Source organism: Zootoca vivipara, chromosome 14 (assembly GCF_963506605.1).
Source record: "Zootoca vivipara chromosome 14, rZooViv1.1, whole genome shotgun sequence".
NCBI lineage: Eukaryota > Metazoa > Chordata > Lepidosauria > Squamata > Lacertidae > Zootoca > Zootoca vivipara.
The window spans coordinates 22,653,051-22,797,229 of NC_083289.1; the positions used below are offsets into that span (position 1 = coordinate 22,653,051).

The following is a 144,179-nucleotide window of genomic DNA, read 5'->3' on the forward strand; positions in this document are numbered from 1 at the left end:
CTCTAACCAACTGTCTGTGGCAAAGTTGAAACCTTAACAGATGCAGGGGTCCATCTATACAAAAAAAATAGCACTGAGAGCATTAGGCTTCCAGCAATAGTAGGCTTAGATTATTTTGTAGAATCATAGAATTGCAGAGCTGGAAGGGATCCTGAGGATCAGTCCAACCACCTGGAATGCAGGAATATGCAAGTGTGCCATATGGGGATTGAATCTGCAACTTTGGTTTTATCAGCACCACACTCAATCAACTGAGCTCTTCAAGTACATGTGCCTGGGTTTATTACGTATATATACAGTGGAACCTTGGGTTTTGTACCATCCTCCTTACAAATGCTTCAGGTAACGAGCTCTGCTAACCTGGAAGTAGATGCCCCTTGTTGTGACCTTTGCCCCGGGATGCGAGCGGAAGTCGCACACCGGCAGTACAGCAGCAGCGGGAGGCCCCATGAGTGAAAGTGTGCCTCATGTTAAGAACAGTTTCGGCTTAAGAACGTATCTACGGAAATAATTAAGTTCATAACCGGAGGTACCACTGTACCACCTTTTCTCCAAAGGAGCACCCATGGTTCCCCCATGGTTCATCCTTGCAACAACCAGGGGCGTAGAAGGGGGGGCGATAGGGGCACTCCACCCTGGGCACAGCAATCCTGAGGGCACCATTGCAGCTGCCCCCCTGCCCGCGCTGGGCCCCACCCCCAGAACGTGTGCCATGCCCCTACGGGCAGCACGCCATGCACCCAGAACGTGTGCTATGCCCCCAGAACGCGCGCCACGCTCCTATGGGCGGTGGTCCCCACCCACAGAACGCACTCCATGCCCCTATGGGCAGCACACCATGCACCCAGAACGTGTGCCAGCCCCACCCCCGCCTGCTCTCCACTCCCGGTGCCGGAGCATGAAGCTCCGCTACTGGCAACAACCCTGTGAGGTGGGTTAGGCTGAAAGATGGCGTCTGGCCAAAGGTCATTGAGTGAGTTTCATTGACTGAATGGGGATTTGAACCTTAGTCTCCTAGGTCGACATAGTCCAGCACTCTAACCATCACACCACACCGGCTCTCAAAACTGAAATACAAAGGAGGGGAAGGAAAGATAATTATTTCTTTTTTCATTAAAAAAAAATCCCAATATAGGTTAGAGACTGAGGGGGCCAGCTATAAGCCTCCTTGTTCTTCTGAAGACAATTTACATTCAATTGGCCCATTGATGCAGCTACACCAGGGGTTCCCAACAAAATTTTCTCGAGGACCCCTCATCGAGCCGCTATTGTGACAAGGACCCCCATTAATTCCTAATCCTAAAATTAAAAAGTGAGAGCCAAATTAAGAGTCTTTTTATATTTTATATTTATACGTTTTTTACAGTTACAACAGAGTACTCCATCAGTATACAGTTAGTTTTAATTTTCAGTTCTTAATGAGATGAACCGCTTTTTAACCAACGGTCCATTTTTAACCACGTGAACTGTAGCTTCCGCGAAAAACAACGCTTTGTTTACAAACACTACTGTTTTGCAAAGAGGCAGCGCGTGCCAGGGAGGAAGGAGGGGAATGGAGAAGACAGGGTACCTGTGCAGTAGCGCACAAATGAAGCCGACGCGCGCAAAGCATCTTGGGGAGGTGAGCGTTAGTAGAATGTGCGCGCTGCCTCTTTGCAAAACAGTAGTGTTTATAAAGCGCCACCTAACGTCATACAGCAGAACTACTGCCTGTATCTGATTATAGTTTTGCGCTAGACTCTGCTCATGCAGGAAGCAGCCAAAACAAAAAATCTGTTATCATACAAATATATTTAATATATTTTTTATTCTAATAGCATCTTGCGGACCCCTCTGGCATAGCTCGCGGACCCCTGGGGGTCCCCGGACCACCTGTTGGGAACCACTGAGCTACAGAATCATCACTACCAGCAGTCTATTTGTATGCCACTTTTCCACAGTGGTGCCCAAAGTGGCTCACAAAGCAGCAAATGAACAATATTAAGAACAGTCAGAAATAAGAATGTAAATAAATACAAAAAATAAATCCACACGATAACAATATGAAGAAGTTAATCCACTAAGAAGTTAACAGGGTGGAAAAGTAGCAGTCAGTGTAAGATGTGCACACAGGAAGCTGCCTTGCCCTGAATCAGATCATGGGTCCATCTCGCTGACACGTTTTGAAGGGGAATCCAAGACCAGCTAAAAGGTTTGCGTGGAAAGCAGGGGGTAACAGGTGAAAGTTGTTTGCACCACCACCAGGTGGCACTTTAATTTTTCTAGGAATAGCTAGGAAATATGCTTTCTAGCTCAGTGGCAGAACATCGGCCTTGAGTACAGAAGGTCCCATGTTCAATCCCCAGCATCTCCAAGTCAGGCTGAGAAAGCAGCTGCCAGCCAGTGTAGACCAGGTATAGCCAGTGGGGGGTACTCTCCAGATGTTGTTGGACTCCTCTACCCATCGGAGGACACAACATCTGGAGGACACCATGCTGGTTACTCCAGATGTAGACCAGAGTTCTTGAGTCCTCAGATGTGACTGAACTATAGTTCTCATCAGTCCCAGGCAGCTTAGGCAATGGTCAGGGACAGGGATGATGGGAGGTGGCATCTGGGGACCAGGTTTTTTCTTAGCAGAGGAGCACGGGGAGGGCAGTGATGCAATAAAGTACAGTGGTACCTCTGGTTGCGAACAGGATCCGTTCCGGAGGTCCAGCTGCATCCTGAGGAATTCGCAACCAGAGGACCATTTCTGCGCATGCGCGCAGCGTGGTTTAGCACTTCTGCGCATGCACGCATGGTGAAACCAGGAAAAATACTTCCGGTTTTGTTGCGTTCACATCCCGAAGTTTACATATCCAGAGGGATACATAAGCGGAGGTATGACTGTAATACTAAACCTGCTGGCCTTATCACCCACCCTCATTAGATGATAACGTGTATTACTTCACAATGCGCTAGTGGAGGGATGTGTATGGAAACTAGGAGGGGCTATGTTTCTTAGATAAAAACCTTCCTTGTGTTTGTGAGTTCAGCAAAGTACACCCCTTTGTCAGCAAAAATGAGGAAACTGTTGATAAGCTAGCTTTAGCCATTTAATTTAAGTAATCCAGGATGCTTTACAGCAGACTGGATTTCCCCCTTTTCTCCTCTTCAAACAATAAACACACAAAACAGTCTTCTTGTAAGTAAAGATAGATTTACTCACTCAGTTTCATAGTAGCAGTCTTGAGGCAGGCTTAAAGTGTAGTTACAGACATATATTACAGTTTAGATTAGAACTGAAGTCTGAGCTGTTACTCTGCATATGTCCTACATCCCTAGTTATTGATGAAACATGAAAGAGATGAGATCAGATAGAAGGGATCAGTGAGAGATACGGCCAGGACCTGACCAGCTTATACAGTATAGGGTTGCGCCCCTTTACCTGGCTGGACACAGTGGGAGTGGCTCTCACAGGGAGGATTTCCTGTAGACCCTGTGAGTTCCAACTTCCTCTGTGTGAGTGCCTTTCTAGCAATCAGACCTAGTTGGTTTTGACTGCCTTATTTTAGATATCTCACAGCTATGGTAAGTCGGTCCGGCTGCCTTTAGAGGTCTTCCTGCTCCTTCTGCTGAGCAAGAAGCCCTGGACTTCTGCCCTCGAAGCCCCTCTCTGTCTGCACTGCTACAGGGAGATGTGGGAGTGATCCTGGGGTTGATGTCGGCAAGCCGCATCAAGCCTTGCAAATAGAGGTGTCAAAAAAAGGTTGTTATCGCCTACAATGCTGGCAAGCCACATTGGTCCATATAGGCACACACGTATCTGTAGGTTGGGGTCATTGGGACAGAGCAGGGCAGCAGGTCACCACAGGACTGGACAGAGGTGGGGAAAACAGGATGGAACTGGTTTGGGCAAGTTGTGTCAGGGGAAGCAGGTCCAAGCCAGAAAGGTTGAACCCAGGTCGGGAGGAGAACAATGGAATGGAGAGGAGGTTTTGGAAAAACTACCAGTGGTCACAAGATTAAGAGGAGGGGGATGTGTGAAGAGTGCACATGTGACAGGGAGGTGTCTGAGGGATACGTGAGGATCAGGCACTTCCCTTATGGAGGAAAATTTGGGTGTTGGCAGGATGTGACACGTAGGGAAGTACCACCTTTTCTGGGATGTCCTGGCTGTCATTGGAAGGAGGTTGCACTGTTGGTTAATCTTTTACGTTGTAACGAAATCTCAATAAAAGGGGGCTCCTGCTTCTGTTCTGGGTCTACCCCCGGAAATTACTGCCTTGTGTCGCGTCTTTCTTGCCACCACAACAGGGAAGACAAGATTTTTCTTCTCACTTACAACAACCAGGGCCCCAACTGATCGTGTGTATCCAAAGGACAGCTTTGTCCTGGCGTTATTGGCAAAAGGAGAGCTGGGATCATTTCTAAGTAACAGCTGACCTCATCGGAACAGATCCTGCTCCTGAGGTCCATTGAGAAGGGGGGGGGTCTATACATAGCTGCCAAGTTATCCCTATTTTTAAGGGAAATTCCCTTATGCTGAATAGGCTTCCTCGCGAGAAAAGGGAAAACTTGGCAGCTATGGTCTATATTGTATACCAAATCTGGGAAGTTCCCAGAACTTGCGTTTGGAGACCATCTGGATTTGATATCCAGCCAAAGCGAGATGGGTAGGTACAGACTATAACAATCTCAGAATTCGGGACTGGGATAAGAGGACAAATAGATATAGATGTATATTCTGGGGTGGGGTGTGTTGATTCTTCGCCACCTTCCACCCGACTTGCAGAAAGAATGCAAGGAATAATATCACGATAAGGAAGGGGAAAGACCTTTCATCCTTACCACTGTTAACCTCAAGAAAGGGTACCACCACCTTTGGGAGAAAAGACGTGTTTCTGCAATCACACGAGAAAGGAACCGGGTGCGCGCGCGCGCATTTATTTCTGGCTGCAGGCGACCGGGCGGCTGAGCGGACTCTCGGCGCTTCCTCCTTTCATCGCGAGATCCGAAGAAATTACCTAGATGAAAGCCGACTCCCCCGCCGCTTTCCGTTCCCACCCTCTCGGAGAATTCCTTGGGAATCAATAAAACAACTTTAATGTTCTTTATAATCTAATTATCTCCTAAAAAGTCTCTGTGGAGGCATCTGCTGCGGAGTTGGAGAAAATCTCTGTGGCTCCAAGCGAGAGAAAAGCTGTAGAGAGGCGAGGGGTGTCTGGCTGGAGGGAAGAGGGGGGCGAAAAATCCTTGCTAAAGGGGGCTTCCCGTGGGATGCCTGTAGAATCCACTCGACGAGCCGGGCTAATAAATTAGCCAGAGAACTAGGAAGGAGGACTCTGCCGCTAGGCCTACAGTTAGGCGTTCCTTCCTTGCTAAGTTGCAAGCTGTGCGGGGCTGGGACATCTCTGTTTTTGCCTCACTCTATGAAGTGACATCTGAAGCATTGCTCTATACATTACTACTACCGTAGTAGTAGTACTTCTGTATGTATGTAGTAGTAGTAGTAGTAATTTATGTAAACCGTCTTGAGATTTCTTTTTTACAATCAAGCAGTGTGTATATATTATTATATTATATTATATTATATTATATTATATTATATTATATTATATTATATTATAAATAAACACTACTTAATTCACTTTTACTGGACTCCTTAACCACAAATAAAAAGTATTTTCCCCTCTAACATTATAAAAAAGCATGTCACAAAAGGAATGGGGATTGGGAGGGAGAAGGATAAAAGAAACCTAGACAATATTATTTAGCTACTACTATATATCTTATTAGCTATTACCTATTATTATTGTATTAGTTACTACTACTAATTATCACCACCACATATCATCTGAAGTACCCTGTAAACTTACTCTGAAATTCAATGGGGGAAACTTCTAATTAACAATGCATCTGCCACCGTAGCCCATGCCACGTGTATTCACTCTGAGTAAGTCCTACTGAATCTATAAAGACTTACTTACTCGAGGCTAACTTTGGCTGAGAGTCCACGTTAAGAACTGAGCATGTTCCTACTTAAAATACTCCTACCTTCACCAGTAGCACTGGCAGCGTTTCAAATCCTCTATGCCTGGCTCAGCTGGTTCGTCGAGGGACCTTATTTGTTTATTTGTTGAGAGCCCTGTTTGTGCTTTAGGGCTCCGCAGATGAAGCTTTCCCAATGCGTCATCATGTCTATGCCAAAAAAAAACACCCCAAAAAGTTCTACAGACCACACTTCTGCCTTTTGGGCACCATGGCCCGGAAGTTCTATCAAGGTGTGTGTGTGTGTGTGTGTGTGTGTGTGTGTGTGTGTGTGTGTGTGTGCATATTGGCAATGCATGCCATCTTTCAGATCTCAAATCTTTCCACCATACCTGCCAACTTATCCCTTTTTTAAGGGAAATTCCCTTATGCTGAATAGGCTTCCTCGTGAGAAAAGAGAAAACTTGGCAGCTATGCTTTCCACTCTTTGGGACAAAAGAAAAGAAAACTTACTTTTCAACCATCCACCGCAACATCTCTGTCTGTCTCATTTGGGAGTGAGTGTTCTTAAAGTCACCTCTACAGAGCTAATGGTTGATGAGTTTGACGACTTCCTTTTCCCAGTGATGACTGCATAATCAGCAGCTCCAGATGAAGAGAAACGCTTCCCCCACCACCCAACATAGAAAAACAGAGTTGTTTATGTCCGCAAATGCCATCTATAGGGTTGGCTATCGGTCTTCTTAACAGTCCCACTCCAAGTCTCCTCCGAGGACTCAGGGTTTGCCGGGGCCTCTCACGCCAAGGGGCTGCTGGCAGCACCCTGACGCCATGAGGAAAAGTTCACCTGGGTCTCATACCTCCTTCTCTGTTAAAGCTAACACATGGTGCAGATACATACATCCAAGTCACGTTACACCAAATCGGTGGGATATTTTGGCAGGTGCTCATCGTCATGTTCAGGACCAAGTCAGACTTGAATCCTGTCCTGTGCACACTTTCCTGGGAGTGAGCCCATTGGTCCAGCGAGGTATACTTATGAGAAAACACACACAGCCCTCTTCAAAGGACTTATTGAGTCCAACGGGAAAGATTTCGAGTTCAGGAAACCAATAACCTTTTAGGGTGCTTATTGCTAGATTGTGGTGATGGTGGTGGTGGTTGCAATGGGATCCGTTGTTTTTGGATCCAGTTAATTCCCCTTAAAGGTCCCAGAGATTTCAGAGAAGCCTTGGGTCGTGAGACTCTGTGTCTACTCAGAAGTAAGCCCAATTGAGTTCAGTAGGGCTAGCTCCTAGGGAAGTGGGTACAACACTGCACTTAGCTCTCGCTTGTTGAACCGAAGCTTAAATATGCTTCTTCTTTGTTGTTGCTCACCATCCAACCTAGAGTGAAGCAGTTTTTTTAGTTTCCAATAATTTCAATGCCAGAGTGAACCTCTTTTGAACCAGTGGGACAATAACTTAGCTGGTTGCTTGGGGTAAAGTTGGGAGTGTTTGTTTTTTGGATGATGGTAAATAACTAAATATTTCATTTTACGTTGTGATACTGCAAGAGGGATCAGCGATCCTTGAAGTATTTCAGTTCCTTCCTCCGTTTTCTGGAAATATCTAATGGTCAACAATTAATGAGGTTCATTAAGCGAATTTTGATTGCTTACGATATAGGTAGTTCCCTAGTCAATTGCGTTCTCTGTGTGTGTCTCGTAAACCTAAATGTCACTTTACTTGTGAACGTATATATGCGATGATTTAGTCGTCGTAGACAATAACACATTTTTTTAAACAAAAACAAAAACAAAAACAAACATATTTCCAGGTTAGTGGAGTTGCCTCGCTTTGGAGATGAAAACGCGCGGCTTCTTCGGCCCTTCATCCCTGGATCACAGACACAACCTGTTCTAGATTATCCACAGCATCTTTAAAGGGGGAGGATATCACTTTTCGTTTTAAATAGAAGAGGCACCCCTCCCCCCTTCTCTCTCTCCCTAACCCTTTAAGCTTTTCAAAGCATTTGAGGTCTGCCACTCAAAGGACGATGTTCTAATGGGGTTTGACAGCTTTTTTTCAAACAACTCAGCGAATTGGGGGAGGGGGTTGTTGGGGGATGGGAAGGAAAGAAAGTGAGAACAGAAAATCGATCTCCTACTTCTGAAAAGTTTTGCAACCCCTGCGTGTGTATTCCCCATATAAATAAGAATTCGGAATAAATTCAACGCCATGCTGGGTGAGGTGGTACATACTCCGACTAGATTGCGCCCCATATAACCTATGAACGGTCATGGGAATACAGGCAGTTGCCTTATACCAGTTATAACCATCAGTCCAATATTGCCAACACTGGTTGGCAGTATCTCTCCACGGTTTCAACAGAGGTCTAGCCAGACCCACCTGGAAATACCAGGGATTGAACCTACGACCTTCTGCACGTGCTCTTCCACCAAGCTTTGGCTTTCCTTTCCTCATAAAGGAAGGGTAAAGGGACCCCTGACCATTAGGTCCAGTCGTGACCCGCTGAGGTTGCGGCGCTCATCTCGCATTATTGGCGGAGGGAGCAGGCATACAGCTTCCAGGTCATGTGGCCAGCATGGCAAAGCCGCTTCTGGCGAACCAGAGCAGCGCACGTTCCCGCTTGGCGGGGTACCTATTTATCTACTTGCACTTTGACCTGCTTTCGAACTGCTAGGTTTGCAGGAGCAGGGACCGAGCAACAGGAGCTCACCCCGTCACAGGGATTCGAACCACCGACCTTCTGATCAGCAAGCCCTAGGCTCTGTAGTTTAACCTACAGCGCCACCTGCGTCCTTTCCTCATCTAATCCACCTTAGCCGGGACATCAGAGGGTATCAAAACTGAGGGTTGCTCAGAGTTCCCAGCAACAGGTCCTCAGATGTCCGTGGCCCTATCGCTGCTCCAGTCAATAGGCGTTGACCTGCCCCCCCACGACCATCTTGTGGTCCTCAATTCTGTAAATCGAGGGCCTCCCTCGGTAGAATGAGGGACTACAAATGAATCGGAGCAGGGGAGGAGCTTTTAAGGCTCTTAATTCCAAACGCCAGCATTAATTCCAGACTCTAGCACTGGATGAAGAGCATGTTTCTACTGACCTGAGCCTACTGACCTTCAGTTCTCGCGTTCTGTGCTTCCTTTTGCTTCTACGCAAACACATTCACGCAAACAAATGACATCTCAGCATACCTAAATTCAAGATCCACCCTTGTCGCTGATGAACCAGGGTAGAATGCTCAGGGGTTCCAACAATAGTTGGGTTTCTTTCCGCCCCGTCCCCTCCCCGCAGAAGTCCCATAGCTCTCCACCCAGAGCCAAGTCAAGCCAAAATATATATTTCTGTTCCGAGTCTGGTGGCAAACTAGACGGGAGATCAATGGTTAGACTCTTCCCAAGTGGGAAGTGGCACCGTCGCAGAAGAACCTACAACCTGAAATTTCATGTAATTGTGCAAGCTTGGACCGGCAGATTAATCAACTGCTTATGCCCTTGATTAATCGGCCATCCGTAATGCTTGGAATATCCCCAGCCCTTTGATTGTTATGGTCATAAAATAAAGAAAATATTCCAGAGGGTCTGGCGGTCTACAAAGAGCGGTAGCTTCCATTGCAAGTGATATCCGTTCAGCATCTCTCCAAAGGCACCTTCCTTTACTTTCATAACAGGGCAAATGATCTCATGACAACGATTATTCGGTTAATAGGTAGGCCACTCGCTCACTGAAAAGCCTCTAATATACTGACAGCCCTGGAAATATTTGTATGATAACTCCTGAAAGGGTAGAAATGGGCTGGGTGGTGGACGCGAGTACAGGAAGCAAATTCTCAGGACCGGGTAGCCAAAACGGGACGAGGAGGTCAGTTTTCTCCGTTGCCCGTTTCTCGGTGCCCCAAGAATATTTTGTTAAAGACACTGGGAATGATCTAGTAGGAAGTCGTCCCTTTCCCCATATCTTGGAAAACTTATAAGAATCCCATAAAGTGCTAAAGGGACTCGTCTGCATCCCCCTCCCAAAATAATATATCCCAATTCTTCTCCAGCTTAAAATAACCGGGCAACTGTTTGGAGTCTTGGGGCCTTTTAATAGCGTGATGGTTGCTGCTCCCCTCGTCCGAGATACTTTACAGCAAGTAAAACGCGACTCTTCCTAGACCAGCCCCTAGTGCCAAATGGGGCAACATATATACCCTTGGATTCTCAACCCGCTTCCCGCTTTTAAGATTTACGGCTTCCATGCAGAAGAAATCTCGGGGCAAGGGTCCCGTTCAAACTACAATCCCCCAACCGAGTGAATTGTTGCTTTTTTTCAAGAACAGCTAAACGGCTCCCATGACAGCTAAACAGGTTTCAAACCAGGTTATATTTGTCATGTAGATCTCTGATCTTATCGAGAACGAGGAAAGCACGTTTCTTATAATGCCAAGAGCTTTCGACTTGTTACCGTCACATGATAAGAAAACACCGCTTGATTAACATGCAATCTAGACAAGGAGAGAGAGAGAAAACCGGAGGGGGGGGGGAATCCTAGATACTCTTTTACCTCCTGAGATTTAGGGTGTGGGTATTTTTGGACTAATGTTGAAATGATGCTCCTTTTTGCACAACCGATTGACAATTTTTCAATAAGCATATGTTTCCCATCACCCGACCCGCCTCCCTTTCTGTAGATGCAAACGTACTTTGATCTCTCCTATTCGTTTTATTTTAAGCAGAGGAAAAGTTTGAAATATGTACAGCGTTAAGGGGGTGGGTGGGCCCGTGTTTACAAACACTTGTGAGCGCGCCTGTATCCTAAAGGTCGTTCCTCTTGTTGTTGTTGTTGTTAATCTTGTACCCAATGCGCTTCCTAACCAGCCTTCTAAATTAGAGAAGGCGTCTATGTATCCTTGGGATAGTAGCTGCACAAACTTTCCCGTTTTCCTTCACAATATGATTTCTCCCAGAAATACACTTGCAGCTGACAGTAAGCGAGTGTCTGGGAGCGAATAGGAAGAAAGTACTTTGTAAATACGATTGTCTAGTTACATCTACGGGAAGGAAGGGACTATATAATATGGATATAATATATATAATATTTCGGAGGAGGAGGAGAGGGCCTTCTCCACCTCCTGCCCAAAGTATGACAACAAGCAATTGGCATAATAATAAAATGCACCCAGATTGTTATGATACATTTGGGAGCGATGAGGAAGGAATAATGCTGCTGGTTTCTTTCCAGATCGGGAAGTATTTCTCACAGAAATGTGTTGAGAAAGGCGTGGACGTTTTGTTTTGGGGTTTTTTTTAATAAAGGAGAAATGGGTCGATGGAATTCTCCACGAGGAAAGAATGGGAAGGGGAAGGGGAAGAAGAAAGAAATGCTTTAAAAAAAAACAATTCACATCAACTTCTCTTTTGCGACTTCTTTCCTAGACATTGTGGAAACTGAAAGAGGCGAGTCTTAATATCTGCGATGGACATTGTCATTACATAGGGTGGGAGACGCTGAAATGAAATCTACAGATCCTTTCCTGGCGGGACAATGGTATGCCGGGGGTGGGGGTGGGCAAGCGCGGTCTCTGTATTTTAGCTGCTACCGGTAGTTAAGCGAGCAGATAATGTTCCCCGCTCGTTTTCACATGTATTTGTACCAACCGTCGGGTTAAAGCCACATCTGACTTCATTACTTTCAGAAGCTGTCTATTTGGCGAGTGTCACTTTTCATCACACTGGGCAAATAAAATACTTGGAGAAATGAATGGTGAAGGAAGGCCAGAGAGGAACATCGCGGCTGTTTCCCTTTGGACGCATCGCATCCTCCAAGGCCTCAGCCGACGTTTGGAGGATCTTTCTTTGCTCTCTGCGTTCAGATGTATTTAAAACAAAACAAACATATCCAAACTCAATATATCGTTTGTGCTCCAAATGCACAAGTTGAGGGGTGGGGTGGGGTGTCATAACTGAGAAGACCACAATGAAGGGGGATAGGACACGGCAAAGATAGTTCTGAACTGCCTTTCAAATCTATTTTAATATCATAGAAACCGATGCCTCCATTAGGCCGCGTCTCCTGCCTATCCACAGAGGAGATACTGAACCGGAGGTTAATTAGGAATAATTTTTGTCTTGATTTTTAATAGGAAAAGTCCTTGAAGGAAAGATGGGAGGGATAAAGAGCCCATCTTCTCCCATTTCTACTCCCCACCATAAGAAAAATTCGGGGGGGGGGGAGAGAGAGAGACTAGGGACAAAAGGGAAAAGTTGTTAAAACTACTAGTCAGTTTGGAAACAATTCCTAAACCTCACCGCTTCCTTTCACTGTCTCTGTTTTTAAAAGAAAATCTAAGTCGACGGAGAGCGAAATTAAAGACCTTAGCATAGGAATGTAATAACTCGATCATGTGGGTTTGGAGGAAGTTGCAGGCCACATATTGGCTGCTTTGTTTGTTTTATTTGAAAGAAAGCAGTAACACGGCCTGATCGCACCCCCCTCGTCTGATCTTCAAATCCCAGACATTTTCGCCTCTGTTTCCAGGAGAAAGAGAGAGTGGGAAAATAAATAAATTTGGCAGAGGAAAGGAAGGGAAAGTGGAAGAAGCAGGTGCATGGCAGCGATTGGCATGTTTTCTACAAATTCCCCCCTCTGCACCATCACCTCTGTCTCGTAGCACAAAATCGAACTGAATCTCTCTCCGAACCCCGAAAACTTACGAAGAGAGAATCTCGTCTTGCTTCTCCAGTCTTTCTTCTTGTACTCGCTCTGGACGCTGCCTAGGTTAAAATCAGTAACATAACTTCCTTCGTGTTTTCGAACTCACTTATTTATAATTACGTTTATCTCTTGTAAGCCCTCCCCCCATTTTTTTAATGCGCCTGGTGTGTGTGTGTGTGTGTGTGTGTGTGTGTGTGTATCTAAGATGTATCGAGAAAACACATGCTTTGCACTTTTCCTGAGTAAGTCTCATTTCTACCTGCCAGTCCCCCCCACCCCCTTTTTGTCTCTTTCTTATTTAAGAAATCAGACTGTTTGAAGGTTTGTTTGCTCTATCTTGTCTTTTCTGCAGAGCTGCCCAATGGAATTGTAACCCTCTCCTAATCTCCGCGGCAGAAACCATGCTAATAAGGGGCTCTCTCGCCCAAACCTGTCACCTTGGAGCGCCACCTTGCCGCTGAAAGACAAACTGCAAGTCCAGAAGATCTTTATGCTGGTGCTATTTGCATCTCTCTCTCTCTCTCTCTCTCTCTCTCTCTCTCTCTCTCTCTCTCTCTCTCTCTCTCTCTCTCTCTCTCTCTCTCTCTCTCTCATAATCAAAGAGACCTAATAGAATCGGACACTTGAAAGTGCCCCTTTCGCTCGGAGTTGAAGATACATTGTATCTTTCCTGGCTATCTCCTGTAGTATCAGAATGTGTGGGTGTATGTGTGAAGAAGCGGGGGGGGGGGGGGACGGGACAGAGAAGAAACGCAAAACCAACCTTGGGTGTACGGTTTCTCAAAGACTTACAAGTTGTAACCTAACCGGCAATGTTTGAATTTAAGCTATACAATAACGGATAGATTTTCACACCTCGCCTATAATTTAAAACCCCGGTATTCATTCATTTATTTATTTTTTAAAGTTTGGAGGTAACCCAAACGCACCCTCGTGAGTCAATGGAAAGGAAAGCTATCGAGTAACGCCAAGGGGGAAAAATGCTCAGAGGAAAATCAAACCAAGGCAGAGACTCAACCGCCATTGGCGAAGGGATTATGTTCATATTTTAATTCTTGGCCACAATGGCGGACATTTCAGTTTTTCACACACACAGAGGCAGAAACCAAAACGTTTGCCTAGTCAAATCAAGTACAAGTTCTAAATCAGTGATAATTCTCTATCTGCCTGTCGATCGCAATCTCTCCCCTTTAAAGAATCAGACATACACTTTAGCGAATAAACTGGGATATTTTAAAAACAATCTATTTGAGATAAATAACAGTATTTTTTAAAAAAGTGTCTGAGGGCCAGTGCTTCAAATTTGGAAGAAAATATATTTATGATCATCCCTTCTGGTTGTGGTTGTTGTTTATTTTTGGAAATAACAAATATAAATATTCATAAAATGAAATATGCAGGGGGAGATGATGAAAAAGGCGATCCTATGAAAGGCGCGAATTATAAGTAAGTATTTCAAAGGCGTTCATATGCTACCGCAGACGCTTGCGGGGAAACATTTTCCTCGAGACACATTTATTTTAGACATAGGCTGGGGTTCAGTTTATTATAAGCAAATTCTTAGAGTCCCTCTATCTGTTTATACCACACTTATCGAACCGAACGGAAAAGTTACGTCTCCCGGCACAGAGGCGGCTTCGAACAGAGCATGTTTCTAAGGTTTCTGATTCTAGGCTCACGCCTCGTTTCCACAATCTGTGAAGCAACTCAAAGATGCTGAGCAGAGGAGAACAAGAAGGTACAAACATTTGTGCATCTGTGATGCGTTTTTAAAAATATTGTTGTTTCCCTGGCTTCTTGATATTTCCCACCCATCATTAATTCGTGTAGAGTGTTTTCCAGGGTAAAGAAAATATAAGGGGGGGAGGGGGGAGTGAGAGTAAAAATGAGTCTAAACAGATTCTATCCTGAGAACAATAGATCCAAACAGCTGCGACAGGTGGACCCCCGTGATAAGTGAGGAAGACTTCTGTCTTACAATTTTGAATATTAGAGAGGACATAATACGCGGAGTCCACTTTCCTTAATAACAAAGGATTCAAAAGGCGGGAGGGGGGGTGGAATTGAAGAGCCACGCTTTGATCACGTACATATAAAAGGGCTATATAGAGATCGAGAGATAGACAAGAAGACAGACAGTCACGAAATTTGGGGATAGTGTGGAGCTTTGTGTTGTTATCGTTTTAGACAAGCGCACCTCCCAAATCCTTGGGAGAAATGTCTGTGGGTGTTTGACCTTAAAATAAAATAAAGAAATGAAAGGAGAGAGTAGGCGAGAGAGGGGGAAACTGGGGGGGGGGGGGGAGAACCGAAAAAATATTTTTTCCCAAAATAATATTATTGCCGTTACGTCTCCTACCACAAAGATGCAAAGTAAGTCTGTGGAATTTGTATTACAACCCGATCATAATGTTTCAGCGGTGGAAAACATGTAGCCAGAGGGTGTTGCTAATGATTCCTGGATTAGAGAGAGAAGGAAAGGAGGGAGGGGGGACTGCTTTCATAAAAAAAAAATGCAGTCTGAAATTTAACCATTAATCCCAGGCACCGGAATATATCAAACCATCCCACACACCGCAGAAGGGGAAGGGAGGGGTGATGAGGGGAGGGGAAATCTATCATTAGCTTGATGCACACGCCAGGATTTCTATACTTTTCTCCCTTAAGCCTCCTCACGGCCTGTTCCTTGGAGATCTGAGGCTGTGGTGCTCAGGGTCGTTGAGGGTGGAGGTGAGGGCTGTTTAAACTGGGTGGGGGAGAAACACTGCAAACTTTTTTCGGGTGGGGGCTATGCAAGGGGAGGGGGAGCTGACCCATTCCCCATTGCAGGTCAACGGGAACTGCAATGAAAGGGGAGGTTTGCATTTATGGGTCAGGGGTGGGTAGGGAGAGAAGGCACCCTCCTTCTCAAGGCCGAGGAGAGGAGAGGTTTCTAATGTGAGGGGGGACTCCGGGTTGGATAGCAGACGCGTGGTTGTGTCGTGCGATTTTTTTTTCTTTTTGCAAGAGAATATATGTCGCTGGAGGGAGCGAGGAGGTTTCCTCCAGGCTTTCTCAGAGGAACACGCGCCCTAGAGTCAGGGCCTTCATAGTTCACACGACATAGTATTCTCCCCCCCACGCCCCGCAACCCGCGCGGAAAAGGATAAAGTTCTATTCTGGAAGGTGGAAAGGAGGAACCTACGAGCAGAGCTGCAAGAGAAGATCGAAGAGAGTCCACGAAAAGCCAAATGGGTTAGGCTTTAGAGAGTTACGAGGTTCTCTGTTACTTTTGCTTCTGGAATCTGGAAAAACCGGGGGATAATCGGTGGGGAAAAGAGGAAATTGATCGACTGACTGACGCCTAGGAACAAGTCCTGGTGGCAATAAGGCAAGAGCAATAGCCACGACTCCGGGACTCCCTGAAACGTGTTGAGTTATTTACAGCAGGGTGGTTGGTGCTTCTTTGAAGCGATGTGTGTGTGTTATTAATACCTCCCTCAACTTGCCATGTCCTGCTCCATTTCCCAGCTTGTTTGTCTCAAAGACTTTCCCCAACAATCCTCAAAGTAGCCCCAATCTCTTCCTCACTCCTCATACATCACTTCAGGGGTACTTCATCCGTGGTCTATCACTTGAGAATAAAACAGGCGGCTTAAAGGAAGTGCGCACAAGGCCAAGTTCTTGGTCCAAACAGAGTTATTCATTCACCTACAGAAGTTGCGAATTAGACTACTATAAATTAACCGCAATGCCTTAAAACCGGGAGCTCACAGCACTGAGAAATGGGCATCACTCCGATTTCAAGAATTAGATTTAGAATACAGTATGTAGTTTGGACTGTTCCATAGCTTCTCCGCAGCCTGCCTCTCTCATTCCAGCATCCATAGGTATATGGTTGGGATGCTAGGGTTCCTCTCCAGGTAAGTCTATCAAAGAGGAAGAGGACTGAATAGAAGGTGCGTCCACCTGCATCCAAATCATCCTCCTCTTTGGAGTCCCATAAGATAGAAGAGCGAGAGAGCACTTCAGCTGAAATTTCCGTTGTTATTGAGATATCTTGGACCTGTCCTTCACTCCGATTAATCCAATCTCCCCCCTGCCTTTCATTATCGTAAGAACAGAATGTCCTGGTTGATAAAACTAGACCGCTATGAAAGTATTGGCCTTCTATTGTTCATGGATTCAGAGGCATACTGTTCCTGAACATGGAAGATTGCTTTAGCTTTCATAGATAATAAGCATTGACGTATCCACCATACTCTGTCTTGATTTTCTCTAGTCTTCCCTGGCTGGCTGCCCTCCATATGCTCTTGGACTACAACTTCCATCAGCCTCAGCTACCACTAGGGCTGATGGGAGTTATAGTTCAAAGCATCTAGGAAAGATTGGCTTAATCCGGTTTCAACTCTATCACGGTATAAGAGCCATCAGCACATACCTTATGGTAGCGAGTCAATAAACCGTTTAAATAAAGACGAACTCTTCTGCCCTCAGTCCTGAACCTACTGCCAATCTACTCCATAACTTAACAAGTCCCCATTACTGTAAAAGGATGGGATATTTTAGGGCCCAGCCGGGTTCAGTCGCTCTGCCAAAATTTCTCTGGGGCCACGGCAACTGTGGGCGAGGCCAAGACAAAATGGGCGTGTCCATCCCACAACCCCGCCTCCCCAACATATACACCATTCACCCTAGTCGGTTACCCCCCCCCCTCAATAATTTTACAGGTCAAATCGAAGCATAAAGGTAAAGGTAAAGGGGCCCCTGACCGTTAGGTCCAGTCGCGAAAGACTCTGGGGTTGCTGCGCTCATCTCGCTTTTTAAATAAAGACGAACTCTTCTGCCCTCAGTCCTGAACCTACTGCCAATCTACTCCATAACTTAACAAGTCCCCATTACTGTAAAAGGATGGGATATTTTAGGGCCCAGCCGGGTTCAGTCGCTCTGCCAAAATTTCTCTGGGGCCACGGCAACTGTGGGCGAGGCCAAGACAAAATGGGCGTGTCCATCCCACAACCCCGCCTCCCCAACATATACACCATTCACCCTAGTCGGTTACCCCCCCTCAATAATTTTACAGGTCAAATCGAAGCATAAAGGTAAAGGTAAAGGGGCCCCTGACCGTTAGGTCCAGTCGCGAAAGACTCTGGGGTTGCTGCGCTCATCTCGCTTTAGGCCCTACTGGCCGAGGGAGCCGGCGTTTGTCCACAGACAGTTTTTCCAGGTCATGTGGCCAGCATGACTAATCCGCTTCTGGCGAACCAGAGCAGCACATGGAAGCGCCATTTACCTTCCCGCTGGAGCGTACCTATTTATCTACTTGCACTTTTGGCGTGCTTTCTAACTGCTAGGTTGGCATCGCATCTCGGGGATTCGAACCGCCAACCTTCTGATCGGCCAGTGCTATGCTCTGTGGTTTAGACGACAGCGCCTCCCGCGTCCCCATACTTTCAAATCGGGCCCATTGAGTTCAATGGGATTTGCTCCCATGCTAAATTCCTAGGACCGGAGCCTTAGCTTAGTTTTCGAAATTGAAACTAGAATAAAAATGAATGGATGGATGGCAAAGACTATTGGATTCAGTGGCCCTGACTTCATGGTGGTGGTGATTTTGAATACATTTAAATTTTAAATGTAAAGATAAATATGCCAGCACCATCCCACAGATAGCCTAGTGGGCGAGTCCTTGCCCCGGGACTCCCGTACGCCAAATATGACCATCAACATCGTGCCAAAGGATTGTGGTAGCTCGCGAATCTTTGCAACTGCCATCCCCCTATAACTGAGGGTTGGCGGTGGGGGGGGGAATTAAACAGAGGTGGTGTGGGGCTTGTAACTGTGGTTGTGCTAAGAGAGTTTCTTTCATCCTGCCTGGGAATGTCTGCTTTGAGTAACATGTGTGCGAAGGACAGTAAGGAGAGGGGAAGCGGGGTGGGATGGATATTAGATGTGTGCATGAGAGAGAATGAGAGAGTTCTTGTACAAGATCTCGAGAAAGAAATGTTCCCTTTGTAAATCCCAGGAGTATCAATTGGCTTTGCTTGCTGCAAGATACAGAGCAAAGGAGGCGCCCTGTTGGACATCAATGGGGAAGAAGGGAGGTGGACGATTCGCCCCCTAGCCTTTGTCATTCAGCTGTGGCTTTTCACTGCTGCTGCTGCTGCTGCTAAACTTCAGGCATGTTTAGCGGCGTAAAACAACACCAAAAATTGCGCGAGGAAAAATTGCGCGCGAGAGTGTCAGAGCTGAAAGCGAAGTCTTGTGGGAGGAGAGGGGAAGGGGCGAAATGCGGAGCTCCTCGCCTGACTTCTCCCTTCCTTGTTAGACAGCGCCTGCTCAGAGCCTTGAACGCGCAGAAGAAAGCGCTCGCAGCAGCTGATTCCCCCGCCCACACACAGAGCCGGTTCCCCGGCCTAGAACGCTCCGTCTTGACGTCATCAATTTCAGACGCGAAATTGACGAGGTCCGCTCTGGGTTTCTAGGGAAAGAAGAAACAGGTGTTGTCAGCTAAGTGCATCCGGGGGAAAGGGGGGGGGAAGGCTTGCATGTCTTGGGCTGGGCTGGGCGGGTGGGAGAATCGAGATTAAGGAATAAAGAGTTGGCAGTCTGGTGGCCTTAATCTAGGTTAATTTGGTCCCCACTCCCCCTTTTGCAAGAGCTATAGAGTCAGGGAAAGAAAGAAAATTGACCACAAGGGCCCTTTCATTCTCTCTCTCACACACACATACTGAACATTTTACTGATCTCCTACAGTATCGTAAGAATGAGAAATGTTGCATAAAGGCAACGTGTCAGGATTCCACCCCTCCCATCCTACACATCCCGTTTCCCTGGACAGTCCCACTGTACATGGCAGCAAACTCAATTGAAAACAATGGGATTTACTTCCAAGTAAACATGCACAAAAATTGGAATTGGGGACGCTTTATTAGAACCCCTCGACTTCATCCTCACTTTGTCCACCATTCAGATAGACCTTTGACACTTTTTGTTTAGGAAGTGGAGCAATGACAGTATAGTCAATTCTGTCGCCTACCTTCCTTCCCCTATATTAAATATAGCTTCTCAATTCCTTCCCCCTTCCTTCCTTCCGAGAGGTATTCTCCTTTGCCAACTTTTGCACGCCACTGTATATATATGTGCGTGTGTGTATATATATATGTATATATGTATGTATGTCCCGAGACTGTTCTTTTTTTGACATGATATGAGAGAGAGAGAGAGAGAGAGAGAGAGAGAGAGAGAGAGAGAGAGAGAGAGAGAGAGAGAGAGAAAGAAAGAAAGGAAGGCGGTAAGAAAATGCGATGAGTGGGTGGTGGTTTGGTTTTTTTTCATCCCTTGTAGGGATCGCCTTTCTTATGTATGATGATAAAGCATAATTCCGTCAAGTAAAGCACTTTAAAACCTCGTGGATTTCAATGAGGGGTTACTTTAGAAACAACAACCAAAACACCTGTTTAACTGTCTTTTTTAAAACTATGGGACTTCAAAGTACCTATCCCTGGCCGGCTGGTATGTGTATAATATTTTATACCTACAGTTGTTGTTGTTGTTTTTTTTGTGTGTGTGTACACACATGATATTTTCTTACTTACTTACTTCTTCAAATCTAGCCCTTCTCTCTCAAGAGTCTGTCATTTCAAAGTTAAAAATAGTCTCGGGTCATAATTAAGAGTAGCATTACGCACACGCATATATGTAGATAGATATATACAGTGGCGTGCAAATATTGTCACAGAAGAGTGAATTGTGTTCCTGTGCTACCTCTCGGAGGGAAGGAAGGAAGGAATTGAGAAACCATATTTAATAGAGAAGAAAGAAAGAGTAAAACTATATTTAATAGAGGTTTAAAAAAGGAAGCTAGAGAAGGAAGGAAGAAATTGTAAAATATTTAATAGAGCAGAAGGAAGGAGTTGTAATATATGTACAAAAGATTTAAGAGTGACGCTTGGAGGAAATAAAATACACCCCCCCCTTTATCCAGGCATATTATCTTGCGAATATTGATAGAGGCCATGGGAGAGATATTAACAATCGAAGATGGAAGAGGCGGCCCTTCTCATACGTCATGTTCAGTACTAGCAAGTCCTGCTGCTCCACTTAATATAATTAAGATGGGATAACTCAAGTGGCCTTGGAAGGAAACAGATATTAATGGATTGCAAGGGAGAGCATTTGCGAGGAGAGATCCTGATGGAGCGACGGTGGCGCGCCTTCCCCAAGGGTCCTTGGGTGCTAGCTGAAATGCCAGGCACCCCTCAGCGCGCATATCGGCAGCTCAGATGCGCCTGGGTGCATGAGAGAGATCCACTTGGCCGAGCTGACCCCCAGACGCGGAGAGGCGTGTCTCCGGACATCTATACGCCAAGAAACGGGAACCCTGTTTGATTGAGCGCTTGGAGGGTGTCGCTGTTTGAGCGTCCAGGCAGGGAGGGTCGTGTTTGTGTGGAGAAGGGGGGCACTCCCTCTTTAATTATCTAAGCTGACACATCCTGTCCCTCACTTTCAGACACAATTTGGTCTCCAGGCCCAAAAGCTAGCCGAACCCAACGGCCCTGCGTCTCCAAGCGATTTAAACCCACCGGGCGTTCAAGGGGTTTAAAGGCAAATACTTTTTAGGATGTGTTGAGATTGTGAGGGGGGTGGAGAGAGGAGAAGTGAAATTATGTATGGGGCGGCCTTTTCTCATCTTCCTGCCTTTCTTTGGACTGGAATCCACAATGGGTTGGTTATAAATATTGCAGCACAAACCTGGGTAGCCCTTGTTTTCTCCTTGGGTTGTGTCATTCTTGCGTCTTCCTTGGAAAGCTTTCATATCAACAGGCGAACAGGGGTCATTTTAATTTTTATTCAACACCCCTACCCCAACTCAGCATCTGATGTTCTTCCACGTCCATCTGGTTGTTACAGCGTCACTTCCTTCCTCCCACCCCAAATATGCTTCCCCCTCCCTTGCCAATGTAATCCACACTTGCATGTTAACTCTGGTGGGTAGGGACCCCATCGTCCACTGAGGACGATTTCTTCATAGCGGTCCTGAGTCTGCCGAATTACCGTACGTAACCCCGGCTTCCAAGCGACCCCTACCACCGCTAGTGGAATATTAATCAAATCAATCAAGACTGACAAATGAGAAATATTGGGGAGAAGGTGGCAATTTACAACTTTGTTATTAGTTAAGAATCGTCCGCCTTGTAAGAGTAATTAATAACTCTCTTGGATAGAGACAAGCTGAAGGCAAAAAGAGAAAGGGGAAAGAGGTAGGGCAGCCTCTTGAAAGAAAAGCAAAGGACAGGAGAAGTGAGTTACATGTCAGCGAATGAAAGCATAGAAGTACTGGTTGTTTTTTTATAAGAGAGATTAATGGTCGTGTGAATTAGCATTTCCTGCATGTGCATTGCAGATTTCCTTTTATGTATGCTTGTATATATTCCAGAATTAATAACACACACACACACACACACACACACACACATGCAGATATAAATACACGCTAGTTTGTTTAAAACAAAATAGAGGAAACACATCTATCCATCCGTCTGGATATCTATATTGTCTCCCCTTATTCTTAGAATCACATTACAAGGGGTATACAATTTCAGGAAAAGGGGCAATCAATTCGCAGAACTGGACCCATTATTTTCCTAATGCATCATTCCACCTTTTATTTTCAAATGTTCTTTTAAAACATCTGGTCCTCCAAACTCAAGTCATAATAAGAAGCTGAGCTGATTGCTCTCTCCTCAAAGCGAGCACAGTTCGGCTGCAATCCTATAACTGAGGAGTGAGCCCCATTGAACGCAATGAGTCTTACTTCTGAGTAGGCATGCATAGGATTGCATGGTTAATTCTCCCGATACCCATCTCCAGACACACACACACACACACACACACACACACACACACCCCGGCACCTTCAAGCTCCACCCCTCTAATTCCAGTCCAAAACATGTCTTTTTTCCCCTTACGGGCACATAAATCACCCCTGATGGTTCAAGACTATAGTGAAGTAAATCGGCTTACTGTGAGTAAAGGTCCAAGTCTTCCGGATTCCTTGTGCCACTGGTTGCAACTCCACAAACATCACCACCATCATCAAACAAACAAACAAACTTCCCACTTTTTTAAAAAAAACACACAAGTGGGTGTTATATATATATATATGGCCGGGTGATATGTTGGGGGGGGAGCGTAGGAGGGACAGAGGCAAACTTTATCTCTTCTGTTTTTTATAAGCTGCCAGCCTTTGCCTCCGCTAAAGCCCAGGCTTGGCTTTACAAAAGGTAGCCCCCTTAGATTGAGATTTATTGGTTTCCAAATGAAAAGATTCATTTGATATAAGAGGTTAACTCAAAGTTCCTTAAACCGTGACTGGCATCGCCAAAGAGGTTTTTTGCCTACTCAGCACAAAGGCAGTTCAAAGGAGCCTTTAAAACACACACACACACGCACACATCTACATACACACAAACACACTCTCACACTTGAGACTCAACTGCAATTTTCTTTTCACTTTTGTTTCTTTCTGCTATTACAAAGCCCCCCAGCCTCTTTGTAGGTAGCTGGAGGGGTCCCCCCCCCAAGCTGAACTTTGCCATTTTGGTGTTGACCAAATCCCCTCCCCCCTCATTTCTGCTTGTGTGTGTGTGTGTGTGTGTTTTAAACCATCAGTGAATGGAAAGCATGAAAAGATTAATCAATTTTTTTAAAAAAAGAAGAAGAAGAGAGAGAAATGACTGGAGACAGAAGAAGAGATAACTGGTAGAATTTGAAATACGGAAAGAGAGAGATTGGGAGGGTTAGAAGAGGGTTAGAAGGAGGTAAAGAGGAAGAGTTGGAATGAGGCAAAGGTATAAATGGGGATGGAAGAGATGGAGAATGACGAACAAAGGTCCTGTTGGGGGGTTACAAGAGAATCCAGACCTGCGAAAGGAGAAGGTTGTTGGCCTAGTGTGTGTGTGAGGGAGGGAGGGAGGGAGGGAGAGAATCCTGTGTGTGAAGTCTGCTATGGAAATGCTAATGAGATAAAATTAACCCGGCTGTTTGTTACGTTGGAGAGAGAGAGATCACTGACTGACCCAGAGGCGATGGGGACATCTTACTTCTAGGCAAGATAGGCGAGACAAGTGCTGCAGTGGAGAGAGAGAGAGAGAGATGAAAATATGAGGTATTTTAGTGGCTGCTCTGTTTTCTAAAGAAGGCCTGGGGTAAAAGAGAGTCTGAGGATTAAAGAGCCCCTGGCTGTCTCCATGTTCTGTGAACGATCCTCTTCCTTCCCCGCGCCACTCCACCCACAATCCCACCCACCCCCTTTTTTCACTGGGGTGGGGGGGTGTTGAAGAGAAAGAAGCAAGCCTTTGAAATGAACAATGTCTACTTTCTTTTCTCTGGGTCCCGAGTCCAGACCGGAGTATCTGAAATCTCTTTCTCCTCCTGGTTTCCCCCTCCTTTCTCTGTCAAACACATGCACACATTGTTGCAAACCTTTATCTAAAGAGTATCGCCCTTGTAGTTAGATGAAAACAGCAGGGAGACGTGGACCCTTTTCATAAGAGAGAACTGACGCGGAGAATGTTGGGGTGTGATCTTCATCACCACCATCATCATCTCGAATACGGATTTTTGGGTAATAGGGTCGAATATAGGGACAGAAGGATTAAGCACGGTTTTCAGAACGCTTCTGAAACCTCGAAACAAATCATGTAGGTTAGGCAAATCTAACCAAAGGGCAGGAATTGTGTCTTCACAATCAACTGTGATTTCGAGGCGATCACTTCCATGGGGACTGGCGGGTGCTTGTAAATGTGGAACTGTTCTTGTTTTTAAGTAAGACGTCAGAAAGAGAGTGTGTGTGTGCGCGCGCGCGTCCGGGCCCTAACCACACGACTAGGAAGAGTGGCAATACCAAATAATAAAATGAATGAGGATTTAACAAGCGTGGGTGGCGACGTGGGAAATAACAGAAGCGGGTGGAGAAGTGCGTGTATGTATTGAGGGGCGGAAGAGTATTTACCAGTCGCAGATAGTAATGAGAGAAAGAGCAAAAGTAGTAAAAAAAAAGAAAAAAAGTAATTTCAAGAATCAATAACAGTGTAAGGGCGATGGCCTTCCAGCCTCCTGCTGTGGAGCTTTGCCTCTGATAGCAGTGATGTCCGAGGCGCAGGAGACTGTAGGGAAGAGCTAAACTAGTCAATTTCACGTCGGTTTCGCATCCAACGTTGCCAGTTTCCGAATGGACCGCCTCCCTCACAGGATGGTCTCAAGCTCTTTCGGTTTCTCGCTGGCTTGAAGACAGGGAAGGAGAAGGGAGAGTTTTTCCTCGAAAGCGTGCGCGTGCGTGTGTGATCTCCTGGCAACCAAAAAGGGGGAAGGGGGGGCGGAATCAGGTTCAGATAAAAATGTGTAGCTTCTGACAGCTGCAATGAATTTGGGAAGAGCTGGTAGGCTCTTAGCTGTTAGTTAAGTGGAATTAATACAATAAAATACAAGGACGCCATTCTTCCGAAAAGAAAACTTTTAAGATCCATTACCTATGGAGAGACACACACGTTCACACGTCTGTGGGAAAAGTCCTGTCCTAACAGGGAACTTACCTACCGAGGGTTTTTAAATTTGATTTAGTAGCAATCATTAGAGAGCCTTTCCAGACTGGTTCTGGAATTTCTCGGAAGGATTCACAGACCAATATGAGGGGGCAATGTATGCTACTTGCCCATTATTCGGAAATGTGTAAAATGCCATTAACAGTTCCCCCCTCCGTCCGCACCATTTCTGACGATAAAGAGTAAAGCCAATGCTTTCAGCCCTAGAAGGGAGGGGTGGGGTATTAGGTATTAATCAATAGGGTCATCAGAAATACAAATTAATTGTTTTATAGCTGAAGAAGGGCATTTCCCAGCTTCTGTTAGAAATTCAGCCCTAGTTGAGGAAAGGTTAAAAACTCGCTCTCAGCCATGTAGGATTTCGAAAAGTTTTCGCTGTATCAAGAGTCTGGAGGTAGTCTGCACACCACAACTAAGACTGCGATCCTAAACTCACTTACCTGAGAGTAAGCCTCATTAAGCTCAAGGAGAAGTGGTTAGGTTCTCCTTGCTCTCGTTGGGTTGTCCTTTAGCGACGAAATTTATGCTAGGATTCCAAGGCCAACATCTTCTGGTCGAGGCTGGAGTTCTCTACAGAACAATATTCGGAAGAGTGCGAAGCATCCTAGAAAATATTTATCTGTTCCTGATCCCCCTCTACCCCATAAAACACCCACCCACCCCTCGATTATAAATGTTAAAAGCCCTAGTCTGTACCCAAAAGTGTGTGGGAACGAACTGGTATCTGCTGATCCGTTAAAAGTGTGTTGTTTTTTTAAGAGGATACCTTGTAGACACTTCCTTGTTACGATCCAATACTTGTTTACTCTGTAAAAGTTGAAAAAGGGCGGCTTACTTCTTAAGTAAGAGGACAGAGGACCGGGGTCAAGGGACATTCGATTTATTCCGATCCGGAGAACGTAAGCGCGCTGAGCTCCCCGTTGAAATCAACGCATTTGAATAGTTCCATTCGTGTTTCTCTCCCTCCCTCCGCAATAAAATAAAATAACATTTATCAAACGTGGAGGTGTTTCGAGGCCTGCGTTACAGTTTATTCACTCCGAGTTTTTACAGATCATTTCCTTCGGAGACTGCATCCCGCAGCACAACCTTCCTTGAAAGGAGATTCCAATTTAATGTGTGTAACGCAGGAGGCCAGCACCCCATCCGCCTCATGTTGGAAGGGTGAAAGGATGCTCAGGTTTTCACTTTCCACCCAGTCAGGTGAAACAGCAGCAGCAGCAACAACAACAATCCAAATTTATTTCGGGAAGAGGAAAGGGGTATGTTTGTGGGGTTCTGTTCTCCTTTTGTCCCTGGAGGGAGGGGAACCACCCCACCGAACTAGCAAGCGAACGAAAATGCAATCCTAGCCCGGTTCAGGGGAGACACCTCCCCCCCACCTTTTGTAAGGAGGTGCTCGGTTTATGGGGTCTTGATTGCTATTTCTATAAAACTCCAGCTCCTGAGCCAATGTCCTAGAACGCAACCGTTAGATTGCAAGGCTTGCCGGCTACTTGCATCTTCCTGCACACGATCATTTCGCCAGCTTTATTTCGAAGTTAAATAATTTGTGTGGGGGGGATTTGTGGGGGGGGGACGGTGTTACTAACAAATATCTATGACGAATAGGCTACCCTTTCTCTGGGTCCGCAGAAATCTATTTCCATGTGGGTGCAAGCACAAAACAAGGTGTGCAACGGACATAAAAACAGCTGCATGTGTTTCTCGATCTCTCTCCCTACATCCTCCACGTCCGTCTTAAAAATCCGGCTAAATTGGTCAAAAAGGGCTGGGTTAGATGGGGTAGCCGTGGACACCAACCTTGGCTCGTTCCAGAAACGGAATCAAATGTATTTTCTTCCCTTCTTGACTGTATGTCTTTGTACTCCCCGTTTCTGTCTCCCCTACTCCCACGATAAAAAGAAAAGAAATATGTCTTTTAAAAGCAGAACAAACTCTGCATCCTGAGCAGCCTTATATTTTTTCCATCACCAGGCCCCCTTTTTGGCCCGCCCCCTTGACACGGCTGCATTGAGGGTGAGGGTTTGGAGGTCTTTGGAGGTCTCTGAGAGCGACAGTACTTGGATTAGCTGGTAGATGGCACAATTTTCTAACGTTTAGAAAGAGAGAAGACAAAAAACCCCAACAACAACAAAAAAACGGGAGCCAGAAGTCCATTTAAAAGCCCTTTATTTGAAGAGGAACAAAGATCACTTGACAAGCACAGTACAGGAGACATCTCAATGAAATTTCTAGAGGAGAATTTAAAAAAAAAACCTGCAAAGGAGTTTGGTGTGATTTTACAAGGTTTTACTTTTTATAAGAAATTTACAGTGCAAAATGCGTTCACAGCTACCTCTTTTTAAAATATATATATATAAATAGCAAATAAATACCCAGCATTGGAATGAGAGAGTTGTACACTGAAATAGGGATAGTGGAGAGAAATGAAATATTGGGAAGGGATCGTTCCTGGAGGGAAACGAGGTTCATAGACTTACAGCGCTTGTGAAGAGCTAGGAATACCTGTCGCTTTAAAAACCCAACAGCACAGATCCCAGAGGGTCCTATGAAATATTCCCCAGAATAAGAGCGGAAACTGTAGATAATGCCGTTGAGGGGAGAGATGTGTAGTTAACAGCGTGTTTACACCGAAGCAAGTCACCAAGTGCAATGGGACACATTCCCAAGTAAGAGTGTATAGGATCGCAGCCTAAAGTAACAATGGATCCAGAGAGATGGGTTCTGTTTCATTTTATCCACACTCCACTCATATATATAGGATACCTACACACCGGGCGCAATCCATCTGAAGGTGGTTGTGACATGAGGCTGCGAAACTATGCAGACTTCCTTCTGAGTAAGGCCCATTAAACTCAGTATGCATCATTCCAACTGTGGTGGGGTTTTTTTTGTGCTTTGAAGGTGGCCTCCTCAGAAACAAAAATCATTGAGGTGACAGGTGCTTACTTCTCAGTAAATATGCCTCCAGCCTGGTGGAACAGAGGCACATACAAAGCTGCCTACACTGACAGGCAGCGGCTCTCCAGGGATTCAGACAAATGGTTCTCCGACCTAGACGTATCTGGAGATGCCGGGAATATGAACCTGGGAACTCCTGGGTGCAAGGCAGACGCTCTACCGCTGCGCTAGGGGCCTTCCAAAGTCTGATTCACGCACGTTTACTCGTGATTCTCCTCATTAGTTCAGAGAAACTTTCTTCCAGGTAAATGTGCATAGAGGATCGCCGTCGCATGGCTATAGCTCCCTAGACTGCAACGGCCCTTCGTCTCATATTTGGCTTCTCTGGGCTGGCTCATCCTCTTTTCCCAGTGATTTGCTTTTCTTTCCCCCATTTCCATCTTTACGAACCCCCCTTTTCCTTAAATGTTTCCAGGAATGGAAAAAGTTAGAAAACGGAAGCGCATCAAGGCGAGGTCACTCCAGTCTTGAATGGATTTTATTCGAGGGGTTTTTTTGGGGGGGGTGCGGTGGAGTGGGGGGGGGATACAAGAAATATATTCTCAAAACACAGCATGGAAATTTAAGATTGAGTTCTCAGCAGCTCTGAAACGTGAAGAGGGCAGTTACTTAATCCGCAACCTGGGAAGCGGGGGGGGGGGCGGGCGGGCGGCGGACCACAATAAGGCACCCGGAAGAAAGAGAAAACCATCCAAACAAGGATCGTGTCTTAATTTCACCTCCGAAACAACAGTTCCAAAACGAGAAAGAAAGAAGATTGCATCCAAGGCGCGGTACCAAAAAAGAAAGGATTGCCCCCCCCCCAACCCGATTTTAATTCCGATTAATTAATTCAGATGATACCCTGACACATCTCCGCCGCCACCCTCCAGTTCTTTCCCCCATGTAGAAATAATGATATTGGTGTTGGGTGTTTCGTCATACTTATTCGCTGAGCGGGTCTCCCTTACAGCGCTGGGAGGCGAGTCCCTGTTGATAAATCTATCATTAGTACCGTTTGGAAACCGGGAGACAGTAAATTCACCTTAGGTTTGGAGCGCGTTAATAGACATTTATTAAATGCTTCAGAGAGAGAGGGAGAGAGAATAGAGGAGGGAGGGAAGGGGGGCGTCTGATTACAGTCAAAGTCTAAGACACACGTTAACATCAATTTGCTGGAGGAGAAAACGAGCGGGGAAACTAAAACCGAGAATCAGACCTAAAGAGAGGAAAAGTTAGGCTGTAACTTAAATGACTACAGGATATTATTTATACCTTTGCTCATTTCAATTTGGACGCCCTGGCCTATTTCTCCTTAGTTGAGTGGCCACTGTTTCAATTTCAGATGGATTATTATTATTATTATTATTATTATTATTATTGCCACCCACGTGAGATAAGCCCTCCCCCCCCAGATATGATCCACCACAGCCTCTGCTTTTCTCTCCCCTCCCTCACTTCGCAAGCTTTTAACTCTAGTATCAGCCTTCTCTAAGTGAAGAATCCCCCAGGGATCTAAGCAAACTTGTGTAAAATAGTTAAACGAAGCGTGTTTCAAAGAGGATTGCAGCAATCGACCCCCCTGTCTCTCTTTCCCTCTGTACACACAAGCACCCCGCGCGCGCTCACCTTAATAAGGTAAAGGGCTCAGTTCAAAAGACAATATTCAGAAATTTGTAAAGGAAGGATTAAAACAAAAATCGAGATCCAAAGAAAATAAAGAGCCGCAGGGAGGGGGAGGGTAACATGTATTACTGCCTCTGTTCTGTAAACAATTCGATTATATCTCTTGATATAATTTTTATTTCATTTCCGCTTCGCCTCAGGTTAGTTTTTCTGTTTCTTTTTCATCGCCTTCCAGGTAGGTTAATGGAGTCCCGTGGGCACCTATTTCTCGCAGAGAGATGGGATCAACGTCGTCGTGTCCTGTCCCCCCCCCCCCCGCCAACCAGCCAGCACTCCTCTCATTCTGTCCTCCTGTTTCTCAGCTAGGACCTATCAGCTTTTTTAAACTTGGGGCCGCGAGGCGTCCTTCGAGCTCAGAAACTGCCCAAACTTTCCAATCCGCTGGGAAAGTTATTCTTCGCTAGCTACCTTGAAATCGACCTAAGGAATCCTAGTGAAACCCAACAGGGCGCAAAACGAGAGATGTTCTGACCTTTGCCATTCCTTCGGGATACTTGTTCTTGCTGGCTTTTAAGACCATCCAGACAAAGAAAAAGCAGAGAGATTTCCAGGGAAGCTAAGGACGAGCCGGACAACAAGGCTATGTGTAATATACCAAACCCAGTGTGTATAGGATCGCTGCCACCCTAAGCGCAAGTGGTAAGATTCACGGTCAACTCCAGGGGCCTTACCCCTGCGTCAACATGCTTGGAAGCGCGGCATAAGCCAAATCAATGGGACTTTCCGAGTACAGTACTGAACTTTCGATGGATCTTACCCGCTGTCTAGTAATACTACTACTACTACTGCACTACTACTACTACTAATAATAATAATAATGCCACCCCCTGATGTTGGGGTGTGTGTGTGCATCAGCAGCTATCTCCAGCTCCCACACCTTTAAAAACGTCTATTCCCTCGGTCTCCAAGTTTTCTTCGGAAGAGGGGTGGAGAAAATAAAATAAATAGGAGTGACAATCTTCTGAGGGAAAGCTCATTAGTTCGTTGTCGAAGCCTAATAAAGGAACAGAAGTGCATATTATGGGAGTTCAGCCTCCACACACGCTCTGTCAACCAAAATCAACCCTCTGTAAGTTTGATCCAAATTGGGGCTAACTTGGACCGCGATTGTTGTCCGGGCTCCAGGCTTCCTCAGAGACGAATCTCCCAAACACCACCACGTTTTAGAAGGAGGTGGGGGGGGGGGGAGAAAAGCCAGGGATTTAAAAAGCTGTGTGTTTTTACACATTCGAAAAAGTCACCAGGCCTTATGATTCACCCTTTCTTTCCCCTTGCTGCCGCCACACTATATTAATGGGGGTTCAGAAAGTGGGGGGAGAGAATGGATTTGGGGAAAGAGAATCGCCTCCAACCAAGAAGATCCATTGAAAACCAAGCGCCTTCTTCCACAACTCTGCTTTCCACGCAAACGCAAGAGAATTTTCCGGATAAAATAATATCCCCCCCCTCCCCCGGCGTTTGCTCAGTTAATCACAATGCACCTTTGCAATAAATGTGATTCCCCCTCCTCAAAGAAACCCGGGCTGACAAGAGTCTCTTTCCTTGGCCAAACATATATGTCCTCTTCCCGCATTCTAAAAACGCTTATTCCGAAGTAAATCTCACGAAGTTCAAAGCCGTGGGAGACACCCCCAAGCATATGTGCCGAAGACCGAAGCATTAGTGGGAGGGCTTATCCCTCATGGATGCTAGTAGTAGTAGTAATATAGAGATGTCTTAGCAAAGGCCTACATCCCCAACCCAAGACATTATTTCGAATAATAATAATAATAATAGCAACTGCAACAACAATAACAGTGTTGACATTTCTCTCCTAGGGAAGAGATGGGCAAGGGAGATGGAAGAGAGGGAATGCACATATGTATATAAATATATAAAGTTTTAATGGCACATCTGACATATTAAATTAGGCAGTTTTACAATTGGGCCCGGCTGCGATGCTAACTGATTACAACTGCGTTATCAAAAGGGCAATACGATTTATAACTTGTCGGGCACGAGCCCGGATGATAAACAATAGCGGAGATCTGGTTTGTATTAGGGAAGAGCGGAAGATCTAAGGGATAAGCGATGGGCTTGCGCCGCGTTTCATGGGCTGTATAACCGTTCCGTGCAAAAGGAACCGACTTCTCCGTTTTCTTTCTTTCTCTCTACCCCACCCCTCCCAATCCCCTTCCAAGAGACTCACGCAGGGGTTTCCCTCTCTCTCCCCCGAGCCTGTCACCTTCTTAAGCAGAGAGTTATTTACACTCTTGATGCGGGGCTGTTTATTGAAGAGGCCTCGCTTCGCCCCATCCCAAGATTCGAGTTAAAGGCCCCTTCCCCCAGGATGAGGTTTCACACACTCCGTGGGGGAAGGATGGGGGCAAAGGGGTGTGTGAGAGAGAAATATCCCCCTTTTGCTTTCTTTGGTGTGCAAAAAACAAAGCAAAACAAAATAAAACAAAAACCAAAAACCTACCCTGAAAAAAACAAACAACCCAGATAATTTCTGCAGCCTTTTCTAAATCCACACCTTTTATTAAATACCACGCTCATATTTTCTCAGTCTGTTAATTTTTTAAAAAAATCGAACACAACACTCTTAACGCATGTTTACGCAAATTCAGCAACCGTTCTCTTTCGTGGTGTTTACTCTAAGGGACAAGCAGGAAGGATCGCAACCATCTTTCCAAATAAATACCAAAACATTCATTCCTAAACTGGCGCGACGGGGTGGGGGAAGAGAGGGGGCACCTAGAAGTTCCTGTGACAAACAAACAACAAACAACTAGGACTAAGCGTTTTTTAAAATGACCACAACGAGGTAAAAATTTGCCATTAAGTAGACAGCCGCGCTGCGGGAAGCTTAACAGATAGAGGAGAAAATGCGGACGGAGGGAGGGGATGATCAGAAGCACTTTCCCCCTCTTGTAAACTCCTAGCCTCCCTTTTCAATAGACTCTAAGAAGGCCTCCATCTTCGTCAAGAACCGTCTCTCTTCTATGTAGACAAGACACGCTCTCTCCCCCTTTCCCCTAAAATATTAATAATAATTCATTGATTTTTGGGTTTCTCGCTGCAGATCAAGCTCTCAACGCCATTCTTTTAAAGAGCACCTTTTGTTAAGGGATTGACAACACACACAAGCACAAAAACGCTTCATCACTTCTTTTAAAAAAAATTAAATAACGCTCTGCAGAGGGATTCTCCCCCTCCTTTCTCCAATGGTCGTGGAGCTTAAGAAAGGGATGCTTTTAAAGCAAGCTGAGTTCCCAGGTAATTTAGATTCGGACGTGTACCCTAAGAGAGCCCCTCTCCGCCCACCTCCTCGCCTTTGCAATACGGATGTCTTCAGTCACGTCTGTCCGCCCCTCTGCGGATACCTAATGCCAGACCACCTCAGCAAATCTCTTTTAAGTCCTTTCTCCAAACGGAAGACGATAGGAAAATAAACCTTATCCTAGAATCGGGTGGGGGAACCAACCCCCAACCACTATGCTAGACTGAAGAGAGGCGAGAAGGCGGGCATTTTCCTCCAAACATTTCCTAGATACCCGCTCAAGCGGGTCTACAGACATCCCCACCTAAGTGTATAAATGTACTAAGCAAAGTAATTCCACATTTGAAGTGAGTGGTCCTGTGGCCAAGAATGGATTTCAAGAGGTTGTGGACGGCGAGTCCAGGGGGTGGCTTCTAGTCACACTGCATTCCTCTACCCACGGATTAGGAGCATGACATCAAGGGATAGATGCACGTGTGAGCCACGCTATCTGAAAAGCACCTTGAAGCCCAATCTGTCTATTTCGAGATCTGCTACCGTAGAGAGAGAGAGAGAGAGCGCATCACAAGTTTAGGAATTCGGAATCCTGTGATGGAGAAACTGGACAGTGCACCGGGTAGCTGTGGAGGGTTTGTAATATCTCCCCCCCCCTCCAACGCACACATCCCTTGCTTCTTTAAATCCACAGCTAACCACTGGACTTGCCTTGACTCGATTGCTGGCTTGGGAGTTTTTGCAGAGAGGTGCCCCGCTGCCTGCAGCTTTGTGTATGCGTTTAAATACCAGCCTCCTCCTGACTTATTACGAGGATGAAGGGAAAGATCTCTCTCCTCATCACAACGCGATTCCTTTTGCCTAGCAGGACTCTCTCTCTCTCTCTGCAGTACACTTCTGGGAGACGCCATGTTGGCTGAGTTAATAGGACAACCCAGCTTCAAGGCAATAGTTTCACACGCTTTATCTATTCCCCCTCCGCGAACACACACCGCAAACATATTTCCTCCCCTCTCCCCCCCCCCCCAAAAAAGACGCCACTGAGGAGGACGAATCCACTCTTTAAGAGGAACGATCTGCTGTCTCTCCAGTAATTGCTACGGGGTTGGGGGTGGGGAACCTAGAAAGAGCGTGAGATCTAGCGTCAGTCAAGCGGAGTGAACGCAATCCGCAGCGAGTATCCTTTTAAACCGGCCTGCGTGCGAGTTGCGTGTATGCTACCGCTCACTGGCGTGCGTTTCAAAGCCTCCAATATTCTCCGCGCGATCCTCGCCCTGTCTTGTCCTAAGGCAAGCTCGATCCCCCAAACCCTTATGCTTTAACTTTCGGAATAAGATTCTCCCTCTCCCTTCACCTGGTTCAGTATAGTGAAGTTAATTGCTAGAGGGCAGGACGAAGGAGAGAGAAAAATAGAAGGGGTGTGTGTGTGTGTGTGTGTGTGTGTGAGAGAGAGAGAGAGAGAGAGAGAGAGAGAGAGAGAGAGAGAGAAGGCGGAAAGAGAGCTTTCTCCCATATGTGCTTTTAATAACATTATTAATAACAATCGTATTTCAAAGGCTCTTTCCCCTGCTGTTCTTTAAGTGGAGAGTCACTTTAATAATTTTACTTATAATTCTAACACTGGTGCTGGGAAGGGGAAGAACTTAGATTTTATTTTATTTTTTAAAAGAAATCCAACCACCCTAGAGAGGGAGGCTTGAGGGAAATCTCCGGACACTTCAAGAGAAAGAGTTGCTCGTATTTAGCAGCTTTTTCATAAGAGCTAGTCAATTTCACATAGGACTCCTTCTGAGTCCGGGCCCACCTCCTTTGTCCGGCTCAATTGCTCGGGGGGAGCTCCTTTGTTCTAAGTCAGCAGGCAAAGAAAAACTTTCCTTAAATGCCATAAACTCGCACCTATCTGAAAGCCTTTAAACAACTCCACCTCGAAGCCTTTCCAAATATATGGATGCATATATGGAGAGAGAGAGAGAGAGAGAGATGGAATGGAAAATTTACCGAGGCAGAAGAAGGAAAGTGGAAGGGCGGGGTGGTGGTGGTGGCTGGAGCTGGGTTTTTGTTGAATCCCTTTTACATTCAGCTCTTTTCTGCCGCCATCTCTCCAGTCCAAGCTCGATTAGAAAGTTAAGGTGGGGAAGCGAGGGAGGGGAGGGAAAGCAACGCCAAGAGAGACAGGTATATAGAGGAAGAACAACCGAGCAACAGCCCAGATGTCTGAAGGTGGGGGAAGAAGAAAAACCAAGGAATGGCTGAGCTGAACATCATTAAGTTGCAATATGCCAGGAAACACATTTGCAATTTTGCAATAAACGATTGTTTAAGAACAAACACCACCACACACGGAAAGCAAGCAGGCCAAAGGGGGATATCCTTCGAGGTGAAGTTAGAGAAGGAGAAGCTCTACTCCCCTGTTAAGTTCATTCACACATACTGTACTGTATTCAGACACAGACATCCTTTAGAGTAGCAAACAGTAACCAGCACGAAAAGCACCACTAAAACCGGAGGATCACTTTCCTCTCTAAACCAGCAAGCATATTTATCTATGCATATCAAAAGTGCCTTGGGTTCATAGGGGGGAAAATCATTTGCAGCCATTCCCAAAGAGTACACACATTCCTCGAAAATAAATAAATAAAAACAATGTTTGGTCCATATGCCTGGAACGGAAGCCAGCCAGAGATGGAGTGTAGTTCACAAACTGGTGGGCTCTTTCGTTATGTATGTACAGTATGTATGTATGTATGTATGTATGGGTCAGAATGTGTGGCTGGGGGTGGGGGCAGAAAGCCTTAGAAGAAGAGGTGACAAGGGGCTATTTTGAGCACACCCTCTATACTTCCCTCCTCCCACTCAAATTCACAAGACATCAGAGTTTTTGTCAACCTGCTTTGGAGAGCTGAAGCGCAGGGAGAGTAAGAAAAGTTGACTGTAGGAAGGGACGGAGGAAGCGTTTTTGAGTAATTTAAGGCCATACTGGAGCCAATAATTTCAGTGGGAATCTGGCCTTTACTCAATATGTTGGGTTGAAACAAATACACTACTATTTACAGCACAAACTCCTGTGTGCTTCCTTCGGGATAAATCCCATTGTATTCAGTGGGGCTTGCTCCTAGCATAGGACTGCAGCCTTAAGTGCAGCGTCTTTTGGAATCAATCATACTTATTCCTAATTATAGTTAGACTCAGAATGCATTATTATAAGTCCTTCTTTTATAATGCTAGGTGCCTACACACACACACACACACACACACACACACACACACACAACTTGTACATTCTGTCTTATGGTCTGAGAATCTTTGGCTCTCTGCAAGAACAGAAATGGTGAGGAAACAATGCAAATCCACTTCTGAGTTGAAAAGATCTCTCAGTGACAACCAGCACACAACAATTCCAGAGTTCTTCTCTATGTCACAGACATTGGGATTCAGAGCAAACAACTGACCTACTTTTTCAATAATGCCACTTTGCTTGAACCAGATTATATACTCACAACACAGACATACATACATACATACATACATACATACATACATACATACATACCTATGTGTGTTTCTTTGTACTTGTGTTTATATCAGTTCCTATGTAGGCACTTAAGTGTGACAGAATTAACGGGTCATTGCTCTTTTAACCATCCCCTCTGCAGTTGTTGTTATTACTACTATTATTTTTGTAGTTATCAAGAGGATAAGAGGAAAGGAAATGTTGCCATCTTAGGTTGCAATCCTATGTACTCTACACACAGGTTGTGAAAATTATTTTGGGGGCAAACATATTGAGGATTAGGTTGGCGACCTCATGAAGCCACAATTAAACCAGGAGCTGAAGCTGGAACATCTCACCATCACCACCAAACCACCACCACCTATTTGACAGGAAACACACACAAACAACACCTATTGTGTTGCAAGCCGATTTTGAAGCAGAGTCTATCTATCTATCCAAGGACCAAAACCTCTTCAACAGAAGAATAAATAGGAATATTTTACCCCAAGACATTTAGGAGAGCCATACAAGGTGTCAGATATCAAATAATATTTTAATTTCTGAATACTTTCAATTTTTCCTTGGAATATAACACACAAAGACTGGACCAAACAGTTTTCAGTTATTATAACTTTTACAGTATACAGAAATGTTGCACTTAAAAAAAAAACCCTTCAGCTTTTTTTTCTTTAAAACACAAAAACTGTAAACTCTAAGATACTGAATCAACCACATTATCTATAAGTGCCAACAGTAGTGTTATTTTTTTTGTCATGCTGAATTCAATGGTTTTTTTCTTTTTCTTTAAAAAAAGGGAAAATATCAACAAGTATTATAATACAAAGAGCTTGCAAATATACAAACAGATAGAGGAACTTGGTAACAATTTAGGACAACTAGGAGGAACCCAATTTTCATTCAAATTACAAAAAGTTCACTTTGTGATGAAACCCTATGTGTGGTTTTGTGTGCGTGTGTGTATGTATGTGTGTTTTCATCAAAACCGTGTTGTGTCTTAGACACAATTCCTTCTCCCTCCAAGAAATACGCATTCCCTTCCAAAATTCATGTTTTGTCTTTAAAATAGATATATATATATAAAAACCTAGTCAAGGGAAGGTGGGCTTGCGGGTGGGGGATAGTTGTGGTTCTCTTTTATTCAGTCTCAATAATTATAGCTGTTGTAGCTTGGAGCTAAATTTTGGCTGACTAGTTGTAAGTGCGCTTCCATCTTTCCTACTATTGTGGGGATTTTTTTTCTCTTTATGTTCTCATAAACCTTTCTGAGACAGTTTTAATTCTTTCAGAACTTTTTTTAAAGGATACACAGTTGTTGTTTTTTTTAAATGAAGGCAAGATTATATCAAAATTATTATAGAACCACAGAATAAACTGGTTTGGAACCAGAAAAAATACAAAAAAAACCCCAAACAAAACCCTATAGGTACACAGACAACATAGGACAAATTAATAATTTGGAAAGAGAGAGAGAGAGAGAGAGAGAGAGAGAGAGAGAGAGAGACTTGTTTCCATTCCATTAATTTTCTCCAGATTTCTTTTAAATGCACTTTTAGCAAGAGATTGTGTTTCAAGTTAAACACCCCAGAAAAAAGAAAAAAATTCTTTCCCCTTTTCTTTTAAAAAACAACGAGAGAGAGAGAGAGAGAGAGAGAGAGAGAGAGAGAGAGAGAGAGAGAGAGAGAGAGAAGTAGCAACTTCTGGACAACAGGGGAATTCTTAATTCAGTCTGTAAAAAGTTCATATCACAAGTCTTTTTTTTAATTAGTATTCAGTCCATTCCAATTATTCTCTCTTCATTTTTAGCCAAGAAGCAACATCCTTGCTTAGCTGAAGGACGTTTAAACAACCGCCAGACCCCAATGTCACTCGCAAAAATCCTCCGTTCCAAAATCTCCAATTTTTTTTTCAAATTCTCTCATGTGTGGGTTTGTTTTTTCCTCTCTCCAACATTTTTTCCCCTTATTGAATGGCCATATAAGGCCAGTTAAAACTGCTTCCAGACAGTAACATATCCCTGATAAGGGTTTCTATGGGGGTTTTACCTACCAAACGGACGAAAAACAATTGCTCTATGACTGAGGAAGAGACGGTGCGGAGAGATGGGAGGCGTAACAACAGTTTCCCAAATCGCGTAGGCTGGTTCGGATACTGACTCCTTACGTACTCTTCCAACGCACACTGGGACTTCTCTTGTAAACTTTCAACGTGGGCTACGTCGGAGAGACCACACGCATCTGGAAGAAAGTAGGTTTCAAAGAGAGGGGAAGGGAGGGGGAAAGTGTCGTCAGTATCAAACAAGTTATAGTTTCCACTTGGAATGGTTTAAAAACCAATCCCCCCCGCAATTAAAATAATAGCAATAGTGTAATAAAATCACAGCCAAGAACTGTAAGGATGAAGTCGTGAGCATTGCAAGATAGACACTGCTCTTGAAATCTTTTGAGACTTGCTTCCTAGTAGCTAAAGCTGGGAGCTTCCTAGCGACTTAAGTCCCGCGGAACTTGGGGGGGGGGTGTCAACGTGCTTTGGGTCGATCTGCTAGTGCGCGCCCAAATCTGTGGATCTCTCCCTCCAACCCTACGGACATTTATTTTCCCTTTTGAAAGTCAGGCTCGCTGAGTTTAAGTCTTGGACTTCCGAATAAGCCTCGAGGACATGATTCAGTCCAAGTTAAGCCCTGCTCAAGCTACAATCCCAAACATAGAGGAGAGTCATGTTGCAGTTCTGTCTGCAGGCTACCTAGGGAGCCAGTCCAGCAAGATTTTTTTCCTCTGAGTAAACACGCGTTTGGATCTTCCTGTTCTTTCTTTCGGTTTCAACAGGAGCACGTGCTCTTTTAAAAATAAAAATAATCCAAAAGTCTGCCTTCCCGGCCAGGATTTTGCCTGAGGTCTTCATTTTAAAATTAGCCCCAAACCTTTCAGTGATCTCACCAGATTTTCATTGCATTGGGATGCGGGGCGGGGGAGTCTTTTGACGGTGGGGGTGTATGGAGGAGGAGAAAGATAAGACATGGTCTTTCCTCACAACACACATGCTCGCACTGGGGAAATAACTGTGCTGGGTCTAATCTCAAAGGCCAGAAAAGAGAGTTTCATTTAAAAAAGAAGAAGGGAGAAACCCACACACGTTAAGAAACTGGCTCAACTCAGGATAATGGAGCCCCGCACCCAAAAAGCGATTCTCCCCTAAAGGAGACACCGCCGTTTCCCTCAGTCTTTGAAAGTGATTTAAGTGGTCCTTTAAAACTGATCTTGTCAGTTTAGCCTATTCAAAGGCAACCAAGCAAACTCTGATCGCTCTCTTCATTAGAGCTGTTTCTCTCTCTCCCCTTCTCATTCTCTCTCCCCCACTCCCCTTTCTTTCCTCGCCTTTCTTTCCAATCATACCAATATATACTTTTTATTTTATTTTTAAAAAATGCATCTGTAAGATACGATTTTTTAAAAGGAAAAAAGGGAAAAATCTGTTTAAAAACAATTTAGAATTCTTGCCACGTTTTGCACTAATATATAGATATATATATTGCCCCACTTTTGACAGGCTAAAATACAATGAGGTCCCTTTTAATCAGAAGCTGCCTTTGCTCAGGTTGTGACCTTAGCTGGCTGGGCAAAGCACTAACACATGCATATTTTTCAAAGCCATTAGAATCTAGATATAGATTCTATAGAAAGCACCAGTAAATATTATATGAAAATTCTCTTCATCTAAATAACACATCAGCCCCATTGCTATTGGGGTGTCTTAGCTGACAAATCCCTGCATCCGTTCCCCCCATGTTTTATAACCCCACAAAATCAGATAACAGAAGCTTTATCTAAGTTGGGAAGGCAATTTACATGCAGATCCACATTTTGCAAACAGTCATAAATTTCGCACTTTAGACAACAGCTGAGAGGTTTTCCCCACAAAGGTAACAATATTAATCACATTACTGTAACTCACTACCACACCAGATTTGAAATCAAATGTTTGGGGTTCATATGTAGGCCTTAAAAGGCTCAGAGAAGATCCTGAAGGAAATAATGTCTCCTTTTAATAGAGGACACACACACAAAAGCATACTGTTCCTTTCTAGTGCTGCCTCTGATAATTGATCACCTCTGAGTCCAACTAATTTAGGTCGGCAACAAATATTTTGGCCAGGGGGTGGGGGTGGGCAGAGGTGTAACTGTGGAAAGCAATAATATATAAAAGGAAGTTCAGGTCACGACCTAAATTTTGGACAATGTCCAGAAATGCACTTGGTTTCCTCAGACCTCCCTTAACATAACAAGGACTGGATTGTAAATCCTAATTTTCCCACATAAACTACAGATGCCTTGGCCTATTTCCTCATATCAAAGGTATTTTTAAAATTAAAGAAAAGATTTTAAAATATATATCTATATATATACTGATGAGCGATTACTTTACAGATCCTGCCTCCATTCATATGGTCATCACATGGCCACTACCCAAAGCTGCCCCATTACTTACAAGATACACACACACACACATACACAATTTATATTCTGAGAATCTAGCATACTGTTAGAGGCCTGATCCGATGAATTATATATTTTTTTAAAAAGAAAGTATGTCTTGAAATTATGTTGCCTCGAGAGTTAATATCAGATATATTACTCACCCAGGTTGAACCACAGCTAATTAGATTTCATCATGCATTCCATTATTGTTTTATAACTGTAGCGCTATTTATATGCAGCAGAAAGTTGGCACTGAAAAGTATCTCTCTCTCTCTCTCTCTCTCTCTCTCTCTCTCTCTCTCTCTCTCTCTCTCCAACCCCCCTTCTTTTTTGGCACTTTTGATTGTTTAATAGTGCAGTTCTACACATCTACTCAGGAGTAAGCTCCACCGAGTTTCATGGGGATTGCTTCCAGGCAGCTCTGATGAACCTAAATGACACTTTTCCAACATGCATTTCTTTTTTGTCTTTCTTTCTTTAAAGGGGAGTTAAAACAGAAACCCATAATGTTGCAATTCAGAGACTACAGTTGCAACACTTCTTCACATTCCTCATCCCCGCTGCTGTTATGGATGAGTTGTATTGCCACTACCGCTAGGTTTTTGTATGGGGGACAGCAACTTGAATTCCAAACACACATTCTTGCTTCAACTTATTCTTATTATTATCATTATTATTTAAAAATACATCTAGCTCCTCTGACCATGGTTCAGACCCACTTTCTTCCCCTTGGCAATCTGCTCCAAGGCCGGCAGGTCTTACCATGAGAGTTTATTCACCCTCAATCCTTTCCAGAACGTGATTCGTTTGTTTATTGGATACTCTAGTTAGAGCTGCAGCACATACCGGTATCACCCTCAAATGTCCCTTTAATTTTAGGATTCTTCTATCTCCTTTGAAGTAGGCTTTCTGCTTGGTTAAGAATTCCACTAGTTATTATATATATTTAAAAAGATCAGATTCCAGCATACTCTAGTTATTTATCAGCTTGCTCTTGCTTTAACTATATCATGCCAGAGGTTATTTTATTTGGAGATTTAGCGAAAGACTTTATCCCCCTTCGCCAACAGTGACTGCACATGGCTCAATAAAAAAGTTATTCTGTCCATATTACATTAAAATTGAAGGCAGAATATTTGGAGGGTTTTCCTCCTCGAAATAAATCGTGGCTCTCTGTCTCTCTCTGCTTCAATGCTAGGCACCCTTGAACTAACACTGGACGCAGCGGGCCTTACTTCCAAGTAAACATGCAACAAATAGGATGAGAGATGTAATCTGCTCATTTCTTCTCCCCCCACCACCACCCCAAAAAACAGTTGCGGTGTTACAAGTTCAATTCCGCATTTTCTCACGGAAAAACCAAGGAAGCTGGGTTGGGGCAGGGGAGACTTTCAGATTGCCTCGCTCCCCCCCCCCCCAGAGTCCCCACCCTGTGGCTTACCTGAGGTGAAAAGGACGATGGCCTTCAAGCAGCTGTATTCCGCCGAATCCACGTGTAAGGCCTTAAGTTTCTCGACCTGTTCTTGGAAGATTCGTATGTGGTCCATAAAGGCTACAACTCGGTCGGCGGACATGGGCGAGGCGTGCAGGCCGGCGGCAGCCAGGAGCGGGGCGACGTGGAGGGGCATGGAGCACTGGGCCGCGTTGAGGACAAACAACTCACTCCAGGTTAACCTCAGCAAGGCCACCTGGTCGGTGATCTGGAGGTCGGGGAAAAAGGGGATATTCCGGGCCCACTCGACGGCGCTGAAAAGCATCCGAGCCGCCAGCTCGCAAATGTTCTCGATGCCCATAATGTTGTTGGGTTGCATGCACTGGCTGCCGAAGCGCGAGGTCGGGTAAGGCTCTGCCCTCAGCAACAGGGAGATATATCCGGAGAGGTACGAGTGGCAGTTCAGGGGGTCTCCGTTGGTTAAGGCGAACTGGCCGTGGGTCGGCTGAGTAGGTGGCATTCTGCCCCTCTGGACGGCTGCAGTAAATAAGGAAGAAACTACAGCAATTAATATCTGAATTGCTAAGGAAGTCCCTTCTGGAGCTAGCACATCTAAAGCTACTTTATTTTTTTGGGGGGGGGTTGGGGTTGGGGGGGGAGTTTGCTCAGACTCAAGGGTGAATTAAAGAAACTCAGGAGGGTCAAGGAGGTGCAGAGAAGCTGGGTCTCCCACTCCCCAAATTGCTGAGAAGACAGCAACCAGCACGTTGGCAAATATGTCAGCGGGTGTCAATCCAAATGTACTTTTTTGTGGGGTGAGGGATCAAAAGCTTGGGGGGGGGGGAGCTGCAGAAGGCAAAAAGTAATGTCCCTTCCTCGGCCAAACGAACAGCCAGCGGGCAAAACACAAACACAAGCGGCTCTTTAGCCCCCTCCATTCAATCGCCAGACGTATCAAAACACAATTAAAATAAAATACTCGAATTATCTTCTCTCCACATCGCTATTATTATTTTTTGAAGGGAGAAACTGGCAGGCAAGGCCCCCCTCCCCATAATTTCCAAACGCCGCTTTCCCCGAAGAAGGAGAGTTGCTGCTGCTTCCTTTTTAAAACTACAACACAATCTGTATCAAAGGGGGAGAGAGATCAGATTAGAACTGCAGTCACACGCGTCCATAAAATAAAATAATATCAAACAGCACGGCCTATTGTTACATTTCCTCGCCATTCATTCAGAGGTGGGGGTGGGAGCGAAGCTTTGGAAAACCCCGGGATCGGCTGTTTTTATGGAAAGTGGGCCTCTCATTTGGTTCATAAATTTACATGGTGACAAGAAGAGAGAAAATGAAAGAGAGAAAGACCCACAAAAGCGCCGAGGGAGGGGGGTTGAGAAGGAAGGCGAGAGAATGTTTTATATTTTATTTTGCAGGGGCTGGATCTGGCTCCAACGTGGCCCAAGGTGGAGATTGAGCGTTTCAGAGAGCGAAGGAGGGCAGCCTTTAACCCCCAAACATAAGCCAGACACCGGAGGTCGGGAGGAGGGGAGAGGAGGAGGAGGAGGCGGCGAGCGCAACGCCATTAAGGAAGCTACAGGCTTGCCTTCCCTTGCCCTCTCGGAATCTTCCACCACCGAGCTCCATCTTGCTCACAGAAACCTCCCTGGTTTAAACTCTGTATTTATTTGTGTGTTTCCTTCCGGTGCTTAAGATCCCTGATCGCTCTCTCCCCCTCCCCCTCCCCCCCCACCCGCAGCCCGGCTTGCTCTCCTCCACCCTCCCAACCCCCGGGAAAAAGAATTGGAATAATACATAAATGAAATCTTGATTATTATCAGGGGCATAGGCCAAAAAGGACCCCGCGCGCGCGTGTTTTGCTAGCGCGAGGGTGAGCTTTCTCGCCCGGACTGGGGAGGAGAGAAAGCCCCGGGAATCTTGAAAGAAGCCTCGCAGAATTTCTAACCGAAGGGAACCTCTCTGGCAATTGATTGATTGATTGATTATTGGGATTAGCAACTCGGGGAAGGGAGAGAAGTTACAGAGCTACGTCTTGCACGTTGTTTGGGGAATGGTGGTGCCTATGGATCGCTGCGGGCGGTGGAAGGGTGGGCAGGAGGAGAAAGATCCCAGCCGGCCTCTGACCCCCGCCGTTGGACAGAACCCACCCCCCTCTTTTATTGGAGCCCTTCAAATCCATTCTAAGGTATAACGCACAGCATTCTCGTGGCGTAGTAATTGTGTTTGGGGCTGGTGGGTTGAGAGGAAAAATAAAATAAAATAAAAATGGAATCTAGCTTTTCTTGGAATCAACAAGCGAGCCAATGTTTGTCAGGGAAACACATTCCACCCACCCCCAGCCTCTCACACACCACACCACGTTTCCTTGCTCTGTTAAACTCACCTAAGCCTGCTTTCCCAAGGACAACACCACTCCCCATTCCAGGCCATTGCAAAATAAGAGGAAATGTACACAAGCTATGCATCCCAGGGGGCAACCCATCTCTAAAATCCACGGTCCTAGTCCTCCTCATCCCACGCTGGTCTCTGTTTACATGCGCACGCAAATCCAGAGACCTCCCGCCCTCTTTCCCCTCCCCACCGGGGTTGGTTGAGAAGTGGAAAACAAATGAAATTCCAATACCTTCCCGTCTCATGCCAACCTTGAGGCATTTTTTGAGGCGACAATATTGGCACTGGTTGCGGTGATGTTGGTCAATGGGACAGTTCCGGTTGGCGCGGCACGTGTAGCTGAGGTTCCTGCGGACGCTGCGCTTGAAGAAACTCTTGCAGCCTTCACACGTGAATTGCCCGTAGTGCTTGCCGCTGGACTTGTCCCCGCACACCACGCACTCGATGTGCTGCTGCTGCTGCTGCTTCTCGCCTTGGCTCTGCTGGCTGCCTTGGTTGGTCTGCGCGGGCGTGCTGGGAGGGCCCCCTTGGCCCGGCGTCTGCGGGGTGTGCGGGGCACCCGTCGGGGGTCCCGGCACAGGAGGCGCTTGCGAAGGCTGCGTTCCTTGCGGGCCGGCCACATCGTCCTGCGGGTCTCGCCACGTGCCAACTACCATTGCCATATCTATGGGACACCTTGGCCAAATTGCTCGCCCCCCGTAGCTTTCGGTTGCCAGCGGATCCGCTTCTTCCGAGGGCTGAGCCCGCAGCTCTTCAGCTAGGAAGCGTCCTTGCGAGAGAGACCTATTTATCTCTCTGTCTAGATATAGATAGATATAAATATATAATTTAGTCCACCTTTGTTTTTATTTGTTTTCTCTTTTGCTGTCCTCCCCAGTTCGCGTTGGCGAGTTTTTGTCCCCCTTTCCTTCTTTCTTTTTTTCCCTTTTTTGTGGAAGTTGTTCGGCTTGTGTGCGGTTTCCCTTCTTTTTCTTCTTTCTCTTCTACCCTCCTCTGGTCCTTTCTTTTTAAATTAATTTAATGTCCTTTTTTCCCTTTGCTTGCTTGCGCCCCACTTTTTCCTTGCTGGGCAGTCCCCCAAAATAAAGTCAGCAATGCGGGCCACCAAAGTGAGGTGGGGAGGGGAAGAAAAGTAGAGCAAGAACGAGGAAAGAGAGAGAGAGAGGAAGAAAGAAGAGAGGGGACGAGGAAGGGGGAAGCAGAGCAAAGAGGTTCGAGGCGATTGTCTGGTAGCAAATGAATAAAGGAGAAAAGTACAAAAGAGGAAGAGAGGAGGAAGAGAGAGAGAGAGAGGCGATTCTCTTCAGAGTTCCCCCCCTCCCTCCCTCTCTGGGAGCCGAGCAGAGTTGCAGGAGGAGAGGCTGGTGTCTGGGGGCCAGATCCAGAGAAGCCCGCAGTCAGCCATTCAGGAAAGCCATCGAAAGCCAAAGAGGGGGGAAAGCTCGCAGCAGCGGCGGCAGCAGCAGCAGCAGCAACTCCGGCGCGCGGCCGCTGGAGGAGAGGAGCGAAAGGCGCCGCGGCAGAAGATCCCACGCTCGGCGCGGCGCTCCGGAGCCCCGTCCTTGCTGCGCCGCCGCCTCCTCCTCCCGCTGCCGCCGCCGGTGGGAGTGCTGGGATCGGATGCCCCGCTCGGAGTTTGGCGAAGCTGTAGAAACATCAACCAGGGAGGCAGGGAGGGAGAAGAGAGGAGGACGGGAGGGAGGGAGGGAAGGGGGGGGAGGGAAAAGAAAAAGAAAAGAAAAAGCCCTGGCCAAAGAAAACAAACAAAAAAGCACACACGGGACGCGCGCACACACACGAGACACGCACACACGCGAAATAGGCTAAGGGAGCCTTTGGGGGGTTCGGGTTCCCCCCTGGTTTCCTGGTGGTGCGTCCCTCTCTCTCGGCGTGCCTCGCTCTTCTTCTTTCGCCCAGCTCTTTCTTTCCTTCCTCGCTTCTTTCTTCCCTCGTTTCTTTCTTTCGTTCGTTCGCTTGTTCGGTCTTTCCCCCCCTCCTCCTTTGCTGCCGAGGCTATTCCGGCTTGCTCGCTCGCTCGCTCGCAGCCGCCTCCTCCTGCTCCTGCTGCTGCTGCTGCCGCCGCTTGCCGCTGCCTTATGCTGCTCCCGTTTCTTTCGCAAGTGGGTCTCTTTAGCAAAGCTGCTTCCTCGCACAACACATGGGGCGATAAGGGGAGGAGGAGGAGGCGAGGGAAGGGAGAGAGGGAGGGAGGGAGGGAGGGGGTTAGGGAGGGAGGCGGCGGCACTGGAGGAGATGGGTGGGTGGGTGGGTAGAGAGGGCTGGGGGGAGGGAGCGAGCGAGGAAGAGAGCGAGAGCGCGGTGGGGGGAGACGAGAGAAGAGCGAACTCTCCCCAAGCTCAGGAGCCCCCCGACCCACCCGCCCCCCTCAGCTAGGGAGAAGGATAAAAGGAGTGCAGGAGGGGGGAGGGGGAGACGGGGGCCCGAGTGGGTGTCGTTGGGTGGGTGGGGGAAAGCAAGGGGTGGAAATTAATAAGAATTAATAATAAATATCAGAAGCAAAGAGAGAGAAAGAGAGAGGAAGGAAAATGCACCAGATTTCCCCCCTTTTCTTTTTGCATGCATGCAAAAGTGGAGATTTTGGAGCGGTCCTTTGGCGCTGGGGGTTGTGCGGGGGGAGGAAGAGAGCTCTCCTTGCAAGCAGAAGAGATGGGGGCAAGCGAGAGAGGGTTTTGCACGCGCACAAAAAGGTAAAGGGGGAGGGGGCAGCGAAAGGAAGAAAGAGAGAAGGCGAGAAGAGAGAGAGAGAGAGAGAAACGGGGGTAAGAAAAAGAAAAGGGAGGGGAGGGAGAAAAGAGAGAGAGAGAGGCAAGAAAAAAAAGAGAGAGAATCCCAGTGATCAAATATGCTAAGGAGGGTGGGTGGGTAGGTGGAGTGGGGGGGGGGTTAAAGGAGTGAATGCGATTTATAGGAGCGGGGCTGGGGAGAGTGGCGAACGCTTTCTCCGCGATCAGCTCACCCAGCTCTCTATATAGTGAACTTTGACACGACGGCTGCAACTTAGCACACGTTGCCATGGCGACCGCTCGCCTTATAAGGCAAGAGGCTGCCTTTGACTGGTCAAAAGCTCCCGGACCTCCCCTCGCCCCTCATTGGGCAGTTCAGCCTTGTGCACGGCTGGGATGGCTGGAGCCCCGGGAAGTCCGCCAGGTCCTAAAGGGAGTTCTGTTCTTTGACTCTTCTGCTGCTGCTCCTTTCTATCTCGTCAACACTCCCCCCCCCGCGCCCTTTTTCTTTCCCCCCTTCTTCTCTCTTTCTCTCACTCCGTACCCCCCCCCCACAATTTCTTTCACCCAGCTTTGAAACTCAGAGCAACAAAAGTAAGATTTGAAGGGGGAAGTTTTCTTTTAAAAAGAAGAAGCATTATACTTATTTTATTTATTATGGGAATGAGGGATCTAGCAATGATGGCTTTTTTTTTAAAGAGTCTTGATTTTGCACACACACACACACACACACACACACACACACACGAGAGGGTGGGTGGAGGTCGGGACACCACTTCTTTTTAAAGGATGCTAGAAGACAGGTCTTTGTGAGACGACGGACTTTCTGAACTCTTTTGCTGGGAGACCCACAGTGCGGTTCATCCCCTTGTGAAAGGCTGAGGCTTGAGGAAGAGAGACAGCTCTATCCTCTTCCTGCCACTGTTGCTGAGTTTAGGTGGGGAAAAACAATTTCGTTCTTATAGGGAAGGGTCATTTCAGCTGAGCAGTGGCGCTAGGGGAACTGTATGTGCCTGGGTTAAAGAAATTAGACAAATGCTGCACTGTAGACAGCTTGGGTCGCAGCGGTGCTAACACAGATTGACACAAACGCTACCCATTTCGGATTAAAGTTCTACAGGTAGGTGGGTTGAACTTTTAATTGCTTGATGACACACAACTCAAAGAATTGTTTATTTGTTTTTCTTAAAAAGAAACACCCCTTCTTTAAAAAAGAAAAAGGAAGGAAAGAGAATACACTCTAACCTTGGCATGATGGTCTTGTAGAGAGATCTAGGGACACAAACGCTAACTTGCTCTCACTTTCTGACATGGATTGGATATGCAGCGAGGGAGGCCGTTAAAGCTGGATTTCGAGCATGTAGATTTCTAGCTTAGGAAGTCTCAGCCTTCCTAACACTCTAGAGGAGGCTGGCCCGTTGGGGGAAAAGATGCATATAAACTGATTTGCTGGCACTGCGTAGGAATCTTTTGAAAGCTGCTTGCTCGACCCATACATTAGATAGACATCTATCAATGTATAGGGGCGCATACATCAGAGGCTATGGTAACAGACTTCAGAATACTTAACCACACACTTCACTGTTCCCTGAAGCCTCTAGCATTCCAAGAACCCATTCCCTTTGCTCCAAAATCCAAACAGAAATGGGAAAAAATTAGCATACAAATACACACATGCATACATAGGCGCAGAACGCCTGGCCGCCTGTACATACTCCCAAATGGGGACACATCTAACCCAGATGCCTTCTTAGGAGGAAGGCGATGATAGCGAGGAAGGGGGGGGGAATCAGAGAGGAAAAGGGAGGAAAAGGATGGAGTTAATCAAACCCAGAAAACACATTTACAGCCTTTTCGCATCGAATTGGAAAGACACAAAGTTCCCCCCTCTCTCACCACCCCTTAAGAAAGCATATTTCCTCCTTTATGTTAACAGGAAGGAAAGGGGGAGAATTTCAGAACAAAACAAAACACCCAAGCATGGCGAAGCACATTTGAACCTCTGCAACTTGATTTAATTTTATAGCCTTAGACGAGGTTACAAATTTAAGTCATCGCCTAGCTGTGGGATCTCTCGCGCTGCAATCTAGAGGCAAACTGACCTCCAGGCAGAGAAGTAAGTGTTCCAGCGAAATACATTTGCTGAGAAGGACAAGAGAAAAATAATAAATGGCAGGCTAGAAACAGACTCAAAACTGAGAGTATATATATTTATATAACTCATATATACCCGCACACACACTTGCACACACAGACTTCTTAGAGTATATATAAACGGTATATGAACACACACACAAACACACACGAGGTATGTCCAAGACACTTATTAAATGAGACAATGGGAATCCCAGATACATGAGACAAATATCTGGACCTGGAGCTGTAACTCTTTCCATCAGCTCAACGCTATCACGTTGCCACGTTCGTACCACCCACCCCTTTCTGCTGAAGAAATAAATGTCTGTTGCTAAGCCTGCAGGTGCTACGGACGAGGGCAGGAAAGTTGTAACATGAACTCTGCTTGTTACTGGCCCTAGTGAGGAGCCTGGCAATATTGTCCGTTTCATACGGTCAGTTTCAAAGCGAGCGGTGGAATGTTCTATTGATCAGAAGGACTTGGCCGCCTGTAAACAGTGGAAGATGCCCTCTGTGATCCAGAAGAGATGGAAATAATCGGCCTCTAGGATTGCAGAGAACAAGCGAACAGGGTATGGAAATATATATCTTGGATATATACATATATACAGGATATATAGGTGATCGCAGCCTATATAAGGAAAATTCTCCCCATATATCACCACCATATCTTACTTTATCAGAAGAAATCTCTTACACCTTATGATTCTGCTGAATGCAGAGACTACCAAAACAAAAATTAAAAAATCCGAAAGGGGAAATAACAACCCTTCTGTATTAATCGTTTTCCTGCAGGTTCGTAAAAAGAGAAAGCAACTAATCACTGAGAACTAAAATAGACGGAGCTCACTCAAGCCCTAACATCAAATGCTTTGATAGTGTACGTCTGTTCATCCAAAGGATGGAACTATTAAAAATAGCAGAGGTGGGGAGTTGGCAAGTTCATGGTTGACTGGCTGTTCATTCTCTCTCTCTCTCTCCCCCCCCATTACACATCAACATAGGATCGCTTAAAGAGAACGATTCTCAAACCAATTCATCATCCATAACTGTCAATTTACAGAGCTCAGTTATAATCCCAGACCTTATTTATTGCCTTGCAAGTAAGGGTCCATTTTGCAACTTCTGCTGAGAAGCAATAGTGGTATTAATACCTATCCACTTTCCCATTTTTTTAAAAAAAAACAGGTGTACAATCATCAGGAGATCCGGGCTGTTAAATAGAAAAGGTGTGGAAAATTTGAAGGAAAACGTTAAGCTAAACGAGGTGGGGAAGCAGGGATCTTCCCTCTTTTTTTTTTCCTGGCGAAAGGTGCGGGGATGGGGAGAGTTTGGTGAAACGACAACAATGACAACAAGAAACCCTCCTTCAGTTCTTCCTGGCTTCTTTGCAACGAAGTTTGGACCCTCTGAAGTGAAATCAGTGGGGGGAAACCGCTGGGTTACGTGGGGGGAAGACTCAATGAATGCTCACTGTGTTGTTTGCCTCCCCCCCCCGCGTCCCCCTCCCAGCTCCATCCGAAGAGCTATGAATGGGGGAAAGTGGCCCTCCATTGTGCGACACTGAACTTTCAAGTCAATGTAATTTTTAACCACTGGCTTGTGGTACTTTGAAAATCACCAGGGGCTGTCAGAGTCGGGCCCTCTGAAAAATTTACAGTGCTAAATTAGAACATATGCTAGGAGAGCGAGAGATGGAGAGAGAAAGAGAGGACAGAAGTGTGTGTATTGGTGTGTGTGAGGCGGGGGGGGGGCGAGGAGGAAGAGGACCGGCTGGAAGACTCCAGAAGTACAGTATGCGTCTGCCCCCTAGCGTAAGTCTTTCATCGGCCTGAAAAAAATCCAACTTTCAAAGAAACGCTGCTCTTAAAGGGAAAGGGACGTGGGGGGAGGACGTAGCGTAGGCAAAGCGAGACGGGGGGGAGGCAAGCAACTCCTAAACTTCTGTACTTTTATAATATGATTAATTCCTCTGGATTGCAAGTTAAGGAGCTATGTCATTTTTAAAAATAAAATAAAATAACATCTTTTTGTGCTCCGGACTTGCAAACTTCCGAAAAAATTGTGATTTTTTTTTTAAGGGAGGAGGCGACATAGGATGGATAAGGAATCCCCCCGCCGGTCTAATAGGGAGAAGCGAGTGTAAGCTAGTGAATGTGCGTGCGTATTTCTCGCGCTAGGGAAAGTCTAGAGCTCTTCCACGCGGCTTTTTTTTTTCTAAGTGACATCAGCCTGAAGATTATTAATCCCCCCACTCCACAACCTCCAACAATTAAAAGGAACAAGCAAAACTTTGCGCCTGGAAACCTGGATTTGGCAACAGATATCCCCTCTGGCAATGGTGAGTACCTCTACTTTATCATCCATCAGAGATGTTAAGGGGGGAAGGATCAAGCGGGGCTGCGGAACGGGGACTGTAAAGAAGGCTAGCCGAGAAACTCAGTTTGCTCCTGGAAGAAGGTGCGGGGGGGGGGGGGAGAGAGAGAGGAGAGAAACCTAAGCAAAAAACGCACGTGGCTACAAATTCTTGGAGTTTCATTTCCTATTCCCTGCCTTAGAGAGGTCCCTTTTCCTCCCCCCTTTCAATCATTGTTTATACCCACAGCAATACGACCTTGAGATATTAGACTAGTTCTGACTCAGAGAGGCATCATCATCGAATCCGAACCGGGTTTGGAAGGGGGGGATACCCTTTGGATAGCTGGAAAAGGGGCTTTATAGAGAAGCATATTTTTCACGACATACACCCACACACATACACATACATACACACACACACACACGGACCTTACTCTCAATTAGTAGTTGATGTAAAATCCACACACACATCGACCCCCCCCTCCCGGCACAAATCCCGCCCTCCCCACGTAACCTTTGAAAGCAGAGTTTTCATCCCCGACCCTCAAACCATTGACTTCGGGGGTGCGGGGGAAGTTCTCTCAATTTCAACGCAGGGCATTACTTTGCGCTTCGGATTTCAGCCTTTAAAATGGAATAAGTAAGGAATGAGAGAGGGGGAGAGAGACCCGCACGGCCGCAAACTAGGTCGCAAGGAGAAGGAGAGAGAGAGAGAGAGAGAAATTTAAAAAAGAGAATGAAACATACCCAAAACATATTTGCCTTGTTCAAGATCCCAGATCGCTTGCATCTTCTTCCTGTTGTTTGGCAGCTGATGGCTTTTAAATTATTATTTTTTGGGGGGGAAATGGGCAGGAGAAAACCCCCCTTAGGCAATGAAAACGTATCGCCCTGGTATTTATCTTAGCGATTGTACAAACTGATTTTAGAAAAGAGAGCGAGGGGTGGTTACTATTGGGAGGTGGGGGTGGGGGAGAACCTGAAGGGATCAGCGAACGAAAAAGAAAAAAAAAGAAAAAGAGCGACGAAAGGATAAGATCTTTCTCAATCTATAAAGGAATGTGTTTTGCCCCCCTGTGTATTTTGAGCGTGGAGCCTTGGAACAGGCAGCAGGGAGGAGAAATAAGAAGAAGAATATCCTATATATGCACACTCTTAAGTTTAAACAGTGCGGGTCCGAGGGGGAGTTTGCTTCACAGCGTTTGAAGAATGCGCGCCTCGCCTTTAAGAAAAAGGGGGGGGAAAGGAAAGAGCCCCCACCCAAACGTTAAGGTAGCAGATATCTATCTTCTCATTCCTTAGAAGGAAGAACGCCTCGTTGCACCTTGTTTGGGGCTGGAAAGACGACACTTTGGAACACACACAGACACACACACACACCCCTCCCCCGATTGGAAAAGGAGAGAGAGAGAGAGAGAGAGAGAGAGAGAGAGAGAGAGAGAGGAATGCGCCTTCCAAATTAATGCACGTATTGGTAGAGATGGACTTCCAAAGCGGAAAGTCATCAGAAATCGGGGTTAGTAGGACTTCAGAGAGCATTAACTTTTCAGGCAATGAAGGAAAAGAGGCACATAAAAAAACCACACCAAATGGATTGGGGTCTTGGGCGAAACAGAATGAGCTGGGGCAAAAAGTTTGAAGAGTTATAAATCCGGAACTTCCTCCCCCCCCCAGGACTCTTTTCTCCTTCACTCTCTATCATAGGATCCCTCGTTCTGGAGCATTTATATCGACCCACAAATATTTGAGATCATTTTCAGACTTAGTGCTAATTTAAATAAAACAAAAATACCAAGATAACCTCCCCTTGTGTTGATACACCCCCCACCACCACAATGGGGAAGGAAAAGCACATTTTGAAGTCTCCCCAGAAAACTGCTTCTGGGGTTGCCCATAGAATTGTTCTTACTTTTGCACAAAGTGTGGGTGGGAGGGATTCAGTTTGAACAGATTGTTGTTGTTGTTTACAAATTGCAAGCGGCCACAAATTTCGTTTACTTACCTGAGCTTTGAGGAGAAGAAGAAGAAGAAGAAGAAGAAGAAGAAGAAGAAGAAGAAGAAGAAGAAGAAAAATATATGGGAAACGCATCAAATTTAATAATGAGAGGGGAATGTGAGTGTGTGCGTGGAATATTACCGAAGGTACCTGGGAAAAAACCGTACTGTGAATAAATGTCACAGGTGACAAAAGGATCATACCTTTCCTTTCCTTCTGCTAATTTCTTAGATTCCCCACTCCCGGCCTTTAAAAGATGCTTCTGCAATTAACTCCACCACCTCCTCCAGCGTTAATTGCATGTTTACAGGGCTAATGAAATTTACAAATGGGTTTGGCCCACCTCAAACAATGATGAAAAACTAGAGAAGCAAGTTTAATTACGTCCACCGAGGAGGTTTGCTTGGCGAGGGTGGGGGAAGAGGAAAGACAGGGTATTGATCAGAGGGGGGGGGGAACGGGGGAAGGTGACTCATTTTCTACAGGTCATTAATGACCTTAGATTATAGGCCTGTAAAAAAAAATCCCCCTTCCTGGGAATGCCTTGGAATGATTGAGACTCATCCCAGTCGGATGGATTTTGATGCTGGTTCTGGTGGGGTCACCTTCTAACAAAACGCACTCCTAAATCCTTTGACCCAAGCCACTTTTCCCAAAAGAGGAACCCGAGATTACCCCCCCAAACTATATTTAATTCTTCTTAGAATCTCTCTCTCTCTTTGCTTGTATGTAATAGAATTACAGTTACTCTTGTTTTCGCTGCTGATATAATTATCAATACCTTTTAAAGGACGTCCCTTTCAGAAACCCTTCAGACACACGTCTCCCCTTCTGTGTTGTGAGAAGAAGGGAAAACTGAGAGGAAAGATTTGGGGCGGGAGGGGGCGTTTAAAGAAGAGAATTCCACCAGCTACAAATGGATTCAGTCTCAAGCCTCAGTATTATTCCCCCCCCCCGCCTCCTTGCAGATCAGCCTTTCCAAAGTTTTACTGAAGTTATGAGGATATCTGAGGCTTTGCTATGGAGAGGTCAGAGGTGAAGACTATTTTAACCCTTAAAAAGCATGCCGGTCTCCCTACACCCAGAGTGAATGCTCCTGCTCCCCCCCCCCACCCAAAAAGCAGAACAAAGCATGAATCGGATTTCACACACACCACACACACACACAAATCCCAGTCACATAAGAGCAATACGATAGAAGCCCCAAAGTATTATTGCATTTAAGATCCTTCCTCTCTGTCCTTCTCGCTCTCTCTCCACCCCACACACACTCCAGTTGTTCCTCTCTCCCCCCCCCCCACACTCCAGTTTTTCCAAGGAACTGGCTGAGATTTTTTTTTTGTCTTAGGGGGAATAGTGGGAGGGGGTGTTTGAATGGTATGAAAGGGACGAAGAAGGTCCCGGGCAATCGATTTTTCTTGTCCTCTCTGTCTTTTCGGATCAGTGCCTTTCAATGGGCATGGAGGTGCTCTTTCAGACACAAACTTGTGCTACATTTTCTGCCTGTATTCCTGCTAAATACAATAAAATGCTGGGCAGATTCCACACTCGCACTCACACACATGCACAAACACAAACACAGGCACATACACCTCTTCCACACCCTCTTTTCTTCTTCCTTTGGGTAGAAAGCCCTCTAATTAAATTGTTTGATATGCCCAGTCAAGGCAGGGCAATTTAATATGCATTAGTATAAAGATATATTCTGCGAGGAAGCGTTTTTCTACTTTTCATTCTTAGCAAAAGGGGTTTTTTGGTGGGGGGGAGAGGGAGGGAGGAAAGGGCTCCTTTTAAACATCCAGACATTGACAGAAGAGGGTGCCTTAGTTCTCTCCATCCCTACCCCCCCTCCATTCTATTTTACCTGGACGGAGGAGGATATTTATTTATTTTTAAAGAGGAACCCGCAGAATCTCGGCACGTACTCAAGTTCTTAAGAAACATGCCCTTTGTATTTCTAGCCCATTTGAAAACCCTGGGGGCTTACTTCAGAGTTACCCCGCATAGGATCGGGCTGCAGTTCTCTCCGTGAGAAAGGAAGGTGTCGGTTTCGCAGTCCAAAAAGGCCTTCCGAAGGAGAAATTTGAGGATGAGTGTTTGCTTGTTCATTTTTTAATTGGGGAATAATTGGGTTCCCCCTAGCCCTAAAGGCACTGGAAGTTACGCATTCTCACGACCATGTTCTGGGGTGGTGGTGGAAGAAAACCTAACTGCCTGGAAAGCATCGTCTCCATAATTATACGATGGCTGTAAGAACTGCAGGCACCTATACGTTTATTTATGTTTGTTTTAGACGCTCACGTCCTTATGTTATTCCAGACAAACATCTGTCAGCTGGGAGACTCCGTGCCTATCCTTACCGGAGAGAGACACAGATGACTGTGATACATATTATCAACCCACCAACACAGAAATACTACGCTCCCCCTCCCCCGTAGTGAAAGATACACCGAGTGGGCATGATCCAAACAAATTTAACAGCATGTTCATGTTGCAATCCTATGCACACTTCTTATGCGGGAATGAACCCCATTCAAGGGAATGCGCTGCAGGCGCCTCAGTAGAAATCGTGAGAGCAATCCTATACTTGCTTAGTCAAGCTCGCTGAATTAAATGGGATTTACTCCCAGGTAAGCGGGTAAAGGGACTGCAGTTTCAAGATGCCTTCTTTCCTTGTGCTTTTCTCTAACAGGACGTGAAAGTGTCTTAGCGTTGATTAGATCGCCACTCTGTTTTTAGAGATACACGCTAAATAATTTTGCCGTGTTCACACGAACCCTTTGGGTCCCCATTCCCAGCAACACCAAAGCTATGGGTCTCCCAGGTGTTTCCTTATGCTTGAAAGGGCAGGGAAAGGCCTGTTCAGACACAGAACGAGCCTTTTACCCTAAGATCCTCCCTGGTCACAACACGTGCCTGTCTTGTCGTGTGAACAAGTTGGCCTAACCATTTTCCTGCTTTATTGGCGCGTCTTATTCATTCTTATCCTAAACAGGCGGCGGCGGGGCAACTGTTTTAAGGCGATTTCTTCTTCCTTCTTGGGAAGGCAATAGTTGGATCGGTCTCCCTAGATGAGGTCAAAGAAAAGGTGGGCACATTTATCGGTGCGTGAAAGAGAGAGGGAGGATGACTGATGGACGGATATGGGGAACGAGCGACAGATGCGACTAAAGAGATGGATCCATACTGCACGCATCTGAAGGACACGTGTGCATTTATTGCACGTCTGCATTTCAGGAGTGAACGCTTTAGAGCTCTGTGGAGCCACGGCTCATTTTTTACCTCGAGGAAGTGCTTCTTCGGCCCGCACCTGGATCACAACGGGAAGCCTTTTATGCGGAAAAAACCGTAGTGCGGACCCTACTCGCACTCCAGTGCTGAGCCCCCCCCCATTCCCGTCCATTATTTACTTCACTGGGCATGAAAGTCATTGTGAGGCTGCAGATCCAGGAAGGTGATCTGGGGGATTATTCCCAAGGAATCCAGCGGGAATGACGGGATGAGTGCGATTGAAACACCCCCAGGTTCCTGACTCCTATAAGGGGAATAGGCAGTCCCTTTCTATCTATCATCTATCAATCTATCATCTATCCCAGCATGAATGGTATTTTTGATACCCGCGATTGCTTGCCCATTGTAGGTGGACTCCTACCAGAGAATTTAAGTGGAAGTTTCGAAAACGCCTCCTATAAATTTAACTTGGCGTGCTCAGAATTATATATAAAATATCCCTCTCTCTGTGTGAGAGAGAAATTGTTCAGATAGAATCTCTCTCCCCCCCCCCCGCCTCTCGGCCGCTGCCCCTTCAAATTGGTAAGCGCGGCGATTTCAGAGAGTTTTGTTCCCACTGCGGGAGCGTAACTTGCGCGCTCTTTTGCCGAAAGTTTAGGTTTGTTTTGTTTGTTTGTTTTAAAAAAGGAGGCCGGAGGGGAAGAATCGACGGAGAGAGAGGAGAATAATTTTCGTGTCAAGAGCAGGAAATTGAGTGGAAGAAAGAGAGAGGCGGAAACTATCAGAGTCCGAGCCCCTCGCTGCGCTCTTTTCCTGATTGCGCTTCTGCGCCACGCGCATTTAAGGCGCAATAAAGCCAGCAGACTTATTTCCAAGGAGCCGCACGTAGGATCGGTGGGGGGCAATCTCTCCCTCCCTTTCTGCCGTCCCTGCGCTATAAGAGAAGGAGACGTCTGTCTGAGGCAGACCTCACCTCTTGGACATCCCCCCTCCCTTTGAGACTGGGCTAGCTCTATTGATCCAGAGGAGACGCTGGAGGTATCACCAGGCTAAATATTTACCGATCACACACAAACAGTCAGGTTACCCGAACGATTTTTCCCTCCTTTCCCCCTTTTTCTCCCCCTCCTTTTTTTTTACTGCGCGGAGAGCGGAGTGGAAAGGGAGAGGGGGGGGGCAAATCATTTTATTAGTGTGTATAAAGCAAAGAACACATTCTAAGCAGGAGTGTTTTAAGATGTGTCTTCAGCGGGATGAAAAGAGTTAGCGAAATCGATACGGAGTGATTAGGAGCTCCCGGAGTGTCGCGGGTGTGGGGGGAGCGAGGGAGCGCAAGCGAGCTGTGAATTTCTTATATTTGCTAATCCCAGGTTAAGGGGAAAGAAGGAGATCGCAACTCAAAGAAAGAGGAGTCTGGACGCGATAGCCGGAGATTTTCAGGGACGGTGGGGTGGGATGGATGGAAGAATGAAATCGAACCAGGACTGTAAATGTTGGCGCACATTTCCTTACCCGGATTCCCCCGACGCCTTCCCCCATCTCCACCCGCGAAAGAAAAACTGGAGGATTTCTCAATTAACCCTCTAGGAAGCAAGCAATTGCATGTGTTTAATTCCCCCCTCTCCCCAATTATTAACCGTGTTTATGGCACGTTACGATGGTACTTGGAGGGTATCTACGCGTGGATAAAAATTATAAGGGTTTTGTGTTTGTGTGAGAGACCCAAATATGTCAGAGAAGCCCAGGGGCTGGGATTGTCAACACCTGGGGGTCCATATGATGTCCAACTATTCCGGGGAGGCGGGCGCAGTAAATGGAGCGATTCAGATCGATTTGGAGAAGAGGGGCGTTTAAAGCTTGCTCCTTGGTTGAACTTCACTCATTTTGCCCCTGCACATTTGCACTTTCCCTTCCACGAGGAGGGCTGTGTCCGGGAGACTCTTGCCTTCAGACAGAAGCTTGTGGAACTGATAAGATGGCTGGGATGTGGGATGGGAGTTGGTGCGTGTGTGCTCCCTTAAAAAGAAGAATCTTAATAAACGCACACCTCGACAACTTGAAGAGAGAGATGTTTGCTTTTCTTTCCTCTCCTGGGGTGTCTTCCTTTCAGCTCACGGAAAGGTAGCAGGAGCTGAAATGTACAGTGGGAGAACAGGCGAAGGTCTTGCAAAGAAACAATCTCAACCACAAACACACGTTTTCCGAAGGAATAGAAAATGTTGAACAGAGTCTTCACGCAGCAGTTCTTCCAGAAAGTCAACTTACTTCCAAGGAAAGTTCTCTCAAAGTGGGGCAGTTTGGCTGAGGAGGCATTTGTAAGAGAGAGACCCCCCCCACTTCCCTTCGGGTAGATGTTAGAGTTAAGAAGCTGGAGGGGGGCGGGCCAACTAACTGGTTACATAAAATCGAAGGGGGGGGGAGGAGAGAAGCATTTCTGTAGAACTGCACGACCTTGAGCTAACCCCCCCCCCAAAAAACTGATCTCCATCACCACATCAAGGGGTGGGGTGGGGAGTCAAATTTACCTCGATATTTTTAATGGCTACTTTTTCGGAGTCTACAATGCTGGTTGGTTTAAATTCTACCAAACCAAACCCCGGAGTAACCCCAGATTAAAGTTACAGTTCTTAATGGTCGAACATTAATTTTTTTTTGTGTGTGTTAAAAAACCCACAAGAGAAAAAGAAACAAAAAGGGGGTGCGCACCCGTCCATTCCCCTCTTTGACCAATTCCTTAGATTAGAGATAGGAAAAGTTTGACCTCAAAGGTCGGGTGTAGCTGGGTTTCATTAACTCTTGAGGTCCCAGCACAGAACCGAGGTTGGAGACCCATATTTAAAGCGGGGTGGAGGCGTAATGTTTGAAATAAAATAATAAAATAAAAAGGGGGAAAGCTATGGTAGGTGGTGGGTCTAATATCTGCAGGGTTTTATTGGGAGTGTGTGTATGTTCCCCACCTGATTCCTGGAATCTAGTTTAAATGTCTGGAAAGAGAAAACAACAACCTCTATTATTAAGTTAAAGCAGAATTTAAAACAAACGAACAGGGCAGCCCAATCCTATGCACATTTCCTCGAATGGAAGTCCCACTAGGCTCAAAAGGACTCCCCTCACCCCCAGAATGTGCACAGGGTCGCAGCCTCCCCATCAATTAACTCCTGCCAGTTATAGATGCATTCCTTAATCACAAATTTCAAAATGTGGATTTTAATTGGAGCTGTAAAAAGGAGAGAGAGAGAGAGAGAGAGAGAGAGAGAGAGAGAGATATGTTCTGTGAAGCGATCTAAGCACATCTCTTGTTTCCTGAAATTCCTTCTAAGAGGTTAGGGGTGATGATGGTGGAATTGGGCCCCACAATATGAACTCTCTGCATCCTATAGCTGAGAAAGAAAAGAGAGAATACATCTTAATTCACAGGCCACCTTCATGTTACCCATCTGGAGTGATTCACATTAATTGCTGCACATTGGTATGTATTGCAATCAGTTAATTTGTTGATGAATCATGTAAAATCAGAACCAACCCTTTAATGAGTTGGTAGCCAAAGATGGCAAGTACTTTTGCAAGAGGACAGTCACAAGCAGCCTTTCACACACAGGAAGTCTGCACAGATATAACTAGCATGCAGTAGAAATGTATGTGTGCATGCATGGTAAACATGCATATGTATGAAATACGTATAAATATACATGTATGTGTTTGCATGTGCACTGTGCACTCACATAATATCTAAATGTGCAGATAGACACTTCCAGTACAAGATGTGCATAAGAACACACTACAAAATACACATCTCACAATCCTGTTTGTAAGATTGCTCATTTTGCATGATGAGCCTCTTTATTAGACAAAAATGTGAATTTTAAAGGAAGCAGGAAAGTTGGCCTCTATAGTTAACATAGCTGCAGCAATGGCTGCATCCCCTCCCCCCCCAGGAAGCCCTGGTCCAAAAAATGATTTAGCCTTAGAAGGAAGGGAAAATGTATCTTTATGTAAAAGGGACAAATCAAATGCTGGAATATTTTTTTGGTTTTTACCTTTTAAGCATCACTGCCTCCTCTACATTGAAGAGGGTTGTGTGTGTGTGTGTGTGTGTGTGTGAGAGAGAGAGAGAGAGAGAGAGAGAGAGAGAGAGAGAGAGAGAGAGAGAGAAAGAAACTGTAAATATCTATCTGTTCTGAGCCATAATTTTAGAATATTTTAATGTTCTTATATTCTGAATTGATTCCTTGATTGCCATTTCATTAAAAAAACAAGTTGCATGTTTCAAGCCAGAAGGTTCTATAATGCACACACACAAAAATCATTGTACAGAAGCCACCATATTCCCATTTTAATGGTTTTCTCTCCCATCTGAAAAAGAGACCAACTATAAAGAAATGAATGCCTGTTCAAATAAATATGTTGAAAAGTGAGATCCATATATACTAAAGGCATAGTCAAATTATTTTGATAGCTTCCTGTTATTTTTGACACAGGCATTCCAAGGACTGGTAACAATGAAACAGTTTCCAAATGTTTTTATTCAACTGAAAATGCCAGTTTAAGAAAAAAAATGAAAATAACCCAGATTACAGGAACCTCTTTTCTTTTCTTTTCTTTTCTTTTCTTTTCCATAACAAATATTTTCAATAACCTGACAACAAGGAAATTAAGTGGAGTAATTTCTGGTGGGTTTTTTTTTAAAGCATATTCCCAAACTAAGGAACAAAATTGCCCCCAAACATGGAAAACAAGGGCTTTTTTAAAAAATCACATCCCTTAAAAAACAACAAAACAGAATCACTTTAGACTTCTCTGCATGTATCTATATTGCAAGCCAATGTTAAACAAATGGGAGCTCAAATTAATTCAATGTGACATTTTATTAGTTTCCAGGCCCTATGTTAAGGTTTATCTAAACAAAGAACTGGCATTTGGATCACACTATAAACCTGAACTGATCTATGGGCTGAAGCATAAAGGAGAAGCTCTCAGTGGAGAACCCATATGACTTTAGCAGATAGAAAAAACAACAACCCACAAAACCCACCACATATTAACGAGCCTTGTAATTATTAGCGCACCCTTGATCCTCTTGCCTGCAAGAGCCTAGGATTTCCTTGCAAAGATTTTAAGTGCCTCTTTAAGATGGTGTCTCCTAAAATGAGTTAAGACGAACTGCTCTCAAACAACAGTTGAATACTTGTCTAAAAGGGGATGTTTAAACTCTACTTGTTTGCCCATTTGTCCCCCACCCTTGTCCTCAAATTGACTTTTTCTTGTCTCATTCCTCTTCCCAATGATGATACTAAGTTTGGTATCAAATATTATTTTCTGCGTTGCTGTTCTAAAAATAAAGTAAGCAAACATTTATTTTCATAATCTTGCCTGTTTAAGTGGGGTAAATGGAATGAAGATCACATCACATTCAAGAGTTAAATTGCAACTGGAAAAAGCAGTTATGAAGTACCAGAAACCATGAAAATGGTATCTGTGGTTCTTGGATAATCTTGTTGTGAAACTTGCAAAATACATTTTTGTGAAAAATGAAGTTTTAAACACCTCTCATAGTCATCTTTCCTTATGATCATGCCCCCCACCTAATAATACTACCACAAGAAACTTCCTCTATGCCATAGGATCAATGTAGCTGTATGTATGTACTGTGTTATATACAGGCTGTCAACCAATTAAAAAATCGAGTCAATTAATAAGTTGCCTTTTAGCCAGTTAATTGATTGATCAATGAAGTACATTGGCATGTTACCAAAAAAAGTCAAGAGGTCCCATTTTGACTTACTGAAAGAAGTGTGAGAAAATTTTCAGTGTTATAATCATTTCCTTCCACCACCACCCTTCCCTGTTATGGGGGCAGAATAGAATCAAAACAGGCTAAAATAAATACTTAACTTTAACCTGTGTCCTTAATGATCAAAACTGGCCTCTACTTTAGTTAATTAATCTATCAATTAAACCAATATTCCAGTTAAAGCACATACACACTTGGGTAAAATAATCTTATCGATAACACCTCTCTATCCCACTCTTTCACTGTTTCATTCATTGTTTTAGATTCTGTATTCTAAGATATATTTCCAGAGATCTATTTATGCAGCAGAACACAACATTCTTTTGAGCCTCTATTGTACTTGTATGGGTGCGAGATGCCCAGCACTGAGTCTCCCTGGGACTTAAGAAGGAGAACTCACAATAAAATTTGTACATTTGGTAATTAAACACCTGCATCTTGCATTCTGAAAGTTGATCTTGCAAAGTTTGCCATTTTTCATCCACTGCAACTATTTTTGTTTAAAGGTTACATTTAAATATACCCACCTTGTTCTGGCAACCACATTTCAAGCTAATTTTACAACCATGTTTGTGTTTGGTACAGTTCTGTGATTTTAAAGTCTCTCTCTCTCTCTCTCTCTCTCTCTCTCTCTCTCTCTCTCTCTCTCTCTCTCTCTCTCTCTCTCTCTTATGAGGCTTGTCCAATTTTAAAGGACATCATAATTTTTTGGGCAGGGGGAGGGATTACTTTACACCACTTGAAAGCCACATGCTTCTGTCATGGTGTACATTGTAGACGATCAGGGTATGGTTTTGCTGTAATGTAATGTTTACACCCCCAAGCTCCTGTAATTTATCACTTTAAAAAAATCGTACTAATTTTGGCCCACTTCAAGCACCTGTATTTTCATCTTTTTGGGTTTTCATATAGAAGAGGAAATTGACAAGCTCACAGCCACAGAATCTTAGAGCACGGATGTTTTTGAAATAGAGGCTAGGGGTCAAAGGGCAGGGAGTTTTACTTTTATTAATATAATACTTTTAATAGCTTTAAGTTTCAGGGCAACAATGGAGTCATTTTGATAAGGGAGCTCATGTGTTTCTGTGACACATAAATCCCCCCTCTAAATAACAAAAAGAAGAAACTATACCCCTGCTAAATTAAAAAACAGGGCATATGTTAAGTATGGTTCATATTATGGACTTTAAAATTCTTTGTCATTGCAGGGAAAGTCTCAAACATTTCCTGAACTCTGTATACAGCCTCAAAATAGAGGGTTTTGTTTTCAAAGTTGTTGACAAACCCCCTTTGGCATACTTAAAATGGAGACCATTTAAGTTCTAATCAGAGTAGACCCACTGAAGTTACCGTAATGATCCTAAGTTAGATTTGTCCATCAATTTCAATGGTCTACTCTAAGCAGAACATGTATTGGCTATCACCTGATATATTCGGCAACATACATTTTACTGACTGGTTAACTGAGGTTTCCTAAGCCATATGGGAGAGAACTTTCCCCTCATAAGCTGAAACACTATTTCACGTCTACGACATTTCATGTCTACCTGGTCTAGTAAGTCTCCATCCATTCTCTGCTGGGCCTACCAAATTTGAATCAGAAAATTTTGTCTTCTTATAATTTCATTTGTAAGGAAAACTCTGTGATGCCAACAATGATGATTTGTAAGTTGCAAGAACAGAGAGATCTTTCAGCTTTAATGCTATGGTCCTTGCGTTGTGTTTTCAGATCCTATTAATTTATTTTAAACCAGTAACATCCAGTTGGTAAACCACAGGGCTTCATGAGCCAGCAAACAAGCATATATATCACAACGGAACTGAAACACACCCAGAACTAATAGAAGCATCAAAGCATGCTAAAAGCAGCAGAGAAGAAAGAGTGCTGTTTTCAGATTCCTTGTAAAAGTCATGGTGCCATAGGAAACTGCCTTATTCAGAGTCATCCTATTGGTCCATCTAGCTTCTAGCTTAGTAGTGTCAACACTGACCGGCAGTGGTTCTCCACTGTTTCAAACAGAGAGTATTCACAGCCCTACCTGACAATGCTGGGCTTGGAAATTGAGACACTCTGAGGGCAAGGACAATGCTTTATCACTGAACTATGGCCCTTGCCCTGATGGCAAGTCAAAGGAAGGGTGTTCCAGAGCTTAGGCACCACAACCAAAAACTCCATTCTCTTCATTGATGTTTATCTTGCTCCATTCTTTCTGAATAACCTCTTAATGATCTGGAAAACTCACATGGGTGTGTACATGGGTACCTTCATTCTAAGCCTTTTAGGGCTTGTGCATAAGCGGGTAATATGTTAGTGTGTGTTTGTAGTGTCTTTTTGAGAGGGTTGTACTAGCTGGATGAACCTTGGGATATCTTACAACTCTGCAAGTCTATGATTCTATGAACCTGATATTTCACCCAAGTTCATTGACTTCCTAACTGGGCAAGTCCCTCAAATGGAAGAAGACGCCTTCACCCTGGTATGGCTCCCCTTTATCACATCCAAAACCCCAGAAGACAATGATAAGAATCCACCAACAGCATACGAATCAATATGGCTAACCTGATTCAAAAACACCCACCCACCCCAATCACACATGAAAACAAAGATCACCACAGCCAATCACAAACAAACAACCACACCCTAGGCCAACCCCAACCTCTCTCACCACCAAAGTAACACAAGTGAATAGTAAAGAGAACCTGCACAAGCGACGCTGACACAAAACATTAAGTATAACAGGAACATCGCCACCCAACTCCATCCCCACTCACCATGGCCCCCTCCCCCTCTTTCCTCCTTTTCTTCCTAATGTAGCACTAATGTTTCAACAAATGAAACTGATCTGTAGAAAATGTAACTTGAAAAAAGAGACATTGCACATACTTTTGTGAACCAAGGAATCTTTAATAAAAATATGTTAAAACAACAACAACTGGGAAAGTCCCTTGCTACCAGAGTCTGTGTGGGTCCATGCATATAGAAAAGTAACCTATAAACCAGAACGGAGTGTCTCCAGAGATTATAGGAAGCCCTTCCTGTTCTAGGGTGCAGCCCAGGAGTTTGGGACCTCCTTATCAACCCAAGTGACCAGAGTGGTCTTTAGTAGGAGCAAATAAGCTTTGTCTTTGTTAATCTTTGTTCCCTGAGCTCCTTATGGTGGGGTCCCTAATAAGATTCAGAGCAACCTCTGGATTCCCCAAACGGCTGTCTGAAAACTTCTGGCTAAGCCAGGTGACCACTTTGACAACATCTAGGTCTCTCCCAGCCATTTTCAGAAAGAGGACCACCCCCCCCATATATTTTGTTGAAGATGTAGTGTTTGTTTGTTTGTTTGTTATGCCCCTACTCATCAAATTAGAAAAAGCACAAAGATTTCTGTTATCTGCAGTTGAAGGCAACTCAACAGAGAAAAATCAAAATTTCAGAAGCAAGGATAGGCGATTATAGAGAATTTATTGAGTGGTGTATTATTGTGGGATTAATTTTTGGGGGTGGGTGGGAGGCAAAGCTGTGACTGGAGGGCAGGAGAAACACCGGCTGTTTCCCCACCCCCCTTCTCCCTTCTCAAGGCGTTGCTAACTTTTATGATATTTCTCCCTGCTCTCCAATCTCTCTCTCTCTCTCTCTCTCTCTCTCTCTCTCTCTCTCTCTCTCTCTCTCTCTCTCTCTCTCTCTCCTTTCTACTATCTGCCTTTGTGCCTTCAGGGGCAGTGAAAGAAGACTGCCGATTCTAGATTGCTTTCAGAGTTTGCTTTGCTGATGATGGATTACCATGTCAATTTAAACAGCATAGGATTAATTTGTTTCAATGATTTCTCTTTAGGCTGAATGCCAGCCTTTTTTCCCCTTCTTGTTGTTGCTTTCTATCTCTCCCTTTGCTCTTCAGAATAAGAATAAGAAAAAAAAATGCTGTCCACCACCAAATCCCTTTCAATGTCCCCCCTTTCTAAAAAAAAGAGAGGACAATAATAGAAATGGACAAGTTAGGTGTAAAGTTGCAATACAGTCACAGGTTTGAGTGTGTGTTTTTATCTCATTTGCAAAGGCTGAAGCCTCCTGTCAGTCACATTAAAATGAAATTGGATCTAACATTTATTCAATAAATACTTCTCTTGTAGGTAATCCAGAGCAGAGTGCTTTTGACACATAAGGACTTAATTTATCTCAGATAAGAAGTTATTAATATGGTACATTTAAACTTGCCACCTACAGTAAGGTCATTCAGATCTTTAATGTGATTCAGAAAAACGGTTTGAGGGGAAGAAGGGTTTGAGATGGCATTCTACGTGTCAGCAGTGGGAGGGAAACACAATAGTTAGTGCCAGGGAAATAAGGTCCTATAGTGGGAAACATTGACCATCATCTCCGCTCAGCCTGAATTCATTGGAGAGTTCATGGCTTTTGAACCTGACTTTTCCAGCTGCAAAGCAGGAATGATAGGAACATAAGGAGGCTGCCTTGCACCCAGTCAGAATATTGGCCCACCTATTTCAGTACTGTCCACACCGACTGTCAGCATCTCTCCAGGGTTTCAGGCAGGGGACATTGCCTGCTCTTCCTGGAGATCCTTGGGCTTCAATCTGGGACCATATGTATGTAAAGCACCTGCTCTATCACTGAGCTATAGCACTTCTTCAAGAAGTGAGGAGGCGGCTGCATTATTTGCTGGTCAAACAGTTTGTCCAACTAGCTCGGTATTGTATACTCCATGTGTGAGGAACCTCTGATCCTCTAGATGTTGCTGAACTACAATTCCCATCAACATGGGCAATGGCCCAGGGTTGATGAGAGTTGTAGTTCAGCTACATCTTGGCAGGCTAAACTTCCCACACACCAGAATCAGCTCTCCTTGAATCCCAAAAGGAATCTTATTCAGTCCTACCTGGAGATTTTAGACATCAGACCTGGGACCTTTTGGATGCAAAGCTCATGTAATCTGTCATTGAGCCACAGGCCTTTGCTGAATGTTGTTTCCACCCTACTCTGGTTAAATGCCTGATCTCTATAAAATGTAGTGGGCAAATCTTCCAGCCTGCCAAGACATATATTGCATGTACCAGAAGGTTCATATGGCAACCAGACAAGCTGCTTCAAAATCAATCCAATAGGTGCAATGTGGGCTTTTACACTTTTGTGTAACAATGCATTTATGTATAAAAATTTTCAAGCACCTCCACCATAGGCGTGATGAGGTGGTTAAAAGTTAAGAAGTAGGAAAGCTAGCTTAAGTGATCTTAGACACGCATTGGAGGAGAGAGGTGTATCATTTGGAAGGGTGACAGTCAACTTTCCCCAACCTGGCGGCCTCCAGATGTTCGGACTACAACTCCCATCAGTCCCAGAGCTGTGTTTGTTGGGGCAGAGGAAAGTGGTATTCTAAAACATCTGGAAGGCACCAGGCAGGGGAAGAATGGCTGAAGAAGAAGAAGAAGAAGAAGAAGAAGAAGAAGAAGAAGAAGAAGAAGAAGAAGAAGAAGAAGAAGAAGAAGAAGAGTAGTTTGGATTTGATATCCCGCTTTATCACTACCTGAAGGAGTCTCAAAGTGGCTAACATTCTCCTTTCCCTTCCTCCCCCACAACAAACACTCTGTGAGGTGAGTGGGGCTGAGAGACTTTGAAGAAGTGTGACTAGCCCAAGGTCACCCAGCAGCTGCATGTGGAGGAGCGGAGACACGAACCCGGTTCACCAGATTACGAGTCTACCGCTCTTAACTACTGCACCACACTGGCTTTCCTATTCTGCTTATTTATTTGATGAAGTAACAACATATCATATCGTATGATGTAGCCACCTTTATTAATTATTTTGTTAAGTGTATTTATCCCAAGTTGGTCTTCAAGGCAGCTTACATTTTTTTAAAAAAAAACATGATTATAAAATACAAAGTTAGAAAAAACAAACTAGTTAAAAGCAATAGTTAAAATATAGTACACTAAAACAGATTTTTTAAAAAGCATCAAAGTACAGTTTGCCCTGACAGAAGCCAATTGGACAGCTTTGTATTATGATCATTCTACCTTGCTGAAGCTAAGGTTTGCCTGGGTTATAGCAGTACTTAGAGAAGTGATTACTGTACCTAGGGAGTCCCTTGTGTGGCACCTTGGGTTTTGTTGAAGAAACACAGGATAGGAACACAGGATCACGGGAAATGGCTTTATGCCAAATCAGACAATTGGTCAAACCAGCTCAGTGTTGTCAACACTGACTGGTAAAGGGTCTTCAGGGTTTCAGGCAAGGTTCTCTCCCAGACCTATCTGGAGAGGATAGAACTTAGGACCTTCTGCCTGCAAAGCAGTTGCCCTACCACTGAGCCATCTACTATCTTCTCTGTAGATTGAGAAGATGACTGAAGGGCAGGCTGGTTTCACGCAAGAAGTCTTGGTCCCAAGTCGTTGAGGCCATTGTATGCTAACAACAAAGATTCTGAAGCAGTGTAATACCATATTGGACCATTGGTCTATCTAGCTTGGTATTGCCTGCACTGGGTTGCAGCAGCTCTCCAGGGTTCCAGACAGGACTATTTCCAAGCCCTTTCTGGAGATGCTGGGGATTGAAACCATGACCTTCTCTACTGTGTACATCTAGTTCCCAGAAGGTCACCCATCCAGGTTCTGACCAGATCCAGGCCTCCAGTAAGGTGGCAACCTCCTGTGCCTTCAGACCATACTCTGGCAGTGGCGGAGCTTCATGCTCCACCACCAGGGGCAGCGGGATGTGCGTTTTTGGGGGAGATGCGCTGTGCACAGGGGTGGGGTGCGCGTTTTGGGGGCAGGATGGGCAGCCGCGATGGTGCCCCTGGGATCGCGCTGCCCGGGGCACCCCACCTCCACTGCCCCTATCTTCCTACGCCCCTGTACTCTGGGACATACCGTTATTTCTGGGATTTATCATAAAATCTGCTTGTGATAGCCTCGTAAGTTGATGTCACAGACAACAAATGGATGAGGAACTTTCTGGTTCACCACTCAACATCATGCAGTACAATCTCATGCATAATTACTTTTGGAAATAGATCTAACAGTTTCCTGGGGGGGGGGGGTGTTACTTCTGAGGAAGCATGTTCAGGATTGTGGTTTTGGCTACTCCATGATGCGAAGTCTTCTTGTTGATGAAGATAATCTACTTATATAAAACAAATAAGGATGCCAGATAAGCTTACTTTTTCCATTTATCCTAGGAATTCCCAAGGATGGTTCTAATGGAAATTGCCAAGTGACAGTGCCACATGGTTTCTAGAAAAACGGAAGAAAGCAAGCACAAAGAACTGTTGACAGACTTGCCCAGGGGAGCATTTTCTCCACATGGTATAGAAATCTGTCCCACCTTCATATGCAGAAGGTAAAGTTTGCATAGGTTACACATCTTTGTGCATGTGTGTATGTAGAGGAGAAAGATTGCATGAATCAAATCTGTGGACCTTATAGGCATATGCAAAGAACACATGAGGCCCATGCAGAATCCATGGTAATGAAGGCATGGGGAGAAGGGATTGTGCCTTTTGCGCAAGTTCCTGGTGAGCACGTATTTGTCCGAAAGCCTGACTGCTGCACCAAATGCACACAAGCTCTCTCTGAGCAATCAAGAACCTTGCAGAAGGCAGTGCCCTCAGTTGCACATTATGTGGATGCAGGAGGTGTGCTCCCATCTACCTCACATGCATAAGAACATAAGAAGAATCTGCTGGACCAGGCCAATGACTAGTCTAGTCCACCATCCTGTTCTCACAGTGGCCTGTGGGAAATCAGTAAGCAGGACCTGATTAGGTGACCTTGGGTTGGTCACTACCTTCTGTTTAACCTACCTCATAGGGTTGTTGTATGGGTGAAAAATAAATGGGAGGGAAGAACCATGTACACTGCTTTGAGCTCATTAAAGGAAATGTGGCACATCACTGTGATCCACAAATAAAAGGAAAAGAGCCTTCAACAATGAGCTTATTGTTCATTGGTGTGAAGGATGTTAACACAAGAGTTTCCCTAGTTTCTTAAGTAAAATACCCATTGAGCACAGAGGGATTTATTTCAATGTAAACATGCAGTGCATCAGGCTCCCTAAGACCAGAAGAAGAGTTCTGCTGGATCAGGCCAAAGCCCATTTAGTCTAACACCCTGTTCTCAAAGCGGCCAGTCAGAAGCCACAATGGGAAAGCCCACAAGCAGGACCGAGGGCAGCACTCCCATGGTTCCCAGCAACTGGTTTTCAGAGGCATACTGCCTCCAACACAGTAGGTAGAACATAGCCTGGAGGCTAGTAACCATTGATAGCTTGAGTGTGAGAGGATATCAAAAGGCAGATCAAGGGAAGGACCTTCGATCTGGATGAGGAAGAAAAGCAAAGAAGAGAAGAGAAGAAAAAGGAAGGCATGGTGTACGTGTGTGTGTGTGTGTGTGTGTGTGTGTGTGTGTGTGTGTGTGTGTGTTCTTCCAAAGTACTTGGCCCACCCAGACAATTCCCCATGTCTAGTTTCCTCTGCTAACAAACTAACAAACTCCAAATGACCCCATTTAAATTCTGAGGGGTCTTTGGCAAAACACACACAGCCATTTTGCGCCCATCTTGTTTGCCCACCACGAGGATCCCAGAGCATAATCCATCTTTAAATATTATGGGTCTAATTTGACTGAGCAATATTTGTTCGCGCGTTGGCAGCTAATGTAAGGAAAACAAAAAAAGGGGAATCCCGGGAGTTGTACAGTTGGGATCTGTGTGGCCGCATTAACCTCGAGTCGCTTCCTGTAGTGGAGTCGGAGCTTAGGACTCAAGTGGCGCTTGACAGATGTGTGTTAAAAATGGATAAACTAGGAAGGGAAGGTTTTGAATTCTCGACACTCATCTTAACCTTACGCTACTAGTAAATCACAGTGTTCCAGAGGCCTCGTTTCAGATATCGCCTTACAATATATTTTGCATCTTTCTCCCCCCGCCCTCCACCCACTAAAATGGAGCGTCATGATGAATGGACACAGCAGGGTTTGGTGCGATGTCTCAGTGATCACAACTGTACAGGTTAGTGGCTGAACTCCACAATTTAATTTCTCCCAGGCTTTCATTTTAGTCCTGTTTGAAACCAGAAAGAAAAGCCACCCCCACAAAAACAGCATTTTTTTCTCCCAGCACAGTGTATGAAGGGTGCAATTTCACATCTTAGGAGTTCTTATCAAATTTCAAAGGTGCTTTGGATGTAGTCAAAATTAAATGCCTTCAAAGCAGTATATTTTAATTCCCCTGCTTCATATTTCATCATAGGCATTCATTCCTTGGTTGCAGTCCCTTATCTGAAGTGCTGGCCTACCTTACAGTGTTGCTGTTCAGAACAAAAACAAGAATAATCATGTACAGCAGAATCTTGTGCATTTTTTACTTACATGCAAGTCTCATTGTGTCCAGTTGGGCTTACTCCCAGATTGGTGGGCAGGTAACTCTAAGACTAGTGTTTTAGATTGCAAGGTGGTGGCAATTTAAAACACTGCAGTTGTTTCAAAACTGCAGTTGAAAACTGCAATTGATGTGTTCAGTGGCAAATTCATCCTTTTGCAGCAACCCAGTATCTGATGGCTTCATACTACTACCGGTACCCCCATATTACAGAGGAGAAGTTCAGAATGAGACAGAACGGTTTGCTACTTAAGGCCTCGCAAATTAGATAATGCCCGTGTACACTCAGTAATAAAGACTTCTTGACTCTCAGCTCTCATTTGAACCCTGGCCACTTCACTCTATGTCTAACCCTCTGCCCATTAGGCCACATTGTTTCAGTTTTAGAAACTTAATGTTTCCCAAGTATTGTTCAAGTTAGGGAAAAGCATCGTCACACTTGAGTGGAGAAAAAGCTGGCAGGAGTTGCTAATTAAATGGACAGAGAGAATTAATTATTTCTTTCTTTTTTCTTTTTTAAAAGAGTACAATCTAGTCTCCCATTTTCACTTCTAGTGGAACCTTCAGTGAAGGCGTCTCCAAGTCTCCGGTGATGCCCAAGAGTGTTTAGATGGAGGGTCTAGATGGAGACACCTATTGAAATGTGTCTGAAGAAGATTAATAGGACTTGTCAGTGTTGGGAAAAGCGCTGCTTTGCGGTAAATTTCTACCAGGAGAAGATGAATTACCGATGAATGCCGAGTTATCAACCCCATCACTATCATTCGACACTAAATCAAATTGAGCGGTTATCTGCAATCAGAATTTCCCCCTCTCTTAATACACACACACACACACACACACACACACACACACACACACAGGCAATGCACACCTTTCGACTTAAGCCCTTTAAATATAGAAACACATGGAGTAAAGGGGAGCTTTTTAAAGATACAAAAGGGGTCCTTTCAGAGATGGATACTCCAGGAAAGGGGAGAGAGAGAGAGAGAGAGAGAGAGGCAGAGAGAGGCCCCCACTCTCTACTGAAATGTGTGTGTGTGTGTGTGTGTGTGTGTGTGTGTGTGTGTGTGTGTGTGTTTTGCAGATGCATTCTGCATTGTGTAACTGGTCACATCTGCAGCATACCTTTAAAGCACATAAATTCCCCTCAAAGATGCCTGGGAACTGTAGTTTGTTAAGGATGCTGGGTACTGTATCTCTGTGAGGGGTCAACCACCATCCCCAGGATTCCCCTCATAGAGATGCAGCACCCAGCATCCTTAACAAACTACAGTTCCCAGGCATCTTTGAGGGGAAGTTTTGTGGTGTCTGTGTGTGTGTGTGTGTGTGTGTGTGTGTGTGTGTACACACACGCACGCACATACATGGTGCAGATATATGTGACCATTGGCACAACAATGGATCAGTAGCAGCAAATTGAGAGCCAGTGTGGTGTAGTGGTTAAGAGCGGTAGACTCGTAATCTGGGGAACCAGGTTCGCGTCTCCGCTCCTCCTCCACATGCAGCTGCTGGGTGACCTTGAGTCACACTTCTTTGAAGTCTCTCAGCCCCACTCTCCTCACGGAGTGTTTGTTGTGGGGGAGGAAGGGAAAGGAGAATGTTAGCCGCTTTGAGACTCCTTCGGGCACTGATAAAGCAGGATATCAAATCCAAACTCCTCCTCCTCCTCCTCCTCCTCCTCCTCCTCCTCCTCCTCCTCCTCCTCCTCCTCCTCCTCCTCCTCCTCCTCCTCCTCCTCCTCTTCTTCTTCTTCTTCTTCTTCTTCTTCTTCTTCTTCTTCTTCTTCTTCTTCTTCTTCTTCTTCTTCTTCTTCTTGGTCTGTGCTCACAGCATTCTGTTTTATTAGTTGTTAGTTGCCATCTGGAGGGGCACTATTGTGCTATAGCACAACCACAGTGGAATCCCCCACAAAAACCACATTTATTGTATAAGTTCCTCCTTGGATGTCCTTTTCATGGTGAATTCATGTTGAGTTTTATTTTATTTATAAAATTATGTATATGCCGTTATTCATAAAAAGTATACAAAAATTATACTTAAAAACATACAATAAAAACTATATAAACAATTAAAAACCAGAAATCAGTTAATTATCGTGGAAAGATGTATTCTCAATAGTCCGCATAACCCTGACAGAATAGAAAAGTTTTTCAGCAGGCATTTAAAAGTTGAAACAGAAGGCTCCTGCTGAATCCCTTTTGGAAGAGTATTCTACAATACTGAGTTGATGACACTAAAAGCTTAGTATCTTCTTGTTGTCAGATGAGCCTTGCCATCTTGGGGAATGACCAGTGATGCTGCTGCAGAGAATCTTAGTGACTGAGCTGGGATCTCAGGGCTCTGGTGGTCCTTGAGGTACCCTGGACCTAAGTTGTTCAAGGCTTTATCAATCAATACAAGAACCTGGAATCTGGCTCAGTAGAAGACAGGCAGTCAGTGCAGATGCTTTAACAATGGTGTGACATGTTGTTGACTGAATGTAAAGGTAAAGGGACCCCTGACCATTAGGTCCAGTCGTGACCGACTCTGGGGTTGCGGCGCTCATCTCGCGTTATTGGCTGAGGGAGCCGGCGTACAGCAAGGTCCAGGTCATGTGGCCAGCATGACTAAGCCGCTTCTGGCGAACCAGAGCATGCATGGAAATGCCGTTTACCTTCCTGCTAGGAGCGGTACCTATTTATCTACTTGCACTTTGACGTGCTTTCGAACTGCTAGGTTGGCAGGAGCTGGGACCAAGCAACTTGAGCTCACTCTGTTGTGGGGATTCGAACCGCCAACCTTCTGATCGGCAAGCCCTAGGCTCAGTGGTTTAACCCACAGTGCCACCCGCGTCCCTCAGCACCACCCACATCCCTCAAATATACCCATCAGCAATTTAGCGGCCACATTCTGCACCAGCATGAGCTTCCAAACCAGACCCAAGTGCAGTCTCACACAGAGGGCAGGACGATGTGCGGACGGTCCGGTATAAATCCACTACGAATGCATGGATTTATCTACCATTCACTATTGTATCAATAACATGTTGCAGAACACACCTTCAAAAAGACGCCAGTCTGAAGGGGTCGTCTGCCATGACATCTCATTCAAAAAGTAACTTTCGTTGCAAATTCTCCATCAACATCCACATGCCGTTTCTGCCCATTTCAGAGAATAACATGCACTACTAAGGAGAGCCTTTTTGTATCAGAGGGATGATCCATTTGGTTCAATATTGTTGAGGCTTTGTGAACACTGTATACAGAAAACACATTCAAAGCACATATTTTCCCTCAAAGGATTCTGGGCCCTGTGCTTTACCCCTCGCAGAGTTACAATGCCCAGCAACCCTTAACAAAATACAGCGCCCAGAATTCTCTGAGGGGAAACAATGTGTTTCAAAATTGCCTTAAAGTTATAGTGTGTAGGCAGCTTGAGCATGGACGTTCTAATCTAAATGACCAATAGGTATTGATAGACTTCTCCAGTGTCATGAATTTATGTCGGCTCCTTCTTAGAGTTACCAAAGCCAGTAGCCACGATCAAATCCCACAAGCTAATTGCATGTCGTGTGAGAAAGTACCTTCTTTTTCTCTGCCCTGAATCTACTGCCAGTTAATTTCGTCAGATGACCGCAAATTCTAGGGTAATGAGAGAGGGCAAATGAATTAAGCTCTCTCTACAAATCCACAGTTGGTTTGAACTGCTGACAGTATAATACAGCATGATGGCTAAGATTTCATGGCCTCCCTTCTGATAATGCAGCACAGCTGGGCTAGGTAAACAAGTTTGAAAAGGCGCTACAGACATAACTAGGCATTGAAGAGGGTGTGCTCATATACCAGCCTATTAAGTAATTTAGGCTGCAATTCTGTACTCAGTTGCCTGGGAGCAAGCCCCATTGAACAAAGTGGGACTTACTTTTGATGAAACATGTCGAAGATAGCACTGCACATCCAGTGAGACAGGTCCTTGTCGCGAGGAGCTTACAATCTATAAAGCTTAACAATAATGGAGGGGAGGGAAAGGTGACTCGAGCTCAGAAAGACTTCTGTCCCGAAGTCCAGAAAGCTGCTGCCAGTCAGTTTAGAACATTGGCAGCCAATGTGGTTGTTGGACTCCCAACTCCCTGTGGCTTGTGGTCAGGAATAATGAAAACTTGAGACCCGTCAAATCTGAAGGGCACCAGCAGCCCACTGGTGTACAAAATGCCAAGCTAGGTGGATCAGCGGTTTGAATTGGTATGTCAGTTTCGTACATCTGTGGACTGGATTAATCTAAGCCTCTTTTAAAGCTATCCTAGCTAGTGGATGGGTTCATATTGACTGAGAAAGATGGGATGCAAATGCTTTCAATAAACAAGCAAACAAATGAATAATGATGGGGGAGGGGGAGGATGAGAAGCAACCGGTACCTTTCTGAGTTGGCTGTTCCTGGCCAAGACATCCGTCTGGTTAGGTGTTGAGAGGGGTGAGCCTGTCCATTTCTGTTGATCTCAGTTTCTCTTTTCCCCCAATTTGCAATTCTTTTAGGGAAAGTCCTAATGAAAACACGCCAGCATTTTAGTGTGAATTTTTCCTAATATTCAGAGACTTGTATGCAATTTTCTCTAATATATACACCTTTCAATGTGCTTTTCTGTGTTTTAATGCATGGTGTGTGCTATTTCCAGTAATATGTACATTTTAATGCACTTTCCCCCATAGTATATGCATTTTTGCCCCCATTATTTGGATAGCGAACTGCATCACATCATTTGAAGAGGTGTGAATTTAAAAGGAGGGCTGTGTTTTGGTTTGCATATTGTTTTGGGACAAGGAGCTTAGGTATATTTACTTTTATGTGCAAACTGAACCACATTTCTCCCCTCCCCTAGTTAGGTGCATCAAGCAGGCTAACATTTGACCCTAGATTTTACTGGCTTAAATGTATTTAGCTGTTCCCTTGTCTGCTGTTCTCAATTTCTGAATAGCCCAACCAAACTATGATGCACATCTGGCAGGTTCTACAGCTAGATCATCACAGATTTTTTATTTTTTTTGGTAAGGGATTCAATTCCTAGAAAGGACAGTATGTTCCCTCAAAAGGGAAAAATGATTTATTTCAAAAGCCAGGTTCTTTCAATAGGCCTTTGACAGTTAGGACCGAGAAGTGTACCCAAAAAGTGGAATAATGCACCATTCAGAATTTTAATAGCCTTCAAGAAGCTAGTTCAGGGACAGCACCAGAGAATTACAAAGCATGGGACATGATCCATAAAGTCCATTTGGCGAGCGTGATGTGCCAATCTGTATTTATTACAACCACCCTCTGATGCATCTACAACACAAATGGCCAGATTTATATGCTCTAATGGTCCCACAATAAGAAAAACATGTGGTCTTTATCTCCCCTTTCTGCCCAAAAGAATCCCTCCACATACTTTCTGGGCATTGCCTTGTCTGGGTTTAATCACAGGGGAGCAAAAATGAGCATTATTAAAAAAATAAACATATTTTCAGAAGCAATCAAAGGGTTGGAAGATTGATTCAGCATGGAGACAGGACATAATGGGAAGCAGGTTCCTCTAATGAGGACTACTGGGATGCAAAGGCAGGCAGGCAGAGCCACCCATTTAAAATGTTACGGCAATTCTGCTCAGCAGTAGGTTGTTTGCTTGCTATCAGTTTCTCTGTTTAACGCGGGTGGAGAAACTTGGGTGGAATCAACACACATATGAAAAATGCTGTGAAAATGCTTTAAAAAAAACGTTTTGAAAAATATATTGAATTTGCTATAGCTCACCATCACCATCTTGTGTCACATTTGTATATTGCACTTTACAACACACTTAAAACGCTTTATTTGCAGTTGTATAGCTGAGTCCTGGGTGTGGAGAACCTCAGGCTCTGGGGCAAAATTTGGTCCTCAGGACTTCTCCATCTGGTCCTTAGGGCTTTTCGTAGGCCACATCCTCTCCCTAATCACCTACACTATTGCCAGCCACACTTCTGCCTTGCACCCTCCTTGGGTGTTTTTGCTTGGCTGTGTTCTTAGACTCTGATAATGCCTCTTACTTGTCTGAATGGAAAATAGAATGTGTGTAGAAACCAGCCTATTCTTTCATGTCACAAAATGTATATATTCTGCTTGATTGTATCAAAACCTCAAAGCAGTTTTTTAAAAAAAGAATAAAACAATAAAATTATTAGTAAAGAACAGTTAAGCACAACTATTTAAAACATTCAAAAATAATTAAAATCACCAGTAAGCTAAAAATCAGGTTTAAAAGATAAAGTCAACATTCTACGTGTCTGGATAGAGAAGGTACCTAGCCTGATGTCCGAAGTATGAGTGATGTTACACTAAGATATCCGTTTCTTACAAGTACAGAATGTGTATTATGTTGCACTTAAAAACAGTGCTAGTGTCACAGATTGAAGCGATCGTGGGTTTTTTTAAAATTAATTTTTATTAAGTTTTCCATTTTTCCAATATTAAAACATAACAAATAACATAATTCACAGTTCCGAAATTTCCCCATTCCCCCCGGACTTCCCTCAACCTCCCTCTCTGGTTTATTTCAAAATCATATCATTTGCTGCATATTCTGTTTTTCACCCATTTTTTTTGGTACTTTTACTTGTAGATTATATAATTTTTGTTAATTGTAAATGCTTATTCAAAACCTGCTAATGAGTCCAATTCTTTGCATTGATTCTTTATGTAGGCCGAAAATGGTTCCCATTCTTTCTTAAATGATTTTTTTATCCTTATTTCGAAGTCTTTCAGTTAGTTTTGCCATTTCGGCGTATTCCACAAGTTTTTCTTGCCATTCTTCTTTGGTTGGTATTTTATCATTTTTCCATCTTTGTGCCAGTAGCATCCTTGCCGAGGTTGTAGCAAACGTGGGGGTGTATATGTGGTAAGGCGACCTTGAACTGAGATTACTGAGAAGGTAGGTCTCTGAACTTACCGTACACAGGTAATATTTACATTCATTGCTCTCCTCCTTTTTGCCTCTGGCCCAACCAACACTAGCATGTGGCCTAGAAGGGAATGTGGCACTCAGGTTGAAAAAGTCCCCTCACCCCTGCTTTAGCAAAACAATTCATTGTTTATATGGACACAGCAGACCCAGAGAAGTTTTTATTATTATTATTTATATTTTTATTGTTTTCCCAAATACGGAAAGAAAATGATCATAAATAAAACAATCCATCTAATACATTTCAATTACTATTTAATACAGCTATTACTCTACTAATCCTAACCTCCAAAACATACTAATGTTCTGCCGAACGCGACTTCCTTCCTTCTCCACTTTTGGTTTTCAGATCTTTTCTCTTATGTTATGCGCCTTCTCCCATATTGTCTCTGTCATTCTCTTAAATAGGTCTTTCTCGTTTATAGACAGAAACATCCATTGCTTCTGTTGTAGGTTTATGTTAATCCTGTCAGTGTCTTCACATTTTTACAGCACTCCTTTAAATAGTCCACAAATTTACTCCACTCTTTTTAGAACTTCTGGTCTTTTTGCTCCCTTATCCTTCCAGTCATCCTAGCCAACTCTGAATATTCCATCATCTTAACCCGCCACTCGTCAACTGTTGGAATTTCTGTTGTTTTCCATCTTTGAGCCAATACCATTCTCGCGGCTGTGGTGGCATACATGAATAATCTTTGGTCATTCTTATTAATTTCATTTCCCATTAGCCCTAACAAAAAGGCTTCATATACTTGGGAAAAGTATATTTTAACATCTTTTTAAACTCATTATATATTAACTTCTAAAATGTTTTTACTTTTTCATATAGCCACCACACATGTTATATATTTCTCCATCCTTTTGGTTACATTTCCAACACTTTTTGTTTTTCTTTCTATACATTTTTGCTAATTTGACTGGTGTCAGTACCAGCGGTACATCATTTTCATGACATTTTCTTTTAGAATCATAGAATCATAGAGTTGGAAGAGACCGCAAGGGCCATCCAGTCCAACCTCCTGCCAAGCAGGACACACCATCAAAGCATTCCTGACAGATGGCTGTCAAGCCTCCGCTTAAAGACCTCCAAAGAAGGAGACTCCACCACATTCCTTGGCAGCAAGTTCCACTGCCGAACAGCTCTTACTGTCAGGAAGTTCTTCCAAATGTTTAGGTGGTATCTTCTTTCTAAACACTGTACCGTACATGCTGTAAATTTCATATGTTGATTCCATAACTTAAGCCACAGATTGTATTCGATGTTATAACCAAAGTCGATTGCCCATTTTATCATAACCTCCTTTGTCTCCACATCCTTGGTGTTCCACTCCAATAGGAAGTTATACATTCTTGACAGCAATTTATTTCTCCCCTCCACCAATTCAATTTGGAATTTGGACGTAGCACTTTCAAATCCATTGTTTCTTTTGTCTTCATTAAACAAATCATTTATTTGATGGTACTGTAACCAACCCATTACTCTCCCTTTCAATTGCTCAAATGATTTAAGTTTCCAACCTTTGTCTGTTTCCATCATCATCCCGTCATATGTTAACCAGTTGGACTCCATATTCTTTTTCTTAACAGTCAATGCTTCTGTGGGCGATAACCACCTAGGTGTTTTCCTTTCTAGTAAGTTTTTGTATCTTTGCCATACCTGTACTGGTTTTCTTAATACATGGGTTAAGAATCATTTGTGGACTTTTACTTTATTATACCACAGGTAGGAGTGCCACCCGTATCTGTTATTAAATCCTTCCAAGTCCAGCAAGTCTGTGTCCTTTAACAATATCCATTCCCTTAGCCACACCAGACAGGACGCCTCATAATAAGTTTTTAAATCAGGTAGGGCAAAATCACCTCTTTCTTTCTTGTCTATCATCAGTTTATGTTTTATCCTAGGTGGTTTCCCTTGCCAGATAAATCTCGATATTTCCCCCCCTCCATTGATCAAATTGTCCTGACCCTTTAACAATGGGAAGCATTTGGAAAAGAAACAACATCCTCGGGAGGACATTCATCTTAATGGTGGCTATTCTTCCCCACAGTGACAAATTCAGATTATTCCACATATCTAGATCTTTTTCAATTTCTTTCCAAGTTACCACATAATTATAATTGAATAAATTTATATTTTGGGGGGGTCAGCCAAATTCATATATCTATATCTATATCTATATCATCTATATCTATATCTATATCTATATCTATATCTATATCTATATCTATATCTATATCTATATCTATATCTATATCTATATCTATATCTATATCTATATCTATATCTATATCTATATCTATATCTATATCTATATCTATATCTATACAGCCATAATACCAAATCTGTCTTGTAGGTCATCCATTTCCTTTTTAGTTAAATTTTTCACAAACATTTTGGTCTTTCCTTTATTCAGTTTGAAACCTGCCAGTCTCCCAAATTCCTCCATTTCCCAGAGAAGTTGTAATGCGGGTTCACACATGCATTTAAACCACAATTACCGGTAGGTGTTATAGATCCAACGTAGAGCAACACAGGAACGGAACTGCACGAAGTAGCCACACTTTCTGTTGTCATCTGCACACACAGTGGGGATGTCTGCAGGCAGGGGCTCAACACATATGAAAGCTTCTGTGCTCCCCAGAACCCCAACCATGCAGGGTCCATGCAATACGAAGGCTTTCAACAAATACATGCAACTTCAGGTTTTATGCTAGATGCATGGATTTCTGGGGGCAGGGCTAGTCAATGCACATGGTGGCAAGGGCGTGGCTGCTCAGCTCAGCCATCCTCTCCTCCAGTGGTGCTACAATTCCTGAACAGGACTATATTTTACTCATTTTTTAAAATACTTGCATGCTGTATACTTGATGACTGCCAGCTGAAAGGCAAAGTAGATATGACTTGTATGTTTAAACTCAGAATGCTAGAGTAGCAACATTTACTTGATTGATTAATCATTTTTGTAGTTGACCAACTACAAAAATGATTAATCAGTGAACAACAACAACAACAACAAAAACAACAACAACTTATACCCCACTTATCTGGCTGGATTTCCCCAGCCACTCTGGGCAGCTCCCAACAGAATATTAAAATCACAATAAAACATCAAATATTAAAAACTTCTCTAAACAGGGCTGCCTTCAGATGCCTTCTAAAAGTCAGATAGTTGTTTATTTCCTTGACATCTGATGGGAGGGCATTCTACAGGGCAGGTGCCATTACCAAGAATGCCCTCTACCTGGTTCCCTGTAACCTCATTTCTCGCAGGGAGGGAACCGCCAGAAGGCCCTCGGAGCTGGACCTCAGTGTCCAGGCTGAACGAAGGGAGAAAACTGCATGACATCAAGTAAGACCATTGATTCATCTCGCTCAGTATCATCTGCACTAATGGGCAGCAGTTGTCCAGGATTTCAAACAGGGAACATTCCCAGCCCCTACTTGGAGTTGCTAGGGATTGAACTTGGGATCTTCTGCATGAATCTATCACCGAGCTGTGACCCTTCCCCCAAAATCAGAATGCCATTTCCCCTTTTTTTTATTTGAAAAAAAAATATTATTTCTTATACAGGTATTTCAAAAAATGTGTAGATGTCCAGCATGGTCTACTAAGAAGTATGCACACCCTTCATTTATACCCAGGAAAGAGATACATCTTCTAAAATGATGCCTGATGTTAGAAAAAACAAGGCGGGGGTCATGTGAAAACAAACCAAGTGAGCGTTGTGATTCCAAACAGCCCTTTTGACTCAGGCCCATATTAGTTGAATTAGCTGATCAATGAATTGATTCATTGACTAAATTTTGCATGTTCCATTGATTAAGATTGTTCAACCAGGGGACTATCTTACAGACTTTCTGCCATGACACAGAACACAGGTGGGGGAACCTGTGGCTCAAGAGCTACAAATGGTCCTGACCTCATTTCATGTTGCCCCTAAATGCTTTCTGCAACTGGGGCCAGGAGAGTTGGTTAATTCAGTTTGTACCTCAATTTGGAGCTTGTGTCTCTAAGCACAGTTTCATGTGTGAGACTTGAACTAACTTGTACGTACGCTGACTTGTTTGTCACACAGATGCAAGGCCCACATTGCCTGCATTTAGGGATAGGGGAGAAGTTGGATTTAGTTCTCATTTAAAGGCAAACTTATCTCATTTTTACTTTCTGAAACATTAAGCGCAAGCTGAAACAGAGCTAGCCTCCAGAAGTCGCAAATCTATGGCTGGTGCAATGGACTTCTCCAGCAAGGCAACATGTACAAAAATTCACACACTTGGTTGATGTATGCATGAAAATGCATATATTATTAAAAATAACATATACAAATTATATTAGGGAAAATGGCATACAAAAATGTGTGTACAGTATTAGGGGATATCCACACTAAAATGCTGATGAATTTTCAAGGGGACTTAAAATTCTTTTTTTGCATATTGATGTAGAAATGTGGAGAAGTGAACTTGAGACAGAAAAGAATGAGAAACTGAGAGAAACTGAAATGGACAGATTTAACGGTTCCTCCCTAGAATGCAACTTCAGTTTCTTTTGCATTTCCTGTCCTCCTGAAAAACAAACACATCCCACAAGTGCTGCAAGAAAAGTTGTAAGACACATTAGTATCTCACATGAAAAGGGTCTACAGTCCTCCCTCGTGCTTGAAGAATGCACCTCTTTGTCAGACAGAAACTGGGCACATGTTATTATTGTATTAAGACAGCCTGATAAAAGATATCATATAATCTACACCACCCACCTAGCAGGAAAACATGGAAAAATGCAGCAACATTTAAAAGAAACAATTCTAATCATGCACACACTGTTGATAAGAGCCATCATTAAGAAAGGAGACAAAGTTTGAATTTGGGAAGCAGAACCCCCCCCCAAAAAAACACGAAGTATGTCACAGGTACAGCTCACCTGGGAAAGTTCACAGTGCCCATAGGTTTTAACTGGAGTCATAAATTGCCTTAACAAACATACATCATTAGTCAACTCTGATGGGATACTGAAACATGAGATATATTTAATAGGCTGCAATCCTTTATCCACTTACTTGGGGGTAGGGATGTCAGAGAATTCTGACAACAAACAGAAATGGGAACAGAAATGGCTGAAGTTTGCTTATTTGTCCCATATCCAGAACGGAAATAAATCCAGTGAATATTCTATTGTCGTTGCTTTCAGTCCACAAATGATACATGACATTCACATTGCATTTCCGTTGCATTGAAATGAATGGGGATGGAATCACATAATGTAAGGTTACCAGATCACCAGAACCCCCCCCCCCCAAATGAATCTGGGGACACTTTTCAACTTGAGTAGGAATGATAGGATTTTGTCAGGGGACTGATGTGTAAATCTGGGGACTGTCCCCAGGAAATGGGGACGCCTGGTAACCTTAACCTAATGACAATATGATTTGCACAATTTACACAAATTACATCATTTTGTCACAGCTGACAGCAATACTGTAATGTAGTTTTGGGTGGAAGATGAACTGCAGTGGATCAGAAACAGTGCTGCATGTGAGAGATACAGTGCCTCTTTACATCCCTACCTGGCCCACTGAAGTTGTTGAGACTTTCTGGTAGGATTTTGCTGTAAGGCAGTGATAGCCACCAACTTAGATGACTTTAAAAGAGGATTAGACAAATTTGTGGAAGAGGTTGTCAATGGCTGCTAGCTGTGATGTTTATGCTCTGCCTCCACGGACAGAGGCAGTAATGCTTCTGAATACCAGTTGCTGAAAATCACAGGAGTGGAGAGGGTTCTTGTGCTTGGGTCTGGCATGCCAGTTGTGTACAGGTATTTGGTTGGCTCTGTGAGAGCAAGATGCTGGACTAGATAGGTCATCAACCTAATCCAGCAGCCTTTTCTTGCATTCTTACTTGCAACTCTAAAATTGACTCTGAGCAGTTGACTGAAGATTTAAAAGTTGAAGCACTAGTATAAATCTTTCACCTAGTTTTAACTTAGGCCCATATACTGAAGGAATCTTTTCCTCCTTGGGATGGAACACACCAGGTTGGGTGGGCGACATTCTGAATGGGGGAAAATACTCAGGAAGGTTGAAGATGTCTCTTTCTCCCAACACAGAACTTTTCCTCCAGATTGCGACCTATTTATGCAGCTGCTTTGGGTTAAAAATATATGCCTTTTTAAACCTAAAGCAGCATGACTGTCATGAGTATCACACATAGATTGGTTCTAAGGACTGTTTTGCAAATTATGGGGAGCAAACCTGAATTTTCTATTCAGGGGTAAACTAGATTCAGGCTTTGGAGATTCAGGATCTGGTTTCACACCTCTAAACTGGATTGGGATCACCATGCTGCAGGAAGGGTTAAACCTTCCATTTTCTCCAGTGTATTCTATTACTTGACTCACCTGACTCAGGCTATAATGAATCTTATTGGGGAGAAACATATGGGTTTATAGATGTGTTCCCTAACAGGGCAAAGTAGCAGGTTTGTGGGGTGTGCTAGCAAAGGGTTATTTGCCCTGAGTTAACCCTTGCATTGGGTTAACCATTGCTTTGCAAGTGCCTATTCAGTCCCAGTCTAATTTGCCCTTTGCTCAACTGCTTCTAAATGGCATTTAAAGAGATGGGATAAATAATAATGGTTCTTCATGAACATCTAGATTGGCACTGTACCAGTGAAGCCTGGGTTTCTGACAAGCCTATCTATATGAAACAGGTGTTTGTCACATCTGAATGCCACATTTTAAGGAACCACATTTAAAATAATCTTAAGTGTACACCTTAAATGTGCAATAAGTGAAGAAGCCCTAAATTAAGCATGAACAACGTCAGAAATACATACTGGATATCAAACACTAGTGAGTTTCACACACACACACACACACACACACACACACACACATGCCCATGCTGCAATTTTCTGATCTGTTCCACTCATCCACAGCCAGGCTCCCCAAGTGAATAACAGATTTCTTCAAAATCAACACTACATGGGAGCCACAAGAACAAGTTTTCCTTTGTTGTGAATGGCATAGCATTATTTGCTGTAGGTTTTTTTTTAATATACATTCTAAATTAGGCCTGTGAAGGCATGCTTCATCTTTAATTCATCACTCTTAGCTGAAAGAGATTAGCAATGTCTAGCACGCACCCCCTAGTTTGGTGCTGACCTCATCAAGTATGGCCTGAAATTAATTAGCCTCATTCATTCCAAATGGGGAGAAAAAGGATAATGGAGCAGTATTTTTTAAAGATGACCACCACAAATTGCACAGAGTGTGTTTAAAAGTATAACACCCCTCCTTTCAAACACATACATTATTTCAAAACCATCTAGGCTAACAAATTTACTAGCTCTTGCAATGTTATGCTAAAATTAGTAAGAGATCAAGATAGGAGGGCCCGGTTATATATAGGAAGTTTGTTTACTTGTAACAAATAAGCTGAGAATCAGAGTACCTGGAATAAATGGACCGAGACGTGGTTCTGTTTTGGCTGGACTAAGCACATTAGTGTATGTGCTGTAGGTAGATGAATGTGCATAGAGCTGCATGAGGCACCCCCCAGATATAGTTGGACTGCAACTCTCATAATCCCCGAGGCAGACAATTGGTCCATCTAGCTCCAGTACCATCTATACCAGGCATCCCCAAACTTCGGCCCTCCAGATGTTTTGGCCTACAACTCCCATGATCCCTAGCTAACAGGACCATTGGTCAGGGATGATGGGAATTGTAGTCCAAAACATCTGGAGGGCCAAAGTTTGGGGATGCCTGGTCTACACTGACTGGCAGGGGCTCTCCAGGGTTTCAGGCAAGGGACACTCCCAGCCCTACTGGGAGATGCCAGGGGTTGAAACTTGGACCTTCTGCATTCAAAGCAGATGTTCTGCCACTGAACTATTAGAAATTCCTCTACATTCTCACAGGAAATGGTTTTCATGGCATGAAACAGCAATTCTAATTTGCAAAGGGCGAAGGGACTGTGTAGGAATTAGCCAGGAAATATTGAACAATTGCAAGCATTATCATATGAAGGTGTTATTGAATACTCCTGGGTGTGTCCTCCACCCCCCATTTTGGTAAAAGGATGTATAAAGTCCTCATATTTCTCTCTCTCTCTCTCTCTCTCTCTCTCTCTCTCTCTCTCTCTCTCTCTCTCTCTCTCTCTCTCTTTCTCTCTCCGCTGTAGCAAAGTCGTAGAAAATTATCAGCAAGAAATGAAAGCTGTCTCTTCCATCTTTGGTTTAATTAACACAGGTATTCCAATTGAACTCCATTTATCAAGCGATCATGGATTAAACAGTAACTCAGGGCTGACAATGAAAATGTTACCAGGAGGGCGGTGAAGAATAGATTGAAGAAAACCAAGTGAGTGACTTTGCCATTGTGGGCAAGAACGAGCTTGTGTAAATATTAGCTAGGAAACATGGCTCTTTTACTCAGATGGAGGGATTGTTTTGTTTTTGCAGCCCGGAAAAGTTGGTTTGCCAGTCGATGCATCTATTCATTAACACTATGAATTGTGACTGGTTTTGTTTTTTTAAACCCACCAATCTTTCTAATATACCAGTTTCTCAACTAAAATCCATAGACTTTTTAGTGGAGTTCCTGAATAGGAAGAGGCAGCAATGCTTTGGAGGCATAGAGAGGAGAAGATTGCTCTTGTGCTCAGCTCCTGGCTTGTGAATTTCCTACAGGCTTCTGGTTGGCTACTATGACAACAGGTTGTTGGGCTGGGCTCCAAGTCTACTGTAGTATAATGGCACAACCTGAATTTGCTGCTATGTGACTCAATCCCAGCCAAATATATTGGCAGCCTGGAAGCATCCTTCATCCTCAATTGACCTTTTGGGGTCCATCTCCTTAGGGTTCTTCTCCCTCCCTAAAGGCATTTTGCACAACTGCACATTTTGAGGTTCCTCTCAGCCTGTTGTTACCTCCCTCTTACAACAGGGATATTATAAGGCATCATTTTCCTTCCACCTGGTGATATGTCACATGCAGCAGTGTTTCCATTCTGCTGCATTTCGTCTTCCACTAAAAACGATGTTATTTTGCTGTGGCAAAATCCAGCCATAGGAACTAGTGAGATGAATAGCGTAGGTTTCAGCATAAGCTGAACTGTAGCGGAATGGAAAAGGCTCTGGTTGCGACAAACACAGGATGGGACAGAAATCATGGCCTCCTTGCATCCTTTCTGGGTTTTAGGGAAGGCCTAAGCAGGCCACGTGTGGGATGCAGACTGCTCACCTGTGACCTAGACAAAGGAGCGCCCTAATAATGAGTAAAGACATTTCAACAACAACATCATAATTAGTGGAAGGAATAAGACCAAACAGTGTGTTGATGTTGATTGTTCCGCAGTTTACTGAGGTATCCCCTAAGTACACATTGCAGTAAAATAAACACCTGCCAGCAATATAGAGAAGCAAACCATGCCTTTTCCTTTCTTCCTTCCAGTTGTCTTTTTAAAATATATATATATAAAGGAAACGGAATCTATAATTGTAGATGCTTATCTGCAACAGCTGTCTCTGAAGGAAAACACTAGAAAAATGGCTGCTGGGATGATGTTGCCGGTGCAGTAGGACACTTAAGAGCCAAAAATGTGTTCCTGATAATTAAAAAAAAAACAGCAGCGACATAACATACTCCCCCCTCTGCCCAAATGCATTCCCTGCTCTGAATTACCTGAGCTCACTCATATCTCCTTCAGGAGGCATATCTGCCTTAGGAGGGCACCTAGCCATGGAGTTATAATTAGTGAGGCTTGTTCATAATGGCTTCAGAGGGTAGGAGAGCAGTGGTGCATGGGTGCAGACCAGGCCTGGGGGCTCTTTCTTTCTTTCTTTCTTTCTTTCTTTCTTTCTTTCTTTCTTTCTTTCTTTCTTTCTTTCTCATTCATTGCCTTGCTGGGAGGGGGGGAGACATTGTGTATAGGAGCTTTGTGACATGTGATGCTATGTCTCATACCTGTCAAATTGCAGTGGTAGGGTTTGAAAGGAATGAGAGAGAGAGAGAGAGAGAGAGAGAGAGAGAGAGAGAGAGTGTAGAGTAGAGGTTTTTTTGGGATTTGATATCCCGCTTTATCACTACTCGAAGGAGTCTCAAAGCGGCTAACATTCTCCTTTCCCTTCCTCCCCCACAACAAACACTCTGTAAGGTGAGTGGGGCTGAGAGACTTCAAAGAAGTGTGACTAGCCCAAGGTCACCCAGCAGCTGCATGTGGAGACGCGAACCTGGTTCCCCAGATTACGAGTCCACCACCACACCACACACACTGGAGAGAGGAGAGAGGAGAGAGGAGAGAGGAGAGAGGAGAGAGGAGAGAGGAGAGAGGAGAGAGAGAGAGAGAATACCTTGGATCACTGACCATTTACCAAATGTTAGGGGTGGGGAACAGAAACACAGATTCATACATGATGGAGGCCAGAGCTGGGGAAGCTTTTCGGTCTGAGGGCCGTACTGCCTTCTGAGCAACCCTCCAGGGACCACACATGCCAGTGTTTGGTGGGGCTAGAGGCAAAGGAGGGGGGCAGACCAATTAATGCAAAATTTGCACAGTAGGTTAGTTTTGACACTCCCTTCTGTATCCTCCATCCAGGAAGCACAAGGCATTTACTCCAATTCAAGGACACATTCCAGAAGCAGGGCCAGTAGGAGGTGTGGTCTAGGAGAGTGCTGAGGGCCCAGTAGAGAGGCTTGCTGAAAGATGCTGCACCAGAGCATTGTGGGAAATTTAAACTGGTGACTTGCCTTTGCCAACTGTGGCTCTGTCACTGGTGACCTACTGATATTGGAAGGAGTCAACTAGAGCAGTGTTTCCCAACCAGTGTGCCTCCAGATGTTTTGGGACTACAACTCCCATCATCCCTAGCTAGCAAGACCAGTGGTCAGGAATGATGGGAGTTGTAGTCCCAAAACATCTGGAGGCACACTGGTTGGGAAACACTGAACTAGAGGGCATCTTGTTTAGGGCCCACTGAAGCCTAGATGGATCCCAACTTGAAGTGTTGGGTTTAGGATGGCCCTGTCTCCTACCTTACAGAGGACAGCCCTCTGTTTGAAAGAGTCCTCTATTTAAAGGGCTGTCTGGTCTAAATCTAGCTTAAAGCATACCCTCCAACATTTCTCCAATGAAAATAAAGATGTCCCATTCCATAATGATAAGGTAAGTAGTGGGACATTCCAGGATCCAATCAGAAACTGGGACAGCTTCTCTAAATCAGGGACACCCCTGGGAAATAGGGACACTTGGAGGGTCTGGCTTAAAGGCAAATAGCTACTATAAGAAGGGAGGGCAGACATAGCTCCCCATCAACAGAAAGCTTCAGGCCCTCAAACTGAACAAGTGCACCAATCATGTTGCTGCAGTATTCCCCACTAGGGTGAGATATGCTGCAGCTTTAAGTAGATAGCAATTATTTCTATTTTTGCATCTGTTACTATACATATGTAAATTGTATGCAAATATGTGTGCTTTATTCAGTCCTCTTGTTTTTTTTGGGGAGGGGCATTGCATTTCCTCTTCTTATGGCAACCCGTAGCGGGCCCTCTAGTTGCCCCACAAGGCTTGTGGAAGAGGAGGGAAAGAGAATCTAGGGGACTTCCAGGAGAATAGTGATGGGGACAACTTGGTCTCTGTGAGACCATGCTTGGACCTTCTCATATCAGAGACATTCAAATTGATTTTTTTCCCTTTAAAATTTTGTTTGTAATTAAAAAAATAATTACGTTGATGCATGTGTTTTAATCGATGCTGTGAGCTGCCTTGGGACCTGCCCTTGTGAGAAAGGTGGGATCTAAAATAAGTATATAATATTCTGCATGCAAAGCACCTGCTCTTCCACCTAGATACAGCCTTTGATTCATGGTGTAGAGGCTACCTTCAGGTTCAGCGGCCTCTGAATGCCATTTGCTAGGGAGCAACAATAGGAGGGGATTCAGTGATAGAACACCTGATTTGGCCCCAGGTTCAATTTCCTGCACTTCCCATGTAGGCCTGGGAAAGGTGCCCTGCCTGAATCCCTGGAGAGCTCTTGCTAGTCAGTGTGGACAATACTGAACTAGATGGATCAATGGTTCGATTCAGTATAAAGCAGCTTCCTATGTTCCAATGATTCGAAGCAGTATATGGCTGGCCACAGTGGAAAAGAAGATGCTGAATTAGACTGACTTCACAAAGTTCAAGAGGGAAAAAAAACAAGGGTCAAACTATTCTAATGAATTTTCAGAATTTTTCTTTTTTGGGGTGGGGAGTTGACAGGGAGTGGCAGGAATGAGAGAACATTCCCATAAATATTGTTTTCCTTGGAAACCATGCAGTTTGATATGAAATCCAAATCTAATAAAATCCCAGTCAATATTAGCAATGCTAATGACATGTCCCCTCGTTCCTATTTTCAAATGTTGGATTTCATCTATACATAGTTAAAAGCTAGTAGCCAAACAAAGAAAAAGTGGGGGTGGGGTGGGTGGGTAAGCACTGGGGAATCGAAGCCCATTTGAAAGAGAGAGAGACAGACATCCAGACAGACAGAGAGAGAGAGAGAAGGGTGGGGGGAAATCTACATTTTAATGAAAATATTTTCAAGCCATTTCAAATAAGAGTCCAAGAGAAATAATTACAAAAGTTTGGAAAGAAAGAGCATTAGCTTTGATAGCTTTCTCCTCTGTGAAGCAATTAAAATGAGCCATTTTTCAAATACTAAGCAGAAAATTACTAATGGACGGACTCAGAAAAGCTTTCATTTCAATCTCATGTCCTTTATTCTTCTAAAAAAAGAAAGAGGGGGGAATAAGGTGGTTTTCAGATAGATTACTACATAAAGGAGTCACTCGCTCGATGTCATAAAAACTATGGCAGCGTAGAATGACGGAGATTAACATCCAGATTTAAATCACGCAACAGTCCAGTTAATAGCGACATCTAATTAAAGAATGCATTATAAGTCTGTAATGTTGATTTGATGGAGAAAACCTCAACTTTGGAGTTTTCCATCGTAATGTACTGTTCATGTAGCAGCAGATGTCCAAGTGAGACAATTCAGTTCCTCATTCCTACCACAATTATCAATTTCTTGGGCTACCTTTAGTAAAAAAAGGATGGCACCTTATACCGAGTCAGACCCAGGGACAATCCTGGCAAAGCCTTGGTTCTAAAACCAGTGTCTTGGATCTCTTTGGTCACAATGGCTGCTGTGCTATTTGGCTAATTCTGCCTAAGGCCTCGAGAAGCAGAGAATGATTATTTAGTCTTTGCTCCCTGAGACCTTGGAGACATTCAAAATACAGCCTGATAATCTCCTGGATCAGTTTGGATGGATAGATAACAGGTGTGGCATACCTCTCAACTGTCCTGCTTTGAATGGGACATCCTGGAATAACAGAAGACATTCCAGCTTCTGACTGGATCCTGGGATGTCCTGTTTTGGCTCCTGTGAGAGCTCAGCCTTGAAAGATGCACATTTTGTGGTGCTGTGCTCTTGCACGAATCATGTGATGCGCATGGGAGCACGACCACGAAGGACAAGCACTCCAATTTTCCTCTGCTGCAAGTTGGAGAATATGGTGTGGTGATAGCTTACAACTGTTGGAGTTTGGTTTGTCCCAGGGGTTCATAGCAGCTCCTGAATCTGTTGGGAAAGTGCTGATCTGGGTCTTGGGTCAGGCTAAATCCTTAAAAAGTCTAGCTGAACTATTTATTTATTTTGTCAGTAATGATGACATCACAGAATGCTGCATCCATCATATTGGCTTCACTTTGCTGAAGCTAAGGTTACTTTGGGTCTCAAGTCTCCATGGATGGGAGACTACCTCTCCCATGTATACCACTTTGAGGTCACAGAATCATAGAACTGTAGAGGTCTGGTGAACAGAAATGGGATAGGAATATAGGATCACACAAAATTGCTTTATAATAAGTTAGAACATTGTTCCATCAACAATCCCGACTGATAAAACTCTCCAGGGTTTCAGGAACAGGGACTCTCCCAGCTCTACCTGGGGATGCTGGGGATTAAACCTGGGACCTTCGTATGCTAAGGTCCTTGTTGCAGTAGAAAGCAGTCTTCTACTGTGTGAGACCATTGGCTGATCGAGAATAGTATAGAGGAAAGGCCACCTATTAGGCATGGTGTTCAAAGCACTGAATCAAAGCATGCCACTTTGCATACTACTGAATACTGGGGATTGGAGAAAGGCAAAGAGGGATGTCCTTGGACCACAACCCCAATCAGACACAGCCAGCCTGGCCAGTGGTCAAGGAGGGTGGGAGCTTTCTTTCCGCAGCATATGGAGGGTAGCCCCCTTGTACTAAGCAGTATCTGACTGGTCATTGTCAGAATCAGAAGGCTGTTCTGGATTGACTTTGCAGCAAGAATGTTTTGTGTTTATTGAAACAGATCTTCTCCTCCTCCTCTAATTAAGAACTATTTGGTCAGCTATTTAAATTGCTTTGAATTGGAGTCTTCCTGCTCCTGGGTTGGTTCCCATACTCCTCTGTGTGCCACCTGACTGAAAAGCATATGGAATAAGGCATGATAACTCAGATCTATTCCTGACCCAGTGGCACCTGCCCAAATACAGTGACTGCTTGCAGATTCAATCCACGTCTTTTCTCCATGAGGACTAGATCATATTGTCTTTGCTTTTGAAGGAAAGCAGGTAATTCTACACCTTTACACCTTTTGTGTGTGTAGAAAGGTAGCATGCACAACAGCAAACTGGGATTTGTAATTTCCATTCTTGATCCACCAAATCCCAGGGAGTGTGCTGCCAAAATCTAGGAAGTCTGAAACCTCCAAATAACACCAATGACCTTAGGAGGAACATGCCAGGAAGGCATTTTAGCATTGGCTAGAAGAGCATATTAAAATACAAGGCATTCGCTGTAGTAAAAACAGGGTACCTCATTCCAGCTGTCTATATATATTCCTTTCCAGCACTAAATCTGTCCAGGGACCTTTCAGAAATACTGCATTAAGCCTCATGCCTTCGCTTAGTGAATAGAAATGTGAAAAGGATGGAGATAAAAATCAGAGGGACACACAATAGCGAATGTTCTATGATTTAATCACCATTACAGCTTAAAACAGCACAGTCGACATTCACCCTTGGTAAGTCAGGGATAAATCTCTGTCTATGGCTGCCTGGAAGAGTGACGGCATGGTAACACCAGGTCCATTGACAAAGCAGACCCCCAGAGGCGGTGCAAGGAAAGAGTTGAAGGGCACTGGAAGCTGCCTGTTTCAAGAACTGCTGTTTACTAGCAAAGAGCCCAGTCACTGCAGTGGCTGCTGTACTGGCCTGGTGTAACTGCACAGAATCTTTGGCCAATTGCACCAGAATATCCTGGCTCCGTCGTCCACATGCAGTTGCCACAGGTGCACACACAGAGGCACGCATCTTCCCATTGAGCAGAGGGTGTACAGTATACATCTCCATCATAGTGCTGGGCCAGACAGAGAGCTTTCTCTGGCCAGTGCAGCCTGTGCAACAGGCATCAAAAGTGCTTTGTCCCTGCTTGAGTATGTATGCTAGTTGTTGCATGTTTGCTCTATCCCATTGACTGTCCTGCCCCTGGATCATCAAGTCAAAGGCTGGAAGGGCACAGAGGAAGACTTGGTGGGCTGCTTAGACATGTAGTCTGGAAGTTCCCTGGCCCTGGTCTACCCTGACTGGTAGTTGCTCCTCAGTGTTTTAGACAGGGGTCTTCCAATCCCTACCTGGAGATGTCAGGTATTGAACCTGGAATTTTCTGTATGCAAAGCACACACTCTATAGACCAGGCATCCCCAAACTGCAGCCCTCCAGATGTTTTGGCCTACAACTCCCATGATCCCCAGCTAAGAGGACCAGTGGTCAGGGATGATGGGAATTGTAGTCCAAAACATCTGGAGGGCCGAAGTTTGGGGATGCCTGCTATAGACCCTTGGTTCATAGTTCACAATTGCTCATTTTTTTCACATAGCTCTATCAGCACGTAATGATTTATATAGTGACATAAGCAACAACAAAAAGGCTTAAATTTTGGCAGTTGCAAAGGGAAGAGGAAAGAAGGAAGGGAAAAAAGGGAGAGGGTTTAAAAGAGGTTTTGAGAAATTCATGGAGAATAAGGCTATCCATGGATATTAGGCATGATGGCTATGCTCTACCTCCATTGATGAAGGCAGTATGCCTCTGTACACCAGTTTCTGGAAATTGCAGGAGGGGAGAATCCTGTTGCTCTCAGGTCCTGCTTCTGGGCTTTCAGTATGCACCTGCTTGGCCCTTGTGAGAACAGGATGCTGGATTAAATGGGCCTTCAGTCTGATCTGGCAGCAAAGCTCTTCTTATGTACTGCAACTGGGGATGGAGTATGGATTCAAAGCTGTATGCACACAATCAATGCGTTTAAACTGAAACACAGCTATCTTTTGAAATCTGCACAGCTCTGAATTTGGCAATGCAGTTCTCCTGCCAAGTCATGGGCACAATAATTCATATAGAGTGATACCTTGGTACTTGAACGGCTTGGCTCCCAAACAAATCGGCTCCCGAACGGCGCAAACCCAAAAGCCAGTGTTCCAGTTTGCGAACGTTTTTTGGAAGCCGAACTTCCGACACGGCTTCCACTTGAGTGCAGGAAGCTCCTGCAGCCAATCGGAAGCCGTGCCTTGGTTTTCAAATGGTTTCAGGAGTCAAACGGATTACGTTCGAGAACCAAGGTATGAAAATAACGTATAAGAATTCATTCTGTTAGGGAAAATAAAAAAAATTAGGAAAAACATTAAAATATGTCCATTAGGCAAAATGTCATATGAAAACATGTATAGTGGGGGAAATTCACATTAAGATGCACGTGAATTTTCGTATTTTTTTTTAAAAAAAACTAATGCGTAGAACTGAACTAAAGACTGGAAAAATGAGAATCTGAGAGAAACCAAGAGAAGCAAATTTGCCCATCCTCAAGTAAAACCCCCATGGGGAGGCAAATTTAAGGGATAGGAAACTGCCTTATGCTGAATCAGTCCATCAGTCCATCTGCCTTTGAATACCAGATTTTGGGGATCACCAATAGGGAGAGGGCTGTTGTGCTCGTCCCTTCTCTGTTGGTTTCTCAGAGGCATCTGATTGGCCACTGTGGGGAACAGGAAGCTGTACTGGATGGGCCTTTGGCCTGATCCAGCAGGACAATGTGCAAACTCATGCAGTTAGCTGTATTAAGGTAACATTGAGTTGGAGCTTTGCAAAAGACCTGCATATATCTGAAACAAAACTGAGGAAGGGGAGAGGGGAAATCTAAACATGTTGAGGAAGTCTGGTTTGGTTTTTTAGAAAGTTGCCCCATGCATTTGGGGCTTGTTTCTCTCTTTAAAGGACATAATTCTTTTGCAGCTTCTTCAACAGAGAACAAATCAACATTCTTCACTGAGGTTCTGGCAAGGACAATGATGTTAGTTCACAGAAACAGCAGAAGCAGTGGCAAAAGTCTTCTTGAACTCTATCGCTTTGGACTGCAAGTGGAGCGGGAGTCCTATTTTTGAATGCCCCTTTGCACTTAAATCCCCCCCCCCAAGTGATAAACTTGCATGTCCCATTATGACGTCAGAAGCCATTCTCAGAGGAGGAAAACCAAAACAAATCTCTGCTTGTCTGCATCCCCAGACCTGGAAATTTTGTCTGGCGAGATGGATAGAAAAACAAATTTCCAAAACCACAGCCTTAAGAAAGTTCAGTGGCTACGGACTTCAGACATGCATGTTGAGGAACATCAGAGGCACAATTCATACCTTGGAGCACTTTTCCATTATCAAATGGGATTCCCACTCCAGCAACTTGAAAACACGCATGTCTCCTTGGAGAATTTCTCAAAGATGCGGTGCGTATGGCCTGAAGAGCTCATATTTCTAATCCTCTTCAGAATGGTTTTATTTTTTAGGGGGGCGGTGAGGGGTGGTGGAAATGAAAAACAGCAGCTCATACTAGAAAGGAGATGGAGAGGAAGGCAAAGAATCCTCGGCTGGAGAGCTGAGAAAGTGTGGCAAAAGTCAAACAATCTTGTATGAGATGAAAGTGGTTACAGACAGCAGAAATGGCGTTTCCTCGGGGGGGGGGAAGCGACACTGAAAATTCGTTGTTCAAAGTTCTTATGTTTCATCCGAACAAATTCCATTACATTAGGAAGATTAGGGGAAAAAAATTGCATTCTGTTTCCTTGGGCTGTGAAAATGTAAGAGAAATTCATTGAGGAAGGGGGGAAGAGATGTGATATTTTCCTTCTCAGTATTAGAAGGACCCCAATATTTGCACCTAGTGCAGCAAAGAAATGGGGGACGTGGGGTTGCATAAGGAAACCAGGAATGTTTTGAAGTCCGTGTTCTCTATAGACCACATTTTACATGAACAAGAATGAAATGGAGAGACATGGGCAGGATTATGAGCTACTGTTGAAAGATTATTATTCTGAGCAATTGATCTTATTTTTGGAAAGGGTTTCAGGCAAAAAGGAAAAGGGGGGAAAAGGAAAAAAATGCTGCTGGGGGCTGAATTCTGAGTATTTTGCCACTAGTCATATTTTTAGGGAACATTTTCAAGAATGCACATCTCCTTTTTGTAATGATTTTTTTGGGGCACTGTTGCAGCAAGCAAGCAAGCAAGCAAGCAAGCAAGCAAACAAACAAACAAACAAACAAACAAACACAACATCCCACATTCATCTGTATTCCCCACATTTGTTTTTGCCCCCAAATGACTTCATTTGCCACATAGCTACGGTAAGTCCCATTGGCTTTGTGGCACAGTGATGTTCTCTGTGTTCCCTGATTGGTTGGAATCACTTATATGACTAATCCAAGAAGGTGAAAGATGCAGCAATGAGAGGGGAAATAGCCACAAGCAACAGCCAGGGGAAATAGCCACAACAAAGAAGATAAAAAGATGTGGCTTCTTTTTTTGAGGGGAAAGGCATCATAGCATGTCTTCAAAATAATTATATAGAATACAAAATCATTGTGTAGAAACCATAGAATTCAGTTTTAGCACACTCTTAATCATAGCTGCCAAGTTTTCCCTTTTCTCACGAGGAAGCCTATTCAGCATAAGGGAATTTCCCTTAAAAAAGGGATAACTTGGCAGCTATGCTCTTAATTACTACAAACAAACAATATGCTTGGCAACTAACTGATTGGATTCCATTCCAAACTTGCCTGATGGATTAACTGATCGGATAACAAAATCCATTCACTGGCAGTTTGGTTGGAGCTGGAAAGCACTTAGAATGGGCATTGTAGTGGTACTGAGAGGTCAGAAAGAGATGGAACCAAGTGGTCTTCACTGAAGGATGGCCAGTGAGGAATCTGACCTGTTGGCTCTAGACAAGGGGAGGGTCCAAACATCAGTGGCAAATCATGCAGACAGTCCTAAGACTAGATCTCTGGCCTCTCCCATTTTTAAAGAGTCTCAAGTGGTAGAGGTGAGGAAGATCTCTCTCTGCTTGAAATCCTGGAGAGCTGCAGCTGCTCAACAAAATACTGGCCTAGATGGACCAGGACAGCTCCATGTAAGGGATAACTACTGGCACCCCTGATTTCAGTCATACATTAGTTGGGAAGCACTTTCATATGGACAAGAAGATGCAAGAGTGCCAGTTTTAGACTTCTGTCCCAGATCCTTGAAACCAACGCACAATGACTATAGCTGCAATAACTCTCCCCCTGACTGAGCTGTCCACAGCACACTCAGCATCGTAATCATGCAAATTAAATACAAATTTTAAAAATTGCCCCCATTAAAATGATCTATTAATGTTGTAAGGCTCCAACACTTATGGAGAACAGTTCTAATTGCCTGATCTTGCTATTGGCACATCTTAAAAGACCTGGCAGATCTTGAAGATATTTACACCTCTGGGATTAATTTCATTGTAAGGAATTAACTTTTGGCAAAGCTTGGTTGCTGCCACTAGGAGGGGAAAAAAAGGTTGATAACATCTGCTTTTTAAAACTGTTATATTGCTGGAGAAGACGAAAAGCGCTGTGCAAATTGCCTGAATAAAAAAGTAAGAATGTGCCACTTCCCTCACACATATATTGCTTTTAAAAATATAGTTGAACTGCAACCAAAAAAACTAGCTGGTTAGACCAAATCAGTCTGTAAAGTTCAGCCTCACCTTCTCTCTCACTGCAGCTGATCTGCAAACATGCCAATGGCTTCTGTGACATCACAGCTTTTTAGCCAATCAGTGTGAAAGAACTAAATCCAGAGTCATAGCTTGGCATGTGTCCTTTGATTAAGCACTGGGACCACTAACTTTCAATAGATTATTTCTGCAAAACTGCAACCAACAGAGAAGGGGTCATAGCTCAATGGTAGCACGCATGCTTTTCACTCAAAATACCCCAGGTTCAGTCTCCAGATGGCACAGGTAATGTTCCCTGGAGAGGTGCTGCAAGTCAGCAAAGACAATGTTGAACTGGCATAGCATCGAGCCACTACAGTGTAGTGACTAAGAAGCTGGGCTATGAAAGATGAAGCCTTCAATTCAAGTCTTGCCTCTACCACAAACCCTCTCAGAAGCTCCTCTCTCTTGGTCTCTGTCACCGCCCCCCCCCTAATTTGTAATATGTCCTGGAGGGAGATAATACGGATCTTACATGTGACAGTGGTGGGGAGCCTGTGGGCCTCCAGATATTGAGTGGACTCCAATTCCCATCAGTCTAACCCAATTATGCACCTGCAGGGTGGCTGGTTCCTTATCACTGTCTGAAGAGGCAAGGATTACAACAAGACCATGCATAGGAAGTGCTTTGAAGCCTTGGAAGTGCTGCACCAATGCTAAATCTTATCAAGCTTGATCAAGCATCCAGAACCTTTTCCAGCCTGGGGGCCATTTTCACTGCTAGGCAAACTTCCCCCCCCTGGGGGGTGGGCTGCTGCTGCTGCATGTCAGCGGTGGGTGGGGCCAGAAACAAATGTGAGGGGAATAACAGGTGTTACTGGTATATCTGTACAGCAAGTTAATTTCTACACACACAATCACACACTGCCATCCGTCCAGGCAAGCAAGAGGCATGATTAGACTTCAGTGGCACATTCCAGCCAAGCCAAAAATGCTCAAGGAGAGTGTTGGGGTGGAAAGGGGTGTGGCCTGGGGAGATTCTTATGGGCCAGGGAGAGAGGTCTAGAGTGCCACATTCAGTCTCTGGTCATGACAGGGGCGTAGGAGGTTAGGGGCGGTGGGGGCAGCGTGCCACGAGCGACGTGATCCCAGGAGCGCCATCAATGCTGCCCGCCCCACCCCCAGAACGTGCACTACATTACTGCGCACAGTGCGCCCCGCCCCCAAAACATGTGCCCCGCCAGGCTGCCACTGCGCACGGCATGCCCCGCCCCCAAAATGTGTGCCCTGCCCCCAGAACGTGTGCCACATCACTGGGGGCAGCGCGTCTGCTCTCCGCCCCCAGTGGCGGAGCATGAAGTTCCACCGCTGGGTCATGAGGTTCCCTGTCCTTGAGGTAGATGGAACAATGGGAAGATATAGTATGTTTGAGTCCTAAGATCACATATCCTACAAAAGGCCTCATTTACTTATTTAGCTCGGACCAGCAAGAAAACTGCATTGCAAAGCCTGCTGCCCTGTTGCCCTCCTCCAGCACCTGACTTGCCCATCCTGATTTGCAGCATATCTTGCTGCTCCTAGCGTGATTTCCTCCCCCTTCCTGCCCCCTGAGCAGAAACTGGAGCAAAGTTTAGCAGAAATGCATGTCATTGAATGGAGCTGAAAAGAAGGAAGAGGCAAGTGATAAGATCAGAGCCTGCAGCGCCTTGTTTATGAGAACATCCTCTGTGTAATATATGTCTGGACTAGGTGAAAGGATGGTGTCACCCCCCAACATATTTTAAATGCTGCGACTGTCAGGCAAAAAGACAATGGTGTACAAGTCTATACAAAACATGCACACACAAAAATATGGCACACAGCAAGGAGAGTTTTCACAAGTGAAGCTCCTGCTTCTGTGGAGTTTGCAATGCAAAACTTAAAAATGAAGATGGCATTGGTTAAAATGTTTATTTGCATTATGAATAGCCAGTCTCTTTGCTTTTCCTTCTGTGATGAAACAACACTTCGAGACTGGTGAAAAGGCGACTTCATATGCGAAAACACCTTTATAGGGTCAGAACCCCACCATACATTTAAAGCACTATTATACCACCTGAACAACCATGGCTTCTCCCAGAGAATCCTGTGACCTGTAGTTTGTTAAGAGTTGCCATCACCTTGCCAACAAAGGTCCATTTAGTTAAAGCTATGGTTTTCCCAGTAGTGATGTATGGAAGTGAGAGCTGGACCATAAAGAAGGCTGATCGCCGAAGAATTGATGCTTTTGAATTATGGTGCTGGAGGAGACTCTTGAGAGTCCTATGGACTGCAAGAAGATCAAACCTATCCATTCTGAAGGAAATCAGCCCCGAGTGCTCACTGGAAGGACAGATCCTGAAGCTGAGGCTCCAATACTTTGGCCACCTCACGAGAAGAGAAGACTCCCTGGAAAAGAATCTGATGTTGGAAAAGATTGAGGGCACTAGGAGAAGGGAACGACAGAGGACGAGATGGTTGGACAGTGTCCTCGAAGCTACGAACATGAGTTTGACCAAACTGTGGGAGGCAGTGGAAGACAGGAGTGCCTGGCGTGCTCTGGTCCATGGGGTCACGAAGAGTCGGACACGAATAAATGACTAAACAACAACAACAACAACAACAACAACAACAACAACTCATAACAACCCTTAACAATCTTAACAAACAGTTGCCATGTGTATTTTAATTTGCTGTCCTTGTCTGCTCAGTGCAGACAATGGAAGATTCTTCTCCACATCTCCCCACTCTTAGAACTCCCTAGCAAGGCTGGTGCCAGCAACCAGCATCCTTTGGTAATTTCCAGGTCCCAGCAGTCAGGCTCCTGACAAGGCTTGTCTTGCCCTCTCCTCAATTGCCCCACCCCCTGACCAGGAAGATGTGCCATGTGGCTAGATTTAGCCACCCTTATAATTTCCTGCACCTATGTGCAACTATGTGCAGCAATGTGGGGAATTTAAAGAGTGGCTATTGCTGGCCACTCAGCACTGCTTTGAGTCAGGTAAGCCAAACCAGACCCACTGAGAACCTCAGCTGAGTTTCTGTAAACCACAGGAGGGGTGGCGGCGGTGCTCTCGTGCTCAGTTCCTGCTTGTGGATTTCCCATAGGCATCTGGTTGGCTGCTGTGAGAACAGGATGTTGGACTAGATGGGCCACTGGCCTGATCCAGCAGGCTCTTTTGACATTCTTATGATGGGCGCTGCCAGATGATGCATCGTCCAGGGCCCTCTCAAATCTGGAACCCTTCCCCCCTCCCCCCTCTAGGGTTTTGTCTGGGAGGCCCATTTCATGGTGGAAAAACTGTGAGGTTAGCTAATGCAAAGTTCTTTGAAGGATGTGCTTTCAATTTCCAGGTCTCCCTTCAACCCTTTCCTCCAAAAATAAAAGAACAGGATTCCTGAAGCAGAGCATAGGGTCTCTGAGGGGAAACATACACCCTTACCAGCTTAATTTAAAGACCCACAGCAAGGCTCCCTGGCTCTTTCAGGAAGATCTTTGCTTTACACTTAGTAAAGTCACCACACAAAGCAGCCCGTTACTTATGCATTCTCTCTCCCTGTCCCCCCCCCCATCGCCTCCTTCCCCATACACAAGAAGGTGAAAATAATAGAATAAACATCATATACTTCATTATGATATCGGTTTACACTTCTAGCGCGCACAGAAAGAGGCCATTTCATCAAGCTAATTGCCTGAAAGTAAAAGAGAGGGAACTTTGGCTATTAGTCTATTATGGGGCTTTTTTCTTAATCACAAATAGGGGGCTGTGGATCCCCAGGGAGGATGTGTATTTCTAATTTACAATTGAACCACAGATCCAAGCAATCAATCTTGGGCAGCACTTTTACAGTATAATTGCTGCAACATCACAAATAAGAGAGAGTCAACGCCGAGTTTCAGCTTAGAGGTAGAGGATTTTTACTAGGCATTGGTTTAGGTTGGGGAGGGGGGAACAGAGAGTCACACACATACACACAGACTCCACAGCCATGAATATGCAATGAGGGCTCATTAGTGCCCTTGTGTTGCCATGACGAATGGCATTATCCCCAGACCGGTGCGGCCTAAACATGAATTTTATAACGACCCATTTATCATGACTTGTCATGGGCTTCTTTACTGTATCTTCCAGTAGCTTCTGAACCCATCTTCACTTTGACGTCAGAATTCTCCCTCCGCTCTTCTGCTGTTGACTCGATTATGGGCTCCTAGTTCTCTTTAAACGGTGAATGCTGATATAAAAATACATGCAAGGTCAGCAAGATGCTTCCGCAATAGTAGAACTCACGGAGCAGGTGGTCTCTGGGTCAGGAGGAGAGGTGTGCTTGTCCAGAGTTGTGGCAGGGTGGGGGTCAAAGATCCATTACTATTTCTGCAGCAGGGTTCTTGTCTCAAGCATGCTAGAGCTGCCCAATCAGCATGAAAGGAGAGGGTTTTAGCTACTGAGAATAAGCCTTCTCACCCTTTGTGCTGATCAGAGCCAATCAGAGTGAAAGGAGGTGAGTCGGCCACTGAGGATTGGCGCCCAGCGTCATTCTGAAGAATGAAAGAACATTGAGGGAAGAACATTAGAATCCAACAGTGAAGCTGGATGGTGGGAAATTCAGGCCTGACAAAAAGTACTTCTTGATATAGTGCATAGTGAAATTATGGCATTTGCCACCCAAGCCCTGCCATTGCTGGCCAGTGGTTAGGATTGCAGCCTAATAGGATCTATGAAATGCTTCGAAGAGTTCAGAGGTGGCGAGTAGTAATAATGTATGAAATGGCAGCTTTAAGATGGCAGCTGCTTCTCTGCCACTTTTCTCCAGGGTTGCTCCACTGGCAATTCCAAGGTGTTGATCAGAGGAAAGAAGAAGAAGAAGAAGAAGAAGAAGAAGAAGAAGAAGAAGAAGAAGAAGAAGAAGAAGAAGAAGAAGAAGAAGAAGAAGAAGGGGAGTTTGGAATTGATATTCCGCTTTATCACTATCCAAAGGAGTCTCAAAGCGGCTAACATTCTCCTTTCCCTTCCTCCGCCACAACAAACACTCTGTGAGGTGAGTGGGGCTGAGAGACTTCAGAGAAGTGTGACTAGCCCAAGGTCACCCAGCAGCTGCATGTGGCGGAGCGGGGAAGCAAACCCTGGCTACCGCTCTTAACCACTACCCCACACTGGCTCTCAACACATAAATAAGAAGAAGAGAAAGGAAGTAAACAAGAAAGTGTCCATGGGACATTCCAACTTCAGGCTTGGAAGCAAATGGAAGAGGTTTAGAGCAAACAATTTGCTATAGAACGTTATGTAAGATTTTAGATTCCTGGGACAGTAAGATAAATAAAGAATTCAATCTCGATATCCTGCTGGTAAAACTTGCCAGCTAGCTATGCACAGCTTGATATGCTAGTGTTCTCTCTTTCCTCACCCCCTAAAAAAAGTTACAATCTCCTTTTGCATATTTTCTTTCCCTTAACAAACAGGATGGAGCAGGCAAACTATATCTCTGTTTGTCCCACACTGGGTCCTTGCAAGCTGTTCTTAAAAAAAAAATTCAAATGATTTCAGCTGCCCAATTTGAGAGAAGTTAGCACTTTGCTAATTACAACCCGACTTAAAATAAGCAAGGCAAGCAAGCCCTCTTTGCCTTCTCTGCCACCGCTGTCTTTACTGACATCTTCAGTCATTAATGAGTTAATAAGAATCTCGGCCTCATCTGCGGAAAGATAAGGCCAGAAAGAAAGAAGAGCATTGTACACATAATGACAGGTTCCCTGTTGCCTCCTAAGATGCTATGGGTCAGCCATGTTAAGAATGTGTGTGTCCAATCATCTGCTGATGTTTATCAGAGAGGCCTGGAGCGCAACCTGACACAGGGCAGTTGGGGAGTTACAATGAATAAAGAATGGCTCCCCTGGCTTGTTGGCGGCTGTGTGAGAGCGCAAGGGGAGGGCGAGGAGGGGTGAGCTATATATACTAAAACACGATGACACGAGCAATCAGTAAAGCAATTACAAGACAAGTTATTGGATGGAGATGGCGCAAGGCTTCTGGGGCACTTTGAACGTGGGATCTGGGGCGGTCCAGCTCGCCACAAGAGGAGGGCTTAACTCTTCAAGCACCTGGACGCATGTCTAACCCTACAAGTCACAGCGGCAGCAAGGGGGAAATGACGGACATGGCATTGCCTGGAAGTGTTGGGTGTTGATCCAGCACTGTGTAACTTGTGGGGTCCAAGTCTGAATACAGCTGCAACTCTTGGGGATTAGGAACCAGGGCAGGCTCAAGGTTGCTGTATTAATTCACAGAGCCCTGAACAACTTGGGACCAAATTAGCTTAAGGGCCACCTGATTCTTTATGCTCCACCTCAATCACCGAGACCCTCCGAAGGGGCACTTTGGGTGGTCCCCCATGTCCCTGAGGGTTGGTTGACCTTTACCAAGAGCTGAGCCTTTAGTGTGCCTTTGGAACTCCTTGTCAATAGAAAGCTGGCAGGAGTCATCCCTACTTTCTTTTAAAATCTGTATTTTTTCAGACCGGCCTTTGACCCACGATCATTTCTTTACCAACCAGTTTTTCTTCTTTTCTTTACCAACCAGTTCTTACTGATATCATTGCAGTTTTGTGGATTTTTTTTTTAAAAAAATACTCTGCCTTCTTGTATTTCCTATGAAAATGCAGTTGATAAATATTTGAACAAATAAAATAAACCTAGTAATGTAGGAAGTTGCCCTCTACCAAGCCAGACCATTCCTCCATTTAGCTCAGTATTGGCTGCACAGACATATGTCCGTATCATGAGACGTGGTTTGCAAATTCTGAAATATAGCTGGTTGTTTCCTGTTTTCTATCATTGCACAAAGATTGATGCTGCAGAATTTAGCGCCCCCCTCCCTCCTGGTCAATTTTATAGCCCTTATGGCTGTTCACAGAGATTTGTAATAAAGTGCGGCCATCATGCATGCACTCATTACATATCATAGATTATGATCTCACTCTCTAACTAGGTGAACCTAAGGGGATTTTGTTTATGACACCCCTGTTGATTGAAAATGAACAAAACCAATACATGTTGACTCATGACAATGGGTGTCATGTTACTTCCTGCTGCACATGTTCTTCAGACTTATAGAGGTTACTGGTTTAAGTGAGTCAGTGTTAGGTTGGGGCTATGTTAGCTGTATAAACCAGAGTTGGGAAACTTCAGCCCCAGGGGGTCAAATATGGCCCTCCAGGTTTCTCTGTTTCTCTCTTGGGGTCCTCCCCAGACATATCCCGGTTCTACCTGGATGAAGGTGGGAATATGTGTGTGTATCCTACTATACAAAGCTAAGAGTCACAACTGTCACTTTTCCTCTGAACCGCCCACTTTTGCCTTTTATTCTGCACACTACTGGCATGTGGCTCCTGAAAGATTGTCAGCAAGGGAATTTGGCCCCCAGGCTGAAAAATGTTCCTCACCTTTAATATAAATAAAAGTAAAACGACTAAAACTGGTAATAATATGAGTGTGGTCAAAGTCTGAATAATCAAAAAACCTGGGGTAGGAGGTGGGACGGGGACGGGGGGCTCAGTAGGAATTTTAAATAAAGGCTGTTTGCTTTAGAGCTAAGAGACTTCTTCAAAGGCTTTCTCCCCACACCCATAGATTTAAAAAAATCGTCTGAGCATTTAAAAGTGCATTTCTCTTGCATATTCCTAACACATGCTTTCCTTAAACATAAATCCTGCACCGACCTAGGACTGACTGTTCATTAAATAACAAGCAGGGTTGTGGGTTGGTTTCTTTCTTTTTCTTTTTTTAAAAAAATCCAACAGTTTAAGAACTCCTTCTTCTTTAATTTGAAAATTAACTTGTTGCCTAAAGGTAACACTTCTCCGTTGACAAAATAATGGTAAGAGATTGACCTTTTCATGAATGGATTACAGGCAAGAAATAATATACTTTGTCACAGAGCATTAACTGTGCCTGTTGAAAAGGTAAAGACTGTGTACAGAGCTTACGATGTCAGTGGCTCCCTTAAAAATATTAATTATGTCAGTTAAAACACTTGAAGTCGTTGAGTCGGTGTCACATCCTGACGACTGGCATCTCTTAAATTCTCCTGCTTACATCTCCATCTCAAAGAAAACAAAAGTAGTCATTGGGGGCAGGGGAGGGAGGAAGAGAATCCCCCTTTCTGTTCCTGAACCCACGAGCCTGCTGGAATATGGACAGCAAATGTGGAATTCTTCTAAGGAGGCGGGGGAGAGAATTTAGTCCTGATTCGTGATGGGTATCATGTTACCTTCAGCTGCACATGTTCTTAAGACTTATGCTGTTATTGGTTGAAGTGGGGGGTTATTTTCTGTACCAGGTTAGATCTTCAAATTGCTTATTTGAATGCAGAATCTGGGCCCCTTTGGACCACATTTGATTTTTTGTTTGTTTGTGCATGTAACAGGCTATGCTTTATTTATTTATTCTGATTTAGAAAGATTTATAAACTCCCTAATCAAACAGCTCTCTAAGCTGTGCACACAATAAAACTGCAGATAAGACACAACTAAAAGCCACAAAACTATTAAAAAAACAAATACAAGTAAGACAATTATAATTAAAGCACAGATAAAATCAGTAAAACTTTTAGAACCAAGATAGGTAACTGAATTATATGTTCCGGGTTGGCTTGCATCTAAAACCACTTAGTGAGGCTGCCTGCTTAATGTCAAAGGACTCTGAAAGACCTCCTGCCCCGTGTAGATCTCATTTATTTATTTAATACCCGGCTCTTCCTCCACAAAGAGCCCAGGGCAGCAAACAGAAACACAAGTTAAAAACAACAAAAAAAGCTAAAACATTTAAAACATTCAAAAAACAATTGCAATTAAAAGCATCTAAAAGCAGTTTCTGGTTTTTTTTAATAAAATTATTCCATTCAGCGGTCACAGGGCTGGCCAGAACAGTCACCAAGTGCAAGCGTGAACAGGAATGTTTTCAAATTCCTCCTGAAAGTTAATGATGATGGAGACAGGCACACCTCGCTGGGGAGGGCATTCCACAAATGGGGAAACCAGAGAAGAACACTGGGATCAGTTGGAGAAATTCTGATTTTGGCACTGCGCCCTACATAGGGTGGTAACTGGAAAAAGTCATTTTCTAGTATTGACACAATATACTACAAAATGCCCTGTTGTTGTTGTTTAGTCGTTTAGTCGTGTCCAACTCTTCGTGACCCCATGGACCATAGCACGCCAGGCACTCCTGTCTTGCCGCAGTTTGGTCAGACTCATGTTCGTAGCTTCGAGAACACTGTCCAACCATCTCATCCTCTGTCGTCCCCTTCTCCTTGTGCCCTCAATCTTTTCCAACATCAGGATCTTTTCCAGGGAGTCTTCTCTTCTCATGAGATGGCCAAATATTGGAGCCTCAGCTTCAGGATCTGTCCTTCCAGTGAGCACTCAGGGCTGATTTCCTTCAAAATGGATAGGTTTGATCTTCTTGCAGTCCACGGGACTCTCAAGAGTCTCCTCCAGCACCATAATTCAAAAGCATCAATTTTTCGGGGATCAGCCTTCTTTATGGTCCAGCTCTCACTTCCATACATCACTACTGGGAAAACCATAGCTTTACCTATACGGACCTACCCTCTGCTATAAATGAAGCAGCAAACGCTAGCTGCTTCAGTTGTTTTTATTTGCCTAGACTTCCCCTGACCCCAGGATAGGATTGCTATACGCCGGGATTTAAACAGGCACAAATAGTGTCCAGGGATTATTATTATTATTTTGAAAAATTGGCGAAATGCCTAAAAAACCTCAACAACTTTGAGCTCTGAGTTTCCTTAGGAACCTGTCTTCACTGGTCTGAACACCCCACATGAATATTGTTTTTATATGCTTTTATACTACTCTTTTACTGATTTCATGTTGCATCATGGTATTATTGTTTTTATGTTGCACCCTACAAATTATAATATATATAATGAAATGAATAAAAGTGCTGCCTACTATATATTTTGGGAAGTTGTTTGTCTTTTTGCTATGTGTTTGGACACCTATTAAAATATCTGTTATGTACTGAGCTGAATCATAGAACAATAGGATCCAGAATCAGCAGTCTGATTGGTCCGCAGGAGCCACCCAATCCAACTCCAGGTGGAAGTGAATCCGCAACCTAATTGGCCTGCAGGAGCAGCCAATCAGGAGGCTGGCAGAAGTGAATCCACAACCTGATTGGCCTGCAGGTGTAGCCCTGAAGTAGCCAATCACGCAAAGCCCATTGTGTAAATAATGTATATAAGCAGATGGTTTTGGGAAAAGGGCATTCTTCTCTTCTTCTCCTTGATGACTACGAGCTGAATAAAGAGCATGAAATTCACTACCGACTCTGAGTATATTTCAATATCATAACCAACTTTTTATGATGGTTCCTGAGATCAAGAAGCAGGTTTTTTGTCTGTGTCTGGATACAGTTGGACAACATTTTGAATCAAGATGACAGACTGAACTTTTCAAAACCACAGATGCCCAAACTGCACTGATTAGTTTCTCATCCTGAGTAACACAGGGTGTGAGGCTGGTAGGGCATATATAAAATGGGACTTAGAAGGATATTGTGTTAGATACCTTGGGGCCAGATTGCTATGGGTGGAAGTGTCTGAAACTGACCCCTGTAGAAGAAGCACCTGGTCTCATCCTGGGACACTGCCCTCCTTCCCAGACAGAGAGCATATGCAGAGGAGAACAGTAGAATAGATGGACCTGGTCTGCCCCTAGCAAAAGGCACTCTCTTTCTCTGCCTTATGGATAAAGTCAGGCAACAGATCTGGATGCAGGAAATGCAGCTAAAAGCAACATTGGGAAAAGGCAGTACCACTCCCATCTTGTGGAACAGGACCGCCCCCCCGGCAGTGGAAAATGGCCCATTATAGCAAATGGGGCACTGTCCACTAACCTAAGCTTGTTCTCAGTCAGCCCCCCCCCCGCCCTGCCTGCCTGCCTACTTACAATCAGGACAGAGGATACAACTGTCTGTCAGGTTCTTCCTCCTTTGTCTTAGTCAGGCATAGGAAAACTCGGCCTTCCAGATGTTTTGAGACTACAATTCCCATCATCCCTGACCACTGGTCCTGTTAGGTAGGGATGATGTGAGTTGTAGTCCCAAAACATTTGGAGGGCCGAGTTTGCCTATGCCTGGTCTTAGTATTGTCTCTTGTAGAACTCAGCAGGCAAGAGGATGGGGACAAAACTAGAATTAGTTGGCTCTGTCTGTCATCAGCTCGGGCGCCACCTACTTTTGGGCTCCCTGCCTTCCACTCCAACAGTCCCCATGGGGCACCTGTTGCCATTGGTCTATGCTGGCCATTTTCTGGGGGACTCTCTCTCTCTCCTCATGAAAATGAAAATTTGCCAGCATTTTAGAGAGATGTTTTTCCTAACATTCAGATCTTGTATGCACTTTTGACTTACAGACACATTTCTGCAAGCAATCTCCCCACCCCACCCTTCAATTTATGCACATTACATGGTTGGAGATCTGCCCCGCAAAATTCAGTGAACTGTGAATTGTGCAGGATGGCTGTGTTTCGGTATTGCATTTTGTTTCAATGCATTTGGTCATTTCTCCTTTAAATGCGAACTGAATTGAATTTCTCCCCCATCCCTACTGAGGAGTGCGGCCTGTGGAAAGGAGCTGTAGGGAGTTCCAGTGGTCAGATATAAAAGCTTGCAGGGACCCCATTTGGCCTCAGAGCCTGAGAGTCCCCTTCTCTGATATAAAGTAACTTTGAGGCTTCACCCTCAAAGGAACAGGCAAATACAGTGCCTAGGCACTTGTGGTGAGTTAATTCAGCAACACCAAGACCTGCATTAAACAATGTTTAGACTGGAAGACGAAGAGTTTAAAAGACCCCGAAAAATAAGCACAACAACAGGTATTCAACCTGGTACTGAAAAGACCACAAAGTGGGTGCCCGGTGAGCTTATCTGGGGAGAATATTTCACAGACAGGAAGCCAATACTGAAAGGGCTTTCTCCAGTAGTTACTCCCCACACTTTGCTTGCTGGATGCACCCACGAAGGGTCTTGGAGGATGATCTCTAGGTCCAGGTAAGTACACAAAGGAAGAGACAACCCTCAATGTAGAGCAATACAATTGTAGAGTTGGAAGAGGCACCAAGGTCATCTAGTCAAATGTCTTGCAGTGCCGGAATCACAGCTAAAGAATCCCTGACATATGGCTATTAAGCTAAGATTACCAGATTCCCCCCCCCCCAATGAATCTGGGGACACTTTTCAACTTCAATGGATTTTGTCAGGGGACTGATTTGTAAATCCAGGGACTGTCTCGGGGAAATGGGGACGTCTGGTTACCTTACATTAAATCTCTGTTTAAAAACCTCCAATGAAGGAGTGTCTGTCACCTTCCAAGGTAGTCCATCCACTGTTGAACAGCTCTTGCCACCCAAAAGTTGCTCCTAATGTTTACTCAGAGAGTCTCCTTCTTCTTATTGGTTCAGGTCCTGGGGAAACCCAGACAGTGGAGCGGGGTATAAACAAACCATTATTATTATTATTATTATTATTATTATTATTATTATTATTATTATTATTATTATTATTATCCTACCTTCTTGAGTAACAGGAAATAAACCCTTGTGGCAGCCCTTCAGATATAAGATGATGCCTATCGTATCACCTCTAGGTCTTCTCTAGGTCAAAGATACCCAATTCCGTCAACCATTTCTCATAAGGCTTGGTTTCCAGACCCTAGTCCATCTTGGTTGCCCTCCTCTGCACATGTTCCAGGTTGTCAACATCCAGCTTGTCAATCACCACCACCACCATTTTCTTAAACTGTGGTGCCCAGAACTGGACACAGTGCTCCAGGTGGGGCATCTCACTTTGAACTGAGTTGGAAGAAGGGATGGTCCTTCCTTGCAGAAAGTTTAGGCAGATAGGAAGCTTTGTATGGGGACACTCCCAGATCTACCTGAGTTGCAAGGGAGCTTCATGCACAGCAGATGCTCTGCCACTGAACTATGGCCCTTCCACAGAGCTCTCAAATGCTGTATCCATGATATGCGATAAACATGTAAATGCCCAACATTCCTTCCTCTGTAGAAGTTCAGAAAAGTTCTACGTGGTGACTAAATCACACAGGTTTTGGGGTTTATTATGCAGATGGATTCTGCACTCTTCTGTTTTTTACCCCCCTCCCTTTTATCCACTTTGAAATGTTTTGAATTAGAATAGCTTACTCAAGGTCACTGAAGGCATATGGTCCTGCTCAAAACTTTAAACAAAACATTAGTTTTTACAACCCTTTGTAATTTGGTATTGTATACAACACGGTCATCGACGGGCTCACTGTAATCTTTTTCAGTGGGTGACAGAAATATGAGAGGCAAATTTATAAGCCATTTAGTGAAGCATTTAATCAATTTCATGCATAGGAAATAACTCCAATTGCTTTGCTTTATCAATCTTCCTTTTATTCCCCCACCCCACCATCCTGCAAAAATGCTGTTGTCGTACTTTCCAGATATACGGTAAAGCTAGAACAATTGACGATGGATGCAGACTCTTTCAGCGCATCAGGAAACTTCTGAGGACCAACTTAGTCTGCCAATCATTGCCAGCTTCAAGAATCCCATGTTTTTGGAAACTGTGAACAAGTTTCCAGGGAGGGTGCAGGGAGGAAGAATTTTGAACATTTGCAGAGAGCAGCGCAGCCCCATAGTTATTCATTAAGCACTCCTAGCCTAGAATGACCTCTTGACATTGCACAGAGGAGCAATTCCTAAAGGACCCACAATGGCTCCAAGATATATAGGTGATCTAGGTAGCTCTGTCAGGGTGCCAAAATTAGGAAGGGGCCATATCCCAAAGGCAGAACATATGTTTGGCACGCAGAAAGTCTGAAGAAGTGTGCTTGCACACAAAAGCTCATACCAATGACAAACTTAGTTGGTCTCTAAGGTGCTACTGGAAGGAATTTCTTTACCTGTATCTAGAAAGTCTCCAGTCCAGGCTCCGTGATCCTGACTTAAACCATGGGCAAGGGTTTAAGTTAAGGAGCTGCATTCCCTCAGAGGTAATCTATTGGTGGGTGCAGGAAGCAAAAACAAATGGAGCCAGAGCTAAACATAACAGTTTTCTTTTCTTTTCTAAGTTTTCTTATAGGTTTCTTGCTAACCTATAATCCCTCCACCCTACCTCTCCCCAGCACTCTTTCTCCTCTCTCTTTCCCTTTCTTTCCCACCCAAGACAAATTTCTCTTGCTGGAGGTCTCAACAGATTGCTTGCAGAGGGCTTATTTATTTGTTATTTATGCCGTGTGCAACAATGGCTCTTATTCTATATTATGCTGTATCCATCCATCCATTCTTTATTTAACCTTTTCAGCACGGGTGGCACTGTGGTCTAAACCACAGAGCCTAGGGCTTCGAATCCCTGTGACGGGGTGAGCTCCCGTTGCTTGGCCCCAGTTCCTGCCCACCTAGCAGTTCGAAAGCACATCAAAGTGCAGGTAGATAAATAGGTACCACTCCAAGTGGGAAGGTAAATGGTGTTTCCGTGCACTGCTCTGGTTCGCCAGAAGCGGCTTAGTCATGCTGGCCACATGACCTGGAAAAACTGTCTGCAGACAAACGTCTGCTCCCTCGGCCTATAGAGTGAGATGAGTGCCGCAACCCCAGAGTCATCCGTGACTGGACCTAACGGTCAGGGGTACCTTTACCTTTTACCACATGGCTCCAGAGATCTGGGTTCCCATAAGAATAGAATATTTGACGAATGCAAAGAGCCACATGCTGACCACTGGATGTTTGTGCCCAACGTGTTCCTTGGAAGTATAGGCTCATGTAAGTTCAGTTTAGTGAAGAGCCATTGGGAGAGCTTATCCTTCCTGAATTTGGTTAGTCCTTTTACAAAGCCTGCTCAAGATTGTGATCACAACTCCACTTCACGATTGTGCATGGATCCTGGTCACAGTGACCCTTATTTCTCTGTCTCTGTTCCTTTTTATGCCACCCACGCCACACCCACCAGCTAATGGCTTGGAGCAGAGTTGGCGAAACGTGAAAAGCACGTGGCAAATCGTACTAGATCAGCCTTCCCCATCCTAGTGCCCTCTAGATGCTTTGGACTACAACTCCCATCATGCTGGTTGGCACTGATGGAATCAAAAATTTACGGAAGACACCAGGTTGGTGAAGGCTGAGCTAGATGATCTGGAGGGGGAAAAGGGTAGAGAAACTAGATTTGTAGTTGTTCATTTTGACACATTTATAGTACACTCCTCCTATGCATGTTTACTCAGGATTGTTGGTTTAGGAGGCCTTACTCACATTTAGTGTGCTAAGGACTGTAGCATTAAAATGCAATTCTGTGCATGTTTACTCAGAAGTAAACCTGTCTGTGTTCAGCTGGGCTTACTCCAAGGATTGCAACTTTACTGTCAAGTCTACTCCAGCCTAGCAATAAAACCATCTCTCTCTCTCTCTCTCTCTCTCTCTCTCTCTCTCTCTCTCTCTCTCTCTCTCTCTCTCTCTCTCTGTGTGTGTGTGTTTTCAAAACATAGTATTTTATGGAAGTAATTTATATATGAAAAAGAAGGAGGCGATTCTCAATATTATCTTTATCTTCTAGACATAAAGTCACAAACAACTCCAGTAATCAAAATTTACTACAACTGTAATAGGTTTTGGCACCATTTATGTATTGCAAGAAATGTTAACACAATGTTGGCTTCCTGAGCTGGGGCTAGAAAGTTTCCTTTCTTTTTTAAAGCCCAATTTCATTATAAAACATATAGTGTATTCGTGGCTTTTATGATGTCGGAGAGATTAATTCTCATAAATAAGATTGCTTGTACCTTCTTCTAATCAAAAAGCCGACATTATCTGTGATGGTGTGCAAGCAAAATAAGAAGTAAAGTATTTCAGTATGTAATATGTGTGGCATCAGGGGCAATGGGCAATGAGGGCATAAATGCGGTAGGACAGCTGTGCTTGATTTCTATCTGTCACTGCTTAATAATAATAAATAATAATAATAATAATAATAATAATAATAATAATAATAATTTTATTTATATCTTGCCCAACTGGCTGGGTTTCCCCAGCCACTCTGGGTGGCTCCCAACAGAATATTAAAAATACGATAAAACATCAAACATTAAAAACTTCCCTAAACAGGGCTGCCTTCAGATGTCTTCTAAAAGCCAGATACTGTAGTTGTCTATTTCCTTGACATCTGATGCGAGGGCACTCCACAGGGCGGGTGCCACTACTGAGAAGGCCTTCTGCTTGGTTCCCTGTAACCTCACTTCTTGCAGCGAGGGTACCGCCAGAAGGCCCTCAGAGCTGGCCCTCAGAATCCGGGCTGAACAATGGGGGTGGAGACTCCACGTAGGGCTTTAAAGGTCAGCACCAACACTTTGAATTGTGCTCGGAAATGTACTGGGAGCCAATGTAGGTTTTTCAGGACCGGTGTTATGTGGTCTCAGCGGCCACACCCAGTCACCAGTCTTGCTGCCGCATTCTGCATAAAGAGATGGGCAGGTTATTAATACAAATGGAGATATTTGATAACTTTTTCACTTTCTGGAAGGTTGCTGAGCCTTTCTGTCACGTCATTTAAATTAAGTGGTGCAGCCTCAAGGAAGTTTCAAGTCCTCATGATGGAACAGAGGATTTTGGAGGGGGGGGGGAGAGGGGATGTTGTAGCACTGTGCCCTAGAAGACAAAAACCACCGAATTAAATAAGGTCCTGACCTTATTACAGCGTTCTTTATTTCAAAAGATTTTGTATTTTCTTTCTAGATTGGGTCAAGGTTCAAACAATCAGTACCTCATACATGGGAATATTGGTACAGAGGAAACTGGGTGGGTATGGGAGATGCAAGGCAGCCTGTGGATTTGATAACCTCTCTCACTAAAAACTGATCAATGGAATAAAGGAGCAAAACAGAGTTTACTGGCTGCCCATACATTGATGCTAGCTACATACAAGAACTCTAGTTTTACTGGTTAGATCATAGCTGCCAAGTTTTCCATTTTCTCACGAGGAAGCCTATTCAGCATAAGGGAATTTCCCTTAAAAAAAGGGATAACTTGGCAGCTATGGGTTAGATCAGTAAATTACAGGCCACTGAACAATCCATCCCCTATGGGAAGTCCCTAATGGAACCTGGATCAGCCAATAGGAAGCTTTCCTTAGAATGTCCATTCTGCACATGCTCCTCCCTGATTGGTCCCTCTATCCTGCCTCCTCCCACCACCAATTCCTTCCTTTGGAACAGTCTCGTTGCCTTGCCCTCAGAAAGCAATTCCGTAAACATGGATTATGCGATATAAAGACCAGCTTCCCTCCACTGCAATTATGTCCCTGGCTAATGGTAGTGTCTGGCCGGCTCGCTTCCTTGGCCATTTAAAGGGACACTCACCCTGCTTTCCAAGTCGGCATCTATCAAAGAGACACATTGATTTCCTTTCTAGGGGGAAGCACATATTTCTTCCCTCTTCCTAAGTAGATAAATCTGACAGCTTTTAATCAAATGTAGTTGTTCACAAGTAGAGAAATGTTTCCACCAGCGCAGAGCAAAACATTACACAACACAACAAAAAATAATCTGGTGGCGGCTTTGTTCTAGGCACCCTCCTCTTCCGCGACACACACCTGTGCTCTGAAAACCTAAGTGTATGCACGAGCCGTTAACATTTCAGAATGCCCCGAGGGCAGGTTTAACTTTACTACCCTCCCAACATAATACCTTCCTTGTAGTGGTAACCATGAATACTGCTATAGTTAAAGGTCTGCTAGTGGTTCTACCATAAACTCTCCTGTTTTCCAGGTTTTTACAACTCCGCCGTAAAAAAAAAAAAATCTCTCTCCAAGTTGCAGCTCAGCAAGGAAGACGGGATACAGATGGGGGAGGCAGGTGAGACACACACGGACCCATCTAGCTTGTAAAATTAGCTTTTCTTGTTTATAGATGTGCTTTCCTTCAGCTCGTGGGCTTCATGCTGTTTATGCGTACGTGTGTGGAAGAAAAGCAATCGAGCCAGCCACCCCCATCAAAACACAATCAAATTTCATTTTCATTTTACATTTGTAAATACAAATTTGGTGATATGCTTTGATTGAAATGTATACAGAAAAAATATTATTATTATTGATAATAATAATAATGAAGAGATTAGAGGAAAATATGGTATATTTATATGCTGATATTAGGTAAATAAGAAGGAAATTTATAAGAAATTAAGTAAGATAAGATAAAGTAGGAAAAAATAAAAACTGATAAAGGAAAGCGATGTTCAAACAATCGGAAGTCAATTTTTCAAAAAATTGTTTGTATATCTGTTTTTTGTATGTTTTTTCCCCTTTGTTTTTTGTAAGCTTTTTCTTTATACGTATTGTGATTCTTTTTTCGCTTCTTTGTATTTTTTTCTTCTTGATTTGCTTTTGTAATTTTTATAACGTATATAAATAAAGTGCCTTTTATTAAAAAAAAACACAATCAAATTTCATCCAATTTAAAAAGGTTCAAAACATTCCCACTTTCTTTTCTGGTTTAAGCTTGAGTTCTAAAAGTCTGGCGAATCATTTTTTTAAAATCATTTTTTTAAAAAAAAAAAAACTTCTATTACACATTTTCCACATTTATACATTTGCCAATTAAACAATACTTCGAACATCAACTTCCTCTCCCACTGCTTCTTTGGTTCTTTTTAATACCCCATTATTACTGCATATTCTGATTACTCCATATATAAAAGTCCACCTAATCAGGTTGCCTGGGAATGTGACGTAACAGGGCTGGGCCTATCATTAGGCAGAGTGAAGCTATTGCCTCGGGTGGCAATGTTCACTATACCTGATCTTCCTGAAGCTCCTAGGAAACACTTTCTGTTGGAGAGCAAAGCTATGTGTGCCACAGGCCTGTTATATACTCACTAAACTACCCTGCTGCCCTCAGCTGCACTGGAGTAAGATTCAGCGGCCAGTCCAGTCAGCTTCTGCATGTGAAATTAGGAGGTCACCATCTTGTCCTTTGCCTCAGGAGCTCCTTGTTTTAAAAGATGCTTGGGCTTAAGGTTGGGTGAAGATGGCAATTTTAGTTTCTGTCATAGCACTGGGTCAGGCTGCAATTAAAAGTGCATATGACTGAGTCCACATTCTGGGAACTGTAGTTTGCTAAGGGTGCTGAAAGTTGTTAGGTGACCCCTAGTCCTCTGACAGAGCAACAGTTCTCAGAGTGGCTAAAAAAAATCAATCCATATTTACAGGAAATTATTGGAATTGTGGCTCTGTGAGGGGAATAGAGATCTCCTAACAACTCCTAGCACCTTTAAGAAATCATGGTCCCCAGGATTCTCTGGGGCAAGCCTTTGCTGTTTTAAGTGGTGCCATAGTGCTTTAAATGTATGGTGTGAATGTGGCCTCTGTTTTTCATTTTTTTCCAGTCAGGTTCATTTCTCCACATTTGCACATCACTTTGTGATTTTTTAAAATAAAAAAATCAGTCTGAATGTTGGTATAAGTTTCTCATAAGGTATACCCATTTTCATGCAAAGTTTCATAATACATACATTTTTGCACAGCAATTTTGACTTAATACGTTTCATTTTTGCAGGCCATTTCCACTAATATATGCATTTTACGCACACTTATCTCTATATGGATTTTTGTGTACATAACGTGGCTGGAGAACTGCATTGCACGATCTAGAGGACTGTGCATATCGGAGGATAACTGCGTTTCAGTTTGTGTATTGTTTCGTGAAAATGTGAATTTTCACCTTTCAATGCAAATGGAATCCAGTTCCTCCCCCCCCCCCATCCTTGTCCAGCTCCATAGCATTGCTAGAGGGTGTTACTTCTGTGGATCCTCAACCCACAACTATCTCTGTGTCTCAAAAGAGCAGAAATGCTGCATTACTGGTTTGAAAAGTAAATTTCAAGGTTTCTTTTCTATGTGGTTCCAATTGGGAGGGGGCTTGTTATCCATCCATCCCCCTTTTAGTTGATTGTTAGACACCTTGAATTATTTGCATGATAATGCCCCGCTATAAATGGATTATATTGTAACCTATTGTGCTTTGTTGGTTTAATGCTGACAATGGCATGATTCGGAAGTAAGATAGCAAATGGACTCTTTAGAGAAATTTCTTTTGATAAGCATGAGGCAAAGAAGTTGAGTGGACAGGAAAGATAGAAGAGGCGTTGAATGAGAAGAGCGGCGGTGAAAGGAGAGAAGGCTATACATGAAACAGGGAGTGCTTTGCTAGGGAGAAAAACACAAATCCAAATTTTGTGTCCCTTTCCAGTTGTGATGGATTTGGATACAGGAAACTTACAAATCATTGAAGTATATTTCAACAGGATTATGTACATTTCTAGGGAGCAGATTGGCCCTTTACCAGATATAGTAGCTAGCAAAGAAACCTCCAGGCTTAGAAACAAAATAGCTGGGCCATCACTGCCGACAGGCCCTGTGCCCCTCAGCAACATCCAACGGCCCTGATCCACTAGGTGCTGGGGTGGATCGCACCCTGCACCTTGTAGAGTCAGGCTCAGGTTGCCAATGGGCCCAACACTGGTGGCAGCAACAAGCAGCTGTAGCTCACCCAGCCCTCCCCATTGCCACCTCACCACTGCACTTACCTGACCTGGGGGTTCTTGATCACAGGTTGGGGCGCACTATTAGGGCAACTGTAGGGTTGCCCCCTAAACTTCAACCAACCCCAACCTTCCTCCCTTCTTATTTACAGCCAGTCAAGAGTGTAATGCTAACTGTCAATCCCCCCCAGTCTGAATGTTGTCTTCCTTGTAGAACTCAGCAGGAAGCAGGATGGGGACAAAGATAGTCTCAGTTGGCTCTGCCTGTCATTGGCCTTGGCATCACCTTGGGCTTCCTGCCTTCCACCTTACCAGTCCCAAATACACCAGGCACAGCTGCCTTCCAACCCAACACTGGCCCATTAAGACCTCCAACTGATCCAACCAGGCAACCCTTTCGTGATGTCTTATTTAAGTCCCCATTGCTAACGGCCCACATTTTATTTTCTCTTTGACTCTTTCTTCCTCCTGATGAATTGAGAAATATTGTCTTCAAAAGCACTTTGATCAATGTTGTCTAAAAATAAAGCGAGAAAGTTTCTCTTGGAAAAAAAGAGTTGACAGAGGCCTTTGAAATTGTGGAGTGGAACTAAACTATTAGCCAACCTACTGTGCGCCATCACGAGAAAGCCTGATCCCATTTAAGCCCCACTATGCGTTGCCAGGACACTTTAAAGAGAACACAGAACTCGGTGTTTTCTTAAGTCTATGAAGCACAACAACACTAAAAAAGTATATATTTTAAAAAATTGGCTTCTGCACATTATTCACTGAATAAAAACGTTGACAACAACACAGGCTGAAATCTCTTCTCTCTGTGTATGTTTGTTTCTTGCTTCATTGAAGTCAATGGGATTGCACGGATGTCAAAAGAATTTTGCTCTTTGAACATTTCAGTGCTTTGCTGAAAGGCTTAACCGATACTTTGTTTCGTGGAGGCATTTAGTCTAGTTTAGACCCAGGGTTGTTGGTTCCACCCCCCCATTGCTTTTCTCCAACCACAACTAAGAGGAGGAATATCCATTAAAATGAAAGCTAGTCACTAGTTAATTTAGAGTTGAATTCATACATATGGGTTTGATATTTGATGACTGTTAGCTAGCAAGGGGCAACACCATCCTTAGACACCTATAAATCATGAACTGGTTGGTTTGGAGGAACTTTTTTTGGGGAAAAACCAGTAATATTTTTATCATCATCACCATCCATTCACACACGTGTGAATGCAATATCACATTATCACAGATCTGATGAAAAAGATTTTATAATGTCCCACAATTTGCACATTCAGCTGACAATCCTCATGGGTAAAGTTGTCAAGTGTAAAGAAGTCAAAGGCTGTGGATTTGTGTGGGAGACAGATTTATAGGGACTTATTTGTGCACTCCTCCACCTATCCAATGTGGGACCCTAATCTTCTCTGACCTAATCTGAAACAACACAACCCAGATGAATCAGGGCCCTTGCATAGTCTTTAATTAGGAGTGGCTGAGAGGGAGAGCGATGATGCACGCAGGTAGTCTGAGCTATGTCTCCTCCTCCCCCATTCTCCTCACTGCCCAACCACCCTCTTTTTTAGAGTCCCAGATCCCAGCCTGACCAGAATCTGTCCAATTCAGTTTGGGATCTGGGATTTGGCCATAGCTGCTGCACAGACCTAGCACTATGGCAACGGAGGTTATATTTTGCATTGCATAGCTTATCAACATTACCGGTCATTTACAAGATGAATTGAGGCAAGCTACGTTGAGCAGACCACAATAGTGAGCTGAAAAGTTGACATTCATAAAAACGTAAGAATAGCCCTGCTTGATCAGTTCAATGCTTGATCAGTTCAAAGTCTGATGTAGTTCTGCATTCTGTTTGCACGGTGGCCAACCACATGCCTCAATGGGAAGCCCATCATCTGGTATTCAGAGGCAAGCCACCGCCACCAGTGGAATAGAACTTAGCCATCATGGCTAGTAGCCTTATCTTCCATGAATTTGTCTAATCCTCCTTTAAAGCCACCCAGATTGGTGGCCATCAAAGTCTGCTGAATGCCAGTAATCTCAGACAAATCTTGTATAAATGGAACAATAAGTCCACATCTGCTCATGTCTATTTACTTGGCAGTCACCACATATAGGCCTTGTAATGGTTTTTACAACATTTTGAAGATCATTTGTGAAAGGTTGTGGCCAAAGTAATCCAAAGTCCTGGCTTTCAGTTCACATCTTTACAGTCTGGAAAGGCAGGTAGCAATTGGCTACTGGGCAAAGCGCCTGGGTCTACCCTGCAGGGGGATGACAGGGGAGGGAAGCATGGACCCAGAAGAGGTTGGAAATATGCTGGTTTCTCTGGTACTTTATATCAGGTACTTTTTCCCAGTCTAAGAGCCACATTCCTTCATTGTTAACCTTCTGGGGGCCATAAACCAGTGGTAGGCAAGGCCAAAGGTGGGTTGGAACAGAAGCAAAAGTGGGTGGAGCAATGGCTCTGACTCTTATCTTTGTATAATAGGCTATATTCAAGTCAAAAGAACCCAGAGGTTTATACCCATCCTTCCTCCAGGCAAGCAATAGTTCAAACATACAAACATGGAGGTTTAGGGATTGGGGGAGAAGTGAGGGCCAATTAAAGAAGCTGTGAGGGCTGCATTTGGCTTATGGCGCTGGGTTTCCCAACCATGCTGCCCATGGAGCTAGCTGATGATGGAGACCTTTGCATACTCTTGGTCTTGGCCAGGCATCCCCAAACTGCGGCCCTCCAGATGTTTTGGCCTACAACTCCCATGATCCCCAGCTAACTGGACCAGTGGTCAGGGATGATGGGAATTGTAGTCCAAAACATATGGAGGGCCGAAGTTTGGGGTGCCTGGTCTTGGCTCTGAGGAGCAACAGTGGTTAGCGATTTGGGGTCACAGGGGGTCAAAGACCCATTACTATTTTTGAAGTAGGGTCGCTGTCTCCAGAGGCCCATTGCCACCCAATCAGCATTAAAGCACAGTTTTTTAGTCACTGTATGATGGTGCATGCTCTGGTTATCTCCCGCTTGGACTACTGCAATGCGCTCTATGTGGGGCTACCTTTGAAGGTGACCCGGAAACTACAACTAATCCAGAATGCAGCAGCTAGACTAGTGGCTGGGAGTGGCCGCCTGGACCACATAACACCGGTACTTAGAGATCTACACTGGCTCCCAGTACGTTTCCGAGCACAATTCAAAGTGTTGGTACTGACCTTTAAAGCCCTAAACGGCCTCAGTCCTGTATATCTGAAGGAGCGTCTCCACCCCTACCGTTCAGCCCGGACACTGAGATCCAGCACTGAGGGCCTTCTGGCAGTTCCCTCATTGCAAGAAGGGAGGTTACAGGGAACCAGACAGAGGGCCATCTCGGTAGTGGCACTCGCCCTGTGGAATGCCCTCCCAGCAGATGTCAAGGCAATAAGCAACTATTTTACTTTTAGAAGACAACTGAAGGCAGCCCTGTTTAGGGAAGCTTTTAATGTTTGATGCTGTACTGTTTTTAATATTTGGTTGGAAGCCGCCCAGAGTGGCCGGGGAAACCCAGCCAGATGGGCGGGGTATAAATAAATTATTATTATTATTATTATTATTATTATTATTATTATTATTATTATGGTAAACTGAAAACACAAGGTGCTTCAGTTTCAGGAGCATGGTGTGCAAGTTCTGTTAAGTACAGTGGAACTTCATGGAAAACACAAATTAAAGTCATTCTGAAACAGGGTATCAGAGCACTTGGAATCATTTGCCCATGTACATACACAGAGAAGAGTAGATCTAGCTGAAAGGTAACATACGGCGATTTGCATTGATGGTTGTAATACGTTCCTTATTACAATGGTACCTCGGGTTACAAACACCTCAGGTTACAAACACTTCAGGTTAAGGACTCCGCTAAACCGGAAGTAGTACCTCGGGTTAAGAACTTTACCTCAGGATGAGAATAGAAATTGTGCGCTGGTGGTGCAGCGGCAGTGGGAGGCCCCATTAGCTAAAGTGCTACCTCAGGTTAAGAACGGTTTCAGGTTAAGAATGGACCCCCAGAATGAATTAAGTTCGTAAGCAGAGGTACCACTGTATTATTATTATTATTATTATTATTATTATTATTATTATTATTATTTAAATATAAGATTATTGTATAATCTTAGAAGGGGCATGGCTGTCACAGGGACTGTCATAAAGGGATCCTGCCACTGCACCTCTGGTGGGCAGGGTGGAGCAGGATGAGGGTCTCGCAAATGTTTACACCCTCCTTGTCATCTCCATCTCACAGAGAACCACAAAGGCCACAGCATAAGATACATTGCATGTATGAATCAAAGTGAACACTTTACAATTGGCGGTTCACACCGTTTGTGACTTTTATTACCTTCCATCCACTCCGCATCATCATATATGTAATCAACCATTCCCAATGTGATAGTTCAGAAGAACTTTTGTTCACTATGTGGTCATTTGGTGAAAAGGCCTCTAAATGGGGGAAAAATCAATAACGCTGATGATGTATTGTGCAAATGCATTTCTGTTGATGCGGCAAACAGATATGATGATGAAAGATCAATTTTTGTGGTAAGGTTCTTGCCTCTCAACTGATAGCAAAACATTTATCACACATTTATGCTATTGACATTTGGTAAGATGCAGTGATGCTGGCTGGTGTCAGCGCTCTCTCTCTCTCTCTCTCTCTCTCTCTCTCTCTCTCTCTCTCTCTCTCTCTCTCTCTCTCTGACACTTCTGGGCACTGCTTCAGAGTGATGTGCAATGATTCGCCAAAAAACTGTGACCAATCCCAACCAACTTTAATCTATGAATGAAGCCTCAAAAGTCTAAGAAAGTATCAATTATAGAAAGAGCTTGAACAAAAACCATTGGCATAGAAGTGCATCCAAGAAAGGTAATGTGAGAAGACAGTACTACTGCAATACTCCAAGTAATCTGGAAAGTGTTAAGACTTTGGGCAAGCAGAAACTGTATTAAATAAGAGTAGAATTTACAGAGGGTGATACATTAGAGAGACAATGAATTATGATCCTTGAAGATAACCTATAAACATAACTTTATTGTTGGCAGAGAACATAGGGTTCTACTTGGAAGTAGGGTGATCAGATCAATGTTAGGGCTGGCCCTACCATTGGTCAGAATGAGGCAGCTGCCACAAATTGTAGGTATCGAGTATGGTTATGGTATCCACAAGCTTGTATATTGTGTATCAAACCAAGATTGAATGTAACAGTTCATGCAGCACATGTAACAGAACTTCCCTTCTCTCTCCTTCCCCCAATTTTCCCCATATCAACTCTAAGTTCCCCCCCATGCCTTTGAAGCAGATAAGGGGGTGGTGTTGGGAGAATACAGAGGAAGAAGGAGGAGGAGAAGTTATCATAAGCAGACATCCTGCATTCACATGGACATTTTTGCCCCCGACTTGACTCAGTGATGCCAACTTGAGTTGAATCAAGTATGGTATGGTGGACAAAGTATTCATCTTGGAGCAGGAAGACAAGCTTTCAAACCCCTGCTCAGCCTCTGAAGCTCACTAGGTGATATTGGGTCAATCACCCCTTCTCATCCTACCTCATAGTGCTATTTATAAGGATGAAATGACATAACCAGCTTCAAGCATACTGTATATACAGTAAATAGCCATACAAGTCCTGGTGTCCTGCTAAGACCCTTTGATCCAATGGAAGCTTCCATTTCTTCTATGATATACATCCAATTGAGGTTCTCCAGACACCTCTTCCCAACCCTTGGGACTCTCCCCATGTCACACACACTCTCCAATCACCCCACCTACTGGGCCTGATTTGAGTGCTTTTGGTTTGCTGGAATGAGGACTTGGACTCAGATCACGCATGTTGCAAGCTTGGATGGGGGAGTCTATTGTTTTGGAAGTTTTGAAAGTTCCTCTCCCAAGACACCCATTGTTTTTATTTACTGTCTAGAAACTCAGGCTGGACTGAAGGAATGCCTGCACCTCCTCCTTCCTCTCCATTTTAAGTAACCTAATGAGTGACGGCTGAACACTTGATCAGGAAGCAGAGAGAGAGGGGAGTGAACTCTGTCAGTATCTCACCAGCGCCCAACTTTGATGTCTCTCTACTCCTATCTGCTGTCTGTGGAAAGGTTTTCCACAGGCCACCAAGTCTTCAACTTTCACCAAGATAAATAACACTCTCCTAGAAGGCGTTCTGCCCTCCTCTCTCTCTCACACACCGCCAGAACTGAGTGCTTCCGGAGTGGCCATTCATTACCTTCCCAATGACCTGTAATTTATCCCAAATGGAGTAGGTGTATTCAAACAGAAAGATAACCATTGATGATAAAAGAGGGGGGGGAGAGATAACACTTCTCCGTAACAGATGCTTCTTTTTAAGATGGAAATGGGGAGAGCTGCAAGCTGCAGGTGCAGAAGCGACATTACGTCTGCAGAGAATCATTACAGCCTCCTTAGAGATCTAGGTTTACTCTGTGTTTAATCAGCCACAGTCAGAAGAAATGGCTTCATTTCAGCTTGATGGGAGCCAGATTACAAAAAAGGAAGATGGATAGCCAATAAGGACCATCCCTATAAGCATATTGTCTTAATTTGAGGGAACAAGCTGGCATCCTGCACCGAGCAAAAAGTAAAGAGCAATATGGCAAGTATCACATGCCACTTGTTTTGAGGCTCTTCTGCCTCCCATAATGAGAAGCGGTTGTTTGTACTTCTTCTTTTTAACTAACAACCTTTTCCTTATAAAGCAAACACAACACACCGGATTGCTGACTGCCACCTCAGTGGCTCTGGAGATGCCACCACTTTATGTTCCAGAAGGCAGGCAGTTATTGAAACATTTTTACCTGCTTTCAGAATAATTCCCCAGCCTTCTCTTTCTTTCTCTTTAAAAATAATATTTGAGTTGACTATTGATCACAAAGGTTCTGGGAATGTAATATGAACATATACGTTCTAAAAGGGTCACAGTGGAACCATCTATCATGACCTCCCATGACAGCTGCGTTTTGCTGCTCCAGCAAAACTGCCAGACAATTTGGGGAGGTTTTCTTAAGAATTGTAAATGGGATTTTTGAAAGGAGGTGGGTTTTGGTGTTGCATGAAATAGTGCTATCTTCTGTGTCCCAGCTTAGTCGCTTTGAAGCAACAGAACCCGTCCGTTCACTATGTTACAGGATTGCCTGTGAAAATGTTTTTTCCCCTCCAGATTTTGCTTGTGAACTGTGAATGCATGATAATCCACCAGAGCTTGATAAATCTCTTGCCCTTGCTGTTTTCCTGACATGGCACAAATTGAGGAAGTTGGTCACTGGGCCACATGTGGCTTGGTGGATTAGATGTTGGGCAGTCCTCTTCTTGAGTGGAATATTTGAAACTGTACACCTGGAGACTTCTTGTATATTGTAAAAATATACAAGACCTTCAGTTCCCCCTGCAACCAGATATTGAGGTTGAAATCCAGGTACATAAGGGTAAGGCAACTGCAGCCGTCCAGATGTTGCTGGACTTCAACTCCCACCAGCCCTAACCAGCGTGTTCTGTGGTCAGGAATGCTGGGAGTTGGAGTTCACCTGGGTCTCCAACCCTGCAATATATATTTCTTGGAAGGTTATCAATATATTCAAATGATTCAAGCCAACAATACTTCATACTAATAGTGGGTTTTTTTTAAAAAATGTAACCCCCCCCCCAAAAAAATTAGATGCCCTAATCATGGATGTTCTGTGTCATGTCTAGGTTTGGTCCATGGATTTTATTTGTATGCTATGATGAAGGTCACTGGTAGGGGTAGAGAACTTCAGGCATGCACGCCAAAGGCCTATCTTGCTCTCAGGACACTCCCCAGGCCACACCCCTCACCAGCCCTACTCCACACACTCGCCAAGTGCTTTTGCTGGGCAGGAGTGTGTCTTTGAATCATGATTATGCTGGTCAAGCTGGGGGTGTAGAAATACCTGACCTTTGAGTCGTTGGGATATGGCCTACTTTGCAAAAGAAAGAGGCACACTCATTGCTCTTCCCCACTTTTGACTCTGGCCACACCCACCCATTTGTCCACGAGAAAATGTGGGCCTCAGGCTGCAAACAGCTCCCCACCCTTGATCATTGGGATTCTGCTCCCATGCTAACATCATCATGCTGGTAGATCAAGGACAGACAAAGGAAAGGACTTCTTCATGCAGCACATAGTTAAACTGTGGAACTCGCTCCCCCAGGAGGCAGCGATGGCCACCAACTTGGATGGCTTTGAAAGAGGATTAGACAGATTCATGGAGGAGAAGGCTATCCATGGCTACTAGTCATGGCTATGTTCTACCTTGACTGCCAGAGGCAGTGTGCTTCTGAATGCCAGTTGCTGGGAATTACAGGTAGAGAGGTTGCTGTTGTGCTCAGATTCAGTTTACAGGATTCCCATGGGCATCTGGTTGGCCACTGTGAGAACAAGATGCTGGACTGGGTGGGCCTTTAGTCTGACCCAGCAGGGTTATTCTTATGTTCTTATAATGTCTTCGGTAATCTTACAGGTTTATGGAAGAAGCAACAGACTTATACTGGGTTTATTTTTAGTTCTTGTATTGAATAACATAGATTGAATTAAACATGATAAAGATGATAACTGATGTATTTCTATTTATAAATCACTTTAAGGTATATATTGGTTGATATATGGGGAAGCAGTAATGGTATATAGCATTTAAGGAACCTGAGAGAGAGATGAGGGGAAGTCAACTAGGAGGGATGGAAATTAATTTAATTTAATTTGTGGATATTGCTAATCTGAGATTTATTTTCTATTATGATTTTGTATTTTTCATATTATTAATATTCCAAATGTGTGGATGAGTTTTATGTTTGTACTTTTTAATCAGGTTTTCAATAAAGTTCATTTTTAATATATATATATATATATATATATATATATATATATATATATATATACTGGGTCAAATTATAATGTAGAGAGACTGGAAATATTCCAGTCCCCCTCTTTCTCTTCCCCACCCCTTCCCCAGGTCTCTGTCTCCACTCTCCCCATCCTCTCTCATCTCCACACTTCATCCTGATGTTGTTATTTAACACAGTGAGAAAAATGTCTGTTCTGAAGAGCGGGGGGGGGGGAACCACCCACCATCATGTCACAAGCTTCCATTACATCACAGAGAATGAGGTAATTCAACACAGGTTCTCATGCACCTTGGAAAAAGTAATGAAAAGGTGTGTTTCCCTCTCCTTTCCTGCTTCCCTTCAGACAGGTGTGTGACTGATAAAACTTAGGGTATCAGATGCCAGAGCTGAATTGTTTGTTGTGGGTATACAAGTAGCACAAGGGAGACGAACACCTGCAAACTGGATCCTTTGTACACGATGGTGGCCGGCTCTAGTTATACAATTACACTCTTTCCCAAGAAGTCTGCAAAAGGGGATGAATGCATGGGGGGGGGAAGAGTCTCCAGCTTCTCATGGAGATACGCGGCAAAAATCTCCAAATTTGTGCTTCAGTGCCCAACGACCTTCAAAAGCTAATGAACCTGCAATTCATATTCAAATATAGTACTTTTAAAATTTGTGGCAGCTTGTGTGGGGCTTGAGGTGAGGTAAGGATTCATTTAGGAGGACTCCAAATGACTTTGTTTAGCAGCCCCTCTTCATGAATTTATATGGGAACTGCTTCGGCCAGAGGCTGGTGTGGGGAGGATTGAAATGAAACCATCCTTGGTTGTCTGTAACTGAGTTTCATTTGCCCCTGTCATTAGTTTTCCAGGTACTGATGAGACTTACGCCACATTTATACCATACATTTAAAGTAATATGATGCCACCTTCATGGCTTTCCCCAAAGAATTATGGGAACTGTGGTCTGTTAAGGGTATTGAGATTTGTTAGGAAACCGCACTATTCCACTCACAGAGCTACAACCCCCAGAGTTCTCTTGGGAGAGGGATAGATAGTGAAGCCATTCTTATTTATTAATACTATTTAGAATATGTATAAACCACGTGATCAGGAAATACTCCCAATGGTTTACAAATAAAATAGAAGAAGACCACAGCTGAAACCCACTGTCTAGTTAAAAACAATGGGTGGCATTCAACATCAAACTAGTGCCAAAAGTCCTTGTGAAAATTCATCACCATTGAGTGTGAATTTCTCCTAATATTTTTGTATGTGATTTTGCGTAATCTGCATATTTTTGCAAAGCAATTTCCTCCAATATATTGCATGTCTATATGCTATTTTCACTAACATATGCATTTCTAAGCACAACTTACACTAGTATATGCTTTTTTTGACCACATTACCTGGCTGGAGAACTGCATTGCAAAATTCAGAGAAGGATGAATTTCCAAGGAAGGATTCCAATTTGCACATACTTTTGGAAACAAACAAAAAAAAATTCCTTCCAGTAGCACCTTAGAGACCAACTAAGTTTGTCATTGGTATGAACTTTTGTGTGCATGCACACTTCTTTAGATACCTGTGTGCATTGTGTGTTTTGTTTCAACTACCGGTACGTCAGACCAACACGGCTATCTACCTGTAACTAATACTATTGGAAAGTAGAGATTAGCTAAATTCACCTTAAAATGAGAACTGAATTTAATTTCTTCTCCATCCATATGCGTGAACTATTGATCACACAACGTTTTCCATTTTCAAACCTCGGAGCTCCACTTGACAAATTTGGGAGCAGTACAGTGATGCAGATGCAGTACTGGAACAGCATCAGAAGCCTGACACCACGCCTGTTTCTATACATAAGTATCTTACATGCCAGTAAAATGCATTAATCGGGTTTGAGCCAGCTGCACATTGTCTGTTCTACTGGCATACACACACACAAAGTAGGGTCAATTAAACATCTTACTTTTCCTGCTGGTCAAATATTTTACAACCTGTATTTACATCTGGAAAATGGCCACGGTTCCCTTGTCTTTGATAGATCAGCAGCTGTTGTGGATACCTGGGAGGAAAATAAACATCAAAGGTATGTTTCTGCACTGAGAAATTCCAGACTATCCAGGTGACAGCATGTGTTTGGCTGGAACTCTGCTCTGTGGAGTGGTTACAGCAACAGCTGATCTGGCCCTGAACAAGTTCCTTGTATCTTAGCAATTGGTCAGGCATTATTGCCTGCCATATAATGCTTAAAATGAATTTTAATCTGTTGATAGCATTTACCGAAGAGGTTAATATTCCTAATAAATACCCCCTTAGAAATAATCTCATGCACGTCTTTTTGACAGAAGGGTCAGGGCAGCTAATGACAGTAACGACTACAAAACGTAATCCAGTCAATTACTTTAATTAAATTTCAAACTATGTAATGTCTTCCCATTTATATAGTAAACTAATAGGAGAAAAGGCCGTCCTTTCTCGTCAGCCCCCATTTAAGTGCGCAAAAATGTGGCCTTGCGGTCCATCTCAACGCATCGCTCTTGCAGCCTCTCTTGGAACATTAAAGATAATTACGGGTTTTTAACAAATACAGCTTATTCATCTGCAAGAAAAGGTTGAGTTTTCCTCCCTCTCCCCTTCTGAATGTTCTTTTATAGAAGAAGAGCTCTCCCCCCCCCCATCTGCAACACACACCCCTTTGCAGATCATAATCTGCTATTTACAGACTAGCTAACATTTGATAGTACCAGCATTCCAGAGTAAATGGGGGGGGGGCATGATTCCATTACAACGAATCCTTTTTTAATTATATTGCTTGAAACAGGAGCAAAAGTGGGCTAGGAAGGAACAGCTGTCTGGAAGTTGTACTACTACATTTGGGGTGGGAATAACAAGAAGATTCAGGACAGACAAAAGAAAGCCCTTCTTCACACAGCGCAGACTTAAACTATGGAACTGGTTCCCATGAGAAGTCAGGAGCAAAATTGCCCCTAGTCACAATGACTGTGTTGTACCTCCACAGTCAGTGGCAGTATACCTTTAAATGCCAGTTGCTGAAAATCACAAGTGGGGAGAGTATTATTGAGCTTGGGTTCTGTGCTGGGGCTTCCCAAGGACATCTGATTGGACACTGTAAGGAAAGCATGCTAGACTAGATAGACCATTGGCCTGATCCAGTAGACTTTTCTTAACAGGCTATTCAGACAGGCAGAATCATAGAATTGTAAGGAATCCTGAGGATCATTGAGTCCAACCCCCTGCAATGCAGGAATATACGGGGACTGAACCTGCAACCTTGGTGTTACCGTACTGGCACCATGCGCTAACCAACTGAGCTATCTAGGCAGAATGAAGGATGCTTTGACCGTGGATCAGATCTACAAATAATGCAATCAATGACAGTTCATTACATTTGGACAGGGCTGAAATAAAGAATATGGATGGGGCTGAAACACAATGTTATGCATTTGGGAGAGTAGTCTGCATCCTTTCTAATTCTTAGGATCCTGTATCTGTAGGGGTAGAATGTATGAGAGCAAGCTTGCCAAACTAGTTCCTTCATTAAGGAACTTTGACTGACTAGTTAAGCACCAGGATTAGCATAAACAAAGAAGCTGCTCTGTGCCATCGAACAAATGGGTGAGCCTTCTTCCCACTGCCACCTGACCTAGTGCTACGGTAGGTAGGAGAACAATAGAGTGGTATGTGTGAACTGAGCTGGAAGTTGTCTGGAAGCTGGATATACAGAGACTTGCTTGCTCTGTGCTGGATCCAAGGCTGTGACTAATGGAGAAGCAAGATCTTTGGGGGTGTTAACGCTGTGAGCCCCTTTATCCTATGATCAAGTGGTATGAATGTGTATACGAAACCTTATATTCCAAAGATACTACCGTCTCCACTAACTTTCATTCCAAGAAAACCGAACTGTGAGCAAGGGCTTGAACCCCTGGAAAATCCCACCACTCAAATATTGGGGTGGCATGTAACAATATTTTCACCTCCCCCCCCCAAATATTCAGAATTATGATTGGGCATGCAACCACAAAAGGCCACAGCTTTCTTCATTAGTTAGCTCCTGCAAAGCAGCAATGTAAAAAAAGAAAAGAATGCAGGGATCATTTATTGAGGTTCCCCCCTCCCAAGGTCACATGAGTTCTTCCAGTCCCTCACATGCTGAAGGATAACTTCTGTATTGGGGAAGCATTCTATCCATGTAGGCCCTGAGGGGTGGGGAGCTCTTTCCATCCAAGGGCTGCATTCTCCTCTGGGCAACCTTCCATGGTTCACACTCCAGCTGCAGGTGGGACCAGAGATATATGTGTGTGGAGCAATGTCCATGTGACATTTGTACCGTAAAGTAGTTTCAAAACATACACACCTGTTTCTGTCCTCTATCCAGGCAAGGAAGAGGCATTATCAGAGTTCCAGGACACATTGTAGGACAGGTGGTGCTGGTGGGGTCCTCAATCTCATCCCCTGAAGAAGGGGAATCTGGGCCCAGGGTCATCAGACAAAAGTCGCAAGAGGCCACCCCAGCAGAAATAATGTGCAGAGCAACAGATTCCTATGGGGGACCCCGATACTGTTATGCCTCCCCACATAGTATCTGTCCTTGGTGGGGAAAGATGTTCCAACAGGACCCTGAGACAGGAACCTTCTCTTACTGACAGCTAATATCCTTCTCCTAGGAGCCTGTTTGGTGTCATCTAGGGTACACCCTTAGTTTGCCCAAGGCTGTTGCAGGGCCCAGCCACAGTCTCAGCCAGCCCCCCATGTGAATTGAATATGGCCCAAGAACTTCTGCAACACACAAGGGGCTCAGGAGCACAGCCACTTATGCACAGAAAAGCCTCGCTCAAGACAGAAAGTTTGAAAAACACTTCATTAGGGATGAAGTGCATTCCGTAGACTCTTAAAAAAACCAAAAAAAAAAAAACTTTTCTCCCCTGTCTTGAACTCTCTGTAGTTTTGATGAATACTTGGGCACTGTGATGGTATCTCCAGCGTGTTTCCATGCTCTTTGACAACCCCATAAATTTTGTGGGGAAGGTGAAGTCCGAGGGTGCAATTAACTCCAAAAGTGGTACAAAGCAATCGCTTGGCGATACTGGCCTACAGTGCTTAGCACTTAACTCTGAGATGCCGATAAGCCCTATCAAACGAGGGTTGTGTTTAATGTTCGCTCCTGCTTACGTACCAGACATACAACTGAGCGGTCACTGTGTTAACACTCCCCAATATCTATTACAATTAGTTTTTGATTAAGAGGCCTTGCCTGCCTTTTGAAGACTTTTTATGTTGTGTCAACCAGCTAGTGATGGAGTGAGACATGCAGACACCTCCCAGTAACAAAGCATCTTGTAAAAGGTTTCAAGTGAACTATTTTATCATCCTAATGGAAACCAGATGACTCCGACTCCCTCTTTAATTTCAACTATTTACTGAAGAGCCTTGTTTTTGAATTACTTAAAGATTTATTCAAGAACACTATCCTTGTGCATTAAGGATCCCATAATAGCAGACCTATTTGAGAAGCAGGGAGGGGAAGGAGAGGGGGGAAAAGCTTTTAAATGTCTTTTTCCATGTTTAGCTCGTGGATTTACTGGCCATTTTATATGCCCATTCATTTGTGTATCTCTGCTGAAATTTGCTTTCCTTCCTAAACACCTTGGAACTCAGTGTGTTATTCACTGAATATAATCAGTGCTTATTCTGTGTTTTTAAAAAGGGTCAAAATTCAGCACAGAAAACACCTTGATTCTGTTACCTGTAAACACCATGCAGTTTCATATGTATGGGATTATTTTCCGTCCATCATTCTGTTTCTTTCAACCATGGGAAGGGAGATGGGCTTATGCTAAACTCCTCCCCCATCTCCATTGAGAAACCTATTCCAGAGACCTGGCTTCATAGATTTCATGAGGCACTGTTTAGATCCTTTCAAGCCAATTAATAACAATGTTGGGGACTAGAAACTAAAATCAAGCCCAGACTACTATACCCATTTCTGAATAGAAGCATTTAAGCAGTTGCAAATCTGATCTCAGACCCAACTTTTACACACCACCAATGCAATCCTATGCATGTTGACTTAGAAGTAAGTCCCCCAAAGTTCAGTGGAACTTCTTCCCAGGTAAGTCGATATAGGAGTGCAGCTGCAGGAACCATCTTGGTTTGAAACAAATCCCACTAAGATGGCAAAATATTTCCTTTTCATCTTACACCCTTGCCAACATGGCCAACCAGATAATATCATGGAGGCCAGCATGGGATCTGTGGAATATGTGTGGATCTAATTTCGTTCAAGATCCAGTGATCTTTTCCACATGGCTTGAGGAAGCCACATTGGTCCACCTAGCTCAGCACTGTATACTGGCAGTAGCACTGGCAGTAGGTCTCCAGGATTCCAGACTGGGAACATTCCCAGCCCTACCTGGAAGATGCTGGGGATTGAATCTGGGACCTTCTGCATGCAAAGCAGATGCTGCGCCGCTGAGTTATGACCCTTGTCCAAACGTTTCCCACATTTTGGAACCGCATTTCTGTTGGCAAGATGGGGGAGAGTGAGAAATCGCTCCTTCGAAACCACCCCAGAGTAGGTTTGATTCCTAAGGTGCCTGTTTAATTGTAGTCCTTGCCCTTTTCCAGAAAGGGCGTCTATCATTATTTCCTCACGCTTCGTCCAAACTGCCAGCTTCCCGCTTGTGTTAATTATTAATGTGACCTGTTTATGTACCCATTACCCAGCTAACCATTAATATCTGTTTACACAATGATGACCTTTGCATTGGAGTACCAGGCTCTTGGCCTGTAAATGTCAAACATTTTTTAAATAGTTAAAATGCTCCCTGCACGTTCTGACTGTCTAATCAGCCCCTGCAAGATTTCCATCTCGAAAAGAGAAAGCTCAGATAAAGTGCCATTTGCTTGCCAAAGACTACAATTTTGATTTTTTTTGTGGGGAGGCGGGGCGGGGGAAGCAGGGAAGACAAAAGTAGCCAGTTAAAAACAGGAGGAGGGCGTTTACTTGGAGGAATCTTGCTCTAAAGTTCTTGCTCCCTTTTTGTCTTTTTAAATTAAGAAGAGGGCTGTGGAATGGAACACATTTTCTCAGAATGCCAGTGTCATGCAATTCCAGAAGTCTGGAGGATTTCGCTCATATTAGCTAATCATTCTCCATTAACCCGAATGCCTACTGTGCCTATTGGATCCATGCTTCTCTTGGCTAAATATTAGGCACTGCGGCTATCGGTGTTTCAAAATTTAGCCAATCCCGGAAATGATTTGTTATTTAGTGGTGGAAGTGGATGAACACAGGCAATAATATTACCACATGGTAAGATTTCCAACCATGAGATTGCCTTTCACCTGTACTAATGCAAACATGATGCATTTTTAATTTTCCTGCCATCGTTAATTTTGGTTACTGAGAACAAACAAGATTATACAAAAACAAGATTGGGTGTAGGCCTGGCCTGGCATAGTCGTCCTGACTGTGACAAAGGTGACCTGTGTGCTTGCTTGCTTGATTAACAGCCATTGGGAACCTCAAGGTCCCTGCTCTCCCTTCTTATGATCTTTGTCCTGACCTGGAGAATCCAATAGAGAGTATTCCATGTCAAGAAGGAGGGCAAGTGGGCACCCTATCAAATGACAGGGCAGGAGCTACATGGAGCAGATCCTTTTCACTGGTGGTGCCCATTGTATGCCTCGCCCTTCCCAGACCTGCTCTCTTTTGGCCTGTATTTTGGAGCTTGGTAATTTAGGAAGACTTTGGAAGAACTGGTGGACAAGTCTTATCACTCGCTGACATATGAGCAGATTTTATTTGCTGCTATTCTGTGTTTCTGGTGCACCAGGGTTTACACCAGCTTAATAGAGTTGGCCAGGATGCCAGAAGGGATACAATTTACAAGCTTTCTCCATTATCTGCACAGCAGGGGGTGTTCAGTCAACAGTGCAAAGGCTGAGCTGAAGCGTTCCCTGCTGGTTACCTGCTTTCAGTCTTGTAACCTCCTGATTTCCAATAAGTGCCCCCCTTTATTTCCATAACAAGTCTTGAGTCTGTACTCTGAATAGTGACACCAGGGACCCAGAAGCTGCAGGGCTTGTCAGTCCAACCCCTGCACAGTCCCTAAGGCAATTGGAACAATTTGGCCAAATTGGACCTGCGTGTTGCTCCTAAGCCCCCCCCCCCCCGGCACCAGGGCAATCTGGATGGATCTTATTTATATCTATAAGATTTTGCAGATGTTGGCTGTGAACTGGGGCTCTAAAAAAAAATCATGTTGTGCCCCATTGCTTCAAATTGGGCCCCACTGGCTAGCCCTGAGTCTCATAGTTGCTGGGCCTGAGTTGCCCTGCCTTGGGTTTGCAATTTTGGAAGAGGGGAGACTGAGGCACTGGGGAGAGGGCAGGCTGGCCAGGCCCCCTAGATTTAGAGGCCCGAGTTGCTCTGCCCTCTCATGAAGTCTTGGGTTTGCAATTTTGGGAGAGGGGAGACTGCCTGCTTGGGAGCTGGGGAGCTGGGGAGGCCCCCTAGATTTAGAGGCCCTAGGCTTCAGCCTACTTAGCCTGTACATAAATCCGGCACTGCCATTCAGTATTCCATTATTGCATCCATCAAAACTTATATACACTGTGCTGCCAGTGTTTTCAGCTGTACACAATTATTTCCCATATATCAATAAATGTTTTCCAATCTTCTTTAAACGTATGTTCTTCTTGTTCTCTTATTCTATATGTTAAGTCTGCAAGTTGTGCATATTCTGTCCACTTAAGTTGCCATTCTTCTTTTTGTTGGGACCTTGCTCATTTCCATTTTGGGGCTAACAAAACACGGGCTGCAGTTGTAGCATACATAAAGAACTCCTGGGAATTTCAGTCTGAATTATCCCCAACAGAAAGGAGTCCAGGTTTGTTTGTTTTTTTGGTGGGGGGAGTACTTTTAAACACCCCCCCAATTCATTATGGATCATTTCCCAATACTCTTTTACCCTTTTACAAGACTGCCATATATGAAACAACATTCCCTCCAGATTGGGCAGTTTGCTTTCAGATCTCTGCTCCCCATGGCGGCATCAGCTGGGCTTGATATTCCTACAGAGGAATTTGTCCATGCTGTAGCACATTTCCTGATAAGCGGCATTGCTATACGGGATAGTTATACAGTACTCCAAGCATATAAATGCCTTTCGGGTTCTGAATGATAACTCAACTTGTCTTCCTCAGTGAGTGAAGTAATAAATAGAATTCTCAGACTAGGAGAGGGACACTCTTGGTGTCCCAGAAAAGACAAGTCGGCTGAATTACCATGCCAGCCGCTACATAAAGATTGTCAAATTAAATACAGAGACCTATGTTTAAATAACGCCATGATGAAACATGAGAAAAGCCGACAAAAGCTACGGCTGACACTCTGACCTCAAGGCAAAGCTCTGTGAAAGATTAAAAAAAATGTACTCAGCAGCATGTATACTGGAGTTTCAGTAGAAAGACGAGGAAGTGAGAGGCTAGAGTAGGTTAATATGGATTTACAAACTTTCTGGAATAACTGCCCTCTAAGGTGTTGGAATTCATGTTCCATTTTCCACTGCACCACTCACTCCACTTATGCTGGTGGTCCCTTCAATTCATTTCCCATGCACTACAATCCCATCCCATTAATTTCAATGTAATGGAATGGAGCAGGCTTCCCCAGACCTGGGGCCCAATTGTGCCGATTCATGCAGGGCGACACGTTTTTCTGACACCTGCACATCATCAGAGCCCTGCTAGATCTCGCCATCAAGTTAAGCATCCTCTTTCCCACTGTATCCAATCCAATGCCTCTGAGAGGCCTGTAAACAAGGCATGAGGAACAATAGACCTGATCTTGTTCCCTAAAATGGCCTAGGCTGCATTCACATGGCAGTTTATTCTATTACCCTGACATTTCCCTAGCTGTCTGCATTATATTTTAGCCTTTACACAATATAAAATCCACTTCTGTAAAACTAATGGCATGTGGTGCATGTTTAGCAGTCATTTCTGTGTTATTCCACACACACACAAATCCATTTGCAGCCCCGTTAACCTGGTGGCATGGAGTGCCTTCTGCCAGCTTTAGCGGGTACCCCAGCTATGCCCCTACCAGGACAGGGAAAGCCTAACTTCTGTGGCCTATGCTCTGGTGACCTTTAGGTTGGATTACTGCCATGCATTATACGTTGGGCTGCCTCCGAAGACAATTTGGAAGCTTCAGCTAGTGCGAAATGCAATGGCCATATCACTCACCGGAACAAGACGGTTTGAGGATATAACACTAATCCTGGCAAAACTGCACTGGCTGCCAATTAGTTTCTGGGTTGATCTAGAAAGCCTTACACAGCTCAGGACCCAAATACTTTAAGGATCGCCTCTCCCCTTATGAACTGATCCAGACCTTGTGCTAGCCATCTGAGGCCCTTCTCTATGTCTCCTCTCCCAGAGAGGTCTGGAGGGTGGCAACAAGAGAATAGGCCTTTTCTGTGGTGTGATTGTGAAATGCTGTCGCTAGAGAGGCTCGCCTGGCACCGTCATCACTACATGTCTTTAGGCACCAGGGAAAAACATTCCTATTTACCCAGGCCCATGGTTTATCTTTACCAGTGTTTTCTTTCAGACTTTTTAAGAAAATGATTTTTGTGCAACATGACTTCCCTCTCAGTGAACCATCCCAGCCCCAAACTAGGGGAGTTTACGGGTGGGAGTGGGAGAAACAGTGACTGCCACAAAAATAATTAACAGCAACTGTAGCTCCATCCACTGTCCAGCAGGGTAGAAAATAATGGTGGCTAATGCACAAAGGCTCAAAGTTTGGATCCCATGGCTCATGACTAGGGGTGGGCAAATCTGTTACTTTCAGTTTCTCTCAGTTTCCCATTATTCCAGACTTAAGCTCAGCTTTCCATGTTGCCACATCAATATGCAATTTTTTTTTGGGGGGGGGAGTTCTTATGAAAAGTCATCAGTGAATTTCTTCTATTCCCTCCTCCCTCTGATGACACATTTGTATGCAATTTTGCTCAATACACACATTTCTAACAGCAATTTCCCCTAACACAATGGACTTTTGCTTATATTTTTTTCTTATGCACACTTTATGCTGCTATATGCATGTTTGTAGACATTACTTGGTTTGAGAACTGCATAGCAAAATTCAGAGAAATACAGATTTTGAACCATGCCTGCATTTTGGTCTGCATATTGTTTTGGAATGATTAGGTCTGTTCACCTTTAAATGTGAACAGAATGGAACCCTCCCGCCAAATCTCTACTTCTGACACTACCAAAACTATGATGACCAAGAGGGAAAACGTACTTTGTGTGAACGTCTGTGAATGAAAGCTGCTCCATTCCCCGTGGAAGGGGGAAATTTGGCCCTGACTTGTACCATCTTGTATGATGAATTCATCCATTAAAGTCCATCCTCACAGGGTCAGTGGAGAGTCTGAGAGAGATATCCAATTAGAGGTCTCTCTCTCCCTCCCTCTCTCTTTCTCCCTCTTTTTTTTCTTTAAAAGTCCTTGTCTGTTTCCCTCACTATTTTGAAAACACCCTGAAGTAAACCATACATCACGTTGAGGTCAGAGCAAAATACAAAGAAGAATATCTAGCCAACAACAGTCCACGAGCAATGACAGTTCTCATTTATTATCTGGCAGTCATGTGAGTTTTAAAGCCACCAATCATCATCAATGGAAGAATGCAACTACAGGCCTGACAAGGAAGAAGCTCTCCACAGCGGTGTAATATTCAATTTACGGTCAAGGCTGCTGACTTTGGAAGCTAGAGGAGGATAAGAGCAGGAATTGATTTCCTACCTCAAAGTCAACTTGGCTTTGGAATGATAGAGTCTGAAGCTGGGATCGCTGACAAGGAGCCTGCCTTTCTATTCTTAAGGGTTGTTGAAAGCACTTCATATGCTTTCATTTGGATATGAATGAATGAATAAATGTGTGGTGGGAGGTGATCTGGGTCACCTTCATTGGACCTGCCCATGACTTCCATGTGCTTCAAGCTACTGCTTGCAAGGAGCCTAAGAACATACAGACTTCCTATTGGCTAGTTTTTGGACCCTCAGTTTTCTAAGGCAGTGGTATCCAACATAATGCCCTTCAGATATTTGGGGGCCAAACTCTCATGATCTGACCATTGACCCTGCTGGCTGAGGGGTCCACATGGCAGGACTCGAGCCAAAAGTGGATGGAACAGTGAATGTGAATTTTACTTTTGTACACCAGGCTGGTTTCTACACACCTGCTCAGTCCTCTATCCAGGCAAGCAGGAGTCATCATCAGCATTGCAGGACCCATTCCAATCAGGCAAAACCACTCACTGAAGGCAAAAGCAGGGGAAGAAAGTGACCTGGGAAGTGGTGTGCCCTAAGAGCATCTCAAGGGCTAGATAGAGAGGTCTAGGAATCACATTTCAACCTTGGGCCTGAGACTCTCCATCCCCACTCTAGAAATTTGTCTTTCCTGCTTACTGTGTCACTCAGAAAGTTTTTACTTCACTGGCTGGGATCCCGAGGAGGTTTGTTTACTCAGAAATAAGCCACACTCTAGGATCCCAAAAAAGTTGGCTAAATTGTGTCATTGATTTCAGTGACCCTGAATTCCAGGTTTCTGTCTCTGGATTGGGGCCATTGTATGTTATTGCAAGAATATATAAACAAGTTCATGCAGTAACGCACATTCATGTAGAGTAATTCAAGGGCACATTTCCCTCTTTTTTTTTTTTTAAAGCGACTAAGCTCTTTTCAGCTTAAACCTTTCTCCAAAAAGCAACTGATATTTATTAACCGCAACTGCAAAAATCCATTTGCTCTCAATCAAGCTTGATGACTGAGGACTCTGCCTCTCTCAAGTGGGGAGAGTCAACAATATTCAGCTAAATAATGGTGAACATTTCAAGATAGTATTAACACAATTGATTTATTGGTGATTGCACAATGGAAGGTTATCTTTTGTTAATTGACTCGGTAAATAAGCACAATGGTGTCACTGGAACACAAACACACTCCTACACACATCCATTAGGTATCAGGAAGTTGCAGAGGCTTTCAAGTGAGTGCAGGTTAGTGGTACCGCTCACAAAGCCGGGAGAATTTTTAAACTTTTTTTTTAAAAAATGCAGAGTTTCCACTAGTCAACAAGAAAATGCCTCGTTCCTTTCTGAGTGTAATTGAGATAAAATGAAGACCACTCAGCTATTCCTGCCCACTGAGCCAGCGGGGGCAGGAGTAAGGGGATCAATAGCAAAGCAAAGGACCATGACGAACATGCCCATTGACTTTCATTAAACTCTCCTAAAGAGTGACACCGAGAAAGTGATGGAGGAAAAAGAGAATGCCCTGAAAATGAGGAAGTCACCCCAATAGGCCCCAAAGCTGTCAGTCAATGGAGCAAATGGAGAACATGAGGGAGGGACAAAGGGGCGGGCCTTGAACTGGTCAAGGCGCACAGAAGTCTGGACCCAACTCAAGATGGGCTACAGGGACTGAACTGTGCAAGTTTCACCTACCTGCAGTCCGTTATAAGGCCTGGCTTGAGAGGATGAATACAGCGTGGGGTCTGGCCTGGATTGAAATCCTCTGACATTCCTATTTGTTGAAACTGACATTATTTCAGAAATGCTACGGCCTCCATTGCAGCTGGATCTGATCCCGGAAGTAAATGACACCCTCATGTTTTGGCTTAAATCCACAGGGGAGAAATTGGATTCAGTTTGCATTTAATTCACCCTTTCCAAAACAATATGCAAAATTTAACAGAGCTGTACTTCAAAACTTGCAGTTCTCTGAATTTTACAATGCTGTTGTCCAGCCATGTTATGTGTACAAAATCACATATACTATGGTATATATAATATACGGATGGAATTGCAGTTATTAGTGAACCTAGTGTACAAAATGCAATTATATTACAGAAAATTGCTTTGCAACATTTTGTATATTAGGCAAAGTGTTGCATGCAAAAATGTGTGTTTTGAATGAATGTTAACACAGCAATGAATTTTCATGAGGACATAAAAATAATAATCACAAACTGATGTGCAAATATGGAGAGCTGAACTTAAGACTGGGGGAGGGGAGAGAAACGGAGAGAAACTGAAATTGACAGATTCACCAGTTCCTACTTTTGCCTAGTGCAGCTCCCCCACCTCTGATTCCAGCTGTTCTCAGCTGTCAAGCAAATCACCCGCTCTCCTCTTGGCCCAAAACAACCAATATGCATGTGGGATCGTGGAGCCACAGCCCAGATCCAAGCAAAAGAGACACAATTCTGAGAGCAACATTTGCTTCTGACCTGTAAAATGTCAACTGCATAATGAAAGGAATGGCTTTTCTTTCTTGCTTTACTTGAAGGCTGGTGGCCTGGAGGGATCAGCTGTGGTGGGTCGCTCTCTGTTTCCTGGGTCACAGGAGCAGAGGACTGTGCAAAACACAAAGAGCCAGAGTCACTTGTTAAGTATTTATTATTATTATTATTATTATTATTATTATTATTATTATTATTACACCACCACAGGCTTGTGGGAACCAATGTGCTGCTGATCTCCAATCATGAGAACACCAGGGACTTTTCCATCCTTGAGTGTGTTTACATTGCTAGAAAGCCTATGAGCGCCCTCCTGCCATTAAAGGTCACACAGGAACATAAAATAGCCCAGCTGCAAACAAGGGCAAGCCTGCAGATATTTCCTGAAAAATGGCATGTGTCATTTTCTGGCATGTCTAGCTGTAGGGGGCCACTGCTCATTGCTACAAAGCCCCACAGCTTACTTCCCTCTACCCCACCCAAGAGGTAGGTCATGCACATGGATTTCCCTGCATGGGGGTGGGGATGGTGTGTGTGTGTCTGTGTGCATTGTGTCTTTTGTTTCTCCTCCTCTTTTTTCATGCTCCAAAACTGAACACAAATAGTGAGGTTTGCTCCATGAGCACAATTTCTTTGGTAACGGGAATCAATGGCAAGAATAGCCTTTTAACTTGGCACTCTAGTGTTTGCTCTAAGTTCTGTCATCATAAAGG

The 144,179-nt window shown here is 44.1% G+C and overlaps 1 protein-coding gene and 1 long non-coding RNA gene across 6 annotated transcripts; one reads left to right on the top strand and one right to left on the bottom strand.

The window, feature by feature from the left end:
- Positions 1-25,903: 25,903 nt before the first annotated feature.
- On the bottom strand, positions 25,904-53,104 carry NR2F2 (nuclear receptor subfamily 2 group F member 2). 3 transcript variants are annotated; one of them, XM_060282614.1, is made up of 3 exons: positions 52,930-53,104; positions 42,548-43,075; positions 25,904-38,868 (listed from the first exon to the last, which is right to left on the bottom strand). In XM_060282614.1, the coding sequence occupies exons 1-3, from the start codon at positions 52,970-52,972 to the stop codon at positions 38,594-38,596; spliced, it is 846 nt and encodes a 281-aa protein (XP_060138597.1). In that variant the 5' UTR covers positions 52,973-53,104; the 3' UTR covers positions 25,904-38,593. The 3 variants fall into 3 exon arrangements, with proteins under 3 accessions (XP_060138597.1, XP_034986904.1, XP_034986905.1); XM_035131013.2 differs by lacking the exon at positions 52,930-53,104 and adding an exon at positions 45,177-47,151 and having other exon boundaries at positions 42,548-43,096; XM_035131014.2 differs by lacking the exon at positions 52,930-53,104 and adding an exon at positions 45,177-47,145.
- LOC118092664 (uncharacterized) lies at positions 51,679-109,138 on the top strand. 3 transcript variants are annotated; one of them, XR_009558541.1, is made up of 3 exons: positions 51,679-52,165; positions 70,380-73,275; positions 96,893-109,138. It is a non-coding gene; the product is annotated as an uncharacterized LOC118092664 (long non-coding RNA). The 3 variants fall into 3 exon arrangements; XR_004693562.2 differs by having other exon boundaries at positions 51,681-52,165; positions 70,380-72,208; XR_009558540.1 differs by lacking the exon at positions 96,893-109,138 and having other exon boundaries at positions 51,681-52,165; positions 70,380-72,208; positions 73,101-73,794.
- The last annotated feature ends 35,041 nt before the right edge of the window (positions 109,139-144,179 follow it).

Bases quoted from the DNA above. Each gene is read 5' to 3' on its own strand.
- NR2F2 (XM_035131013.2), bottom strand. From the start codon at position 45,606: ATGGCAATGGTAGTTGGCACGTGGCGAGACCCGCAGGACGATGTGGCC. The intron at 43,097-45,176 runs GTATTGGAATTT...TAATTGCTGTAG, and splicing joins GGTTGGCATGAGACGGGAAG to TTTCTTCCTTATTTACTGCA. The intron at 38,869-42,547 runs GTAAGCCACAGG...ACTTTCTTCCAG, and splicing joins CATCGTCCTTTTCACCTCAG to ATGCGTGTGGTCTCTCCGAC.